Raw genomic sequence first — 144,179 nt, 5'->3', positions numbered from 1 at the left:
CTCTCTGATGTTGAAGACTCCTCCTTGACAACTTCCTTTTTGCGGCTTCTGATGTTGTAGCGCACCTTATCATTTCCTTGCAAAATCAATTCTCCAGTATCCCACTTTTGAACAGCCTTCACCTTGCGTAGCCAAGGCCTTCCCAAAATCAATGGATAGGCATGTGCATTTGGCTTGGTAGGGATCACCTGAAAAGTAGTCGGCACAGAAATTCCACATACATCCACTTCTAGATTCTTCACAACTCCCAAGGTCTTAACCCTAGTGTTGTCAGCCAATTTGATGCGATAAGGAGAGGTAGTACTAGAGTATTTTAAATCAGCATCAATCATGGTCTTCTCACTCATGACATTAATCGATGCACCTCCATCAATGTACACATTAGAAATCACTTGACCATCAATGATCACATCAACCACAGGTACATCATCACCAACATCTATATCTACCTTTTGAACAACAGGATTGGCACTTTTCTTCTTTTTCTTCTTTGACACCCTTGTGCTTGCTAGTTTTCCCCATTCCTTCCGTAGTTTTGGAGACAAAGCAAGTAATTGACCAAAGGTGATATGAGCTTCCTTTTCTTTAAGGTTGGACAACAAGTCTTTAAGGAAAGTCTGACTGGCTAATCTCCTTCTAGATGCCTTCTTTTTCTTACTACGATGTTCCTCTTCTTGATGTTCCTCATCTACTTCTTCCTTGCTTTCTTCTTCTTCTCTCGCTTTACCACGCCCCCGTTTAGCCATCATTACCTCTCTTTCCTCATCCCCTGAAGAAGCTTCTAACAAGGATACTTGTTTTTCTTCTTTCTTTCTCAATCTAGGACACTCGGGGTGATAGTGACCTTTTTCATTACATTCATAGCAAGTGACCCCACTCCTATCTCGAGGCCTATCTTCACTCTTTGGTGCTCTAGGTTGTCGTGCATTAACCAAATGCAATTTCAAATCAGCAAACTCTGCCCTCAATTGGGAGATATTATGATCTAACTCAGAGGACTTTGGTACCTGAGGAGTGACCATTACCTCCACTTAGAAGTTGAAGCTGTTGAAGACACAAAAGAGGATTCGATCTTTAGAGAAGCTTCTTTCTTGGTCGCAATGCGAAGTGCCTCCACGTATGTTGTTGGATCTTTACTCATTACCTTTGAGCGAAGATGAGGCTCCAAAGCCATAACAAATTTGTTCATCTTTAAGTGCTCCATCCCTGAGAGACTTTAAGGGGCCGATGATGCCGATGCCACAGCTCGCAAAGCTGCCCTTTCATACTTTGTCCATAAAGTTTCATATCGGATTGCCAATGCAGAGACCAACTCACCCTCTCCTTGACAGAACCGGTCCAACTGCAACATCAAAGCATTTGGCGACTCCACTGCCCCAAATCTCTGCTTCATTACTGCCACCACTTGGTCCCAGTCCTCCTTGGTAGAGTCCGGCAAGGTCTCATGCCAACTCAAGGCTACACCTTCAAGGAAATCAGGCAAAATCTCCGCCCGATCCTTCATGGACCATCTAGAAAGCCGGCATCCTCGAACAAAATCCCGAAGATAAGACTCCGGGTCTTCCCCTTGGGTCCCTCGAAACACTGGAATCTTCACCATGATGAAACACAAAAAGGAAACACCAAGATCCAAATAATATCCCAAACAAGATCTGATCAAGATCCCACAGAACCTTAGTATACCAAGACCAACTGATTATGCATAACCACTTGTTGAAAACCCTCCACAATGTGATCCTCAACAAAATCTTCAAAAATAAGTGACCAACCAACACCATGAAAACATCGTGTATACATGCATTCTAGAATCACCCTTCTCACAATAGGAAGTGCACATAAAAGCTTCAAGATATTGTACTCTTCATCATTTGCATAGCAAAAGAAGTTGAAAGCATTAAGAATCACCACTCCACTGTTATAGTCGAAAACTACCCAAAGACTCAACTCTTCTTCACACCAAGCTGCCAGTGCATGGAACAATCCCCAATCTATCATTGTGCCTGTTGACGGCGTTGTCGATTCACCAACATATTCAACAATGCAAACATAAAGGATATGATCATGGTGACTGTGCGAATAGCTTGAGCATCACCTTCACAATCTTCAAGTTCTCTTAAACGGGTTGCAATCTCTTCTAACAGAGTTCTTCTAGGCATCTTCTTTATCTCATACAAACACATGCCTCTTCTAGGCATAACATGCAATCAAGTACACCCGAGACCGTTTAGTAAGGTGGGATGAATCCAATACCAAACGTACCCGGCGTCTCCACCAAAAGATGTGACATGAAGTTGGGGGTAATAAACTTCACGCACCTCTTCACTTCCTGCAGCATTCGAACTGACTGCCAAAGATACTTATCATTGAGAATGAGACATTAGAAAGAAGCTTTTATGCCAAGATACCACACCATACTTTCCTCCCTTAGATGAGAATGAAGATGGTAACATCCCAAGTGATGTTGTAGTCAAGCATAGGGAGAAGGAAAGGATCAGCAAAGGCCATCATCTCAGCGAGCCGGTATACACCAAAGAGAAGAGCGATACGTTGTTGAAAGAAGATCTTGCGGCTCAACATGACATGAACTGATATGTATCGAGGAGTTTGAAGGGGCTGATTAGGTCGGATGGGTAGATTCTGAGGAAACATTGCACCTCCTTCATAGATACCTTTATACTTAGCTCAAAACACTCTACAAACTGTCATTAGACACAGAGGCCTATAACTTTCAATAGAGACATGATATGAAAGATTCAAGTACACAAAGAGATGCGCCTCGAGATGGGCTTTGCACTAATATAAGTTTCATTGAAAACAGACAGACGGTTGAAGAGATATGGACAGTTTACTGGAAGGGGGTAAAAACTGTCATGAAAATAGACTATCAAACACAGAGACTCATAACTTTTTGCAACAGTATCTGATTCAAGATCTGATTATAGGAACATGCGCCTTGAAGAGAGCTTCGCGCTGATATAAATTTCATTACAATCGGACTACCGAGCAAAAAGTTATGAGCAAAACACTAACAGGGGGTCAAACTGTCATGAAAACTGCCCTCCACCCAGGCTAATTTCGCCTGAGCAGGATGCTCCCTCAAGACTCCACCTTCATCAACGATCCACCCCTCATAGATTTTGCCTAGAAGAGGGGACAAAGTTTGCATAGTGGCTCGAGAAACAAATGGACCATGTGTGCACAGTGAGCAGCCGAATAGAAAGAACTTTCAAGGCTTTGAAAGAAAGAAAAGGGAAGAGACACTCAAGAGAGAGAGAGAGAACCTGAAGTGACCTTCATTACAAATAGAGTGAGAATCCACCTCAACACTACAAACACCAGGGAGAAGAAGAGGTTTCATACATACAAGAGGGAGCGGAAGCTCCAAGACTACTCATAGAGAGAGAATACACTAGAGAGAGAAGGACTCAAGAGTCTACATAAGAGAATATCTACAAGAGGAAGAGAAGGTTCATGGAAGAGGCTTGGGGAGACTAGAACTACAGCAACATAAGGCCCAAGGGTGGAAGAGATTCTGATGAACAAGGGAGAGGAGGGCTCCTTTTATAGAGATTTTGTTACCCTCCTTCACCCATTTACAATTGCTGCCTGTAGATTCCTTTCCCCATCAATCACATAAGCATGTATGTCACCATCCATGTCCTTTTTGGCTACTCTTGCCATGTGTCCCATCAAAAGATGCTCAAGACTCTTAAAATATTGAGAAAGTCAAGAGTCTCCTCACATGGAGCCCATAGGGACCCTCTCTTTTCCACATGTCCACATCCTCCTTATTCCACATAGGAGTTCTAGAAGGATTCCTCTTGACTTCACACTCCTCCACATGCCTTTCACACGCTTGGCATGTGGCCTCTCTTATATTATTGGAACACATGGACATGAGCCCACCTCTTTATATGACTCACTCTTTCTATCTTCTAAAAAACTCATAATATCCCATACACAAATAACTCTCACCCCATACCAAGGTATTTATAATTCATACCTATGGTATTTACAATGAGCCATTCCACTCATCCTCTCAATCCCATAATAAGTGAGAGCCGCTAGGCTATCACTTGATACTCAAACCCTTATCAAACATAGAGAAAAACAATATCAATGCCAAGTTAAAAATATCAATTTTTGGCATCACAGTAGTCGTAAGTGCTTTGCAACAAGTTGGCCAACCGAATAGTAGGAGTGCTTGTTAAGGAAGAACAAGTAAGGGTGTTTCATGTAAGCTTGGAGCATGACGGATTAAAGTGAAAGAGTCATGAGACTCAAGAGTACCTGAGCTTGCTGAGAGGTCATGAGGAGGCTGGCAAGCAGAAGCTTCAAAGAGAACAAGGGAGTTGCGAGGTAAAGTCCCAAAAAGTCACTAGGTCATGAAAAGTTTTGGATAAATGGATAAAGCACCTGAGCATGATCAACAGAGTTGGAGGTAGAACTGAGAGATAGAGGATCGAAAATTCTACAAGTTGAAGGTAGATCTGAGAGATCGAAGTTCTAAACTGGAACTATGCAACGCACATCTTTGGAGAAGTGCCCAAGACTATGTGATAAAGTAGGGGGTGAGAGGCTTCACTAAAGCTCTAGTGAGACCAAAAGCCAACGGAGAAGTAGCTACGGAAGAGTTGCAAAGCAGTTGGTGAGTAAGAAACAAGAGAGAGGCAATAACTTAATACCGTAAGAAAGTAAGGGTTCCAATGCTCACTACGAAGTATGACAGAAAGTCAAGACTAAAGAAGCCAAGGGCTAGAGCAAGAGAAGGTCATTCGACCATGAGGGGAGCTGGTGAGAAGGAAGTAGAGGTTGTGAGAACAATAGAGTGTAAGAGGGAGCAAAGAGACAAACTTATACCAAGGGAGGAGATGTTACAAATCAGTGCGGCTCCCAAGCAAGGGCGAGAAGGTGAAAGGGAGAACATGGGGCAGTGGGTAGGGGGAGGATTGGTTATGGGGATGGTAAAGCTAGGGGAGGGGAATGCTAAGTTAGGGAGAGATCATGGTTAGGGAGAGATATGGAGCTAAAGCAAAAAGTTAGGTTAGGGAGAGATCGGTTTTGGTTAGAGAGAGAAAAGGAATCAATGCAATAAAGAATGATAAATCAAGGAAATTAAAAAAGAGGAAATTTACTTGAATAGAAAAATGGAATTGGGTTTTGTTAGAGTAGGGGGTTGGGTTTAGTTAGTTAATGGGAAAAAAAGGGGAAATAAATACACTAAAAAAATTAATAAACATAAATAAGTCATAGAAAGGAAAGTGCAAAGACAAGGTGGTGGGGAAAGAGAAAAAGAGGGGTTGATATTAAGACTAATAGACTAAACACTCAATAGACTTAAACCGAACACTCATCAAAGGCATAAAGGTGCCATAGATCCTATGACAAGAGGGAAAAAACTTTTCTCTTAATATTTTAACAAGTAGGCAAGGATAATGAAAAACCAATCACCACATGCCATAATAAATCAAATAAAACAATGCTACAGAAAAAAAACCAAATATTAATTAAATGCAAAAAATAAGGGAATTAATTACCAAGAAAAGGATCTACACATGGATAAAAAGAGGGGGTGGGGGGATATAAATCCAAAATTGCCACACCTTTACTCTTTGGAAAACAATGTGTAAGTGTATGTGTGCTGGGGGAAATGAGTGTCATTGGAAAAAAAAGAGGGGCGTGACTTTATTTCATAAGCGTGTAAGAGGGTATGGGAGTATTTGTGTGTATGTGCATGCAGAAACATGTGTAACAGTGTAGAAAATGTGTGTGTGTGGGGGGGGGGGGGGGCAGGGGAGAGAGAGAGAGAGAGAGAGAGAGTTTTGTTTATTTCTTTGGCTATTCAACAGTAGGGACTCCCATTTGGTTGTCGACACATGCACTCTCTACACCACTCATGTTGAGATCAGTACATCAGGCTGCCTAGAGGGTCTAAAATCCACGTTCACATGATTGCTGGAAGTGGATATTGGATAAGGGTTGGATGTGGATGATGGAGACTTGGTCCTATTTAGTGGATGGTTTTGGACCCCATTGTATGTGTGGATCATCTTAGCCTTGTTTGATAAGGCTAATAGTAGCTAATCAGATGTTGTTGGTTGGCTCCTTTCTTGTGTGGTCCTCCATTGTCTCTACTCTCTCCCTCATCATGAGCTTCTCTTCCATCTTGAGCACTCTGGTATTCTTAACATGGTATTAGAGCTCTAGGCCCTTCTCCTGCCTCTCAGTTTTTTCCAACTTGGACATTCCTCTTCTTGCCTCGTTTGTATATAACTAGTCTGCCATCTATTATGTAATAATCTTGCTTCTTTAACCATCTAGCCTTGCAAGTAGTAGGGTAAGGTAGTGGTGATGTCAATGACAAAGATTTGGCTTGATGACCTACAGTGAAGCTGCAGTGGGTTATGCTTGCAGTTTGTGGAAGTCTACTGATAGAGTTTTTAGTTAGGGGCTACCATATTTCTTGCTCTCCTGATTGTTACAACTATTCCCATAAGAGATTTAAGAAGCTGCCATATGTTTGGGTGCTTTTTGATAGTTTGTGGACAGCCCCAAATTTTTCACAACAACTGTTGCTTGGTGTATTCTCAATTTCAAAGGAGGAGCATAAAGTATCCTCATTGAGGCTATTTGTCTAAAGTCAAGAGATTTCTGCCACGAGTTTTTCGAGTGAGTTTTTTTTAGCAACCCACTATTTCTTATTCCACCTATTCCAGTTAGTCCTCTCTCTCTCTCTCTCTCTCTCTCTCTCTCTCTCTCTCTCTCTCTCTGTCTCTCTCTCTCTCTCTCTCTCTCTCTATTTGTGACATATCTCTCAACTATTGAAGGTTGAGTCCACCTGTGTCCAACACTTAGATCATGGGATATGCCTTTGAGGCACTTGCAAATTGTCCTCTGAAAGCATGGGTTGGTATATAAGCATGTTCGCATTGGCATCCATCCCAAACACGTGGAGATACACAAAATACAAATGCTTGCATGCAAGTAGTGCATTCCTTTCCATCACTCAATCCATGAAATCCTAACAACTACATGCTGGGTTCTTGGCAACGTCGACATTATAACTTTCCCCCTTCACTCTAGAGTTTTCAATATATATCTTGAAAACTTCATGTTTCAAGGCTTTCAATTCTGTGTGGTCCTTTACTGTTACTTCTAGAGAAAGGGTGGGATTAATCCTTGTAGCTGCAGCTTTTGAGACTCCCGGTCAATATCTTGGTACAGATGCATTCAAATGAGACTCAATCGGTGCCTTGTGTAGAACAAATCATCCCGTCTCTAGGGAGTTTATCTCATTCTTAGTGAGATTTGTTCCATGAGCTATTGGCCATACTTGCGGAACTCTGGTTGGGGAATTTTGGATCAAGGAGCATATATTTGAGGTATGGTCCACGTGGTCATTGCAAAATCACATGTATTGCCTCCGCGAACCCGCTTGATTGCTTGCTTGCCCTTGCGAGGTGGACCACTCAATCATCCCCAAAAGGATGGAGCTGGCACTCCTACTACTGTATTCTTGATATTTTTCTTGCACTTCCCCTGTCGTGCCCCTAGCCATCCTCGACATTGCACTCTGCTATGCAGTGGAATCCTTCTAATTTGCCATATGGTATTGTGAACTGCAGTCTCCACCACCTTCTCCAAAGATGTATCGATTGTTGTGGGCTCCATTTCCACTTGTTCCGCTGCTTTCAAAGTTGAATTGTCTTGCTCCTTTCTTGTGAGGCTGGTTTGTTGCCACAAATTCTAGCCTGTGAGTGGCATTTTCCTCCTCTGTTTATTGGTGCTTTGCAACAATGCATTGGCCAAGTCTCTGACACATGCATTGTACAGATTCAATGTCCCCTTGAATCCTTTCACAGCCAGCCAACTTGCCTGTATAGGCTCAGCAAGATTTGTCATGGGCACTTACGATATGTCCTCCGTGTCCTATCAAGAGTGAAGTGCAGTGAGTGGTTCGTTTGCAAAATTTGGTGGGAAAATAAAATTTGTATTTATGAATGGATACTCACACCAACAAAGTGCTTTCGCCAATGCGAATATCAAACATGTCACCAGCTCAGCCAACAATCCATCACAGGGATGTTCGAATCAAAAACCTTCCCTGTGGCCCACCAAGCCTGAATGTACCTTTGTTGTGTGGTTGCATCCTCCTCTATCGATGCACACATCCACAATTGGCACATGCATTTGTGCTCATCTTGAAAGCTCCTATGCATGTACTAGGAGGTCTGTATCTATAGGCTTTCTCCCAATGGAAAAGGCAAGACCTTTCCCGGCCATGCATCATGTTCTTTGGTCCATTATTGAAGATTGTTCATACTACCCTCCAGTTCTTGCCAGCCTCATCTGCCATGAAGCCTTTAAAGTCTACAGTGGGGTGCCCACACTTCTCCATGACATCATTTAGCTTCAACTAGAAAATGATCTGAGCCTCAGTGTCCTCCTCTTTCATCTCGCACACGGCAATAGTCATCAACTCTTGGATGCTACATCATATAACTCAAGCATCATCCTTTTGGTGGTGCTCGAGGGAATGTAGGAATACTAGCATTTGCCGTACCTCGGATCATATACGTGAGTTACCATCATTGTCCACCCACATATGCACCGTACATGGTCAAAACATATCTAGCTATTTCGTAGATCTCCACCACCAGTGCGGCGCATGCAGTTCACCATATCTACCCCCGAAGCAGGCGCTATTGTTGACATCTTGAAGATAAATCATTTGCTTTCATCATAGACCGCTTGACCAAGGAAGAGGCTCCCATGGAAAAATCTATAAACACATCTTTGCTTCAGCTTTAGGAGTCTGGACTGCATGCCTTCATCACTTTCAGTGCGAGCACCATGTACCATATGCTTGAACATGAGCCACATTGTCCATTCTACTACGCCTTATGTTGCTTCTAAGAATGCAAAGAAAACACATTTGAGTGTAGTTGCCATTGGGTTCAACTAGCCCAGTATGGTTTACTTGTGCCTTTGGACAAGAGGCTCCAACTCCTCTAGCATTGCCATCAACTCATTATCCGTAAGGGAGACGCCACCGGTGGATGAGGACACTTGAGACTTTTTTTTTGGCGACTACCATTTGTAGGTGTATGGGACCTATTGCATTAAAGTCCTTCACCATCTCTTCAACCGTGCACCTAAGGTCTTTTACGAGGGCTCTATAGGTACCTCTTTGCACTTGGTGATTATGCCTACCCACGTGGAAAAAGAGTCTCGTCATTTCGGGCCCCGCCATCATGTAGTACGCCATGTTAGCCCTCTCTACTCTGAAGACTAACTCGAAACGCACTACTGCGACAGATTTACATGCGTAATCGAACTTCAGAACTGCGTATGAAAATTCATAGAGTAGAACAGTGATCGACAGAATCATTCATGATAAAACAATAAGGTAGATGCAATAGAATATCTGTATTACACTTCTCCGAGCAGTACAACACCGTACTCTCTGATACATAACAATGTTCCTCTTCTGATCACACTGATCCTTGCTCCGATCCTCATCAATGAGCCCCGAATGATCGCTCTCTTCTCTTTTATCTAACCGGCACACATAACTCCTTCACGGTTGCCGTGACGGTTGCCGTGATGGTTGCCGTGCCTCTTCAGTTCTCCGCCTGGTCCTAGAACTTCCGTCTTTTCATATCTCACTATAAACTAGATACAACGTATTAATGATAATGATCTAAGGACTCCCCCCCTAGTTCCTCTTTGCTGTTGCTGCTTTTGCCCTTAACACTTGGCACTCCCGGTGAATCGGATTCCGGATCCGCATCCGAACCCACCGGTTCTCCGCTACGGTTCATCCTCGACGTCGCCACCGTCATCGTCCGCCGCCGCCGCTGCTGCCGCTGCCGCCGCCGGAACTGCTGGAGCCGCCGGCGCCGGTACTTGTACTGCCGGAGCCGCTTGCGCCGGTCGAAGTAAAGGCAGCTGCTGCGGGTTGAGAGCATGGGCATCCACAAAAATTTGGAGCTGTCCATAGAAAGGTGGTGCCGCCGCCCCCGCCTGCTGAGCTACTGCCGCCATCCGATGAATATAGCGGCATGCTGTCCGCAGGTCGACCAACATAGCTGCTCTCTCAACATGACTCGTTCTCCGCAGCTGTTGTAGCTCCTCTTCATGCAGTCGGGTCTTCGCAGATAGAGCGAGTTCGAGATCGGTTACCCGCATACTGCGATCTGCTTTCTTCGCCACACCATCCATTCGTTTCATTACCCGCCCCAATTCCTTGGTTTGGGCACCTGTTGATTGTTCTGCCGTAGTAGCTCTGATCTTCAGCAAATCTGCCATGAGGCTCTTCACCTCAACTTCATGTTGATGGTGCTCGTCTTTCCGGGCGAGCTTGAGTGCCAACAGCTGAGATCTGGCATCGTCACACTGCTGTTGCACCACCGCGACGTGTTCTTGCAGCTGCAAAAATTGCCTTGCGTCAAAGGATTCCCCGTCCGCTGGCTTCGGAAAAGTTGCCACAAAAGCGGCTGCTGCGTCCGCTTGGGGTCGTGGCTTCATTGCGGGAACCTGTGCGATCTCGGGTCTTTTTCCTCTGGCCTTCGCTCTTCGGAGGGCTTCTTCCAGTTCGGCGATCCGTTTGACATAGCCTTTGGAAGAATCCACCGGTCCCGCCGCTGTCTGCTTCCCGAGAGTATTTGCCGATGTAGAACTTCCACCCTCCAGTTGTGCCGCAGTTTCCGTCACCGGTACTGGTGGTAAAAATGCTGTTCCTGCGCCCCCTCCCGCCGGATCATCCTCATCCCTCCGGGCCAACCGTCGATCGAGAGGCCTGCAAGCCCGCTCCAGCTCTACTCGCAATTGACGTTGATGATCAAGAAAAATACCCTGCATCTCTGCGACGAAGGCTTCCGATAAATCCAACAAAAGTGCCTCGTCCAGCATGCGTGTAGAGCTAGAGGGTTGCCGGTACCCCATCACTTCCGCTTCCAACAACTGCACCTTGGCGGTCGCAGTTGTAGCCTTCTCCGTCAATTGTTCCGTCAGCCGCAGGTGTTCTTGAGTTTGGGCGACAATCGCCGTCCTTGCTTCCTCCATATCCTGCTGTCGCCGTGCATCCATCTGTTGGAATTGTAACAACTGCTCCTGCAGCTGTTGATTGCGTTCGAGCAGCCTGGCATTTTCCTGGCGCAACTTCGCCTCATTCTCCTCCAGCTGCCCCTTCTGAAAACATTGGAGCAAGCGCTCCGCCAACCGTCGTGCCGTGACCAGATCATATGTCTCCACCGGCGGAGATAGCTGCAGCTCACCACTCCCCCTTGGGACTACACGGGTTTCCTCCTGACATGCCTGTCTCCCCGAAGTGTCCTCCCGAGTGTGGGCTGAGCTTTCCCCTTGCAAGGCCTCCGCTTCCGGGCGGGTTTTCTTCAACATTGCTCCTTCCGGCACAAGAGCCAACTTTCTTTTCAATAAACTGGCCATGCGGCTCGATGTTGCTGAGACCGCTGGCCTACTCCGCTGGCTGCCCTGTGGAACTTCTGCCGGAACCACCACCGCAGGTACTACCGCCGTAACCTCCACCGCAGGTACTACCGGAGTCACCTGGTTCCTTGGCGTCAGAGCTCCCTCCGTTGTTGATCTTGCTGGTTCCACCTCCTTGGACTCCTTGTCCGAAGCATCGTCTGTGGACTCCTCCACCTCCACATACGACCCTGGGACTACCGGTTCCGCATCTGGTCCGAACAAAAGAAATAAGACTTGCCCCATCCGGGATGTTGCCGTGGGCTTCAAGAGCTTCTTGGCCACCTCCAGAATTCTGTCCGCCATCAGCTTCGCCCAGGGAACCGGTTTCCCTTGCTCCGCCCTCTGGAAATAGGTAAACTGGGCCTGTCCCAGTAGCTCTGCTTTCACCTTCTGCCAGAGTGTCTCCGCAATAAACTTGTAGCATGTCTTCTTCGAAGCATCCAGCTTCTTCATGTTGTACTCCCCCTTGCAACCTGCGCCGAGAGCTGCCTCCATGGCACTGCTGGTAAGCTTCGTGACTTTGCATGGACCATCCACCGGCAAGTGCAACCGGGCCGCTACCAGCTCCTTGCACAAGGTGAAAGTCTTTCCATACACCATGACCTTGCGCCCGCGTGCAAGCTGCGCCAAGATATCTTGCGCCAATGGATGAACTGGTGTCGTAGCCCATGGCAAACCCGCGAACTCCACCAGACGAGTTCGTGTCAGCCAAGACTGCACAGCCTCATCCCCAACAGGTAACGGATTGATCAGATGGAAGACCACCATAGCGGCGAGAAGCTGGGATGCGAGGGAGAAGAGTTCTGGAAAACAAAGAGTTGGAAATAAGCCCCCTTTTGCTTCCAAATTGCCTTTTGGATGCCCTGGTGAACCCCTTGTTTGCATGCAACGATCAAGTGTCCCATCATCCTGATAAAATCCCCACTTCGAAGATTCAATAGATTGCATGGCGGCGTCCTCGCTCCGCGACACGAAGCTTTGCTCCCACCGTTTCTCGGAATAAAGTGAGTGATACCATACGTGCGTACTAATAGCCCCCATCATCGGTTTCTCCACCGAAATGGCTATAAATGCATTGGAAATGATCATCTCAGGTGGTATCTCCGGAAATGGGTAAGGTGGCATGGGCCCTGTATATGGTCGGAGACGAAATCCATTTACCGGCTTCTGCAACAGCTCCCCCTGTACTGTTCCTAATCGGAACGTGCCGTCACCATAACGCTCCACCACCCAATACGGACCTCCCCACCGTAACTTCAGCTTACCCGGATGCGGACCCATCCGAGTGTTAAACAATATCACGGCATCTCTCCGTTTGAAGGTCTTCTTCTTTGAATGACGGTCCACCCAGACCTTCCGTCTGTCCTGGACTACCTGTGCAAGATACGCACTGTTGAACCGCTCCTCACCCAGCCGATCCAGCTGTTCAATCCTCCGGTCTACGGACTCGTCCCAGCCCAATTTCTCTGCCGCTGCAATCCGCAGACTCGGTACTAGGAATTCCATGGGGACCACTGCTTCAACTCCGTAAACCAACTTGAATGGCGTGAACCCCGTCGCAACCTTATAGGAAGTCCGGAACGCCCATAATGCGGAGTAAAGTTTTTCATCCCAATCTGTCCGATTTTCATTGACCAGCTTTTTCAGAATGACTAGCAACACCTTATTCGAGGACTCCGCCTGTCCGTTTGCCTGAGGGTAATACACTGTGGACTTCTTATGAATGATTAGGTGCCGGGTAACCAGTTCCCGTAACACCGCATTAATGAAATGCCCACCTTGATCCGTGACGAGCTCAACCGGACATCCATACCGTGTCATAATGGCTTCATAAAGGAATCTGGCCACAGCCTTTGCCGAATTATCCTTCAGTGCTCTGGCCTCCACCCATTTGGTACAGTAATCCGTCGCCACCAGGATATACCGGTTACCTGTCCTCCTCGCCGGCGGCGAAAACGGACCTACAAAGTCCAGCCCCCACTTCATGAACGGTTCGAGGGCCAGTATGGGATTATGCGGCATCCGGTCCCGACCTGATGGCTGGCCCAACCTCTGGCACACATCGTATCTTTTGACGAACCTATGCGCATCCCCCATTAATGTTGGCCACCACAGACCTCCTTGGAGTACCTTCCGTCCGGTTACTTCTCCTGCGAAGTGTCCACCGCTGATTCCTTGGTGAGCCTCTTCCAGGATGACCTCCTGCTCATGTGGGTACACACACCGTCGCAACACACCATCTAGCCCCTGCTTATACACCCTGCTTATACAATTGGTCAGCAATGATCCGGAAGTCTCTGCTCTTGAGCGCGAGCCGTTTCCGCTGGTCTCGCGACATTCCGTCGCGCATCTGGCCCATGTCGACAAAGTGAAACATGTCGTCGTACCACGTCTTTGGAGCTGCCGGTACCACCGCCTCCAGTTCGAACAGCTGGGCATCCGGAAAATCGTCTTCCACACCCATCGGGTCTTCGCCAGATTCCAACCGCGAAAGGTAATCCGCTACGGCATGTGTACTTCCTGGTCGATGGACCACCGTGAAGTCGAACTCCTGTAAAAGCAGCATCCACCGGGCCAACTTTCCAGTGAGCTCGGGCTTGTGTACCAAATACAACAAGGCGGAATGATCCACATGAAACGTGAACCGATTCCCCAACAGGTAGTGACGAAACTTTGTTACGGAATAAATCATCCCCAATGCTTCCCGCTCCGTCGTAGAGTAATTCCGTTCGGCTTTTGACAACCTGCGACTTGCATAATACACCGGTCGGAACCACTTGCTTGTCGCTTCCTGCATGAGGACACTGCCAATAGCCACGTCCGAGGCATCCACGAAGACATGAAACATCTTCGTCCAATCTGGCGGCTGAACCACCGGTGCTGTCGCCAACATCAGTTTGAGCCGTCGAAAAGCTAAGTCACAAGCAGGAGACCAGACTACCGGTACTTTGTTGAGTTGGTCATACAGTGGTGTCGCCACATCCGCCAGATACCGCAGCATTCGGCTGTGCCATTTAACCTGCCCTAGGAATCTCCCGAGCTGCTTACCGTTGCCAGGAACCTTTGCCTGCCGAATCGCTTCGACCTTCGCCGGATCTACCGCAATGCCTTCCGCCGAGACAATGCAACCCAGCAGCATACCGCTGCCCACGGCGAATGCACATTTCATAGGGTTCAGACACAACCGTGCCTCCCTACACCGGGTTAAGCATTTCTTCAGATGCTCAAGGTGCTGCGCGCGACTCCCAAAAACATTGAAATCGTCCAGAAATACCTGCATAAAGATTAGTAAATAATCATCAAATATTTCTTGGACCATGCGTTGAAATGTTGCCGGAGCATTCTTTAGCCCAAATGCCATCACCAGGAAAGCAAATGCTCCCCACTCCGTGATGAAGGCTGTTTTCTCTCGATCTTCTGGTGCCATCTGCACCTGGTTATACCCACTGAAGCCATCCAGAAAAGAATACATCTCGTGACCTGCCACTGTATCCAGCATAGTATCATTAAACGGCAAGGGAAACGGATCCGTGATTGTCGCCGCGTTAAGCTTTCTGTAGTCAACACAGACCCGCAACTTCAAATTCTTTTTTGGAACAATCACTATTGGCGAAAGCCACGTTGCACGGTCAACCGGATAGATAAACCCGACCTTTAGCAGCCTGTCCAGCTCCTCCTTCACCCTCTGGGCATAGTTCGGGTTCATTCTATACCGTTGTTGCCGAACCGGTATCGCATCCTTCTGCAGATTGATCCTGTGCTGATAGAATTTGGGATCGATGCCGAGCAAATCTGTGTAGTCCCAGGCGAACACGTCTTTGAAGGATTTCAGCAATGTCTCCAATTTTCCCCGAAATCCTTTATCGAGCTTCGCACTGATACGGACGTTCTTTGGCTCCTCCTCCGTCCCGAGGTTAAGATCCAGCAGCTCGTCTTCTTTGACCCGCCGCGAGCGACGGAGTTCCTGCTTGAAAACTCTTTCCGCCTCCGCCACTCCTGCTTCGTCCGGCATGTCTCCTGTGCCTTCCGGTAGACTCCCTTCGACTGGTTCTTTCGTGGAACTGGATGACTCCTGCGTAGCCGAGGGAATCTGATGCTGATATTGCTTTAAAACGGCAACCACATCGACCTCGAACAAGCTTACCAGCTCCGTATTCCTACTGAAGTAATCATCCTCCTCTTCGACCCCCATTCCGTCCATCATATGGATACCTTCCGCCATCGTCGGTCGGAATGGTGTCCTCAGCCCTTGTTTGGTATGTACCGAGAGCTTCAGCTTCTTTTTTCCTTTCCGAATGGTGATGCGGTCTGATTGCCAGTCTTGTTTCACACGGGCCTGCCGCAACCACGGTCTTCCGAGCAATAATGGGTATGACCCGCTAATATCCTCCATCCGGAGAATCACCGCAGCGATTTCGAACTTCACGCCGCAAACCTCCATTTTCAAACCACGGAGCAATCCTAACGGCTGCACTCTCCGTTGGTCTGCCATCCGAACGGCGAAGGGTGCTGATTCCCATTTTGTGATACCCAATGGCACCAGCATTTGTTCGGACAGGATGTTGACCCCAGACCCTCCGTCCAGCAACACCCCTCCCACACGGCTGTTCTCCAGTGTTACGGAAATTACCGGGACCGCTTCGTCAAAAACAGGAGGCTGTACTTCCGCTGCAGGCTTTGCAGATTCGTCTGACGACACTTCCATTGTTACCGCTTCCATCTCCGACTCCATCGCCCTGACTGGTTCCGTCAATTGTTTGATGAGAGAACTCCGGAAATTGGGTACCAATGCTAACAATTGCTCCATTGTCATGTGTATTTGCTGTTTCCGCAAATCCTGCCATAAATCATATGGTTCAACACCCTCCTCGCCGGTCATCAGGCTGTCCTTCTGACTGGTAGGTAGACAAGTCGCTTCTGGCTGCTCTCCTTGCAGGCGCCTTGCCACCTTCGCACCATTCTCCGTCACCGAGACTGCCTTTTCCGCGCTCGGCCTAGGTAACACCGTTGGGGTTTTCTGGACCCATTCACCGACCGTCGACCGCACCTTTTGTTGTGCCTGCCAGTCCAACGCCGTAGGTCTCCCCTTCTCTTGCTGGGCCTTGTATTCCCGCACCTTTTCCTGGGATCGTGTGACCACGAGCACATCTCCGCTCGCACTTCCTCCCACTTTGCCTTCAACAGGGACACCCGCCGGTATTTCCGGTACTTCTTCGGACTTCGGACTAGGCTCCTTGCTATCCTGTTGCTGACTGGCATCATCGCATTCGATAATCAGAACCGCATTCACTGCTGGTGCGGACTTGCCTTCTCCGGATCCCCGGGTTGCTTCCTTTTCCGCCTTGTGGCGCTTGAATAATTCGCAATCTACCTTTCGATGTCCGAGTTGATTGCAATAAAAACATAGGAACGTCCGTTCCCCTGCTGGTTCATCTGCACCTGTTCCAGCCGTTCTCGGCCGCCAAGGTCTTTTCGCCGGTGCGGCTGGTACCGCGGCTGGTGCTGCGGCTGGTGCCGCAACTACCGCCGCCACCGCTGGTGTCGGGGCTATTCGTGCGTTATAGCGGCAGATCTCCGTGGTATGCGTCGCTGTTTGGCAAATCGCACACCACCGCTCATTCAAACCGCATTCCTCTGCTAAGTGTCCTGCATTCCGGCACCGATTACACCAAGTATCCTTGCGAACTTTTGAAGAGGACCCTATTCCACTATCCCGGCTTTTGGCTCCGGCAGCAGATCCTTCCGGAAATAACTTCCCTGCCGCTTTTCCAGCCTTCTGCCTCATGGAACGTTTGTCCTCCTCCTCATCCGACTGATCCGACTCCTCCTCATTATCGGTATCAGAGTCTCCCTCAGCCTCCTCATACTTCACTTTTCCTTTCCTTCCCTTGGAAGTAAACAGAACTTGTTCCGCCCTCACCGCTGCTTGGACGACTTCTTCCAATGAAAGAGCTTCCAGATCCAACGATGCCAGGGACCTTTTCAATCCTTTAATCAGCCCCTCCATGAAGTAAGCATTTTGGATGGGGACTGCCGGGGTAGTTGCTGCATCGAGGCGGCGGATCAACGACCGAAACCTGGCCGCATACGCCTCCACTTCTTGGTTCTTCTGTTCCAGTCTCCCCAGTTTGGCCAGGACATGAACACGGGTCTTGTCCTCCCGAAACCGGAGCAAAAAGGCATCCCGCAGTAGATCAAACGTGGCGAAATGGGTAGCTCCATATTGCGCGATCCATACTGCCGCCTGCTTCTGCAGTGTCGGGATGAAAGTCGCCATCTTCATAAGATCTGTCGCCTGCACTGGTGGAGCCGTATTCACCATCCATGCCATCTCAAATGACAGTATATGTGCATCCGCATCCTCCTTATCCCGTCCCGAAAACTTGGGGTACTTCACCGTCATCCTGGGTACCAGTGGTGGAATAGCCGCGCTACTTACCGCCGGAACTCCACCCCCGCCTCCGCCTCCACCGCCTCCACCTCCCCTACCGGGATCTGGTGACGGACCTGGGGCTCCGCTTCCTGCAGGCACACCACCCCTCCGTCTCCTGGGACTCGGTGGTGGGGAATTCCGCAACGGTGACGCTTCGTCTTCCGGAGGAGTACTTGTTAAATCGAACGGGCTACTGCGTCCGGAGGATTCGCCTTCCTCCTGAACACCGGAAACGACTGGACCTTCCTCTCCTGGGATCAGCGGAGGTGTGTCAGAGCGGCTACTACTCTCACTATCCGTGAAGAAGCCGAAGAGAAGATCACGTTGAGCCACATATCTGTCATGCCGTTCCTCGCGGGTTGTACGTGCCGATACTGGAGTTGCAGGCTCCCGAGGCCGTTCCGGAGAGCGCGATGTTCCCCCTGGCTCACTCCCAGCGTCATTCATGCGCTAGTCCACGCACCGAGGAATCAGAGTATTACAGATGGGGAGCATCCAACCTCTCCGGGGTATCCACCGCGACGAACATGGAAATCTTCCGTGGTCGCCAAAGTGTTAGCCCTCTCTACTCTGAAGACTAACTCGAAACGCACTACTGCGATAGATTTACATGCGTAATCGAACTTCAGAACTGCGTATGAAAATTCATAGAGTAGAACAGTGATCGACAGAATCATTCATGATAAAACAATAAGGTAGATGCAATAGAATATCTGTATTACACTTCTCCGAGCAGTACAACACCGTACTCTCTGATACATAACAATGTTCCTCTTCTGATCACACTGATCCTTGCTCCGATCCTCATCAATGAGCCCCGAATGATCGCTCTCTTCTCTTTTATCTAACCGGCACACATAACTCCTTCACGGTTGCCGTGACGGTTGCCGTGATGGTTGCCGTGCCTCTTCAGTTCTCCGCCTGGTCCTAGAACTTCCGTCTTTTCATATCTCACTATAAACTAGATACAACGTATTAATGATAATGATCTAAGGACTCCCCCCCTAGTTCCTCTTTGCTGTTGCTGCTTTTGCCCTTAACACGCCACACATTCGTATTGCTTCAAAAGAATGGGGGAACTTTTGCAAAAGAAACAGGCCAAGGTTCCCAATTTACATAAGGGATATATATATAGAGAGAGAGAGAGAAAGAGAGAGAAAGCTATCCCACCCCTTTTCTCGAGTAAAAAAAGGGCCAAGAGGTGTAGTCTAAGCTTACTCCATAACCATTTCAATATTAAAAAGTTGCTATAAAAAAGAAACAAAGGTAAAGAAAAAGTTAAGAGACTATTAACATTTAACTAGAACATCAGGAATGAATAAAATTGAACAACTTCAAAGAACACGTAAGTGAGCTTTTTGAAGTAAGTCACTACAGTTAGCACAACATATAATAAACATAAGAGAATATATATATATGCAACAATACGCATAACTATATGTAAAAAAGAAAAAGTTATACATTTAATTATTAGTGTAAATCTAAGTCTATGTGCATATTAAAGAAAATAAAATAAGAGGAGAAATAGTTAAGGGAAAAAAGGGGAAATTAGAAAAAAAAGGGAAGGAAGGAAAAAATTAAAAAATAATGAAGGAACGAAAGTGAGAAAATTTAAATAACAAAAGACCATGCAAAGCCAAAAACCGTGAACTGAGACAGTAACGCCATGTGTGTGTTAGAGCCGAGATCAAAGGTAGTCAAGACCAACCAAGTGAGCTAGAGTGAGCCAAAAACTGAGGCTAAGCAAGAAGAGCACTCTAGTATGGTGATGACCAAGCTGCTACAGTCTAGCAAGGGAGCAGTAGGTTGTCGTAGAAACGCCCATGGAGACATACTACTACTAGGCCAAGCTAGTGCACAGGGACAAAGAGGAAGGGTAGGAGATAAGTGCAATTGGAGTGGAAAGACCGAGGAGAAAGTTGAAGCCATACGGCCGGGCATGCCATGAAGTGCGAGAAACAGTAGAAGACGAAAGGCCGGGCAAGATTGTGCAAAGGGAGCGGAAAAAAGCCAAAAGAGTGGACGATCCAGAGCAGACGGAGCTACAAGAAACAAGAGAACAATTGTTGCACATGCAGGAAAAGGCTTAACAGGGGACAAACATTGTGCTGAAGAAGTCTCAGGTTCCGCTCTGATCAACTATTCTAACTATTCTGATTCTTGACAAGCTAAGGAACCTATTGGTTTAGGCTCTTCTATCTTAGCCAACTTCATATTCAATGCATAGATTTCTTTTTTCAATTCTTGTACCTCTTTGTTCAATAAGAATTTAGATAAATTCTGAATGTGGTCCTCCCAATTTAGATAAATTCTAAATGTGGTCCTCCTTCTAAAAAATCTCCTTATTCTCCTCTTTGTTCTTAATAAAGATTAGTATATCAATCACCAAACTTGTTGAGGTGAGCTCTCATGATCCTTCACATGGTGCCATGAGCACATGTAGAGCAAAGGTATGAGTAAAGGGCAAGCTGCCACATGGCATGGAGGAGATATCTGAACTGTAAGTGTCCACAATGGGTATAGGGTCAGGTGACCCTCCAGACTGGCCGACCCGAGTCAGCAAACAGGCTGACCAGTTTGTAAACAGATCGACCAGCCACAGGCCAGTCGACCAGGTCTGTGGATCTACAGACCTGGTCCAGCATATATAAGGCCCCTTTGTGCAGGTTCCTTGCTGCTAGTTCCTGCTGCAGCTGTGTTGAACACGTATAAGGTCCAGCATATATAAGGCCCCTTTCTGCAGGTTCCTTGCTGCTGGTTCCTCTTGCAGCCCTCCTACGTTACATTATCACACGACGTTACCTTACCCATTCTTACTCCTGTATGTGCTGGAGTATCTTCAAGGGGAAAGTCCCCCTCCACTTCTCTCAACCAAGATAGGTGGATTAAAAACTATTAAGTAATCCTTGCGAGAAGAAGGGCTGAGGTACATACGCGAACAAAGGGAGAGCTACTTTGAAACTCACATTTGAATAAACATACACACATATGTACAGAATATTCACTTTATTTTGGACGTAGTTGTAAAAATGACTTTGAACATCATTCCAAACTTTGAACATGTCAACGAGGCAATACTTGATGTTTGTGATGTCATCGCTTCATGAACAATGGGATCTTCATATGATGAAACAAATTGCAAGGGAGGGCCTTCCACCCTCCTTCCACCTGCTCAACCAAGTAAGCAACTATGCGCCTGTCAACTTCAACTATCGCTATTGCAGAACATCTAAAGTGCTTAGGTGGACGCTAAGGTCTCCATACAATGAGATGACTGAAAAGGGTGGGACATTCAGCATGTGCAACTAGACATCCAACGACGTGCCTATCTTCATCAACCATTGTAAAGCATTTAAAGTCCATACTTATTTGCACACACAATTGAGACATGAATAAGCTCCCATACCAAGAACTAGAATTCGGCACCAATCATTAAATGATAGCTGCATGACTAACAATTTAATGGATCCCTATGATCTTTAAGTTCCTGCAGATCCAAAGAAATGATTGCTTCATGGATCTTCTTGCTCATCATTGTCATGATGTCCTAGCATCCAAGAGAAGGGGCTAGAATCTTAGCATACTCAAGGCCCGTGAAATCCTAGTACCAAGAGGAGACCTACTACTACATACATTCACCATTAGTGATGAGATTTTTGTCATCTCATAATGGTATGGCTAGTGTGTGTGTTCCCTATTCACTACTAACCTATTAATGCTAAGGACTCTTTTTTTAACCATTCAAATCGATTGAGTGTTCACTTATTGTTCAATCCTTAAGTAGTCCACAATAATTTCTTAGCAATCAGATCCACCCTCTTACATACAAGTATTAATAACAAATCAAATGCAAGCATACTCAATAAGTGCCCAAGATATATATATATAAATTGTAAGTTCCTATGAGTCATGGATTGTGGAGGTGTACTTACCTAACCACTTCCTCATTTTTTGAAGGTCCAAGTTGCCGCATCCCGAAAACTCCTGTTGTAAGAATCCTCTTATAAGCCTTCTACTCTTATCCCTCTTGAACCCATTCTTTTCAAAGTTCCCAATCAATTTCTTAATTTGCACAAAGGCATTGAAATCCTCTTTTTCAATGTATAGTATGAGCATCACTTAGGAAAGGATTACTTTCTTGGAGAATGATAGGGGTCGGTTACTACTATCAGCCCAGATGAACTTACATACCAGGTAATCCAGGGACTTAGTTTTATCATATTGTCATTGCTACTCCATTGCTTTTGTTAGTAACAGTAATGGACATACTCAAAAAATTAGTTCTTACTCCTCTTGCAATACCATCCTCCCCAAATTGTATATCCATTGTGGTGTCTTTTATTTCTAAGAATTGGAGGGGGTAAATCCAAATTGGATCGATCTCATCATTCTCTTGCACTCTGAAGAATTATCTTGGGGAATCTACATTGATTAACAGTATATCATCCATATATCTATGGCTGTTTGAATTTGGATAAACTCCCCCAATCCTTATTCTTCCATTATTTCTTAATGAAGTTAAGCTCAAACCAATGTAGATATAAATTACACCATAGGGGTGAGCACGAAAATCCCATAGTTATGCCTGAGATTTGTTTATACACTTGTTCTGCTAATCTCAAGTGCATGTTTTCCAAGAGCCACATATTGATCATGATACACTCCTGTTCAGACCAAGATACCATGGTTTTGCTTCGTTTATCACTCCATGAAGCTTTTTTCCTATTCCAGTTTAGGTTTAGATACCTCTTTCTCTTCCCTCTGTAGACCATACTGATGAATTATGATATGACCTTCTTCAACCCATATTGTTTGTCCAAAGGGATTTTTTCATAACATTTACCTATATCTGTAGTGAAGACCAAGTGGATACTTTTTGGTAAATTTAATTTCACCTCATAGATGGAACGAACTATCCAAAATGCACTTACAATAATGTTGGCCTCCAATTTGATTTGCTCTTGAAGATCCCTAGATGAATTCATGATGGGATCCAAGCATGCTTGTTGTAAAGCAAAAGTGATCAATGATTCCAATTCCAAAAAGATACAAAGGTGTGCATTAGTTATCCATCTGAAAGTGTTCTTATGAGCTTTGAAGGTAGCCCCATTAGATACAGTAATGAATGGGAGTCTAGAGTAATATTTAAGTTAAAGTTTTGAATATCTTTGACGAGTCGATCTAAGATATATGGGCTATCTACTCTTGCAAAGTCTCTACTAGATACCCTTAGTACAGCTTGATCGTAAATGAACTTCTTACAAATATATGTTGGAGTCAAAGCTGACTTATCTATAGAAGTAATAAGAAGGGAACTCGTTAGTCTTCTAACTCCTTCCTTATAGACGGTGTCCTCAAGGGATCCCTACTTCCAACAATGTTTAGTTTCTTCTTCTCAATTAGTCTCCTCAAAGATTCAGTGCAAAATAATCCAAATTCCCTCTCCGTTGGGTTCAACATTTTTAAAAATCTGAGACTTATTGTAATTATTTGGTTCTAGATCATATATAATGCTTCTAGTGTCCCATCCATACTCAATTGTTTGCTAGGGATATGTCCCAAACCCTTCTTCATATATTTCGAGTATATTCCTTTAATGTGTTCTCAATCACAATTTCATTGTCAATAGTACATACATGTCCCCATTCCCTTTTTATGAATTTTCTAAAAGTACTAGTGTCATAGTGACATATAATCTCTTATCCATCCCTGAATACTGTCCCAGGTTTGCAAAGCAAAGATGCTAAATTATCAAAAAATTTCAAAGCAATGCTAATATCTTTCATCATATCAATCATATTATCCATCTTGTGGTGGGAGGAAAAGTCCAAAAATAGTTTTTTAATCGAAAACATTTCAAGTAGAGGGTTATCAAATAATGCATGCACGAAGACATTAGAATTCTTCTCTTTATTCATCATCAAAATTTTCATGTTATGTGATAATAGCACTATACTTCTCAAGCAGACATCACATACCTTCCATCAATCAGTCCTTGTCATCATAAAGTAGATGTCGTACAGGAAGCTTGTTGTCCTTTGTATCAGTGTATGACATGGTCTTACCCCCTCTTAAGTAAGATCTTTGATGGTCATACCTGGGATTCCGGGCTAACCAAATGCACCAAACTCTCTGAAGGGGGTTGTCATTCAATCATCTTACTGGAATAGTGGTCCCTCTGTGAGTAATAAGCTGTGCACCCCTGGCCCCTTGTATATTCGATGTGTCCTGCTAATCTCCCTCTTGCTCGAGATCCATGTGCTCTAGAGGGCATCGCCTCAGGGGACCGTAGCATGAGTTCCCCATTACGACATCAATCCTGGCCATGGTTGGGGTAATAATGGAGCAAGGGGGTTCTTCTCCAAATTCTTAACCACTAATAGAACCAGCTCCCTCATGTACTAGAATGTGAGAGAAGCCTTGCAGAATATAACCATATCACTAGCCTTCATAAATCAAAAAATCATAAATATATGTAATTTCACTTTCAAGTACCAATTATGCTAAAATGCATCAATGAATGAAAATATATTATACATGCCTTCATAAAAGGAAGGAGTTGAAGGTAGCTTTGAATGGTCTATTTGGATAAAACGTTGGTAAGTTGTGTAGCATATACCAAATTCCATGGTCATAACACAATGGCTGTGCCCTGCAATCAACCTTTTCCTCCAAACATCTGCATTTAATATAAGGTCTTCCAACATTGAAGATATCATTTAGGTACTTAGGAGTTCTCCTTTTCGTTTCTAATATCGGGCTCTTACACCTCCCAAAAACACCCACGAGGGAAGGGCACCTACCTGTGGCAAACACTGACATTGGGCCAAAATTGGAAAGAGAGTGGTTATGTGTGATGCTAATATTGAAGCTCTACGCCTACCTCTTTGCTTCCGTTTTCAATGTTTTAGATGATTCCACAAAATCAACCAGAAAAAGCCACATATCTAGAGCAAACGGTGCTGACAAATTCATATCATGAAGTTCCCAAACTTTGTTATCATATGCCAACAATTCAGCTTCCAACAACCATGGAGGGAAATACAGATTAGTATATGTATGTATAGAGCTCTTTTTTGGAGTGACTGTAGTAGACATTAGTTGATCTGGAAAATTTGTCTCTTGTACATCCTCTGAAAGTTGTGTTAGAGGAGGACCCTTCTAGTAAAGAAAAACGCTTTAGACCTAAACTTTCAAGGAAGTTCCCCGCTGGGGGAGGGAGATTAGAATATATGAAGAGATTCCTCATTGTATCAAGAGACTTCTCTGCAAATTCCACCAAAGCAACATTAACCTCCTCCATTAACTAGTCCAAAGATAGAGATAACTGATTGATAACCTCCAGAATTTTCTCTGTATTGCCCTTACCAATTACTACGATTCTGCACCAATCAAATCGATGGACAGTTGCATAACCAGTAGTTTATTTGATTTAGGGTGTTCTTTGATTTCCTGCATATCTAGGGCAACAATTCTGTCATGGACTCTTTTCTTTAGCATAGTCATAATGGCCTGGCATCCAAGTGGCAGCAGATCCACATACCCAAGAGCCATCAAATCCTTGTGCCACAAAGAGGCCTGCTAATCAAAGCCAAGTCTAACCATTAGTCATGAGATTTTTATTACCTCACAATGGTTAGACTAACCTCAAATCCAATGTTTGTAATTGCAGAAGCCCCACCCGTCTCATATGCAACATTCCAAAATTCCTTATCTTCTAAGTGTTATCATGTCCCACACAAAGGGATTAAAAATTACTACAAATACTTATATTGGCATTGTAAGAAATAGAGTCTTTGTGATACAATCAACCGAATATAAGCTGGATAGGGGATATAATGTGTCCCAAATCAGTCATTCCTCCTTTCCCAAAATCCCCATATAGTCACTTCTGAAGGAAGGTGAAAAAGAAAAATTTTTGCTTTTCCAAAAAACTATGTACTAATAGTTATAACTAGAGATCATTGAGTTGTCTCAAAACATCCATGTCTATGGTATATCCATACAAAGGAAAATTTGTTCCCAAAATTTTCAATACTAGTCAAAAGTTGTAGGCAAAAGAGCAACAACTACTAGATGATTATATGCATAAATCCATCCCATCGGTAATAGATAGTGTGCCAGTGTAATCTTCAAAAACCTTCATCTGCAAATTTGGTTGAGAAGCACACAATTGCTATCCATGTCACCCAAGTTAAATTGCAATACTTCATACTTTGGCACTTAAACTTCCAAACATATTCAATAAATGGCAATAAAAAATACCCAGTGGAAAAGTTACCCCACAGTTCCCAACGTAAGAAGTTTCAGAAATATAAGCCACATGTGCAGGTAAAGCTTGATCAAGAGACTTTAGAAAAAGAAAGTCAAAAAGAGCCTAACAAATTGGTAAATGAAACTATGCCACCTAGTACACATGGCAATAAACCTCGCCCTTGAAGGGGAGGAAGAAAACTTGGTTTTCATTGGGAAACATCTTCGACAAGAAGATGAAACCAAACTCAAAGCACTCCTAATGGAATCCATGACTACCTAGCATGGTCATACAAAGAGATGAAAGGAATTTCACCAGAAGTGGCAATACACACGATACCTATAAGGGAAGGTGCTCACACTAAGGTATGTGGACCTTATCGCACAAATCCTAAGTATGGCACCATGGTTTATGACAAGCTGGAAAAACTCCTAGATGCTGGATTCATCTACGAGATAGAGCACGTTGATTAGGTTTCACCCATTGTCATTGTGTCTAAATGCAACAAGAAGCTCAAAATATGCGTAAACTTAACAAATGTGAATGCTGCCACAATTAGGGATCACTATCCCCTACCCTTAACAGAAACAGTGCTAGAAAAGGTGGCAGGTTCAGAAATATATAGCTTCTTGGATGACTTCAGTGGCTATAACCAAGTGCAAATTGCTCCTAAAGACCAATAAAAAATAGCATTTGCTATAGAATGGGGTATTTTTGCATATAGAGTCATGCCATTCAGCCTTTGTAATGCCCCAGCCACATTCTAGCGAGTCATGTTCACAGCTTTCAAGTCATTTCTGAATAAGCTTTTACAGGTGTTCTTGGATGATTTGTGCATCCATTCAAACAAAAAAGACCACTTCAAATGTCTTGAAGCAATACTAATCAAATGCAGGGAGTATGGCATCTCCCTAAATCCAACAAAATGCCAGTTCATGGTCACCCACGGAGTTGTTTTGGGACACATCATCTCTCAACATGGGATTGCAATTAGAAGATTTATATTGCGGTATGCCATGATAGCTAGACCACTTTACAAATTATTAGTAGAATTCTTATGGACCAAAGAGTGCGACCAAGCCTTTGAGCTTTTAAAGTGGCGCCTAATCACAGCACCCATCCTTATATCTCCCAATTGGGATATTGATTTTCATGTTCACACTAATGGATCCAAGTATGCAATTGGGAGTGTGCTTTGTCAACCTGGTGAACATAAGAAAGACTACCCATTCTACTTCGCCAGTCGACAACTCAATGATGCAGGGATCAACTATACCACCACAGAAAGAGAAGCCCTAGCAATGGTGTATAGTGTAAAGAAATTTTGGCACTATCTACTGGCAAATGATTTTGTCTTCTACACTGACCATCAAGCATTGCTTTATCTTGTGAACCGTTTGTGTACAACAGGAAGAATAACCAGATGGCTCCTCTTACTTCAAGAATTCAACTTCAAAATAGTGGTTCGCAAAGGTGCCCAACACTACATTGCCAATCACATGTCTCGTGTCAAGTCGGAAGAAGAAGCCACTGGAGTAGAAGATGACTTACCAGATGCCACACTATTTCAAATAGATGTTGTTCTAGAGTGGTGTGGAGATATCATTGGGTACTTGATGATAGGAATACCACCCCCTGAAATGAAAGTAGTAGATGCCAAAAAACTATTCTAAAGGCTACACCCTATCAACTCATTGCAGGACAACCGTACAAGATGGGCAAGGACCAGATATTAAGAAGATGTGTAATGCCTCATGAGACCATGCCAATCCTAAGTGAAGTCCATGAAGGCATTGCAGGAGGACACTTCCAAGGGAAAGCCATAGCAAGAAAAGTTCTCCTTGCAGGCTACTAGTGGCCAACACTATGGGCAAATGCCTATGAATATGTAAAAGGCTGTGATGTATGCGAACGGACTACTAAACCACAACACAAAGACTTCAATCCCCTAACAACAGTTGTTGCACAAAAACCATTTGAAAAATGGGGGATTGTTTGGCTATGTGGGTCCCATCCATCCAGCAGCAAAAGGAACACAGGCATGCTACATCATTGTGGCCACTAATTACTTTACGAAATGGGCTGAAGCTTAAGCAGTCAGAAAGGCAGATGCTAGAAGCACAACAAGATTCTTATACAAAAATGTGATCACCCGATTCGGACACCCCATTGAAATTGTGTCAAATAGAGGCACACATTTTGTCAATGAGGTAATCCAAGAACTCTTGTCTGGCTTTATGGTAATCCATAGAAAAAGTACACCCTACTACCCCCAAGGGAATGGACAGGCCGAATCCACCAACAAAATAATATGCATTATCCTCACCAAGGTAGTAGAACCATAGCGTTCTGATTGGGCAGAGAAACTGAATGCAGCTGTATGGGCATACAGAACCACACTCAAGGTCAGTATAGGAAACACATCTTTTCAATTGGTGTACGGCCTTGAAGTTGTGGTCCCACTAGAATTTGTAATACCAAGCCTACACATAGCAGTACAGGAACGCATGGGAGACCATGAATCCTTGAAAGAAAGACTCTATCAGTTGGAGAAGCATACAGAGACAAGACTAGTCACCTACCATGCCATGACAATAGAAAAACACAGAAGAAAAGCATGGTTTGATAGAAATCTTAAAGCTAAAGACATCAAGGAAGGTGACTTGGTCCTATTATACAATGCCAAAGTACACAAGGGGAAACTAAAGTATCTAGGTCAAGGACCATACCGAGTATGAAAGATGAATCCCATCAGAGCTGTGCTGCTAGAAACATTGGATGGAGTCCAATTCAACATAAGAATAAACGGGAGCCGACTAAAGCGCTACTACATCAACATGCAAGCCATCCCCGACAAAAATGAAGATTTGGGAAACCAAGTCTTTCTTAGTTAGTATTAGATTGTATCACAAGCACTCACTTGCATATGTACATCTTCACACATATAGGTAGCATCAATTGATTTTAACCTAGGGCTCAGAAGTGATGCATGAGTTCTAGCTGCCCTATGAAATCCCAGCAACAAAAAAAAAGCATATAGTTGGTCGCTACCTAGCTATTAGGTCACATGCACTCACACGCTTTTGCTTAGAGACATAGATGATTGCATGAATAATTGTGCCATACACTTTCATTCCACACTCTCAAAGCATGTATAAAAATAAGATCTCCCACAAACACACAGAAAGGTCATACCTACATGGCAACCAATCTAATGATCAATGGTACACTGCATGCACATGGATGCAGGTTCAGAAAAGATGCCGCCACTAAAGAGGATGTGCAAAAAGAGCCCACTGCCTCAACCACAAGACCCCCTCCAGAGTTCGTAGCCATCTACATCCTCTCAACCACGATGACCACAGGCATTTGTGGTCTAGAGCGATAACTCCAAAGAGGATTCAGTGCATGACCAAGAAGAACAAATGCCACCCCAGTCACCATTAACCTACACAACCATTGATGGGGCCCAGTCACTGGAACTTGTTTGGCCACCTACATTGACTTATGCTCTTTCCCAGGAAGTAACATCTTACTTAGAGCAAAGGGGTCTAGGCAATTTGCATGAGAGCCTAAAATCCTTGGAGGATAGTCCTACAATGGCCACATACATCAGGGACTTTCTCCATTCTTACCACTCCAGCAATGCAAATACCCTACACGGCCTGCCGATGCAAAGTTTCTTGAAGTACAGTCTCTCCTCACCAACAAGGGCACACTGTTCCATAGGGATAGCATATTGCTTCAGGCAATCCTTAACCATCGCCTCAAGGAAGCAGCACAATTCCTATCCACAATCCTGGGGGTTAAGTGTGGCAAGAGTCGATCCCTTCCACTCTACACATTTGTTTTGCTAATTAGGAAGCTAAAACAAGACTGGGTCCAGCACTTAGTCATCTTCTTTACAAAGAAACTAGATGGTTCATCAAGCCAAAAATGTAAAATTCCACATTTATTGGCTATAATCATCAAAAAAGAGCTACAAGAAAGAGAAATGACTCTGCCCCAGTCACCAAAATCAATTGAGGAGACAAGAGCTCTTTTACTGTTGTACGAGCTAGAGCAAGTAGGGCGAGCTTCTCCTTAGAGCCGTATGGGCTAGAGGAGCCTAGTGGAGCACCCAGACAAGCGCAAAATGCATGAAAAGCAAGAACGAGGGCTAAAGGTTGACCTTCAGCCCACGACACCACAACACCTATAGCGTCTCAATAGCAAAGCCTATGGTGAGGCTTGAGATAGGGTAGGAAGAGCAAAGGGTGTAAAAAGGAGAGGGGAATGAAGGGGCGAGGGGATGGCAAAGGCGAGAGTAGAGCAGCTAGCGAGATAGGGAACATATCCTTCTCTTTTCTCTTTCGAGAACTTGCAAGGACTTAGAGGCTTAATTGACTACCTATGCCTTGGATAAAATCATATCAACTCCATTGCTTGCCTCCTTGAGTCAACTGTATTGTCATCCATACAATTGGGCCTCTCTTATATAGAGAGTGAAGAGTCACACATGAAAAGGTGTGTACTCCAAAGTGTATGTGCAAACTTTTCTTGGCACTCATGCACCAAGTTTTGTGCCTTGATGAGGTCTTGTTGTCTACTAAGGGTTTGCATATTTGCCATAATCCTTGGACATCCATGTGAAAAAGATGTGTGTGGAGCTCTAATACCATGAAACAAAACAAGAAAACAAAAGGGGGGAGCTTGAGCTCTACCATCAAACAAGTATACATACGAGAGGAGTTCTTCATTCACAAGAAGTGGAATAGATAGCTCTTCAGCCACACTACAATTGCTCAGCAATGGCTCCTCTACAAAAACAATAGCTCCAATGACAAAGTAGCAACACCAATACACCGCCTCGACCAAACAATTAATAGCTCCCCAAACACCAAACAATGGTGAACTAACTAAGTATATGATTGGCTGGCTTTGCAACATAGGGCTATCGACAATCATGTTGTAGACACCTAACTTATCATGCCAATGGCTATAGTGCCCACTACCTAGGTGGGCGATTATGTGTTGAGCTCGCTATTTCAACAAGAAATAGTACCACTAATATTGTTCTTATTACTATCGTTTGGTAAATTAATATTACCAAAGATCATAATAAAAGTAGTATTGGTGGTACTAGTAATATAATGAATGGTGGACAAAACCAATGCAACTATATTGCAATCTCGATGGTTCTTAGATTTAAGAGGTTGCTTTTCTTCTCTTATCTTTAGCCCACCCCAAGGCATGGCAAGGGGCCAGATGGGAGGTACTTCTTGGGTACAAGCGCCTACAATCTTTTGACTTTTTTCCATTTTCCCACATGTCTCTTGCATGTATAAAATTAATTCTATATCATTCTTCATGCATGCACTTTTGCATTCTTTGTGATATGTCCATTGTAATGCATGCACTTTAGCATTCATTACTTAAATTGTTTCATATATTCATGCATGTTTCATAGGACATGAATGCATAAAATCATGTGTATGTGCCATCATGTGCTAGAGATAACTTGCCTAATGAATGCACATTGCATACACTCATAACATATGGTAGTTGAGCATCATGGAGGATGTACCTTCAATAGTAGACATCCATACACCACAAGTTGTATTAAAAGTTTGGCTGGTTCTAAGTACAGACCTATGTTAAGAATGGTGTAATTGCATCATTGATATAGAGTTCATGGGAGAAACCTAACCTTCATGAACATGTATATATTTCGATTTCTTTTTAATACAAAGGAGTGTATAATTAGTCACCTCTTGTGCTCTCTCTCTCTCTCTCTCTCTCTCTCTCTCTCTCTCTCTCTCTCTCTCTCTCTCTCTCTCTCTCTCTCTCTCTCTCTCTCCCTCTCCCTCCCCCCCCCCCCTCTCTCTCTCTCTCTCTCTCTCTCTCTCTCTCTCTCTCTCCCCCCCTGCAAGCCATAGCCTAGACTAGAGTGTTTTTTCTTTTTCTACAATGTCATCCACAAAAATACATTTGAGAGAGGAATTTTTCTTTAGAGGGTTATCATCCTATTGACTTGCCCAGATAATAACAAGGTCTTGCACATAGGATGGAAACTTTACGTGCTTGCAATGATTGTGTCAATGGCAAGAGAATTACTCCCAAAAAATACATAAAATACTAGCATGGCAATGCAAGGGACCACACTAGACATCCTCTAGATCCTCTATGTCAGTATGCCATAATGACGTGGCCCTAACATCCTCTAATGTTGAGTGGGAGGGCCACATTTAGTGTTGGTGCTATAGCAACATGCCGTCGACTAGATGCGGGGAGGCAAGAATCGGATGCGGTTGGTGGTTCCGAACAAACTACAACACTCCCAAAAATAGGTATAGTTGTTCGCCCGACTATGGGAATGGGTGGCAACAATGGGGGTGTAGTAGACAAAGGCAAAGGTATTGCAGTAGTAGATATGTTGGATTGGGAGGCAAAATATCACACCCTTGCTAACACTTTTGAAGACACGGTTGCTATGTACATTAATCTAATTCAACAATTGCAGCGTGGTTTACGACAATTGTGATTTTGGTTGGAGCTTAGTGCACACTCTTTGGCCCTGCATCTGCCACCTTTCCCACATTGGTTGCTTAAGGCGGGACTAGTTTTTGAGCCGACACCACTCCAAAAACCACACTCCTTATGCGCCATTGGCGAATCCCCCATATCTTTTTTCACAGGTATATTAGCATCCACCAACTCATCGTGAGTGCATCAAGCTCAATCTTGCCTAGGGCACGATGATCTAGGATCGCGAATGGAGCAAGAGCAGTGGCCAAAATTGGGATACATAGATTACACACATCCACACCCAATGTATGGTTGATGGACATTGAGATGACCCGGGCCTAGGAGCAAAGAATTCACTAGCAAAAATGGGAAGCAAAGGAGCATCGCAAAATGACATTAGATGTGCAAAACTAAGGGAGCAATTTGGGTGCCCCAGGTTCTTTGCCTTGGCTTGGCAAAAAACGGTTTTATGTACTTTTCATGCATTTGACTTCTATCAAGAGTGGATTCACATAGTCCACCAATGAGTGCCATGTGTTAAGGCATTAACAATTGCAGGGATTTAGGTGAGGATATCAAGTGGTAGAGGGCATAGAAATTGCCAGTCTGGTAGTCATTTTGCTAGATGATCTCGAGGGGTTCATGCAGCAATCTTGAGACTCTTATATTCATTCATACATTCAATCACATATTACACAATAGATAGGATTTCCTCTTGTAGTCTCTGTGCTTATTGAGTGTGTCTTTGAGTATTCCGATATGTTATTTCTAATGATTATCTATAGTGTCTACCTCAATAGATTGGGGCACTACAGAAACCATCCCACCAATGAGTGCCCTTGTATTAGGGCATGGCCTTCCCTCTACTGTGCCCATTGTGTGCATTGGGCAAATCATGATACATCACAATCTTATTATCCTAAGGTGATTCCTCAACCGGTGTATCAACTAAGGCCATAGCTAGCTCTACCTACAATGCCTAATTTGATGCATTGGCCAATAAAGGTACAATGCTTGCTAACCAGGGGCAATTTAGGACACATGATATTTTGTTAGTCTCACCTATACTGGGACCTCAACCACCTTCACTATGAATCACTCCTATGAACCAAGTGTTAGTGGAAGAACTGCCCAGCAATTGGGAACAACATGAGCAAGAGATTAGCGAAATCAACTACTCCCTTAATGATGATAATATGAGTGGGTCTAGCATCATAAGTCATTATATTATGCAAGATGACCAGTACATACTAGTTTACTAGATGGCTCCTTCTCTTAGAAGTTGAGAAATATAAACACCTTGAAAGGAAAAATACTGATTTAATGCTATACATATCTAGGTCCTCACAGGGCCAATCAGTGTTCATACAAAAAAGTGGCTAATTCACAGGTCTCATATTTTAAATTTAAAGGACCTCATTCCTTGAAAGATTGTCCCTACAATGACAACCCACTTGCACAAGTCATGGCCCCTTCAAATAGACAGCAAGATTGACCACCTCTATAAGGACTACTCAATGTGGAGACCAATAATGCTAGATTCTGAACCTAAATGTGCAAGTCTTAATCTTTTCAACATTGAGAAAGGCCAAGTGTCCTCTATATTCTCGAATGTAATTACAAGGTTGTAGGCCAAAGCCTTTAATAAAGGGCTGTGTAAGCAAGCAAAAAGAGACAAGGCCGGCACATCACAACCTAGAGAGGCAACTTGATCTACACATGGAAACGCTAAAGGTGCCACTAAGACGGAAAGGGCCATGATAAGTCAATCATCGGTGAAGACATTGATGAAATGTAATGCTCAATCCTTCTTCAATCCTTCTTCAATTCCCCAGAATCATCATCTTGAGGGAAGGCCTACTTCTATAAAGGAAAGGGTTAGATCCCCTAACCCTAACCCTAAAAGGGTTTGTATATATTCTATTTTTTCAAGTAAATCTAGTGTATAGTTAGTCATTTGTGGTGTGCTCTCTAGCTGTGCCCTCTCTCCTCATCTCCACTCTTCTCCTCTCCCCTCTTCATATTTTGTCATGGTATCAGAGCTTCCTTGCCTTCCGCTGAGGCATTGTGATTCTTGAGAGTGCGAGAGAGATTGAGAGATTGAGAGGTTTCTATCTTTCATTCTGTTGATGAAAGATTTATGTCCATTGAAAGAAATTTCCGTCTAGTGAGACATTTTAGTTTACGATTTGAGAGAGAGAGAGACCTCATTTCCTTCTGTGATATTGTGAGAACTACTTTGTGATAGAGAGTGTAAGTGTCACTTTATTGAAGAGTTCTTTGAGAGAAATTTTGATCCTATGAGAGTTTTTGTGTGAGAGAGAAGCTCTTATCCTCAATGATTGAGAGAGAGAGAGGTTCTAGCCGGATCTTCATCAACAAATCTACTCAAGCTCCTTCAATGAGCTCCAATGAAAGCTAGTCTGTTACCTCTCTAACGGCAAGCAGTGCCCACTAGCAAACATAGCTCTGCTGCTCCGGATGAGGACATTTCCAATGACCTTTTGGCTATAATGCCTTCAACTTGCAACGTCCAACAAGCTCACAAGAATGCCCGCCATCAACCCTTGCAGTCTTCAGCAACAACGAGCAGCTACCTTGCTGCTCACAAGCAAGGCAAGCCAAACAACAGCCATGACAAAGCAACAGCGGTGACCTCCTACGACCTTCCTACAACTAAGGCGACCCTGCAACAGAGCTCTCCAACCTGTAACGGGATCCTCCAATGACCGGCTTCAGTGTCAGCGCATCGCGAAAGTCATCTTCACCACCAGCAGAGCTCTCAGCCACCGTCTCTTTTGCACTCCCAATAGAGGGCTCCCGTATTGTTCCATCGAGCTGCACTTATCCTCCAACGAAGGGCCTCCATCAACCGATCGACTACAGCTTCGCAACCAGCAACGCTCCCCCAAGAGCTCCTTCGCCAAACCAGCTTGTCCAACAATGACTGCTACAGCCAAAGCCTCCATCGCCATCTATGCTCCAAGAGCTCACAATCGACCGCCATCGCCAAACAAACGCTGGAAGAAAGTCGATGATAGAATCTTCATAGATTCCGTCGATTCTCAAAAGATTTCGTGAGAATATCCTATCGACACGTGGCATCTCACCTTATCCACAAGGTCACCACACCCCAGGGCTTGGTCAAGGACTAGCCACGTGGTAGACCTTATCTGCCACATCATCAAGGCAATCAGCATGCCACATTAGCTGACACATCATAACAGCCATGTCATCAGCCACATCAGTAGTCCACGTCATCGATTACCACATCATCACCGATAGCCATGTCAACAAGCCACATCATCAATGCCACATAGGTAGACACGTCACTTGCCACATCATTTACTGCTACATCAGCATATCCATGTCACCACTACCACCTCAGTAGTGCCACCTCATCTGTCCAGTCAGCACTGACCCTTTGCAGGCACAGTCCCTTGTCAAGCACACTGTGCACACACTGCATGTGCACACAGTTGCCACCTCAGCACAGAGCTTCACAGACACACCTCTTGCTAGGCACACTGCTACATAATCACGTCATGTGACTCACAGTGACACATCATCATTGAGCACATTTGCACTCCTTTTGCCCCTCCACCTAGATCAAGTCATATCTCTTGATCCAGGAAGAATTTGAGGGTGCTCCAAAAAGGAAAGTCGCTTGTTTTTTCATGCTCTACACGGTCGTCACATTTTATGCACATTTCGGTGCAAGTTACACTCACATTTGAGCCTCACCAACAAAACCACTTCCTTCACGCACATTTGCCTCTACATCGACGCATCTGACCCAGCACTTAAAAAGAACAAAAGAAAAGGAATTATTTGCTGTTCTTATATCGATCAATGGTTGGTTTAGATCTAGATTAGAGTAGACTAGATCGCCATAGAGGGGACGCTTTGAATTTCCCTAAGTTGCCAATCTAAACCATGCCCGAAATTCCTGACTAGTACCTACTCGGAGTCAATCCATACGCTCACATACGGTTTCACATCATTACATTACCTGAAACCTTACATTCATCAGTTCAGTGAGCAGACTTCAGAGTACAGAGGCATTGCAGATTGATTCAGTGGGCAGATAGCATTTGATTTCACACATACATGTCACCATTGTAAAGCCTATTCGGCTATCTCACCATATCGTGCACATCATTTTCAGCCTTGTAAAGCCTCTTGGCTATTCCCGGCATCATTGCCACAAGCCTTGTAATATAGATCAGATTTTATATACTACAGTTCTATCTTCATCGATGGTACAGAGATTTCACTTGGCATATTCAATGTATTTGCAGTTTATTCATACAGAGATCTTCACGACACTTTTTGAGTACATTTTTTGCACCATGTCGACTAGCAACCTCAATCTGGAGGCAGCTGCTAAGTTAGATAACTCCAATTATGGTACATGGAAATACCGAATGGAGACCATTCTTGTGCTTCAGGACAAATGGGAGTATGTCAATGGGTCTACACCTAGACCATTGGCCGATCCAGCTACCAGTAGCTCTACTCCATTTGTTGTCACAGCACCAGCGACAGAATCTACATCGGGATCTACATCTACACAAACAGTTTCTGCACCAATAGCAGATCTTGCCATTGCCTGAGCTCAAGCATAATGGGATAAGAAAGACAAGTATGCCTATCACCTGATCAAGCAGAATGTGCAAGATGTCATGCTAGGACAACTCAACACAGTCAAGACATCAAAAGAAGCATGGGATATGTTCGCATCTCTTTACAAGTCCAAAAACACATCCAGGATTCTCACCCTGAGAAACCAGATCAACCAGAGTTCTCGCAACAGCAGTGAAACCAGTCATGCTTATGTACTCCGCATAAAAGACTACAACAATCAACTTGCAGCAGTAGGAGAGACTATGAACCCCACAGCAATGGTTCAACTCATTTTGAACGGACTAGGAGAGGGATACGAGAATCTAGTCTAGAGTATTGCCATCCAATGGCAAATTTCGACACTGGAAGAACTTCAGTTAGTTCTACTTGGTGAAGAACTCAGGACTCAGGCCATTCAAGCACGTAAAGGTCATTCTAATGATCATGCATTCACAGCTTCAGATAGAAGTAGAGGCAAAGGCAAAAACAGAGGTAGATCATACCAGAAAAGTGGTCATCATCATCAACAAAATCAAAGTCAGCATCAAAATCAGCATCAGCATCAGCATCATCCTCAGCAAAATCAGCATCAGCATCATCCTCGTCCTTGAAATCATTCCAATCAAGGAAGATATCAAGGACGAGGGAATGCATCCACCAATGTGTCAAACATTCAGTGCAACTACTGTCACAAGTTTGGACACTATGAAAGAGATTACCACAAGAAGCAGTACGACCAAGGCGGTCAATCCAACAGTAATCGAGGGAATTCCCAAAGAAGAGGAAATCATTGTGGTGGACATTCTAGTCACAGTCATTTTGCAAATGAACATGGAAATATGTTTCTTGCAAGTGAGGAATTGCATCAGACTGATACAATGCACCTAGACACTGATTTTAATCCCAAAGAGGATTTCAGCTATCACATCGACCAAGTGGAATGGGATCCTTGGTACATCGACAGCGGTGCATCATCTCATATGACAAATCATCAGGAATGGTTTACAGAGATGAAACCATTAGAAGGTCAGAAGAATGTCATCTACATAGCAGACAATGCACCGAATCCAGTTCAAGGGACAGGTGTTATCCCTATGAACAATTTCACTGGTATAAAAGGATTAGTCAAAGATGTGCTCTATGTTCCAAAGCTCAGCAAGAACCTTTTGTCAATAGGTCAAATGACGGAACACAATTACAAAGTCATCTTCGATGGTGATGAATGCACTATCAGAGACAAATCAAAAAGATGTCAGCTAGTAGCAAAAGGTGTCAAGGAAGGATGCTTATACAGAATGCTAGCTACAGTACCAGATAACCATGCCATGTCAGCTCAAATGCAACAAATGCCACTATCTGCAAAATGGCACAAGAGATATGGTCATGTCAACTTCAAGTACTTGTTAGATCTCATGAATTAGAATATGGCAATTGGGATTCCGAAGCTACAGTTTCTTGGAAAAGTTTGTGAAGTATGCTGCTTCGACAAACAAAAGCGAACCAACTTTGTCGAAGGTATCTCTTGTGCACGAGGTATTCTTGATTTGATACATACAGATGTATGGGGTTATGCCCAGACCTGCAGCATCAATGGTTCACTTTATTACTTGAACTTCATCGATGACTACAGCAGATATTGTTGGGTCTTCTTTCTGAAGGAGAAATCTGAAGTGTTTTCCAGATTTCAAGAGCTCAAAGCCATGGTAGAAAACTAGACAGGCAGAAAGATCAAGGTCATGAGATCAGATAGAAGACAATTCACATGTGCAGATACTCCTTAGCAGAATGCAATAGCTGAAAGGAAGAATGGGACTTTAGCAAACAGTGCTAGAGCAATGCTTAGTGAAAAGCATCTTCCAAATCAGTATTGGGCAGAAGCAATAACTACAGCAAACTACTTACTTAATCGGCTTCCTACCCAACCGATACAAGGTATGACTCCTTATGAAGCATTCATGGACACAAGCCATGCATTGGGCATCTCCGCATATTTGCTTGCATAGCATATGCCCACACACATGATGATCATCGCAGGAAATTGGATGTGAAGTCACGCAAATGCATCATGGTTGGCTACAGTGAAGAAAGAAAAGCATACAAATTGTATGATCCCATCAACTGCAAAGTCATTATCTCTAGAGATGTAATCTTTGATGAGGAATCATAATGGAAAACCTCACCTACATAGGAGATAAAAGCATCGACTTCACAGTCATCTATAGAACAGGTTGATGAAGAAGAGCAAGAATTGCCAGCAACACCCCAAGCAGAGCCACAGCAGCTCAGACGGTCTACTAGGGAAAGCAGACCACCAGCCAGATTGACATATGCTCAAAAAGGCAAAGCAATTTAGGTGGAAACCACCAACTATGCTCTTATGACTACCATCATGGCTATAGAAGAGCCAGTGTACTTCGAAGACACAGTAGACAAGCCAGAATGGCAAACTGCTATGAATGAAAAAATGGATGCTTTGTATAAGAATAACACTTGGGAATTATGCGACCTTCCACCAAGAAAGAAGGCCATAGCAAACAAATGGGTATACAAAGTGAAGTACAATCTAGATGGCAGTATTTAGAGATACAAAGCCAGATAAGTTGCAAAAGGATTTGCACAATAATATGGTCAAGACTATGATGAGACTTATGCTCCAGTAGCAAAGATGGATTCCATACGGTTCTTGATATCACTAGCGACACTCAATAAATGGAATGTGTATCAGCTCGATGTCAAGAATGCATTTCTCAATGGTTATGTAGACGAGGAAGTCTACATGCAACAACCCGCAGGTTATGTTGAACCAGGAAAGGAGAAAAAGGTTTGCCATCTCAAGAAAAGTCTCTACGGCTTAAAACAAGCACCCAGAAGTTGGTACAGTAGAATTGACAAGTATTTTGCTGATCTGGGATACATCAAATCCAATGCATATCATACTCTTTACTACAAAGTTCAAGGGGAAGACATTACTATTGCACTTTTGTATGTAGATGATCTGATTGTGACAGGAAGCAAGGATAGCTTGATCAGAAAATTGAAACAAGACTTATCTGCAGAATTTGACATGAAAGATCTTGGACTTATGCACTATTGTCTTGGAATTGAGTTCTCGAGAGATTCAGATAGCACATTCATGAGTCAGCTCAAGTATGTTGACAGTCTCCTGAAGAAGTTTCATATGGCAGATTGCAAGATTGCAACCACTCCCATGGAATAGAGTTTGAAACTTACTAAAAATTCAGAAAAGCCTACAGTCAATGACAAATACTACAGGCAGCTCATCGGATCTCTTATATATCTGACAATCACACGGCCAGATATTTGTTATGCAGTAAGCTCACTAGCATAGTTTATGGCAAATCCAAAACAGTCTCACTAGAATGCAGCCAAAAGAGACTTGAGATACATCAGAGGTACAAGACAGTTTGGGATAGAATACAGAGGAAGTCATCCACCGTTGCATGGATACTGTGACAGTGACTATGCTGGAGATCATGAGACCAGGAGATCGACACAGGGATATGCATTTTTCCTTGGTCAAGGTGCTATATCATGGTTGTCAAACAAACAGCCAACTGTTTCTTTGTCTTCGACTGAAGTAGAATATAGAGCACTCACTATAGGTGCATGTGAGGCTATATGGCTCAAAAGACTATTGTCAGAAATAGATTACTTTGATGAGTCAAAGCTAACAACAATATACTGTGATAATCAATCGGCTCAAGCTTGGCCAAAAATCCAGTATATCACTCTAGGACAAAGCACATTGATGTCAGAGAGCACTTCATCAGAGAAAGAGTGTTACTTGGTGACATCACACTGCAACATTGTGATAACAAAGAAAATGTTGCAGACATCTTTACCAAACCACTCAGTAAAGAGCTATTCGAGAAACACCGACTAGCTCTTGGTTTGATGCAAAGGAAGGACATTCCCATTAAAGGAGTGTGATGAAATGTAATGCTCAGTCCTTCTTCAGTCCTTCTTCAATTCCCCAGAATCATCATCTTGAGGGAAGGCCTACTTCAGGATGTTGATCTTGAGGGAAGGTGTTGAGAGTTCACGCTCAACATCATGTGATCATGTGTGCATAGCACCATCATGTGATCATATATGCATAGCACTAACCTTATAGAGTGCTATAAAGGAAAGGGTTAGATCCCCTAACCCTAACCCTAAAATGGTTTGTATATATTCTATTTTTTCAACTAAATCTAGTGTACAGTTAGTCATTTGTGGTGTGCACTCTAGCTGTGCCCTCTCTCCTCATCTCCACTCTTCTCCTCTCCCCTCTTCATATTTTGTCAGACATTGCCACCTTGGCCACATCAGCTTCTTCTAGTAGTAGTTTCTCAAATGGTGGCTTGATCATTCCTCCTCCAAAAGGAGAAGAGGGATCACTAAGAACCCCTCTCCAATGTAGAGCCACAGTATTAAATCTTACACAACTAGAGCTCTAGCACAAGCAAACGTTCTACATCTTCCTCATTAAAGAGATCAACATTTTGTCCATAGATATTGTGGAGATCGGTGGTATTTCATCCACTGTTAGTGTGAAGGAGGGCATCCCTCATTGTGTGAAGTGTTTGAAAGCTTGGATCTACAGACATTGTGGAGTGTTGAGCTCATATATGTAGATAGTGTAGAGTGTTGAAAGGGTTTTTGGGCTATGTTGTTGAGGCTTTTGAGGCTCCCTATTGCATTTTTAAAGGTTGAAGACCACTCTACATCAAAAAGCAGAAGGCACAGGCTCCAAAGACCTATAAGAAGCATGGTTAAATATCTAAAGATACATGATGAATCTTGGATTAGTTATTGAAGTAAAGTTGTAGAATAGATTGAGAGCTACATTTTTTGCTTTTAATCACCTCAATATGAGGTCGAGAGCAAACATTATAGTCTTTGAAAGAATTGCTAATAAAATCACTATAGCATGAGGAGGGGCTCTAGGATTTATCCCAAGGGCCTGTATCATGTTGTTTGAGCTTCTTATTCATTTTTTATGCCTCATATACCTTTGCACTGCCAAATATGCACTTTGTATGCTCGTAAGAGTAATATTTGAGAAGAAAATAAGGAAATCACTACAACAAGAAGAGGGGTATTTGTACCGGTGCAAAGGCCCCACATCATGTTGTGTGACTTCAACTCAGTTTTGCGAGGTTGACTCACTCTTTTTTAGATTTGCATTGCTATGCCTTTTTAGAACAATTTCTTACACATGTCGAGGTGTTTGCTGCTGTGAACAATGAGATTGTGTTCCACTGTTTCTTTGGTGCTTGTTACCCAAAGTTTTTTTGGCTAAGAAATGGTGAGAAAATCAGCATTGAGAGTTGACTAAGACCAACTATCAGCCATGGAACCTCAAAATGTGCAACTATTTGACTAGAAAAGGTCTTTGGGGTTGCATAAGCAGAGATATAGAGCAACCCATGCTCCCTAAAGGAGATATTTCAGTAGATCAACTCAAGGCCTAAGAAGATTGGAATGAAAAGGATAAGAAATGTATATTTTGTATTTTTGCAAATGTAAGAGATAGCATGATTGGCCATATACAAGACTTGGAGATGCAGAAGATGTGTGGGAACCATTGGAAAAGCTATACAACAGCAATACAAAGGGTGCACAAATAGGAACATATGATTGAAGAATGAGCTCAATAATGTCAAGAAGAAAAATATGTTTGTGAATGACTGTGTGTTGAGAATAAAGAGATTGATAATGCCTTGGGATCTATTAGAGTAGAACAATATGATGATTAGTGTCTACAATTTTGAATGGATTATGAGAAGTGGAAGTCATTTGTGACTTTCATTCATGTACAAGAAAATCTCCCCAATTTTGGAGTACTGACATCTCTGATGAATATTGAAGAGTTGGTTCAGGGTGGAGGAAGAAACAATGAACAATATCATGCTAGTGCCTTCTACTCAGACTCTAGTAGAGGTAGGAGGAGATCGCAAAGAGGTCATGGTGCTGGAAGAGCTGGTAGTGGATACCTACAAAACTACAAAAGTCAACAATATTCTGGTGGGAGGTCCCAAGGTTGAGGACGAGGAAGCTATAGAGGCAGGGGGAGAAATAGAGGTCGAGGTGGATGGTAGAACAACAGACAAAGTGGAAATAAAAGTGGCTACTATTATTGCAAAAAACCAAGTCACATTGAGAAGTTTTGTTACAAGAAACAAGAAGATGCAAAGAATGGCAGATTGTAGCAAGGTGATTATGCATCATTCATCAGGAAAAATGGAGAGAGAGAGAGGAAATCTATTGGTAATGCATCAGATGTTGAATGCTATTTTGCACAAGGAAAGGGTTTTAAATGTATGGTATGTGGACTTAGATGCATCAAACCACGTGAGCTATCATGGAGAGTGGTTTGCTGATTTGCAGCAGCTTGAGAGGCTTGGCTTTGTTGAGACAAGATATGATACTTGTCATACAATTAAGCACGTTGGTAGAATGCCTTGGAACATGCACAGTGGGGAAACAAAGTATTTGGTTGATATATTACATGTGCCAAGTATTACTAAGAACTTGGTCTCTGTTGGTCAAATGGTAGAGCAAGGATTGCAAGTCAAGTTTAATAGAGAAGGTGTGTTTGTTGAGGACTGCAAGAATAGAAATAAGGTTATTGCAAGAGGATGTAACGTTGGTAGGATGTTCAACTTGAATGTGGACATGCCAAGTGTGGATGTTGCAATGTTTGCAAAAGCACAAGGAGTCATTGTAGACATATTGATATGGCACAAGTCAATTGTTCATGTGAACGTGCAGAGGCTACATTCAATGTTGTCCAGAGGTACAGTTGCATGTTTGCCAAAGTTAGAGTTGAAGATATGGACGATGTGTGAAGCTTGTCAGTTTGGGAAGCAGGCCAAGAAATCCTTTCCATCAAAAAGACATATAAGTTCAAAGCCACTTGATTTAATACATTGAGATGTATGGGGTCACATAGATACACAGTCATTAAGTGGGAGTAAGTTTTATTTGACCGGGATTTGACCTTTATTGATAGTTACTCAAGGAAGATTCGGGTATACTTTATGGAGAAAAAATATAAAGTTTTTGGTCATTTCAAATCTTTTAAAGCCATGGTTGAAAATGAATGTGGTAGGAAGATAAAATGCTTGAGATCAGATGGCAGAGTTAAATACTTCTCACATGAGTTTAACAACTACTTAAAGGAGCATGGCATAAGAAGGCAGTTCACATGTAGGTACACCCCACAACAGAATCCGATTGCTAAAAGGGAGAATAGACACATTGTTGAGGTTGAAAGAGCCATGTTGACTGAGAGAAATATGCCCAACAACTGTTATTGGGCTGAGGCAATTCATACAGTTGTATATATTATGAATAGAACCCCACTGTAGCAATACATGATATGACACTAGAGGAGAAGTTTTGGATGTGTTTCATATGTGCATATACCAAATGAGTTGAGGAAAAATCTTGATCCCAAGGCTGAAAAAGGCATTTTATTAGGATACTCAATAAAGCAGAGGTGTATTGCTCTTATAACCCTATCATAGGAAAGCTTAGAGTGAGCAGGGATATTGTATGCAAAGAAATGGAGTCTTGGTATGCACCACCTAATGGAGGTGCTGAAATGAACCTTGAAAAGGATGTTGTTAGCACTAGTGCACAGCAAGAATCATGCACCTTAGGAGAGTCCTTTGGTAAGCTATGAAAGTGAACCCTTGGTTAGGGGGGTTGAGAGCACCAATGAAAGGCATTGATTTGTCAATTGAAAATTCAACAAGCAAGTAAGCAAAACAAGAAAGCAAAGATTGATGAAGAATATGCATCTTCTAAAAATAGTATTGGTCACAGTTTTGTAAATGATGATTCAAGTGGTGTAGAGTCCTTAGATTATGAGTTTGGCATACCAAAAGTAAGAACACTTGATGTGAAAATATTGAGTCGTGCAAATGAGCAAACTCTACTTAGATCAAGCAGAGCGAAGTATCTAGTGCAGACTCCAGAGATTTGGATTTGAGAGTTATGTAGCACATCATTATGCATATATGACAAAATTAATGAAGAGTGATGAGCCTACATGTTATAAAGAAGCTTATGGTCATGCTGAATGGGAATCAACAATGGATGAAGAGATGAATGCACTTGACTTGAAATGGTATTTGGGACCTAGTACCATTGCCAAATGGAAAGAAACCCATTGGTTGTAAATGGGTATACAAAGTGAAGTATCATGCTAATGGTATAGTCAATAGGTATAAGACAAGTCGCCAAAGGATATGCATAGACATATGGCATTGATTACAAGAGGAAACATTAGCCCAGTTGCCAAGATGGATACAATGAGCATTGTGATAGCATTGGCTACATCAAAAGGATGGGAACTACAGCAACTGGATATCAAGAATACCTTCTTGAATGGAGACATATAGGAGGATCTATATATGGAGCAGCATAAACGGTATGTGCACTAGAATGTATCACACTATGTGTGTAAGTTGAAGAGAGCATTGTATGGGCTGAAAGAGGCACAAAGGGCTTGGACAGAGAGAATAAGCAAGTTTTTGAAGGATGTAGGATTTATTATCAATGAGGTTGATCATTCCTTATATGTACGAAAGGCAAGTACAAGAATGGTGGTGATAGTCATCCATGTGGACGATTTGATAATTACAGGAATTGATGCAACTAAGATATCACATGCAAAGAACATACTCTATGTGGAATTTGATATGAAGGACCTTGGTGAGCTAAGGTACTTCTTGGGAATTGAAGTGATTTGTACTCCTCATGGGATATGGATGCTACAACTAAAGTATATATTAGATATGCTCAGAAGTTTGGGATGGTAGCATGTAAGCCAACTGCCACACCAATGGAAGTGAATTTGAAGTTACAGACTAATGTTGGAGAGGACTTGGAAAATACAACCATGTACAAGAAGTTGGTTGAAAGTTTGTTGTATGCTACCTTGACTAGGCCACATATGGGTCATGATATAGGAGTGTTGAGCTAGTTTATACAGCACCCAAGAAAGCCACATTTGGATGCAACATGGAGGAGGCTATGGTATGCAAAGGCTATGTTGAATTATGGGTTGTTTAATGCATATGGTATAGCCATAGAGGTGTTTGGATACATTGATCTACATTGGGCAAGTAGCTCTTATGACAAAAGATCGACAAGTGGCTGTGCATTCAATTTTGGTAGTGGCATGGTGACTTACAGCAGTAAGAATCAACCAACGGTTGCCTAGTACTGAGGCTAAGTATAGAGATGCATCAATGGCAGCATGTGAGATAGCTTGGTCGAGGAAGCTACTACATGACTTAGGACAAGACATTGCCAAAGCAGCCACATTGTATTGTGACAATATGAGTAGCATTCAGCTGGCTAATAACCCAATGTATCATGCAAGGACAAAGCACATACGAGTACATTATCATTGTGTGAGGGAGAAGGTCCTTGCTCGAGAGATCCATTTGACATATGTGATGATAGATGAGCAAGTGACTAACATATTCACGAAGTCATTGAGTGCAGAGAAGCGCCAAAAGTTTTGGAGCATGTTGGGTATGAAGGAATTTGCGTTGAGCCCAAGGGGGAGTGTTGAAATATCAAGCTCACCACATGATCACCCACCTAGGTATTGGGCCCTATAGTGATTGGCATGATAGGTTACGTGGTTGCAGCGTGATTATCGATAGCCCTAAGTTGTAGAGCCAGCTAGCCATATACTTAATTGGTTCACCATTGTTTGGTGTGTGGGGAACTATTGTTTGTTGCATTGAGGCGATGTAGTGGAATTGCTGTTTTGTGTGAGTGGAGCTATTGTTTGTGTGGAGGAGCCATTGTTGGCCAACTATAGTGTGGCCAAAGAGCTGTGTATGCCTCCACCTCTCTTGTGAATGAAAAACTCCTCTCTTTTGTGTATACTTATCCGATTGTGATACAATTCTCGACAGTGGTAACGCAGTTCTCGATAGTAATATTAACAATACTGGTGGTACTATTTTCCACCCAATATAGCATCGGTATTTACAGTTTTTTTGGCAATAATATGATTTTTCTAGCAACATTTAGCATATTACCAATGATAAAATTACCATGTATTGGTACTAATGCAAAATAATACTAGTGATCGTTAGCTAATTTCCGAAAAAGAGGTCCCCCCCCAAAAAAAAGTAGTTACCCAGTTTTCAAAAATTTTGAAATTGGAATGTACTTCCATGATTGCATCTGTCATTGCATGAAAATGATGAAATCACACAAAAAGTGCATGTGATTACATGAACATGCAACCTCTGGCCGAGGCCACTCTTGAATATATCATGAATGCTTTTGACCCTTTAGACCTCTTATCCAGATTGGCATTTCTTAACCTTAACCCCAGGGCCTTCCACAGTAGACCTCTAATTAAGATGGCATTTCTTAACCTTAGCCCTAGGGCCTTCCATCATAGGCTATCATAGCCTCACCCTCTAGGGTTCCCCCTAACCCGTGCACTAGATACATGTAGCTCATGGTGAGGAATGTAACAATTATAGTAATTAAATGGACTTGGAACAAGATTAATAGCATTGAGGCCACTTGTTTGTCAAGTGAAGGCCCCCCGTATAGCTAGTCTATTGGTTCCATTTTTTGTATGATATTTTGACCAATTAATTGCCATAGCAATTAATTACAAAAAAGGTTAGACAAAGGGTGAATAGGAGGGCCCTCTTGGTAAAAAGTGCTATTTGAGCATGAGAGATGGAGGGGATAAATGGAGGGAGGGATTCTATGGCTTGTGTCCTTTCTGGACTTTTCTTCATCGCCCTGCTGCAGGATATAAGACCCTGCCCCCCCTTCTGTCGGCACGTGCCCTCCTTCGCCTCCCCTATCCTCCCTACAGTCCTCGTGGTTCGCATCCCCACCTTCATGCATTCACTAACCAAAGGCAAAGGGGTGATGTTGTTGCCTTTATCTACCTATCTACACCTTCTTCTACTTCTTGCACTCGGTAGTATGCCTCACCACTAATTAGAGATCGTAGCCAGTATGTGATGGGGTCAGCTCCCCCCTCAAACAACCAGAGTGCCTGTTGCAATCTCACTAGGAATCCAAGGGTTCACTACATCTGCAACTTCACAATTTCTACATGGGCTTATGGGTCAATAAACCAGCAAGCTTTGAGGACTATATAATATGGTTGATTTTTGCAGGGGAAGGGACCTAAATTGGGAGGAGCAGGTGATCCAATGCAATTTCTAAATGCGAACTAAATTAAAGCACAAAATTACCAAGCTATTGCAACAAATCCTATGAAAATCTGATGCCAGAGTGCATTTTAAAATAAAGTTGACCCATACGTAGTAGCAAGAAAAGAAATTATAGGATGAATGAGAATTTCTACTTTCAATTTGCCCTTTATCCACCCTTTTGCACATTTTATTGCATGTCATTTAAATGCAAAATGTTGAACAAAGGGCAGATCTAAATGTTATGCCATTTGATTGCATGAAAAGATGGATAAATGAGAGATTGAAGTGGTCTTGTAAGAGGCACCATAAAAGGCTAGATCCCTTTCATGCATGACCAAGCCTTATCAGACATTAGTCTACTCTTTCATAAATCATGTATGCCTTTTTTTAAGGCCCACAAATACCATCTCCTTTAGATGTTCAAAAGGGCATCTATTATGCAATGCACCCTTTGTTCCACCCAATAGATCCAGCTTTGTACTCGTGGGTCCAAAGCAAAATGCTTAAGGGCATATATGCATGCAACTTGCAAGATTATCACTAGATATTCTCTTTACAAAGAGAACTAGTTGATTCTACACATGTATTTTATGCAACCACGTGCAATTTCTATATGTTGTTTGATATGTTACTCAACCTTGGGCCTTCATATGCCAATAAGGGTGCTTGCATAATGGTTGCATTTTCTAAGGGTGTTGCTTTCCACACTAGTACTTCATGTCGACAAGATTCCCTATTTTGCAAATCCTTGACTGGACCTTGAGATGATGTCAATGGTGGTCAAAGTTGACATAACATTTGCTTTATTGATCTAACATGTATGAACATCCAAACAATACACATACCATTGAGAAAGATAGGTAAGCATATATAATCATAATACAAACACTCCTTAAAGGTTACTCTAGTATTCAATGATAAATCCTAACCTAACATTTTTTTATCACCTCTTTCAATCTACTCAACCTTTTAGGCAGGCATCAATGATGTTTACTATAAGACACTCCGTGGGCCATTTGAAAATGCCAAGAACAACCTAGGATTTGCTTTGCGAATGTGGTATAATACACAAGAATACCCAACTCATCATCAAGGCTCTGTTCTGAGCCACTGGATTCACCATCCACATAAGAGTGACCTGCATTCACATCAAACATGGGTTGATCTACTTTCTCTTTTCCTTTTTGTGATACTTGCATACCACTATCTGCATTGCTTTGAGGAGATCCTCCTGATCTCAATCTTCCTGTCCATGGCGAAGTATGTGAACCACTACTAGAGGACACTATAGGTCCACTAATATTTTGTGATTGTTGTTGTGCTTTTACTATGACATACAAATGAAGACCATTTGATGTAAGAACATTAAACCGTACTGATCTTGGAAACATGTATATCCTTATAAAAATCATGCAAGAAATCTACGTAATCTTTTTATATTAAGAATAATATAACTCTTTCTCCCCCTTGAAATTCTACTCTCTTAATCTTTTTATATTAAGAACAATATAAATCTCCCCCCCCCCCGAAATTCTACTCTCTTTTCCTACACATGGGTGTCAGAGCATATGAGGGATTCACTTGTTCTTAAGGGCATCTTCAACATGTTAAGATCTCCAAACACTTTATAAACTCTAAAGTTACTATGGGCATTTGCATAGTGCAAACAAATTCTACATGTTGCCTAGCAAGGAATAAGTCTTGCTAGTTGCCAACTAGGAAGCACAAAAAGGTGAGGAAATGAGGTCATGCAAAAAATGCCACCTAGAGAGTTTTTTGGGAGTATATGTACAGTCCATGAAGGAATTTGACATTCCTTTCAAAATCTATGATTTTGCTTGTCACAACTATGCTTACGGCATCTCCAAACACTTTGTAGCCTCGCAACGAGAGCCATTTGTGGTGTGCATGGGTTTTAAAATACTTGCTTTGGTATGGTTGCCATAGTTATAATTAAACCTACCCACACTATTCATGGTAACATTGCACGATTCAATATTTAAGAGCACAATTGGTGCCAATGTATGTCACTCATACATTGATGGAAAGGGTCTTAACATCAAAGCATGGAAGCCTATGGGAAAGCTCTTGCAAGGAGCTGAAGAAGCGAAAATCCTCGGAGATGTCGACATTACAAGCGAATTCGTTTCCTTTTCATGTGCACTTTTGAAATTCCTCGCAATTTTCCATATCCCAAGTGAATTCTTTTTGCATTGTCCATGTGATCTCCAAAATGTTAGGGAAGGAATGATTTGGGATATGGGAATGTCGATAGGAGTGGTTGCCACATAGGAAGGAATGAAAGGAAGTGATTTTCAAGTTACAGACTAATGTTGGAGAGACCTTTGAAAATGCAACCATGTATAAGAAGTTGGTTGAAATTTTGTTGTATGTTACCTTAACTAGGCCACATATGTGTCATGATATAGGAGCGTTGAGCCAGTTTATGTAGCACCCAAGAAAGCTACATTTGGATGCAGCATGGAGGATGCTATGGTATGCAAAGGCTATGTAGAATTATGGGCTGTTTAATGCATATGGCATAGCCATAGAGGTGTTATGATACATTGATCTACATTGGGCAAGTAGCTCTTATGTGACAAAAGATCGACAAGTGGCTATGCGTTCAGTTTTGGTAGTGGCATGGTGACTTACAGCATTAAGAAGCAACCAACGATTGCCTAGTACTGAGTCTAAGTATAGAGATGCATCAATGGCAGCATGTGAGATAGCTTGGTCGAGGAAGCTACTACATGACTTAGGACAAGACGTTGCCAAAGCAACCGCATTGTATTGTGACAATATGAGTAGCATTCAGCTGGCTAATAACCCAGTGTATCATGCAAGGACAAAGCACATACAAGTACATTATGAGTGTGTGAGGGAGAAGGTCATTGATCGAGAGATCCATTTGACATATGTGAGGATAGATGAGCAAGTGACTAACATATTCACAAAGTCATTGAGTGCAGAGAAGCACCAAAAGTTTTGGAGCATGTTGGGTATGAAGGAATTTAGGTTGAGCTCGAGTGGGAGTGTTGATATAGCAAGCTCACCACATGATCACCCACCTAGGTAGTGGGCCCTACAGTGATTGAAGTGATAGGTTAGGTGGTTGTAGCATGATTATCGGTAGCCCTAAACTATAGAGCCAGCTAACCATATACTTAATCAGTTCACCATTGTTTGGTATGTGGGGAGCTATTGTTTGTTGCATTGAGGCGGTGTAGTGGAACTACTATTTTGTGTGAGTGGAACAGTTTTTTGTGTGGAGGAGCCATTGTTGGCCGACTATAGTGTGGTTAAAGAGCTGTGTATGCCTCCACCTCTCTTGTGAATGAAAAACTCCTCTCATGTGTATACTTATGTGATTGTAATACAATTCTCGATAGTAGTAACACAATTCTCGATAGTACAATACTAGTGGTACTATTTCCACCCAATATAGCATCGTTATTTATATAATAATTTGGATTTTCTAGCAGTATTTAGCATATTACCAATGATAAAATTACCAGCATTGGCACTAATGCAAAATAATAATGGTGATCGTTAGCTAATTTCAAAAAAATAGTCCCCGTCCCCCCTCCCCCAAAAAAAGAAAGAAAAAGAAGTTGCCTAGTTTTCAATATTTTTGAAGTTGGAATGTATTTCCATGATTGCATCTGTCAATGCATGAAAATGATGAAATCACACAAAAAGTGCATGTGATTACATGAACATGCAACCTCTAGCCAAGGCCACTGCTGAATATATCATGAATGCTTTTGACCCCTTAGACCTCTAATCCAGATGGCATTTCTTAACCTTAACCCTAGGGCCTTCCACCATAGACTGCTAATCCAAATGGCATTTCTTAGCCTTAGCCATAGGGCCTTCCATCATAGGCTATCATAGCCTCACCCTCTAGGGTTCCCCCTAACCCGTGGGCTAGATACACGTAGCTCATGGTGAATGAGGAATGTAACAATTCTAGTAATTAAATGGACTTAATAGCATTGAGGCCACTTGTTTGTCAAGTTAATGACCACTGCCTTGTATAGCTAGTCTATTGGTTCCATTTTTTGAATGATATTGAGCAATTAGTTGCCATAGCATTTAATTACAAAAAGGGTAGACAAAGGGTGAATAGGAGGGCCCTGTTGGTAAAAAGTGCTATTTGAGCATGAGAGATGGAGGGGATAAATGGAGGGAGGGATTATGTGGCTTGTGTCCTTTCTGACCTTTTCTTCATCGCCCTGCTGCAGGATATAAGACCCGCGGCCCCTTCTATCGGCATGCGCCCTCCTTCGCCTCCCCTATCCTCACTACAACCCCCACGGTTCACATCCCCACCTTCACGCCTTCACTAACCAAAGGCAAAGGGGTGATGTTGTTGCCTTTATCTACCTCTCTACACCTTCTTCTACTTCCTGCGCTTGATAGTATACCTCACCGTCGCTGATCAAAGACTATAGCTAGTATAGCTAGTATGTGATGGGGTCGGCTCCCCCCTCCCCGAACAACCAGAGTGCCTGTTGCAATCTTACTAGGAATCTAGGGGTTCACTGCATCGACAGCTTCATAATTCCTACATGGGCTTGCAGGCTGATAAACCAGCAAGTTTTGAGGAATGTATAATATGGTTGATTTTTGGAGGGGAAGGGAGCTAAATCAGGAGGCGCAGCTGATTCAATACAATTTCTAAATGCGAACTGAATTAAAGCACAAAATTACCAAGCTATTGCAACAAATCCTGTGAAAATCTGATGCCAGAGTGCAATGATACAAAATTTTTAAATAAAGTCGACCCATATGTAGTAACTAGATAAGAAATTACAGGGTGAATGAGATTTTCTACTTTCAATTTGCCCTTTATCCACCCTTTTGCACATTTTATTGATGTCATTTAAATGTAAAATGTTGAACAAAGGGCAGATCTAAATATTATGCCATTTGATTGCATGAAAAGACGGATAAACGAGAGATTGAAGTGGTCTTGTAAGAGGCACCATAAAAGGCCAAATCCCTTTCATGCACGACCAAGCCTTATCAAACATTAGTCTACTCTTTCATAAATTATGTATGCCTTTTTCTAAGGCCCACAAATACCATCTCCCTTTAGATGTTTGAAAGGGCATCTATTATGCAATGCACCCTTTGGTCCATCCAATAGATCCACTTTTGTACTAGTGGGTCCAAAGCAAAATGCTTAAGGGCATATATGCATGCAACTTGCAAGATTCTCACTAGATATTCTCTTTACAAAGAGAACTAGTTGATTCTACACATGTATTTTAATCACGTGCAATTTCTATATGTTGTTTGATATGTTACTCAACCTTGGGCCTTCATATGCCAATAAGGGTGCCTGCATAATGGTTGCATTTTCTAAGGGTGTTGCTTTCCACACTAGTACTTCGTGTCGACAAGATTCCCTATTTTGCAAATCCTTGAATGGACCTTGAGATGATGTCAATGGTGATCAAAGTTGACATAACATTTGCTTTATTGAGCTAACATGTATGAACATACCATAATAAACAAACAATACACATACCATTGAGAAAAATAGGTAAGCATATAGAATCATAATACAAACACTCATTAAAAGTTACTCTAGTATTCAATGATCAATCCTAACCTAACGTTTTTTTATCACCTCCTTCAATCTACTCAACCTTCTAGGCAAGCATTAGTGATGTTTACTTTAAAACACTCCGTGGGCCATTTGAAAATGCCAAGTACAACCTAGGATTTGCTTTGCGAATGTGGTACAATACACAAATTTTACTATGACATACAAATGAAGACCATTTGATGTAAGAACATTAAACCATACTGATCTTGGAAACATGTATATCCTTATAAAAATCATGTAAGAACTCTACATAATCTTTTTATATTAAGAATAATATAACTCTTTCTCCCCCTTGAAATTCTACTCTCTTAAACTTTTTATATTAAGAACAATATAAATCTTCCCCCCCCCCTCGAAATTCTACTCTCTTTTCCTACACATGGATGTTAGAGCGTATGAGGGATCTCCAAACACTTTATAAACTCTAAAGTTACTATGGGCATTTGCATAGTGCAAACAAATTCTACATGTTGCCTAGCAAGGAATAAGTCTTGCTAGTTGCTAATGAGGAAGCGCAAAAAAGGTGAGGAAATGAGGTCATGCAAAAAATGCCACCTAGAGAATTTTTTGGCATTCCTTTCAAAATCTATGATTTTGCTTGTCACTACTATGCTTACGCCATCTCCAAACACTTTGTAGCCTCGCAACGAGAGCCATTTGTGGTGTGCATGGGTTTTAAAATACTTGCTTTGGTATGGTTGCCATGGTCAATGTGAATTCTTTTTGCATTGTCCATGTGATCTCCAAAATGCTAGGGAAGGAATGATTTGGGATTCGGGAATGTCGATAGGAGTGCGTGCCACGCAGGAAGGAATGAAAGGATGGGAAGCGTTTAAAAATGGAATAATAAAATATAATTTTCAAAAATGCAATAATGAAATGAATTTTGTCCCACTCTTTTGTTTGTACACGCAACCAGCGGTAGCCGCCAACCTTACCTTCATGCATGGCTTTTTGTCTCTCTCTTTGTCTCCACTGCTGCTATTCATCAATCCTCACAAGATTCGTTTGCTTCCTGCTCCACTAATCTGCTCGCCTGCTTCATCTCCTAGGCTTTCTCAGCTGCCAATAGGCTTTTCGATGTTGGGTTACACTTATCAGAGAATAAACGTTTGAGCTCGAGTGTTGTGTCCATTGAAACTGCTCGAGACGTCAAGCCCACGAGAGCGGAGGCTCAAGATTTTAGCTCAATTGGAAGTCCAATCGTTTGCGAAGCATATACAGAATTCAATTTTGCGATGGAGGCAGTGATACAATCGACTTATGATGTAAATAACGATGGTCCAGTTTCTCTCTCAAGAAAATTCTCGCCTCAGCCTACTCCGACGAGGATTGTAGACCTGCGGTCTGACACTGTGACCAAGCCCACGAGAGCCATGAGGGAAGCCATGCTAAACGCAGAGGTGGATGACGACGTTCTAGGCACAGACCCAACGGTTGATAAACTTCAGCAGCAAGTAGCGAAGGCTTTCGGAAAAGAGGCAGGCCTTTTCGTGGCTTCCGGGACAATGGGTAACCTTATCAGTGTCCTAGTTCACTGCGAGGTATGCTGTTATCTCCTTCCAATGGTTCCTTTTCCTTGCAGGTCCAGTAACGTTTCTTCAAAAGTAAAGTACTAATCTTTCGATTTTTTTAACGTAACGAAAGCAGATTTGGAAAGCGGAACTTTTATTGTCTGCTCGAGTTCGTAGCTTCTGTTATAAACCATGAAATTTACTCTTAAAGGTTTATTTGGACACATTAAACAGGAACCATGTGTTGACAGTAGCTTGCAATGAAAATGGAGTAGAAATGTTTGGGTGGTTCACCGAGTGCTGCTCATCGGCCCCAATTTTATCAAGGAGGACCTTGAGATAATATGGCCATGTTCACCGATATTTTTATTGGTTGGCTTGTTCAGCGAGTGCTGCTCATAGGCCCTAATTGTATATTAAGGAGGACCTTGAGATGATATGGCCATGAAGATGGCGAGGAACTTGTGCGCTATAGAATCTTAGCCTGGTAGATAGGATTCATAACATCTTCCTTGATATGGCACCATGCTTATTTTGGTACGAGATACAGAGAGGCCTGACATATAGGCAGGCATTCGAAAGATTGTAAAGATGCACATATTTATCAAATTAGAGTGTCCATTGCGCTTAGAGTTTTAGCTCTCGTGTGGGTAACTCTCTCTTCAAACATATAAAATACCACGTTTTACCAAACAAGGGGATTTTTTAAAAAAGTGACAGACATGAGTATGCATGCTTAAGAGTATTAAACAAATACTTACCAAATATGAGTATTTTTGTGAATGTACAGTGGGGATGTTTAATTTCAGCATTGAAAGCATCGACACTTATAGAAGGGGTTATGTAAAAACATGTAAAATTTCAAACATAGGGATATTTTATACATGCTTGTGCTATATGCACTTTTAGATCGCGACCACGGGGATGAAAAGAAAATGGAATCAATGAAACTTTAAAGGTACGGAGACAAACTCCATGCTCGCATATGTAGTAAGTCGATGTGATGAATGGGAGTTGAATTATAGTGTCCGCGTATCATAGGAGAGAGAGAGAGAGAGAGAGAGAGAGAGAGTTCATTAAAATTATTCGAAAGACGTGTCTATGGGGCGGAAAAGAACTAGATTCAATGAGCTGAAGGGTTGGAGCCTCTAAGCGGGCATCTACACCCAAGACAAATACAGCTTAATCATAGAGACACTAGTACATAAAAAATGTCTGTCTGAGCGCATAGTGAGGATGGAAGCTGTGATGTGGCATCCTGATGATGGTCATCTGGAAGCTGTCGGAGGAGTCAAGCCCAAAGGGAAGCTCGGTGATGTACGAGGCTGTGGCATAAAGCCCATGATAGAGCACTGGCAACGATCGGGGGGTGTTGTCCGTTGTGGTCTCCTAGGGACTTTGGTTAACTAAGAATAAGTTTGACTGTTTTACTCTTGCTTTGCATTGGTAAAAAAGTGTTAAGGTTTGTGTAGAACTCGAAAAAGTGCTAAAAGGCTAAAAAAGGTGGAGCAAGTGGCAAAAAGCATGTCACGATCTGTGACGTATTCCTTTCTCTATATCTTAGACTTATGGATGGTTTGATGAATGGACACTTGTGGAAGGGTATGCCCTTTCGACGGGACACTTCCTATGAGGCACAACCCTTCACAAGAGACATTCTATGGAAGAGACACTCCTATTGTAATGTACCCTCTCATCAAGGGTCACACCCTTCACAAGGGGTACACACCTCTTCATGCACATACACTTTGGAGTACACACCTTTTCATGTGTGACTCTTCACTCTCTATATAAGAGAGGCCCAATTGTATCTTGTTCTCTGCTATTTCAGTGTTCCTTAGCACATTTCTAAATATAGTAAATCTAGGATTTCTTACAGTGGTATCAGAGCAAATTTCGCTCCTGCCTGTAGGAAATGCCCCCCACCTTCTAGCGCCTATCTGATACATCTCTTTCCGCTAGAAGGATATCCGTGCACATTGTGCATGGAAGAGATGGAGAGAATGAGCGTAAAAATTTTTAGCGCCAACTCCACCTAAAGTCATCAATGGCCTCTCCATCTCCCCCACATCACGAGTTGATGTGAATGGACACGACAAAAATCGTGTCTTTTCATGTGCTTGGGCTGTCCCAAAACCAAGGGACGCACCTTTTCCACCATCGGACACACCTTTTGATAAAGAGTTTTGACTCCTCATCCAAGGGACACACCCCATCATGGAAAAAAGGACACCTCTTTTCGTGTGGGGACACCCCTTTTTAAAACAGGGTCACACCCTTTCATGAAAAGGTACACCTATTCCAAGGGTCACACCCCTTAGAATAGGCACACCTTTTGGCACCAAGCACCCTACAAAAGGATACCTAAAAGGGCTAAAAAGGAAAACCAGCCCTATACCCAAGACCTAACCCTAGACTACCCAAGGGTTCTCCAAACCCACGTTTTAATTTTTGGGTAACCACCACCCAGCAATAGGCGCATGAATCAAAACACAAAATCCAGAATTCTGTTTCGTCATTTTCTGCCGTACGTGATTGCGCCATCTTCTTCCAGCCAGCACGTGCCCTTCGTCAGGCCTCCATCTTGCATAGTTCTCGATTGCCTGCATCAGCCAGCTCTTGTTGGTTCATCGCCATGATTACCTGCGATCAACAGCCTTTGCTGCCCGCAAATCAGCCAGGAAGCAAGAACAGTGCCAGATGCAACGATTTGTTTCAAGCCTCTGCCAGCGAATTTCTTCTAAGCCTCTCCTGCTTGTGATCAGCAGCCTTGATGCCCTTTTCATCTTGAATCAAACCAACCAGACCCCGGCTGCTCATCATGCCACCTTTCTAGCCTGAGAACAGTGGCTCTTTGCTGCCCTCTATTTCCCTCTAGCCAGGCCCGGTCCTGTTTTTAAGTACCCCACAGGTTTCAACACAGGCCTCTTTCGCCAGGCTATGAATTTCCACGCAGGAAAAGTGCGCCAGATCTCATGCAATCTGTAATACGATTCTGCCAACGCCCCATCTGCCTTGAAAGTCTCGCCAGGCACCTCTTAATCGATGGACCTCCAGACAAGAGATTTTCCAGCCTTGCTATGCAACTAATTGGCAGATCTAATCTATGCCAGGTGGATTCTATTTCTAAGGATTCTCTTTCATATTGTTATTTGACGCTCATTATCAATTACAGCAAATGAAAGCCTCCTCCTTAAAACATGGAAACCCGTGGTAATTCACCCGTCCCTTCAAGGACACCTCAGGCATCATCTACCACACAATATCGTGTTCAGATTGCACAACCAGCCCATTTCGGAGCTTTTGCATCGTGGGTCTTCTGTGTCAGGTGCCCTTCCAGTGACTTGGACCACATCCTATACCTTTTGCGTGAGGCACCTCAATTACATTACTTCCTTAGCACAGTCGAGGTTGTGTTCCACGAGACACGTACATACCCAGAACTCGATATTCCTCACGAGTTTGCTGTCCATCTTTGGAGAGATTTTTACCCCTCAGCTTCAGCATCTTCAGGGTAATCTCCACCTCCTTCAGCTCCCAGATATCGTCCTGCACAGGTTGTACCTTCCCCAAGACAGTATTTACACTTTGAAGGCACTCCTTCTCCTGGATATCCTCCACTCCCGACAGCAGCTCCTTATCCCTTCTCAGATCCGTGGACTCTGCAACCTACCCCTGTACTCTCACGAGCAGTAACACCCATTTCGGCATCACCAGTGTCACCTCAGACAGGACCTCCTTTACCAGATTTCCACGGCTGGTTCCATCCTGCTTCTCCTGCCCCCTCCAACATGAGCAACCTCAGGGAGCAGCCCGAATCTTCTTCCAGGAATGGTACAAACTAGAGCGCAGGTTCGTGCTTTTCTCACAGGGATCTCAGATATGTCGCAACGCTCGCGTGCAGCCTCTCCGGAGATAAGCGACTCAAGTCCAAAAAAGACCCCTGAAGTCAACTTACAAGGCGAAGCACTACTTCAACTTCAAATTTCCCAGCTTCAGGACAGCATCTCCGACTTGGTCCAGAAAGTCCAACTCCTCCAAGATTCTCGTAGTACCACACATACAAAGGATGACATGACGCCACCGGACGACTATGTGGACTCATTCCCACCTGAGGTAGAAAACACTGAACTCCGTGCCCTCTACCGCTTACTCCAAGCTTCCAAAACTAAAAGACTTGACATTAAACTTCCGGAAGCCTACACTAGCCAACGAAATCGCCGAACAGCTGACCAATGGCTCGCAAAACTGCGCATGTACTTTGATACTATTGACCTCACTGAAGGCAAAAAGATTGCCTTGGCAGCCTCCCTCCTCAAGGATACAGCTTTCCTATGGTGGCAACGACGCTTAAAGGACGGCAAAAGTGTGTTAACTTGGAAACGTTTTGAACATGTGCTCCGTAAGCAGTTCATACCTAATGCGGACTTCCAAGCACGTTCAAAACTCAAACAGTTGGAGCAAACAGGCTCCCTGTCTTCCTACATCTCTCAGTTCACCACATTGGTGCTGGAGATTGATGGTTTAACTGATGATGATCGCCTTCATGCTTTCATCTCAGGCCTAAATCCCTCGTTACACATTGATGTCCTCAAAGCAAACATCACCACCACAGCTGGTGCTATTGCTTACGCAGAGCGCATTACTGATTTCCAAAACACAGGGAAGCAGAGTGCTAATTGAACACAGAACTCTACTATGGCCAAAGGTGCTCGCCCTCAAGATAACCCCAAGTTTAGAAAACACTCGGGTAATCCAGGTCAGCGACAGTCTCAAGATCCCCACAAGTCTCAGAAATTGTATGTTGGATTCCAACAGAAGCACTCCTCCAAGGATCGCGCCTCTTCTTCTTCACAAAGTCATCACCGTCATCCCCAACATAAAGGTGCGTCCACTGACAAGAAGAACAACTCCAGCACAAAAGGACTTTGTACCATCTGTACAGGCGACCATAGATGGTTCGATTGTCCCAAGCGACCAAAGCAAAATTCCAATATGGAACCTAGCACTTCTCAAACAGAAGATGCTACCCCAGCACAAGACAAGAAAGGCAAAGCTATTCGAATGGCAAATACCATCCACATGAGCCTTGCTAGCAACCCCGAACCTTCCTTGGCCACTCAAGTACTTTGTGTCCAAGGATCGCTTCGTGGAACAACGGTCACTATCCTCATCGACAGTGGCTGCTCTCATAACTTCCTAGCTCGTTCTATGGTCGACAAACTTCGGTTGACGACCAGTCCTAGTCCCATGGACTATCAGATTGAACTCGCAAATGGAATTACCTTCTTGTGCAACACCAGGATCAAAAACTTGTCTTTTCGCATCCAACATTATACGGACAAGTTGAACTTCGACATCATGCCTCTTTCTCGGTACGATGTCATACTTGGACAACAGTGGCTCTACGACTATGATCCATCAATCAGTTTTCGCAGCCATATTTTCGCAGCCATACTATCCAGTTTGTCCACTAGGGAAAACTTATTGAGCTAATTGGTTCTAGGGAGTCTCCTTCAACCCCAGTTGCCTTTGCCCTACAAGTAAAGAAGTGGGTTTGTAAACGTCAAGTAAAGACTTTACTTCTGTTGGTTACGGCAGTAGAGGAGACACCAACAAAGGATCCTCCTGAATACCTCAACCAACCTTTTTTCCAGCCCTACCTGGATATTTTTCCATAGGAATTGCCAAAGCAGTTACCACCTCGACGACGAGTGGATCACCCAACCGAACTTATTCCCGGCAGTAATCCGAAACCTCCTTATCGGGTTTCTTACACTCAAAATGAAGAAATCCAAAGACAGGTGACCGAAAATAAGTCAATGCGCCTCCGCATCGACTATCGAGCCCTCAACAAGCTCACTATTAAAAACAAGTATCCATTGCCTCGCATCAATGACCTCTTCGATCAACTTCTACACGCCACACAATTCTCAAAGATTGATCTTCGTTCAGGTTATCATCAAATTCGCATGCAAGAAGGCGATGAGTACAAGACAGCTTTACGAACAAAGTATGGACACTATGAATGTTTGGTCATGCCTTTTGGGTTAAACAATGCCCCGGCCACATTCATGACACTAATGAACGACATCTTCAGGCCTTTCCTCGATAAGTTCGTCATCGTTTACCTCGATGACATCCTCGTTTTCAGCAGATCCCTACATGAGCACAAACAACATCTTCACTAAGTTTTTGAAGTTCTCCGCGCAAATTCTCTCTACATCAACATTGAGAAGAGTGAGTTCTTCAAGACCCAACTCGAATATTTGGGACATGTTATTTCAGCTCAAGGCATCTCTGTGGATCCCAAGAAGGTCAAGGTAATCCAAAACTGGCCTACTCCTAAGAATGTTCATGATGTCCGCTCTTTTCTCGGATTGGCAAACTTCTACCATACCAAGGTCTATCAGTTTTTTGAAATCACAGTTTTTCAATGGCTTCCCGAAACAGAGTATAGTTTCCAACAACTCAAGCAAGCACTCACTACCACACCAGTTATGGCTATTGCTGACCCAAACCTTCCATTTGAGGTCATGACCAACGCTTCCGACATCGCTACAGGAGCAGTCTTGATGCAAGAAGGCAGAGTTATTGCTTTTGACAACCATAAACATTCCGATATTCAAACCCGATACCCGGTTTATGATAAGGAGTTTCTTGCTGTTGTACATGCTTATCGCTCTTGGAAACATTATCTCATGGGAGCCGACTTGGTGGTCAAGACAGACCATCACTCTCTAAAGTATATCTTTACTCAGCCAGTCATGAACGCTCGAGAAGCACGCTGGGTTGAGTTTCTGGCCAACTTCACATGACCATTGAGTACATTCCAGGACTACGCAATGTAGTTGCAGATGCTCTCAGCAGGTTAACTCTAGCATCAGCTATGGTAATCTCTACATTATCTGTGGATGTTCCGAATTCATTCAAAGTGAAATATTTCAATGATAAAGACTTCGGCACAGCAGTACAAGTTCTTTCAAAAGATCAACCTTCGTCTCCCGAACAGAAGATTTTCTCATCCTATTCTTATACGAACGACCTTCTGTATTATCAAGATCGCGTCTGTGTACCACATGACAAGGATGTTCGACGTCTTTTGTTAAAAGAGCATCATGTAGTTCCTTATGCTGCCCATCCAGGCATCAACAAGACTTATAGGTTACTCAGTGCAACATATTACTGGCCTCAGATGAAAAGCGACGTCATCAAAATGGTTACATCTTGCTTATTTTGTCAACAAATGAAAGCAAGTCGACGACTTCCAGCAGGACTTCTTCAGCCTCTTCTAGTTCCAACTGAAAGGTGGGAAAGTATTTCCATGGATTTCATTACAACACTACCACGATCCTCCAGAGGTAACACTCAGATTATGGTAATTGTTGATCGATTGTCCAAAATGGCACACTTTGTTGCTTGCAAAGAAGTGCACAGGCTCCGGACATCGCCAAACTCTTCATACAACACATCTTCCGACACCATGGATTGCCCAAGAATATCGTATCCGACAGAGATCCTAAGTTTACCAGTCACTTTTGGATTTCACTGTTCAAATCTTTGGGTACAACTCTACTGTTTAGTTCAGCCTACCACCCAGAATAAGATGGCCAGATTGAAAGAGTCAACCAAGTTCTGGGAGAAATGCTTCGACATTATATTCAGTCACGCCTAGCAGCTTGGGAAGAGTATCTACCACTCCTTGAGTTTGCTTATAATAACTCTTTCCATAGTGCCATCAGCATGACTCCATTTCAGGCAGCTTATGGACACACTCCGATTGTACCAACGAATTTTGTACTTCAACATCGAGTGGCCCTAGCTGATCAACTGGTTCAAGAAATGCAAGACATTCTACCCCAAGTCAGGGATCATATGCGAAAAGCGCAAGAGCGGTATCAATGGTCTGCCAACAAACATAGACGTCACCTGGAATTTGACACTAGTGACATGGTGCTATTATTTGTAGCCCCACATCGCTATAAGACGGTTAAGTCTGTGTTTCCTAAGTTGCGACCAAGATACTATGGACCTTTCCAGATCATCAAGAAAATTTCACCTTTAAGTTACAAATTGGAATTACCACCATCATGGGGTAAAATCCATGCAACATTTCATATTTCTTGGCTAAAGACGTACATTCCAAGCGATGAAGCAGTTCCTCCTGCAGGTGATTATGTCCCAGAAATCGAAGACGATTATGTTCTCCTTATTCCTGAGCGTACTCTGGACCATCGACAGCGAGAGACTCGACATCGACTTATCACGGAATTCCTTGTTCTTTGGCGAGATCTGGATGACTCCGACGCTACTTGGAAATCTGATGAAGACTTACAGCAATACCCTGACATTTTACAGCAGTATTTTCAGAATTTATTGTGATATTTTCTACATTAGTTCATTATCTCCACCAGGGTCTTATTTTGAGTGGGAGGGGATGTCACGATCTGTGACGTATTCCTTTCTCTATATCCTAGACTTATGGATGGTTTGATGAATGGACACTTGTGGAAGGGTATGCCCTTTCGACGGGACACTTCCTATGAGGCACAACCCTTCACAAGAGACATTCTATGGAAGAGACACTCCTATTGTAATGTACCCTCTCACACCCTTCACAAGGGGTACATACCTCTTCATGCACATACACTAGGGGTACAAACCTTTTCATGTGTGACTCTTCACTCTCTATATAAGAGAGGCCCAATGGTATGGATGACACACTACAGACACTACAGACACTCAAGCAATACAAATATTCCTTGTTCTCTGCTATTTCAGTCTCCTTTCTGTTCCTTAGCACATTTCTAAATATAGTAAATCTAGGATTTCTTACAAAGCAGGTCCCACAAGGCAAAAAGCACTTGTGAGATGGTGCCATTAAAGAAGGACCCATGGGGTTCTAGAAAAGGCTTAAAAAGTGACCCCACGCTAAGCTAATAGCAAGAAAGTCTGTTTTTGTAAAAAGAAACTATTAAAAGCGGGTCTAGCTTTTTTGCGAGCCCAAGTCTATAAAAGAAGGGCTTCAGGGCTCTTAGATCATTCAAGATTGTACTCATGCTCTTCTCAGAGCCAGTTGTACAAAGTTAATCTCTATTGCAATAAAGACCTTTGGGGGGGTCAAGCCCTTATTTCTGGGCCCTAGTGTTGTGTTTGTCCTCTCTCTCTCTCTCTCTCTCTCTCTCTCTCTCTCTCTCTCTGTGTAGCCTACTCTAGATGTGAATTTCTGTTGCAATAAAGACCTTGGGGGGGGCTCCAGTCCTTATTTCTAGACCCTAGTGCTGTGTACTCTCTCTCTCTCTCTCTCTCTCTCTCTCTCTCTCTCTCTCTCTCTCTCTCTCCCCCCCCGTTCGTACCTTGTCCGTACCTCCGTAGTACCTCCACACCTCTGTACATCGTCCGTACCTCCAAACCTTCGTACCTCCGTCGTCCGTACATCTCCCCCATCCGTACAGCCCATCAGTAGGCAACCAGTATTGTACAGTCCGTCAACAACAACCCATACCTCTCCCTTTGTACCTGTTAGAAGCAGCCAAACTAACCCTAACCCCGAGTTGGGCTAAATCCCCAACCCAACCCGGGGGTTAGGTTAAGCTAGGGGGTTCAACAGATAGCCAACTATGGACTGGCCTACCCTCTCCTCCAAGTCCCCCTCAACTCCCTCAACTCATTCAACATCCATCAGGACTCAGTACTCTACAGTTGCAGCCATGACACCCTCTCCATATGCACGGAATTACCAACAAGAAGGCTCAAAACGACCCATCCTTGGGCAACAGGATCAGATTTTTTATCTGTAGCAGGCAGTGAGAGAGCTACTATTGGAATTGGCAGAAGTAAAGGCTCGACTTCACATTCTGGAAGGGCCTGGTAAGCAGGCAGTAATTGATGAGGCTGTAAAATCTTGTAAGGATTCCCCCCCTACCCCGTTGCTAGTCTCTATAGTCAAAGATTTTGTTCACACTGAAGCACAAACTGCTAAGAAGGAAGTGATTGTGGAAGTAGACACCAAAGCAAGTAAGTCTGATATTCAAGTAGAGATTAAAGAACGCGAAGCTAGATGTGACAATGCGTTGAAGATTAGAATAGGGGGACTCCTAGAAGATTGGTACAAAGAGGAGGACACATATAGTGAAATATTGACAAAGATCAAAGCAAGCTTGCCCAACATTGAATGGGTGGATGATGATGAGCAAGATGAGGACGACTCCAGGCCAGCTTCTATTTTGCACTATAAAGGTCATGCAATCCTTACACTGAAGTCAAAAGATATGCGGATCAAGCTTCTTCGACAATCTTACAAGTTGAAGGGCACCAAAGTATGGATAGCAGAGGAGCTTACACAAGCTCAACTTAAGATTAAGGCAATTGAATTAGCTAAAGTCAAGGCTACCAGAAAGGATGGAAAATGGACAGTTACCGTGAAGGCGTAGCACTAATCTGAGAGTTCAAATCAAAACCAAAAGACTCTCAGTCTTAAACTGATGTATGGCTGTTTACTCTTTCAGACTATCATGTAGGTACTCTAAATAATGTGGGTTGCTTTTTGCACTCCTTGGGAGCTGCCATGTGCCCTCCTTGAAGCAGATGTACTAGAGGGTTTCTTGCTGTCCCATAGACCTTTTGGTCTGGATGTTAATAGAATTTCTTTCTTTCTTTCTCCCCCCTGTAGCCTACTCTACTCCACACCCTACCTTTGTGATGCGGTTGATAACAGCATGAGATTCTTCAACTGACCGCACTAGTGAGGTATCTAGAGAAAGAGATCCTGTTGCGATTTGTACTCTAGCCTTCCTGAGGGCTCCAGAGCTGTTGCGACTTATATCAGGAGGCTAGAACCTGATTGCGATTTTCTGTAGAATGCATGTTTTGCTGCGATTTGATCCCAGGTTGTTAGTTCGGATTGCGAATATCTTACGAGAGCTTGTGGCTGCTGCGATTTTGTGTCTGGGCTGGTTTCAGTGGTATCAAGGTGCGGTTTTGCCTCTTTCCTTGGTGGCAATGATCCAAAGACTCCTCCATCTGAAGCAGGACAGTTGTGATTTCGAAGAAGGCTCATCACAAGCGAGTTCGAGCTAGCATACAAATAGTTCTCTATATATTATTTGCCCCATATCGCGGACTAGTAGTTGAACCATACAACCAAAAGCCACTCCCACCCATACTTCATCCTGCATCGGGCTGGCTATTGTCTTCACCCATAAGTGTTTACCTCCTTGGATAACTAGGACAGAAGAGTTATGGCCATGTCCCCGTTGATGAAATCTACTTCCCTGCCTGGAGGATCTCCTACTGAAGTTCGAGTAACTTGTTGATGTGTTCCCGCATCGATGAAGATTTCTTGGGATCCAACAACCTCCCTCTTCATGGGAGAGATTCGGTTATACATGGACGCCAAATGCTCTCATATACTTTTGGCCACTATCATGTGCTTCACGTGATTAATCTCTTGAGGAGTACAGTTAAGAAATATAAAGGATCTTACCCCTGCATTAACACGGTCCCACAGCTGGGACAGAGTCTCAGCCTCCTTCCAAGCAAGGATGCCAAGGTCCTCTGCCAGGGGATTTGGTCGGGCAACACCTATCCAAAAACCATCGCCTTGAATTCATACAAGCCTTGTTCTGTGCGGAAGGCCGTCTTGTGCTCATCTCCTTCTTTCACCCTGATTTGATGGTAACCAGACCTCAAATCTATCTTCGTGAAAAATTGAGCACCCTTGAGTTCATCCAACATGTCATCTATCCTAGGGATTGGAAACTTGTTTTTGATAGTGGCCTTATTTAGATCCCTGTAATCAATGCACATACGGTATGATCCATCCTTCCTCTTCACTAGAAGCACCGGAGAGGCAAAAGGAGAAGTGCTATGAGGGATGAAGTTCTTCTCAAGCAATTCCCGCACCTGTACTGCCACTTCCTCCTGCTCAACCTTAGAAAGACAGTATGGGGCTTTGTTTATGGGCTTACTGCTAGGCTCTAGAACAATGGCATGATCCACATCCCTCTTGGGAGGCAATTGGGATAGCATATCAGCAAATACATCAGCAAACTCCGATAGCAACTGCTGCATATCACAATCCTCAACACAAGGAATGCTACCGCCTTGAGATACTGACACATTCAATGCGTAGAGGGCATGTTCCTTCCTGAGCTCTCTGGCTAACTGCCTTGCTGAAATGACCTGCAATTTAGGAGTGGCAATGCCATGCAATGTTACAGTTCTACCCTTGTGGACAAAGCTGAGTGATAGTGCATTTAAATCCATGCTGATTTTACCCAAAGATTTCAGCCAATTGCAGCCCATGACAGCATCTATTGGGCCCATATCCAATGCCAAGAGATCCCCAGCAAATTCATAATCCTCAGAGAGCTTGATCCTTGCATCTTGGCAACAAAATTTACTGACCAAATGCTGTCCATTTGCCACCTCTACTCTCAGCCCATGATCAATCTCAGTAGCAATCAGTGGCACCTTCTGTAAGGTCTTAGAATTGATGAAACTATGAGTGCTACCGCTGTCCATAAGCATGTGAACTGTCCTGCCATTAATTTGTCCTTTCAATCTAATAGTTTCAGCACTTTTGGCACCCATCAAGGCATGAGAAGAGATAGCATAAATGGCTTGCTGCGCATCCCAATAGATCTCCTCTTCATCCACAGGAGCATTGCCATTTGCATCCTCTCGCGCAAGAAAAGGCATAGTAACTTGATGCTCCACATGAAAGACTTTAGGCCAACGGCCTCGCATGTTACATACAGGCTGAGTGTCATCGGAATGTATACCATGCATATTATGATCATTAGCACCACCGGGGTCAAAGGGGAAATCAGCCCCCTTCGTGGCTCCAACATGTGGAGCTTCTTCCACGATTTGTGCACCCTCTGAATCATCCTGAGTGGCATCCAAAGTCTCAGAAGCATCCATCAAATCCTCATCATCCGATATCTCAGTAATCATGCTGAGTTTTACAGTACCATTGTTACGCATTTTGCAAACTTCCCGATGCTCAGGAGTCCACTTGTCACCACACTTAAAGCATAAGTTTGCCCTCTTTCTGTTGTCTATAATAGCCCTGGTGTGTTGTTTAAATTCTGATTTTTCAATACCAACACCTTGCTTAGCTCTTGGCTTAGCATCAAATGACTTGTAGGGCTTAGCATATGGCATCTTGCTGCCTGTAACTGTGGGAAACCTCGAAAATGGTGCTGCTGCTGATTTTCTTTCATTCCAATGAGTCACTTTAGGCTTCTTCTCAGCCTCATTTGCATTCCCATATGCGCTGCCCGCTGTCATCTTATATTTGCTGGCATATTTGGGCTCAAATACCTCAAGCTTTTATTCCAACAATTTCTCTATCTCATTGGTTTTCTTCTTTTCCTTTTTGGATTTCTGTTGCACGCTCAATTGTTTGAGGGTTATGTGCCTTCACATCTGCAGCAAGAGAAGGACTTAACCCATGGATGAAACCCTTTTCAGATACGTCCTGCACAAACAAGGAAAGCCTCCAAAAGCGTTGCAAGTATTCTTGGACCGTACCGCTCTGTGACAAGGCATAAAATTCAGCCAAGTATTGATCCAAGACAAGTGGGGATACAAATGTAGTGACCATCAATTCTTTGAAACCCCTCCAAGTGGTTGGTCTCTGAGGCAAATCCCTCATGTATCGCCACCATGTGTGAGCATAGTCCTGCATATGCATACGTGCAAAAATGATGCGCTCCTCCTCAGACTTGGGGTAGAAGCGGAAATAGTCTTCTAGCTTCGTGAGCCACTCCTCCAACTCATTTTTTTGGCAAAAAGAAGGGCTTATTATATTACTTTCGAAACAAGGATTACAAGAGACTCAACGGTAGTGCTGGAGCACAGGGATAACTCCCACCCGCGAAACTACAAGCCACACAGGGCTAAGCATAAAAATGTTGCGAAATGCTGTCAAAACAAGAAGCCCTAGTCTGGGTCTTCTGAAAACCAGTAAACCGCGAAACCAAAAAAGCTACGGATCCTTGATGAAGTGAATCCTGGAGGTACTCGTGATCCAAGAAAGTATGGATCCCTCCTCCGCTGAGCTCCCGTCAATCGAGCCCGCCCGAGGGCACCAACAGGAAAAGACCCGCCTGCATGAGCAACGACCGCCTGGCGGGGGGCGAGTCCGCACTCCAGTAGCCCGTTCCATGCATCTGCAAGCCTCAATCCAGTTGGGGTGCCTCCTGGTTCGACAAGAAAGAGTAGAGCCCCAAGAGAAGGGATCAAGTCCAGCAGCCTTGCGGATAGAGCCAAGAGCCGCCACCCTGTGGGTAGAAAGTCTTCGAGACAGTGAACCATCAACTGATATGACTCCTCTGAGTCAACATCCAGCAATCGAGGCCGACCATGACCAAGGTGCCAACCACGATTAAGAACCCCCGCTAGGAGGAAAGCAGTGAAGCCACGTCGAGGTAGCAAGGTTCCACGAGCCGGTGTAGCTCTGAGATCGGAAGCGCCAGGATCCCTGTTGTCGAGCTTGACCATCAAGAAGAGCTCTTGACCACCATGGGGGCAGGCATCTCGCATCTCTATCTCCTTGAGCTCGAGGTAGTACCAAACCTTTCCTCGACAAAAGGTCCTGAGCACACACGACGCTTCCTGAAAGATGTTCCTGTTGCTGCGATGAAGGTGCAGGTGATGCAAGCCGCTGGGGCGGAGGAGCAGGCTACAGCCAACAATGCTCCCCTCCGAGGAGGTGCAATGCCCCAAGCCACGGGTGGCACGAGAAAGCAACTTGCACCTGCAAGCCCTACGCGAACGAAGCATGCCCCAACAAGAGGGCAAAGGGTGCAGACCACCCAACCCGCCACTGGCCAGCTCTGTCGCTAGAGGTGAACCCACCATCACTCGATCGAGGTTGCTCAAGCGAGGTCTACGGAGGCCCAGGCGAGGGAGGTTTCGTTGAACTCCAGCCGTTGCTGCCATCAGATCGAAGAGGGGTGCGAGGCGAGGTGGAGGAGGGCAAGGGAGGGGAAGTGGAGGAAGACGGGGGGTGGGGGGGTGAAGCGGCGCGCAGGCAGCGAGGGGCCGTGGGTGACGGGGCTGCAGCAGCAGGGAGGCGGGAAGGTCGCGACGCGGTCCACTCCTCCAACTCATTGGGAGTGCGAGTGTCCCCTTTAAACTTATGCACTGTGAGTTTGTCCTTGATATCCTTGGCTGCATAATTCTCGTGTGTGTAACCTCCAGAAGTGCGGGCATCATCACACTTGAGGTTCACATAATCAGAGAAGTTTAATGGCCTCAGGTAGGGCCTTGTATGCAAAAATCTACCAACATGTTATCAAAAGTGGCTTGCTGCCCACCCTGTTGCGTAGTAGCTGTTGCCATCTGATGCACTGGATGCGTCTGGCTATATGTGCTCGTTGGCAGAGCGATAGGTGCATGAACCCTGGGCTGGGTCTCTTTGTCAGATGCATCTCTCTGAAATGATGGCATACCAAAGGGCTGAGAAGAGGGCTGACCTCTCTCCCAGGGGAGTGGGCTGCCATATAAACCAAAGCCAGCTCCAGGCATACTCGCTAGTGCGGTGAAAGGAGCACTAACCGGATGCACACCGACGGGTCGGCCGAAAAGAGACGGCTCAGCCTGCATAGATGCAGAAAGCTGTGAGCCAAAAGATGGCTTGACATCTTGCATGAAGGTGCTCTGTGACACAGAAAATGCATCATCTAAGTCCAGATAATCCCCATGCTAGGGTACGTGCAATGGTCCAGAAGGTTGATGCTCATAGGCACGGCAAGCATCTGCCATAAAACCTCTGCGTGGAGCAGACAACACATCATGACTGTCTGAGTGGTCCCATTGCTGGGGTGCAGGCTGCTTACCCTTATCCTGCATAGCAATGGCAGATGTGATCTGCTGACCAATCTATTGTCCCATCTGGGCAAGAGCGATATCTTGCATAGCCATGGATGTGGTAAGCTGCTGGCTGAACTCCTGTCCTATCTGGCGGAAAACACCCTGGAGCATAGAGGAAAGGGCATCTAGAAATTGCGTCTGCGCTGCCTGCGTTTCCCAAGATGCAGGAGAGAGAGGCTGAGTGGAAGGAACCTCCGTACCACCAGTGGATGCAACCACTGTGGCAGGCACATAGCTCAATGAAATGTTTCAGAACGTTGAAACGTGAAACGGTATGAAACGTTTCAAAACGTTTCAAAAAAATAGGTGAAGTTTCAAAAAACCAGATTGTATTTTTTTTGTCTAAAAAATATAAATTTTATGCCTGCATGCTAAAACTGTGCAAAACTAGCTAAAAACACAGAAAAAGACTTGACAGAAAGCCTATAATGGCAACTGGTAGAATAGATTATAGACTCTAGATTAGAAAGCTCAATCAAGCCTATAATGGCCAATGCTAGAAATTAGAATAGAGTCTAGATTACAAAGCTCAATTAAGCCTTTAAATTTTAGATTTCAGTTGAGTAGTTATTAGATAGGTGACAAAAAATCAGATTTCAGATTACAATTTACAAGCTCAAGCCTTAAACTTTATCATATTTCAGTTTTGACAAGTTCACAACCATGGAGTCTGGACATAAATCAAGTTCTCAATTTCACTCTTGTAAATACTCTGCTAGTCTATAGACTAGAATCTAGATTACATAACTCAAGAGTCAAGAGTGAAGGCATCAACTTTAAATTTCAAACAAAACTAAAGTTCAAACTCTACTGAAATCTGAAAGAAAGTAGCAAGTTAATCAGCAAGATCTATAGGTGCTTGGGCATCTTCTCCCTGGCCCTCAGCCCCCTCCTCCTCCTCCTCCCCATCATCACTATCAGAATCTGCAGAAGTGGATGAATCCTCTTCTGATGATGAGGAGGTCTCCTGCTCTTCTGGAGCAGCTGCTATTAAAGTTGGTTCTGTTCTCCCTGCTCGTCTGCGTGCCTGAGATTGTGTGGCACGTGCCAACGATGCCCGCTTCTCAGCAATGAATGTATATGCATCATCATCCTCATGCACAGGATGAAGCATTTCATCCTCAGGGACCTGCACACGTATCTTATCAGGATCCACCTCCTGTGGACCTTCAATGGTCTTCATTCGTCGAATAAGTCGTAGATTGGCATGGACATATACAAGCCTACCATACACCAAATGAATTAACAGTAAATACATGTAGGTTGTAGCATAACTATAATTCAAATGCCAGCGACAAAGGAAACCCTTGTTTGACCCCGATGGTACTCATGATCTCGTCTGCCTGCCCGGATCCTGCCCAAACTCTGCCAGAAACTCTCTCGTAAAGTGCCATGACAGCCCAAATGATCTCCTGGTCATAACCCAAGTCATGTAGGCGCCGTATGAGGCGGGCTCTCGGGACCGTGTCAAATGCCTTGCGGAAATCCACAAAGCAAAAATAAACCCTCTGCTTCTGTGACCTCGCCTCCTCAATGATACATCTGAGCGTGAGAATGTGGTCCATGGTTCCATGATCACGCCAGAATCCGTCCTGTCCTGCTGCTCTAAGTCCTCGACACTCTGCAAGTCTGCTAACCTCGGAGTCAAGTACTGATGCATAAATCTTGGACATGACATGTCCAATCATAAGGTGCATACAGATTCTCCCACCAAAGTATGATGATCTTGTTATGGCACTAAATACGCAGAACAAAAATCTGCCCCTCAACTTTGAGGATTTCAGCGCAATGCTTCTGGAGGAGGAGATGCGTCAAAAGACGAGGACTGGAGAAGATTCGGCTTTCTCAGCTAGATCAAAGAAAGGTAAGGGTAAGGACTCTGGTAACCCATCTTCTTCTGATGATAAAAAGAGAAAGAAGAAGATCAAGTGCTTTTATTGCAACAAGGCAAGGCACAAGCAGAATGAGTGTCGAAAGAAGATTGCAGATGAGAAGAACGGAGTAAAGAAAGAGTCCAGCAACAGCATGCAGGCAGTACCAGGTCTCTTCACACAGACTTCGCATCGAGAGCAGCAGAGCAGAGCGACTACCTAGGGAGAGGCGCATATGCACACTGTGTGACATGCAAGAGGTTGAGACAGAGGAGCATTTCATCTTCAGGTGTCCTGTGTACTATGAGATCCAAGGGCGTTTCCACTGCCTCTTCAAGGATAGTTATGGGATTTTGGCATGTTTCCTCTCCTACCCAGACCAACGGTGTTTGGCAGGTTTCATTCATGAGGCACTTAGACACTGTGAAAGGATACTCCAAGCATGGAGACAGGAGCAGACTTCTTCCTCGGCTGATCCCTCTTAGAGCTCTATCACAGAGTTCTTTTAGCTAGATCACATGGACCCCCACGAGACGAGGCCTTGACATGACCGTGACCTGGAGCCTGTGACCCGACAGCTCAGACAAAGGGTCGACACACAGATCACACTTGGGGACATCCCCTCCTTGTTTAGAGTCGGAGCCCACCGATGGGGGTCACAATAGCCCTGGTCAGATGCAGAGCTACGACCAGGAGACGTGCCAGGACCGCACCTCTGAGTGGTCGACAGCACTCTATTGCCGACTTCATGCCTCCACTGCCTCATCCATCCTAATATCTTACTATTGCCGATGATGATGATGATATTGATGACGATGCTGAGATTGATATATAGTCGACCATCGACATGACTATGTTGTACTTAGGACTTAGTACTGCCATTCTGCATTTTTGCATTTTGCACTGGTATGGACGCTCGTTTAGTAGCTCCACTACCACAGCTTGTTGTATGAGGATTTTCACAGTCTCATAGACCCATCGGTCTTACGAATACTTTAATAAACTTTCTTTCTTTCTTTCTTTCTATAGCCCTCTGACACTTCGAGTCTTTGACCTACGAGACAACCAATAATCCCTTTGATTATCTGTTGCTTCAAGCTTACAAGACAATAAATTTTTTATTGTGAATCATGAATGTAGTAGACTATAGTAGTAAGTAATAAGTATACTAATGAACATGACCAGCTAGCTACTTCCAATGCTCACAGCAGCTAGATAATAGCTAGCTAGCTGGCAATTAGCAGCATCATGCATGCAGCAACCTACCTGCCGGGCTCCAATGCAATGACACATGACAAAAAAGGGCACATAGTTTGCCAACGTTGAATGTTCAACAAACGATGCACGATAGAAAAACGAACAGAAGGGCTAGCGAGCTGTATACGAACAAAAGGGGCTAGTGAATCCACGAACAAAAGGGGCTAGTGTCGTCATGCGCTAACGAACCATTTGTTCCTGCATCCACGATGCACTTGCGCTCATGTTTGTCATTCAATTGGCGCTGGAGTAGCTATGCATGCAATCGATTGTTGCTCATGGTACTTGCTTGCTAGCTTGCACGTATTGTGTAGGGCGCTTGAACCTTGCAATCAATCGACGCTTGGAGATAGCTAGCGGCGCAGGATTCGTCAAAAAGCATGAAGACCCTGCATGGCTGGTTGTTGTGCGCAAGGGATGGCCTAGTCGAGGCTAGTGGGCTTGGATTTGCAGGTAATCAAAGAGCAGGGTTTTCACCTGCGCATGCACGCCGCCATATGGGAGATTTCGCCTCTACAGCGTGGAGTCAAAAAGTATATTTTTAATCTAAACCTACAGTACCCTAGGCCACGTTTCATTGTGACTATGGGCAGGCACTTGCTCATACTGAGCAACCTCATCAGTGTCATGCAATATCACCATGCCACCGAAACGTTTCAAATTCAATGAAACGCGTTTCATTGTGACTATGGGCAGGCACTTGCTTATACTGAGCAGCCTCATCACTGTCATGCAATATATCACGAGGGGCACGCTTCGGTGGCATGGTGACAGGCCTTGGAGAGAGAAGCTAGAATGTAGACAAAGAGAAATGGATAGCGAATCCCTGCTATAATGAGCACCTGAGATAGTGTGTGGAAACATGAAAAGGTCGATGGAGAGGCTCAGGAGAAAGGTCGTAGAAGAAGCTTCTAAACGGAGCCAAGAGGAGCCAAAATAGGGTTGTGGAAAGCCCTTAAAAGAGGCTGGAAATTCTGAGTTTTTTTTTCTCCCTTTTTTTTTTTTTTGGGCGGGGGGAGGGGGGGGGTTCCTAAGTCACCTAAGATAGCTATGACAGCCCTAACCTAAGACTACTAGGACTGTTAAGACACTAACTTAGGCTGACCTAACCGAACTGCTTAACCCTAGTTAGAACTAACCTAACCTAGCCCCCAACTAACTAAACTTAAACCTAATCCACTAACTAAATATAAACCTAATCCACTAACTAAACCCTGGCTAACTTAACGTAGGAAATAGGTGAGGACTAAGATCGTTTTGGCGTGGCGCTGAATTAAGGCTAATTGGCGTGGGCTTTTGCTATTTCAGCATGCCAGAGCTAATTCAGCATGCATTGGGTTGCTAACTTAGCGTGCGTTGAGTTATTAATTCAGCATGCATTGAATTAAGGGTCGACCTCTATTTTGGATTGGATTTTGTGCTGAGTTATTAATTCAACATGCATTGAATTCGGGGTTGACCTCTATTTTTTATTGGATTTTGTGCAATTAATGTGCTAGCTGGAACATCTTGTTAGATGTCAGAGTGTCAGTTTTGTGTCAGATGGTCAAAGCTAAGCCAGCAATGGTCAAAGCTAATTCAACGTGCCTAAATTAATATAGTGTGCACTAGGTTATAATGCAGCATGTGTTGGGTCAAGGTTAACCCGGCGTGTCTTCCCGAGACTGTGTCACCGACAGAATTTTCGGAGATTTCCGAGTTTAAATGGCTTTTGTGTAGGGTTTGGAGTGCTCGGGGGTTACTTCTCTACCTATTCTAACTACTACAAACAAGAAACAAGCAAGGTTGAAGAAAAATAGAGTGTTTTTCTCAAAAAGAGAATTGTTGATCATTTCTAAGACCTTGAAATACTCACCCAATCATCAATTTCCAGCTTTTCTCTAAGGATTGGACAGCATACAAATCTTAGCAATGATCACCTCTATCTTTTCCTAGATTTGTGTCAAAAAGCACCTTCAAACAACTTGAATTGACAATTTTTCTCTCCTGTCACTCACTTTCCCTCTTTTCTCAGCTCATACCTCTCCAAAACACCATAACCAACTACTTTTCTACTAAGTGTTGGGCAATGGGAGATAACTAGAGAAGAGCATGCAAGCAAAAACATACCTCTAACTCGCCGAAAATGGTGCCAAAAATGTGGCCTCGGCTTTGACTCACGTGTCGTGGGGATCTTGGAAGTGTGACGATGGAGCTTCCTACTCCAAGCTGCTCCTTGTGAGAGCTATGCAAGCATGAATGGTCTATATGTGTCACCCAAATGGCTCCGGGAGTTGTTGCAAGGGTGCATCCACATGAGAGGAAGGCAGAGAAGGGAGAGGAAGAGCGAGGGGGGATGGGAAGCAAGAGGCAAGAGAAGGGGAAGGGGGATGAGTGGCATTTAGTAAATGCAAGAGGCAAGAAGAACACAAGACAACTCTTGAAAGAAGGCAAAGTTTCTATTACTCAAAATTTGCATACAACATTGAAGACCAAAGTCAACTACTTGGTCTTTAATACATGCCACCTTTGAAAGGAGGGCCAACCCAATTCTCTCTACCACTCTTTTTCCTCTTTCTTTAACAATCATCTTGGGCCCATCTCTACGGACTTGCCATCATCCATCAAATGACATTGCCAATAAATGTGGTTAACAGTGAGTAACCATCCATCCCAGAGGATAGCCAAGATGGCGGACAATCTAATTGGGCATCACAATTTCCCCAGGCCACAAAAGGGAATGCCAATTCTTAGCATGTAAGGTAGAAACTTGGATTTTTGAAACTTTACCTGCAAGCCAACAGCCAATCCATACAATGATGAAGCACTCATGAGCTGTGAAAGATCCTTCTCATTATTCTTTGGAGTGAATAAGGAATCATTAGCATAGGGTTGTGCAATCATGGGCTCTCGTCCTTGTATCTCCAAACCATGAAAGGCATCAGTTTCCACAACATAATCTATATATTGAAGTATTGGATGTGTAGCTATTGCATAAAGCAGTGCACTAAGAGGGTGTCCCTGCCTGATTGAATGATGGTGGGTCCATTGATAAAAAATGTCCCAAGACAAAATGCATGCAGCTTTACTATCATAGTACATCCAGTAAATTACATGCAGCATTTTATTCCAAAGCCCAAACAATTCATGGTTTGAGAGATAAAGTCCCGTTGTACAGTATCAAGTGCTTTGGCAATGTCTACCTACAACAAAAGTACATCTCGTTGAGTGTACTTGGCATATTCTATCCCACCATAGGCATTAGTAACATTATTTGTGATATGTCAACAAGTACGAAGTCCGCGCGCTGCCCGCGCACACACACATTTTGTGTAAACACACGCACACTTTTTTAGTGAAATCTTTGAGTGTAAAACACACACACACACACACACACACACACACACACACACACACACAATCTCCACATAACCGGACATTCAATTGGTTATTTCACAGATTCTTAATTGAGCAACTATTTGAATTGTCAGGTTCGAGGCAGTGAAGTGATAATCGGTTCCCAAAGCCACGTACATCTTTATGAGCAGGGTGGAATTTCAACTCTTGGCAACGTGTACCCACACATGGTTCCAAATGAACCAGATGGCACCATGGACCTGGAGAAAGTTGAGGCTGCAATTCGAAGATCCGGTGATTATCATGTTCCAACAACTGAGCTTATCTGCATTGAAAACACACATGCCAGGTGTCTCCTTAATTATCCTTTCAGCTTAAATTCTGATTATACATTAGGTGAATTGTACAGATGACAGCATGGGATTAAACATCACTTGACGAAGACATGAATGTCTCAACAGTTGGATTTGAGCTGCTCCTCTCCCCGTGAGCTGCTGCCCCCCCCCCTCTTCCTCTCTCAGCCAGCCCCCTCTCCCTCTCTCTCCCTCCCCCTCACCCTCGCTGCCTGCCCTCTCCCTCCCCTTGCTTCTCCTCCTCTCCCTCCCCTTCGCCAGCCCCCTCTCCCTCCTCCCTCCCTTCCTCCTCCCTGCTCTCCCTCTCCCCCCCTGCCAGCCCACCCGCCCCCTCCCTCTCCCTCTTCGCCCTCCCTCTCCCCACCCGCTGCCCTCCCTCCCCCGCCCCCTCCCCCTCCCCCTCCCCCGCCCCCTCTCCCCCACCCGCTGCCCCCCCGCCCCCTCCCTCCCTCGCCCCCTTTCTCCCCCACCCTCCCTCTCCCGCTGCCCCCCCGCCCCCTCCTCCTCCCCCGCCCCTTCCCTCCCCTTCCGCCTCCCCCGCCCTCCCTCTCCCCCCCCCGCTGCCCCCCCCGCCGCCTTCTCCTCCCCCGCCCCCCCCTTCCCCCCCGCCCCCTCTTTCCCCCTTCTCCTCCCTCCCCTCCCCCGCCCCTTCCCCCACCCTTCCTCTAACCCCCCCGCCCCCCCCCTTCCTAACCTACCCCCTCCCTTCCTCTCCCCCGCCCACCTTCTCCCTCCCCACCTTCAGCCCCCTTCCTCCCTCCTAGCCCGCCCCCTCCCTCCCTCCTAACCCCCCCCTCTTTTCCTCTCCGTCGCCTACCCTCTCCTTCCCCGTCAGCCCTCTCCCTTCTATCCTATCTCAGCCTCCCTCCACTTCTCCTCTCTGTCCCTTCCCCTCTCTCCTACCCCCTCCCTTTCTCCTCCTTCCTACGCCCGTTTTAGGGCATCCTGGGCAGTAGTTTCACGGACGGAGCTTTAACAGTGCTGGAATCGGCCTTTTCACTTCGATTGGCGAATGGATCCCCATTCAGCCAATCTCCGTCCACTTCCACCGGCCACGAGAACCGTTATTTTTTCAGAAGACGAGTTGCAGCAGCTCAAGAAAGATGTGGAATTAGAGGGCTCCGCATCACTTTTTGCCCGCATCTTTGGGTCACATCCTTCCAGATCACAGGCTAGAGATTGGATGTTGGCGGCGTTACCAAGAGATCTCGCCTCACACCTCAGGGATATTCGACTTCTAGGACGTGGATTCTTCCAAGTGATTTTCGACTCCCACGAGTCCACAATCCTTATTCTCAAAGCTAATCCCCTGGCTTTGGGTTCGAGGAGGATTTTTCTTTTGCCCTACACCTTGGGCTTCGATCCGGTTGAGGAGGACAGTCAGGTCACATCACTCTTCATCGTTTCCTGGTCTTCCTCAGGTTTACCATCGACTTGTTGCTACTATCGGAGCCACTTTGGGAGTGGTCATTGAGATTCCCCCCCTTCCTGGCATGCCTTCTTCCTCGGCAGAGGCAGTCAGAGCAGATTGGGTGTCTTGAGTTAGGGTCATTGTCTCTGACCCTAACATCTCAGATGACCACATCGTGATTCAGCGTCCAGATGGCTCTCTCTTTCGACAGAGAATCGAGATTACAGGTAGACAGGATCAATGCAGGATTTGCAGGACCCTTGGGCACTTTTCTAGAGATTGTCCAAGGAAGAGAAAAAGATCCAAGAGGTCTTTTGGTGCGGCTCCTTCACGTACTACCCCGTCTGCACCTCCCCTGCGGCCTGTACCACGCACTCCAGGACTACCAGGAGCAGTAGGGTGCCCTGCTTCGCGCACCCCAGGACCACCAGGGACAGCAGGGCGCCCAAAGCCTGCAGCACTCCCAGTACCACGTTGGACAGCGGTCAGAGTGGCTCCTTTACCTCAGGAGGACACCCTTTATCCCGTTCAAACAGATGCCATCCAGACTCCAGAGGTGGGTGCTGTTGCAGCCCTAGATACTACAATTCCACATTAGGAGGGGACTTCAGATGCACCAGCCCCAGTCATTTTCGTTTCTGATCACGAGGGGACTACCGATACTTCTCCCCCTCAAACTGTTCATGCCACAGCTGAGGGAGTGTTTGCACAGATGAGGACTACAGATCCTTCTTCAGATCAGCCATAGGCCTCCTCAGCTCCCAGCTCCAGATCTGCTGATAGAGGCCTGGCAGGTCCTTCTCCTCCTTCCTCCACGAGTGCAGATCTTCTTCGCACTCCTCAGCCAGACTTGCTTCTCACGAACTCTTTTTCGACACTGGCTGATTCGGCGACTTTTATGGATGATGAGGAGTTTGTGCCCTCCACCTTAGGGATCCTGGTCATTGGGATTCCTTTTGACAGGGCCTCCCCCTCAGCAGGTGTAGGGATCCTTTCACCTGTTGAGTTTCCTGCCCTCAGCAGGAGTGTTTTGGCCCAGGGGAAGCTGGTCTCCTCTACTAGGTTGGGTAAGCCTTTCCACCTAGCATCCTCCTGTCGATGAGGATAGTCAGCTGGAACATACAAGGCCTAGGCGGAGTTCCACACCATCGCCGTAGGCAGCTGATCCGGAACCAACTTCATCCAGGTGTCACTGGAGGTACTATTGATATCCTTTTTATCTAGGAACACAAGTTGGATGCCAGTGATTGCTCTAAGTCTGGCAAACTACTTTCTGGTCATACTTTTTGGTCGCCTGCCTTGGGCACCAGGGGGGGCACTTCTATTTCAGTTTCGCAGTCGGTTCTCCCCTTGGTTGTTGGACACGGAGTCATTATTCCCTCTAGAGCTCAGTGGATTATTCTCTTGATTGGAGGGTGTAAGGTTGGTTTCCTTAATCGGTATGCCTCCAACATTAGAGGCGAACTTGTCTTTATGTGGAAGGATTTGCTCTCCTGGGCCCCCATTGCGGATTCATGGGTGATTGGAGGTGACTTTAACATGGTTGAGTTACCGTCATACAAAAAAGGGGGGTAGAGAAGGAGGACTTCACTCTTTGGAGAGAGTAGCATGGGATGCCTTCCTTTTCACTATGTGGCAGAGATACTTGGTTGGACGATGCCTTTCTTATTCAGCCACAGTCCCTCCTGTTCTCTTGGTCGAACAGGAGGCAATAGATGCCTATTCATGCACGTATTGACAGATTCTATGTAGATGATTGGGCACTTGACAGAGGTGGATTGGTATGCATTGCTGCTGGGATTTCCACTTCAGACCACTTTCCTGTTGTGCTGGCTATCTCAGAGCCTCACTTGAGAGGTCGATCTACTAGCATCAGGATTCCAGATGCCTTGTACACAGAGGAGGACCTTACAGAGGCAGCCTTGCAGATATGGGTTTCTCATGTCCAGGGTGGGCAGCCATTGCCATCATAGGTAGCTACTGCCCTTTCTGGTATTAGCGACTTCTACCTCTCAATTGCTCGTACCAGGAGACGAGATATTCTCAGACGTGAGATTGGTGTTTGCCAGCAGTTGGCAGCTTTGCAGAGGGAAGAGCAGAAACGGCCTTCAGATGCTTGGATTTAGGAGCCTTGCTGCAGCAAGGGCTCATCAGCAGGTATTGCTTGATCAGAGAGCAGAGTATGGCTTTCATGCACGGGAGTCCTTCTGGATTCAGATGGGTGGCAGAGTCAATAAACACTTTTTCTCTACTCTTGGCCCTAGACATAGTAGAGAGAGTGTATCCCAACTTATTGACTCACGTAGGGTTTTACAGACAGCAGATCCTGATGATGTCTTGCGCATAGCTTCAGATTTTTATGCCGCCCTTCTTACTGCTGATCCTGAGACACGGGATAGAGAGGATGCTAGACAGGTTATTTGGCAGAGCATCCCTTTGTTGGTGAAATCGGATATGCATGTTTTGCTTGATGCACCTTTCACCAACACAGAGTTCAGGACTGCACTTTCAGTCCTTCACAAGGGCAAGTGCCCAGGTTTGGATGGCCTTACCTCCTCTTTTTTCATTGCATTCTGGGATATGATTGGAGACTACATTACTTCAGCCCTACAGGGTATTTGGGACTTTGGTAAGATGCCCGGGTCGCTTACAGAAGGTCTCGTCCACCTTATCCCGAAAGGAGGTTGCAGAAATCTAGTGTCCCAATGGAGGCTTATCACACTTCTAGGGACTTGTTACAAAATTCTGGCCAAGGCAATCAGCCTCCGAGTGCAGCCCCTTCTCCGAGATCTTATTCATGCACTCAGACGGGATTTGTGCATGGCAGAAGCATTTTTTATAACATTTTCTCTTTCTGGGAAGCCTCAGAGTGGGCCATGTAGAGCGGCCAGAATCTGGCCATTCTACTTTTGGATTTTGAGAAAGCTTATGATAGAGTAGATTGGAGTTTTTTGAAGGGCACCCTTCTACGTTTTGGCTTTACTGATGCTTGGATCAGAGGTGTTTCCTCCTTGTACAGATCAGCCCACAGCCAAGTACTTATTGGTGGGGTAAGGGGTGAGAGATTTCAGATTTCCAGATCAGTCCGTCAGGGATGCCCCCTTGCTCCTTTCCTTTTTTTGTTCGTGGCCGAAGCTATGAGTATCTATGTTAGATCTCAAGCTGACATCATTGGGCTGAGACTTCCCATTAGAAGGGAAGAGGAGTTACTTGACAGTGAGTTGGCAGATGACACAGCAGTTTACTTGGATGCCACTCCACAGACGCTCACTTCTTTCAAGACAGCATTGGATTTATTTTGCTTGGCGGCGGGGGCGCAGATAAATTGGCATAAATCCAATGTCTTTTGGATCAGTGATGAGGACACTCCAGTTTGGGGGCTTGACATAGGATTCACTTGGGTTCAGAGGGTGTGCCTGTCAGGTATTTGGGCTGCCAGGTCGGCTTGGATATTTCTTCCACGCAGCAGTTTGCTCCCGTGTTGGAGAGCATCAGGAGGAAGCTCCTTTTTTGAAGCTCAGCCAAGCTAGATCTTGCCTCTAGAGTTGTGGTGGTCAACCAGGTCCTCTTGGCCATGGCCTGGTTTGTTTGTTCTTGCTGGTGCTATTCTAGGGAATGCATCACTCAGCTCAGGAGATCGATCAAAAATTTTCTTTGGAGTGGGCTTGATGGCACAGCTAATACCTTAGCCAGGGTGGCTTGGGAGACCCTCATCCTCCCTACACAGGAAGGGGGTCTCAATATTATTGATCCAGATTTACAATGCAGAGCTTTACTATGCAAGATGGTGGTGCGGGGACTTATGCCAGGGCAGGAACCATGGAAGGCCTTTCTTATTAGCAACATACAGAGGTGCACACCTTATTAAGGAGGAGACTTGATGATGAAAGACTTATATAAAGTGAATTTTCATGCAAAATACAATACATTACTCGCAAAATCATATATTCATTGCAACTTATATGTTGAGCTTAGCTTACACATCCTTTCCTTAGGGGTTAACTTCACTAAAGTCTTATAGTTATTGATGTGGCCTTTAAGCGTAAAAGGGAAGTTAAGACAACATGGTTATTGATTTGGACACACCTAACCATGACACCTTTGTAAGACTCATCAAAACTTGGCTAAAGGACAATGTGCCAAGTTGCATACAATTAATAAAGAACAGGTAGAAGATAACCGTTTTAAAATATTTAATAAAAGCAGCTATTTAGTTAGAAACAAGAAATATGAAACAAGAGTAAGCAATGTAGCATGGGCCATGTAGATCTTTTGGTGCAGGGATCAGATTCAGAGTGGTTCCTCGACCTAGAGCCCCGGCTACTCTCCACCGGGTCTTGGAGGCTTCGGCCCTGCGGGGGAGTTCCCATTAGGTATTTGCAGTGGGACCCTAGAGAGTGGGAGTGGATTGATGCAGGGCATCGAGAGAAGAGCATCCCCTTTTTTCGTCACACGGTCAGTAATGCCAGGAGATTTCAGCTCACTAGTAGAGGTTGGAGGCCTTCCAGACTTCCTCATTGGGAGACATTTGATATCACTGCGGATCTCAGAGGTGCTTCTGGAGGAGACTCTGGAAATCCCACAGGAATAGAAAGATCACTCTCTTGTTTTGGCTTTTTATCCATGGTGGGATTGCAGTGAACCTTTGGAGATCCAGGTTCAGAGCCGACCCTACTTGCCCTCGTTGCCTCTCTGCTTCGGAGACCATTTAGCATTGTTTATGGGATTGCAGACAGGCGAGGATGATTTGGATGGGGGTAGCCAGGATTTTCAGTCACTTTGCTTACTCCCCATTCTTTATGACATGGGGCTCAGTGGCTTGGCTTTCTCTTACAGGGCCTCAGGTATTTTATGAGAGACTTGACTCCTCTCGGGCCATTTTGTTTCGTCGTCATCAAATTTAGTCCCGTTCGTTGGATGTGGTACCACACCTTCCTTTTACAGATGTACATGCCTCTGTGGATACTTCTTGGGAGATTTTAGCGAGCATAGCATCCTGGCATATCTGGAGAGCCAGATGCACAGAGGCTATGGAGGGTACTCAAGTTCATCCCTCGCACACTTTGGCTAGTATCTGGACAGACACCGTACATACTTTGATGGCCGTATGAATGAGTATACAGGGAGACTCCCGTGCAGCCTCGGCTAGGAGGGCTTTTTTCTTCAAGGAATGAAAGGATTCTCCTTTCTTCTCTGAGACTCCTACAGGGTTGAGGTGGCACTTTCAGCCTCAGCCTTGGTTGTTTTCCACCTCACTTTGAGGGGGTTTTATTTATCCTCATGATTTCATGATGTTGTATTTCCGCTCAGAGCTTGCTCTAGCGAGTTTCTTTCTTAATAGAAGTCTCTTTTTTGCAAAAAAAAAAAATTTGTACAGATCACAACTTTAAACCATCTACCTTCAGTACTTCTTTGAGATAATTTGATATCCTGCAATGACCATAGACTTTATAGCACAATTGAATAAAAAGAACGCATTTAAATAAGTAGTGTCTGATTTCTTGTAGTAAATCATTGAGATTCTCACCGCTTGAAGCAACTTTCAGAATATGATAAAGGGTAATCCCATCATGTTGTACTAAAGTTGTGTTGAACATAAAGCCATCAGATGGATCAAGATATGAGAACTGCTCACATCAGAAATTTGTAGCATGGAGTGCAGGTGCAGTGCCATTGTAAAGATAAGGTTTTGTACACCATAACCAAAGGGAGTTGGTGCTCCAGAGCCTCAAGTAGCTGCCTTTTTGGCTCTTTTTGTTTAATTAGACATGCATCTGTTTTTACTACAATAACAGTCCATTTCCCTAATTAATGATGAGATTCTTTAACTTAATGAAATCTAGGACATTTATGGATAGTATTCTTTCCCAATCTCAAAGCTTGTTTTTACTAGATACCCCATGAAAATATCAAATAACATTAAGTTTTCATTATGTTATTTATTTGACTTTATATAAAGTAGGAGGGACATTGAAACTTTTTGAATTGATGGGTCCTTTTTGCAGCTCTGGAGGTAGATGCATTACTACCGACTACACAGACAAAATAGGATCTCTGGCCAAACGACATGGCTTGAAACTGCATGTAGATGGAGCACGCATTTTCAATGCTTCAATTGTAGGTCATTTCTTGCTTATTTCACAGTTGCCTGTGATCTTTTATGCTTTTAGACAACTGAAAATCTGTTATTTCTTTTACTGCTATTAAGTTAGACTTTTGTGAACTTTTTGATTGAAGGTTGATAATTTGCCAAAATTGCAGGCTTTGGGAGTGCCACCTGCAAGGTTAGTGAAGGCTGCTGATTCTGTTTCGGTAAGCTGTTTCTAGCACATTTTAAAGTTATCTTGGCTTCAATTTTCATCAAAAGTGAGCACTTCATGAATCCAATAGCAAACCGCAGTGTATCCATGTGCAAGATGCATTTCAATGCTTTGATATAAAAAACACACTGTCATTCCAATCTGACAAAAACATAAACATTCCTCAAGCTAGGAAGTGGTTGTATTATTGTTATGTGAAGGGGTTATTCACTTATAAAGGGAAAAAAAACCTTGTGGATAAGGGCATATGCTATTGAATAGTATACTTGGAAATGTCTCACCATTCGTTATGCCTCTTTTGGATCAAATACCCAATGAGTTCCACTCAAGATCACCTTGAGTCCTCCAAGGTAACCTATGTACTGCCAATCCTTGTCACAAACTCCCTAAAGTCTTCAAGATACTTAGGCACTATCAACAGGTCTATCCAATCAACCCCCTCTCCACAGGGATGAGGTACACCATACACAAGTGCACGCATGCACGTGTGTGTGTGTGTGTGTGTGTGTGTGTGTGATGTATATTTGTCATATCTTGACATCTTCTCTTGATGTACTTGAGCACATCTTGCTTTGGGATTGTGACTCTGTAATATAAAACAAAAATCTTTTCACCAAAAACAAAAGTTTGTGTGATACCACCAAGAAAGCTTGTCATCTTCTTCTACCACAGCCATGGATTCAAGAGTGTGGCCTTTCTATCTAGCATCTAGACAAACCACTCGCTTGGTGGCCGTATTTGGAACAGTAAGTTCCTGCTCCAGACAGAGGCTTTTCTTAAGGCGGTGTTTGGTTGGTGCTTTACTAATGGGTTCTTTGTTGGCTGCCAAGCGCATTACTCTTTCACATTGTACATCTTGTTCGCATTCGAGGGAGACAGCCCTCCATCTACTTAGACTTGCCCGATTACCCGTGATTTTCTTCCCAAATGGGGACTTATCTTCGTGCACGATTTTCGAGCATTGCTTTTGGGCAGGTAGTTTTGGTTGTTTGTAGATATACCACTACGCCAAACTACATTCAGTTTTTCAATTGGTGTCGTTATTGGGCTCTATGGTCTTTATATCATGCCCATAACTCTCGGCTTTATGGACAATCCACTGTGGATGTTTATCATTTCTTCCGATCCTCCCTGCTTCGCTCCTTGCAGGATGCACATTTCATAGGAGATCTTCCTGCGGCCTAACTAGTAGTGTTCTTTTAGTTTTCTTGTACTAGTTGTTCTTTATTGGAGCAGCTACAATATGCTTTCTTTTCAGTTTTTTTAGCATATGAGTAGTAGTTGTCTCACTTTGAGACAGCTATGGATGTATATTTTTCTTAATGAAAGGTTCTTTTACAAAAAAGAGAGAGTGTGTGTGTGTGATCATATCGTACATAAAAACATACATACATATATATATGTATGTATATATGGACATATCTATACCTATAGATATAGATACACGCATACACACACCCTGCACACACGTTCAATGTTCAACATGAACAGCCACGTGGGTTTCTGGCACCATTGAACTCTCCATCATGACCAAGAGAGATCGGCATGGCAAATCAGGGACTATGATGCACCAACAGTGTCGAGAAGAGGGCCTTATAACTGGCGCTGAAACTTTAGAGATGAACCTTTCTGAAGTACCACTTCTGAAAATCACAGCGTTTTCTGTCTAATCTTCGAGCTTGGCACCAAGTTCCTTGTTTTTTCACCTTGATCCAATTAGCTATTTCTAACTCAACAAAACAATGGGAAGAGGAAAAAGGGGACAAGAAAAGCTGAAGGGAGTAAGGAGAGTGACAATATTGATTATGCAAACTATCAACTATCTAATAGTGAAATCTCTTTGTAAATGTGTGAGACTTTATTTGCACCCCGCAGAGGCCATTTGTGCATCAGATTGCATGGAGATTTCATGGCCGTTTTCTATGGTGAGAAGGAAGGAAGAATGAAATATTAAAAAACATCCATGGAAAGCCAAAAAGATCTTTGAGGCCAAAGTGAGAAATATGATGTTATATGGCTAACAAGGGAAGAGATTGTCTAATGAGCTTCCTAAATAAGTATTTTTTAGAAAGTCAAAAATTCATTGGTTATACTATGAAGATCTGTTTGCTCAGTTGAAATATTAAGCTGGCTCAGCCCTTTGAAAGTAGCCAACATGGTGGAGACCATGATCCGGAACCTTGTAGGCCATGAGTGTCCATGTGCAAAACAGATGTCAGGAAACACTATAGTGGCATCCTAGTGTTGGATAAATTGTCTACCTCTAAGTTTGATTTCTATTGAAGTCATTAATCTCTTGTCACCTAGAAGAAAAACATAACTCTCTCCCATCCCCACATTTCATCTCTCTACATAAGGAATGCTCTCTATGTGCACGGATCTCTATGTAAGAACAAGGTCATTAATCTCCGGTTTAGAAATCAATGACTTGTGATAGTGATTTGACCCCAAAAGACAAGCATGAAAGTAACCGTGTAGGGTCGTCCCTCTATCATAAGGGATGCTCTCTATCTGCATGGATCTCATTTAAAAACAAGGTCATTAATCTCTGGTTTAGAAATCAGCCAGCCACCATTCCCTTCTACAATCAGACTTACCTCAGCTACATTGCAGATGTTTCCCCACCACTCTCAATCATCTGTCCCTATGTCCATACCCCCCATCACTCAGCCCCCATACATGCCCTTCACATATTCGTCAGTCCAAGCACACCCGATTCATGGAGAATAATTGCCTCTGTGCACAAGAGATGGAGTAGGATCACCTCATACATAGCCTTGGTTCAAGAGATATTACAGCTCTGTAATAAGGGCGTGGCAGCCGTAGCGACAACCCCAAGCATTGGGCCAATAGTAGAGGCACAAATAGCACCATGCAATTGGCTATCACAGAGAATTCCGAATGGGTGGACGTTGAGAAACGGGAACTTGTGAAGGTCACCATTTTGGCACCATTCTAGAGCAGTAGCAAAGAGCTAGTGTGGCTCTCAACATGCCACAGGGAAGTCGACGCTGGTTCAGCTACTGGAGTACATCATGGGAGAGTCATGTTGCGCACTGGATATCCTCTGGCTTACCAATCGGTTCGAGATGAAGGTAATTCAAGATAAGGCTAAGAATCTAGGGAATCCCTCGCACGTCCACCATGCCCATTGATGATGCAATCAGCTTTGTGGCTTTCACTCTGGAATCCCAAAGGATGGGATAGAGGGCACCTCATGCCTAGGACAAGACCGCACCAAAGAGCAGCCTCGTATCATCTTAGGTACACTGAGGCTCGCCTTGCACTACTACGCAGGCGATCAATTCTACGGGATCACCTCGAGATATACTTGGATGAGGGCCTCACACCTCTGTAGGTAGAGGAGAGGCAGACCCTTCTACAATAGTGGGACATTGTCTGCAAGGAGGGGAAGTGGGCAGTGGTTCAAGATGGGCAGCTTTTGATAGGCCCTCAGTGGGCATCTGGTGGCTCCCCTACATAGGAGGGTGAGGTCTATAAGATTGAGAGCACCGAGACCCTGACCTGCATTGTTTGGAACTTTAATGGCACCTTATGGTCAGATCTAGGAAATTTCTCAGAGTCTTACATTGGATAAGTTTTATACAGAGGCCCATCAGAGCCCATAGTGCCCTTTGCATGTAGTCAATGCCAAATGGGTACATGTGGAAGGCAACATATCGGGGAGGAGAGAGGTGGAGTGCGTGGATTCGCGGGAGGAGTGGTAATATTGTACAGGCCATCTTTCACAGGGATGATCTTCATCGAGAGGTGTGACACACATTATAGATTTATATGGATTCGAATCGGACGCCTCTCTCGATAGGACTCCTTCATGAGACTTTGCTAGAACTACCTCATGGGATCCCTTGCCTTCACCTCGCATATCACTGGCTTCTCTATCTTGCCACCGCCTCTGGGAGGGTATTACACTATTTCTTTTTTAGTATATCCATCCCCTGCCATACGACACATACCACGAAGCGGCCCATGCACACTTTGATCGTAGTCTTTGAGTACTTCGCAAGCCTTTTCACTTTACTCACATATATTGAGGATAGACGACTCCTAGATAATCGAGTTGCTCTGATTACTCACGCTCTCCATGAGACTGCCTTGCACACTATCACACACCACCTGTTCCACCTGCCTGTCGCCTCTTGGCTCGGTATCCTACAATAGCTGGTACAATGATGAGTGTAAGGCTCCATGCCACCAACTCAAATTTGAGACTAAGCATCACCTTCCAAGTGAGAGTGCACAAGATAGGTAATTGTACACTACGTTGTATTGATCAGCTCGTGAGAACCCCTTAGGGTTTGGGTTAGGGTTTGCCCATACGCCCTTATGGTATGGTGCAATCTACACCATCCTTAATGCCCTCTCTTAAATTGCACAATTGCATATACAATATCTTTTTTGCATTTCATTTGGTGCATATGATAGCAACTAAAACTGTCCTATTTATGACTGTATTTCTTGCTCTTAAGCTGTAGGTCATCCTTCGCCTTAGGGAAAGGAGCCGATGATACACCTGGGGAAAGACCTAAAATCTAATGAATGGAGACGTGTGCCTGTCCTTCTCTACTGGGTCGAATCCAAGAGAGAAGGGCTTGAGGAAAATCTTCTTGGAACCAAGCGCTAAAGGGCTGGCATGGAGCAGAGTGCTCGTAGCTCCAGGAGTGTCAAAAGCCACTTGAAAGAATCATTGTCCCAGAAGTTGAATGTCAGTGAGGTGTTGGGGAGGTTTGAGGGCAAGGCCGCAAGCATCAAGTCCCTGGCCTATAATCTGGAAGGGTGGGACCCATAGTGAAGAGAGTGGTGGAGCTCTCAAGCTCCACATCCTTTTGTAACGACAACAGCTCGTCTTTTGAAAAAATACATGCTCTTGTGGCTAGTAGAAGTGAATGAGGATTGATTGAATGGGTCGTCATTCGTCAATCAAGGATGGAAGGCCGTCGATCCAAACGGATGAAGATCGTCGTTCCAAGAGGGTTGAGAGGGAGGGGAGCAGCAGGATAGCAAGGGGAGAGAGAAGAGGGAAGAGAGGCTGGGAATCTACGGGGGAAGAGAAAGGGGAAGAGTTGGAAACCTAAAGGAATTCTAAGGGGGTAGAATTGGAAGAGATAGCGAACCTAAGGGAGTTCTAAGGAGAGGGGCTGAGAGGGGAGGAGGAAGGGGTGAGAAGGGAGAAGGAAGGGCTGAAGGGAAGGGGTAGAGAGGGAGAGGGGAGGAGGGAGGGACTGGGTGGGGAAAGGGGAGAGGCTAAAATGGTTTTGGGAGCAGCCAAAGCTTGGAGTTGAATTTCATATTTTGGATTAGCCAAAGCCTAGAGCTGAATTTCGTTTTGGAATAGTAGTGCTTCCTCGATCAAAATCGTTTTTGGAGCAGCCAAAGCCTGGAGCTGAATTTTCATTTTCCGGAGCAGCCAAAGCTTGGAGCTGAATTTCGTTTTGGAGCAGCAGCCTAGATCAAAATCGTTTTTTGGAGCAGCCCTTTAAAGCTCTGCAGCTGAATTTCTTTTTCGAGCTTTTTGGAGCAGCCAAAGCTCTGGAGATGAAATCGTTTTGGAGCAGTAGCACTTCCTAGATCAAGATCGTGTTTGTAGCAGCCAAAACATGGAGCTGAAATTCATTTTTGGAGCAGCCAAAGCCTGGAGCTGAATTTGGTTTTTGAAGAGCAGCCTGACTAGAGAGCGTGAAGGAGGAGCATAGGGGAACAGAGGGGGAGGCAGAGAGAGACTGAGGGGAGGGAGGGAGAGGGAGAGAGAGGCTGAGGGGAGCAAGGAGTGACAGGGAGCTCAGTTGCAATCTATTAGCCCCAGCTATTGATTGATGCACACTCACCATAGGTGCTTTAGGCTAGCCCTCTCCTCAAAGATGGTGTTGACATGGAACCCGAAAACTACTCTGAAAATTTGAGATGCTACTGAGGTTGTTGTGAGCCATCTGCCATTACTATTGAACTTGGATTCTCTTTGTGAAACTAAGGTGGTATTGTGGGCTAATATTTTTACTGTATGAAAGAATATTGATGATGTAAATTGTACATTTCAGTGCCAGTATATTTTTGAATGCGTTGGATGAATGTCACAGAATGAGAGCAGAAAGAATTTAAATATTTGTCCTACATGATCGTAAGTATTAAACTGGATGCATAACTTATCTAAATTTTGTTTGAAACTACAAGAGTTTGATCATGTAAATTTTCTAAAGAAGCAATAAGTGCTGGAGCCTGGGATGAGACACAATTTCATGTCGATCTAAGAGGATAGTAGACTATATACTCTGTGTGTCTATGTATATGTAGGTGTTTTAATGTATTATAATTGTCTCTATTGCAGATTTGCTTATCAAAAGGTTTGGGGGCACCTATTGGCTCGTTGATTGTTGGATCCTCTGACTTCATTATGAAGGTTGTATACATGAAACCTTTTTGCCCCTGTTGCTTTGGTAAATATTTGTACATAAATCCTTCTTTTTTCTAAATTCAAAAACTAAATTTCAGCATGATCAGTTTTCTCCTTTATGAAGTGCATGCACAGATGTGGCCCAAGCTTAGCCTTAAATGAGCTAGTGATGAAATTCCCAACTGATCTACCACCAGGCATCAATTTCGACAGAAGTCTTTCAGAATTACAACACTCTAGGATGAATATATCAGGGACCCACTTTACTGCCTTCTTTGGCTGCCACCCTTTTCCTGACCATTTTGTGTTGGATGAATTATTTGAATTTGCTACTGTACCTAGAGGACAAATTTTCAGCAGTGTCTAAAGAGCGACATTGACACTTGCTAGAGGCAGCTACTAGAGGGAGAGATTGACATGTCACTTGCTAAATGATATACTTTGTCCCTGCCTGTTTTTTGGTACTCCTTCTAATGATTCCTTAAATTACTTTTGCATTTATGGCTTAGATTTGATCATCCAAGGAATGGTTGCTCTTATCGGTTTTCTATTTAAGGTTTCTTTGACTTAAAACAAACAAAATTTGGGCACCTAGGTACGAGCTTTCTTGTGTATTCTTTTCTACCTAATAGAATAATGCGGGCATCCTTTGCCAGTGAGCATCTGATTGGCTGATCATGGACAAGGGAAGCAAAGGGCTTCCCTGCAGGAAACATGGAACCAGAGATTGGACTTACATGCATGCAATCACAGCCACATCATCAACCTTAGAACCTACTTGCTAGCCAAACTGCACCATCAGCAGTCAAGGCGGTCAGTACAGCAATCATTTTAGCAGGGGGGCCTGTGACTTCAGCCAGTTGGGGGGTAGTAGGTACTGGGGAGGCACTTTTCTATAACATTAGCAGCATACATATCTTTGACCTCAATGAGTATATGGCTCTAGAGCAATAGCTGATGTTATTCTTAGCCTTAGGGACCTAAATATGGGTTAGGTTAGTAGGGCACATTGTGGGACTGGCAATGTTTAATTTCACCTCACATTTACATTTGGATTATCATCTGGTATATTTCTGAGATCTTAAGGGTATGCCTTTTATCTAATGGACTAACTCAACTAGCACACATTCTCTCTCTGCCCGTTTAGTGGCTCCACCCTAGCTTTCATTGTATCTGTTTTTTTTCAGTCTCATAGACCCTTCGGTCTTTCTTAGACATTAATAAACTTTCTTCATAGATCCAGGCTTCTAGAAGATGACAAGTGTCACAAACCCCCTGCCTCAACTCCACTGAACAGAATCTCCTATTCTACATTTTTTGCGCATACCCTACTGCATATGCGAAGACGTATCAGGAGGCAAAGTCGACACAATACCGGACCCCAAAAATGGATTTTCCGGTTACAACAGCAGAAGATTCGGGAGCTTTACGTTATGTTTGGTAGCACTGGAATCACATCTCCCAAGATCTAGAAGAACCTAGGAAGCAAGCAATGATAGATGAGGCAATACAGACATGCAAGACATTTCTCCCCCATTCTCAGTTGGTTTGTACAGTCAAGGATATGATTAATGCAGAAGTTCAGTCCATGAAGACAGAGGTTATTGTAGAGGTAGATATGAAGATCAACAAAAATACTAAGGAGCATAAGGCCAGGCATGATAATGCAGCTAAAATCAAGATCGGGGGTCTTCCCATTGGCTGGTACAAGGAGGAAGACTCATTTTTTGAGACCTTTGCACAGTTTAATTTTGCAGTCCCAAGTATTTCATGGCCAAAGGATGACGAAGATGAATAAGATGAGGTAAAGTGGATCCATCAAGCTGGGGCCCACACTACTCACTTTTAGCACACGGGCTGCAAGACTTACCATTCTTCACCAGTCCAATAAATTAAAAGTGACAAAAGTATGGATAGCCGAGGAGCTCACGTGAGCACAACTGAGTTAATTGGCAAGTGAGTTGGCCATGCCCAAGCAGCCAGACAAGCTGGCAAATTGGCAGCATATCTGGAGGGCGTGGCCTTCATCAAGGAGTTTAAATCAAAACCAAAAGACTCTCAGTCTTAAATTGATTGATGGCCATTTGTCTTACTGTTTCAAACTACAATGTAGTATTTTATAATAAATTCGAGTTGCTTTAGCACTTCTTGGAAGCTGCCTTGTGCCCTCCCTGACTAGATGTATTAGCTAGGCTCTCTCTCTCTCTCTCCCCCCCCCTCCCCCATCACCCGTACAGCTAGCCTCTCTTGTCGCCTGTACAGCTCTCGCCATCACCTGTACAGCCGTACAACCCGTCCTACCCTCTAGCCCATCGTCCGTACCCCCTTTCAGCCCGTCATACAACCTCAGTCTGTACCAGCCCGTACCAATTCCATACAGTCCACTGTACGCTCTCCGTACAAACGAGCGTACCAGTACCGTACACCTCCCATACTCTCTCCGTACAAGCGTTTGCTCTTAAACCCCAAGCTAGGCTGAGCCCTTGACCTAGCCCTAGGGGTTAGATACAGTCAAAGGGTGAGACAGATTTGCACAGGTCATTTTTTATGGAGTTCCCCAAGACAAAGCTGTTCCTCTCACGACTCCAGCCAGCAAGAAGCCATCCTATGTTGATCTGGCTTCGACACCCTCCCCCTATGCCTTAGCATACCACAGATTTCAAAGCCAAGGAGACCCAAATGATAAAATTTATTTATTACAGCAAGAACTCAGGGATGCAAAGCTTCGAATTGCTTCTCCAGAGAAGGCAATTTCAGAAATGAAGAGCAATGGCAAACAAGAGGTAATCCAAGAAGTTTTACAGCAAGGTAGTAAGGTAGTATTGCAGCTCCTGCACCACAGCTTGTGACTAAGGTACGAGAAATTGTCACTACTCAGCTCAATCTATAGGACAAGAAATTACAGCCAATGCATAACAAGATTGACAAATGTGATGTTTATGGAGAGGTACAAGAGCAGGGAGCCATAGCAAGAAAATAGAAGATCTTACGCATTGGGGGATTACAAGACAGTTGCATTAATTGTTTTGATGAGGAAGGTGACTACATTGAAGAGAAGTATACCCAACTCAAGAAGGCAATACCACAAATCGAATGGGATGAGGACATAGGCCTTATCACCCAAAAAGGGAATCAAGTACAGGTCTACTTCAAAGAAAAGATTTCAAGAACCAAGATTCTCAAACAAACCAACAAGTTGAAGGGCACTCGAGTTTGGATATCTAAAGAGCTCACTCCGACTCAGCTCAAACAAAGAGCAAATGAACTTACCAAAGTGAAGGAAGCACACAAAGAGGGTAAATGGGCAGTTTATCGAGATGGGCAGGCACTCATTGGAGACTTCAACCTAGACCCAAAGACTCTCAGTCTTAAACTGATGTTATTCAGACCAATTTAAAGGTAGTATTTGGAATGTAGTAGTTATGCTATAATAATTCCGAGCTGAGATGCCATGTGCATTGCTCGACTCTCTCGTCTATCCAGATGCTGTAAGTCATTTTGACATTTTGCACTTTGTCCCATAGGCCCGTGAGGCCTCCCGAGGATGTTAATCTCTCTCTCTCTCTCTCTCTCTCTCTCTCTCTCTCTCTCTCTATAGGCCAATTTTTTGTCTTCAGAGGACGATAATATATTCTTCTTCTTCTTCTTCTCTCTCTCTCCACCCTCACCCGCTCATCCTCTCAGCCTCCCTGCCTCTCTCCCGTCAGCCCTCGCTCCACCTCTGTTAGCCCTCCGTCAATCCCCGCTAGCTCCCCGCTCCACCTCCGCTAGCTCCCTGTCAGCCCTCGCTAGCCCTCCGTCAGCCTCTGCTCAACCCTCACTCGTCCTCTTTCGTAGCAGCAGCAACGGTTCGAGGAGTACCTCGCCTTCTTTTCACACAACCCTAGGCTGGGCTGAACCCCTAGCCCAGCTTAGGGGTTAGCTTCAACAAAGGGGTTTTCTTAGATTGATGCAGGCCAATATGGAGTTTCCCAAGACGAAGTTGTTCGTCTCTACCCCGACCAGCAAGCCTTCGTACTCCTCCGTTGCAGCAACACCTAGCCCCTATGCATTGACATTCAAAAGAAGGATTGGATCCCCACAGGAACAAATCTACTACCTACAGCATGAAATTAGAGAGCTCAGGCTTATGGTTGTAGCTCTTGGAAGAAAAGTGAAGGAGATGGAGAGCAAGGACAAGCAAGAGATTATTGCAGAGGTTATGGAAAAATGCAGCACATCCCCACCAACACCAACACTCGTTTCTACGATCAAAGAGATGATCAAGACTCAGGTTAGCTCAGCCAAAGAAGAGATGACTGTTGTGGCCAGCAGTAAAATTAATAATAACTATGTTGTACTATGTTATACTTAGGACTTAGTACTGCCATTTTGCATTTTTTGCATTCTGCATTGGTGTGGATGCTTGTTTAGTAGCTCCACGACCACAGCTCATTGTATCAGGTTTTTCACAGTCTCATAGACCCATCGGTCTTCCGAAGACTTTAATAAACTTTCTTTCTTTCTTTCTCTCTCTCTCAGCTTTACACCCACCCTACCTGCGTCGCAGCACCCTTTTTCAGCACCCTACTCCGTACGGGATCCTATGACAACCCCCCCAAGGCGGCCCTCCTTGAGACACACTTCTGCACCGTACTGTGTGCCACCCCCTTTTGGGGGCTACCTTGCTCGTCGTGCCTATACCAAGCCTCGGGTAGGGGCTGCAGCTGTATCCAACTGTGCACCACCCCCTCTAGGGGACTGCCCTGTTTGTCTCGCCTATACCAGGCCCCCATAGGGGCTGCATCTATATCCGCCTGCACGGGGGCCCCTAACGGGCTGTTGTTGTTGCGTTGCGGGCCCTCGCTACTTGCCCTCCACCCAACCTAGGCTGTGCAAACAGCCCTGCAGGTCTCTTAGCGAATAAGTGAAGGGAATGCAAAAATTTAAGAATGCACTGAAGTGGTCAAGAAAGGCAACTCAGCCCCCAAAAAATAGATTATTTCTGATGCATTAGAGGAGGAACAAATAAGACACCACAAGTCATTGAATGTCCTTGTTAGAGGCCTACCAATGGGTGACACTTTGATGGCAGATGCAAGGCACTGATCACCAAAATGGGCATCAATCTCACCTTTGAAGGGGTGTGGAGAGTAGGCAAGGATGATGCACTGTCTAGACCTATGGTCGCTGCATGGAACTATAATGGTACACTTTGGTCAGATCAAGGAGGCTTTTTTGAGACATACACTGATAGAGACATCATTTTCTATAAGGAGACACATGAGAGTCCAAAGAGAGGGTTGCCTACAATAACAGGATATACATGGGAATCAGCTTACAGGACACTGAGGAGAGACAGTGGAGTCTGAGGTTCTGGGGGGTAGCTGTCCTTTTCAAATCACATCTACGGCCACTCATATCTGTGATGCATAGAGAGGAACATGCACGACACATGTGGGTTCGACTGCAGCCACAAAATGCAAGGGCCATTTTCATTGCAGTATGCTATTTCCATTCAGATACATCATCAGATGCCCGCGAGGTCACCATAGAGGATCACAACTCACATGCGATGGTATATGACGACATTACGGAGTTCTCTAGGCAAGGGGAGACCCTCCTATTAGGTAACTTCAATGCACGAACAGGGAGCAGACAAGTCAACTTGTTTGATTTTGGGACAGCCCTCTTCGACCCAGTAGAGCTCGGTATAGTGAGACATTCAGAGGATGCACAGGTCATAGGATATGGCTGACACCTACTGGAGATGGGAGCAGTGCATGACCTGATCATATATAATGGCCTTTTCAGATGGCCGTCATCTAGAGGACTCACTTGCTTTTCACACGGAGGGGGGGACAAGCACAGTGGACTATCTAGTGGGCTCTCCATCATTTGTGACACAGGTACATGACCTCACAGTCCCTCCCCCCCCACTTGGTGCGAACCACTCTTACTTGGCATTTAGCCCATTGACCACCACGCCAGCAGCAAGGCGAGTCTAGCTGGCTCCCACACATATTTAGATACACTTTGACCATGCTCTAGATGCAGTGTATACGGGCAACTTGTCACACGAGCTACCGATCCACTTGGGAGATGGCACAGATCTTTCACATGCTTCAGTCACTTTCACTTCAGTGGTCCAGGATGCCGCCACCAGGTCCTTTCCCACGACTCGCTCTGCAACCCACTCACCATCTGGGAAGATGCAACATAATCCATGGTTTGATGATGAATGCCGAGAGAAGAGATCTCACCTCACACGAGAGTAGGCTTTGGGACATATGACGAGAACAAAGGCATAGCAGATCTACTAACGATTGACATGACGTAAGAGGCTGTCTTTCCTATCGCAGAGGATGGATGAGGTGATTCAATCTTTTCAAGGAGGTGATTCCACCTTTGTTGGGGGACTTTTGTCTGAGGAAAATTCACCTATCCCCATCATAGATCCTGATGTTTGGCACACTTATGCGACATCCCTCTATGATGTCCCGTCTCAAACGCCACCAAACATGTTTCGCTCCCTAGACCCACCACATGCAGGTTGTTCACATCACAAAATGTGTGAGCTTCTTTACACCGACTCCCCAAGCGGAGAGCCTAGGACCATGAGGGATTACACACTGGCAAAGAGCCTAGGACCACGAGGGGTTATGCACTGAACATTTTGCACATGGACAGGAGGTCCTAGCCCCAATCCTAGCACAAATGTTCAATAACGTTGTGTGCCACGGCTTCCCCCCCGCTTGGAGTACCACTACTATTGTGCCGATACACAAAGCAGGAGACCCAATGGACACTGGGAACTACCCTACCCTCATGTTTGGTCATGCACTGGCCAAGATCTATGGGTCAGTACTAGAGAGAGAGATCAACTCCTACACTAAAGCACATGGGAAGAGGGCATTGGAACAGGCTAGGTTTTGGAGACAGCACTCCACCCTTGATCATATCTTCACCTTGCGAGCAGTCATCGAGGAGGCAACCTAGAAAGTCTATGAATGTTTTGTAGACTTTTGGAAGGCCTTTGATATAGTCCCACGATTTTGCATGATCGGTCGACTTTAAGAGATGCATATCCCAGGAGACATGATATGGGGAGTGATGAGCTTATATGAGTCCGTCAGAGGGAGAGTATGCGCCCTTGGAGTTGAGAATTAGAGTGATGTTGCCGACACCGCTCCTGCGAATGCCCCCTCCCCTCCACCGCTCCCGTCTACCCCCCCCTCACGCTGCGCGGCCTCCTCTCCCCTCCCCCTCCTCTCTCTCCGCCGCGCCCCCCCGTCCCCCTCTCTTCCTTCTCCGCCCGACATCCCCCCCTCCTTCCCTCTCCGTCCCTCCGTCCTCTCCCCGCCTCCCTTCCCTCGCGTTGCGCTACCACCCCCCCGCCCCTTCCTCCCCCTCCCCGCTGCTGTGCAACGCTGCCCCCCCCCCTTCCCCTCCCTCCTCGCCTTTCTTCCCCGCCCCCTCTCGCGCTGCGCTGCCACACCCCCCCCCTTTCCTTCCTCCTCTTCCCCGCCCTGCGTTGCGCTGCCCCCCCCCTCCCTCCTCTTTTCCTTCCCCCTCCGCCATTCGCTCCCTCTCCACCTCCTCTCCTCCCCCCGCTTCCCCGTACTTCTCCATCCCTCCCTCCTCCTCCCCCGCCTCCGTGCCACTCCCCCCTCCCTCGTCTCTGCCATTTCCTTCCCTCGCCTTTTGGAGCGTTCGCAGTTTGTCGGTGTGGTATGGCGGCCGAGAGTCCGGAACCGGTGGCCCAGACGGACCTCACCCCTCCATCAGCCTACCACATAACACTGACAGAGCATCAGGTCTCCTTGGTGAAGCAGGCCGCCACGGACTTCTCCCAGATGTCCGTTTACGGCAGAGTCATTGGCTACGCCCCTTCACGAGCAGACATCAGGGACTAGTTGCAGTCCGCCCTCTACCTAGAGGACAGCCACATTGAGGAGGTTGCACTCATGGGACGTGGTATCTTCTGGCTCAAGCTCTCCTCAGCACAGGCTGCGAGCGATATGGTCAGACGGTCCCCTACTTCTGTGGGAGGGAAGATCATCCTTATGGTCCCATGGTATAGGGGTTTTAGTGTAGCGAACTTCGATGCCCGCTTCCGCATTCCGCGCCATCCAATTACCCTCATTTTCCCAGGCCTCGCAACCGAGCTTCGCCCGATCATCAAGGACCTGGGGGCGCACTTTGGCTGGCTCATGCAGGACACCTTCGTTGATGCGGCGGCAGCCCAAGGGGTGCCACGTGTCAAAGTGGCAGTCCTTGATCCGCAAAGTATAATTTCGGCTCATGTCTTTTCAAGCTTCCTTCTTCCCTTCTTTCTTTTCTCTGTCTGTTGTTCTTGCTCGTTTTATTTAATTATTGGATAAGTTTGGAAAGGTATATTTAGGTGCAAGATGTTAAATGCAACCTGGTTTTAGAACTCCATGCTTTCTTGCTTTTATCTGGACATGATGCCATGTTGTGGTGCCATTTCTGGGGTAATAATTCAGAATTCTCATTTGGTAACCAGGCTCGTAGGGTGAGGAAAGCCCTTGGAGGAGGTATGAGGCAACTTGGAGTCTTAGCAGCTCCAGCCTTGGTTTCTCTACAAGTAGTCAGCAAGCTCCATGTAGATCATCAAAATGCACGTCTTTTGGCAGGTATGGCATCTTTATTTTTTATTTTTCTCCATTTCTTCCTCTATACCAGAACATTCTTTGAAAGCCTCTTGTATGTGAATGTAATACGTTGTTTGTTATATGTCTGTATAGATGGCCTAAATTCTATCAAGGGGCTACATGTCGATATATCTTCAGTGGAAACTAATATGGTAATTATTTAGTTTCATCAGGATATCCAATCAAGAGCCTAGTATGTGATTATGTTCTAAAATTGAGCGGGTTTCTTTTGTCTCAAACAGGTTATCGTGGAGGTTACAAAAGAATCACTCTATAATGTAGAGGAAATCTGCGAAACTGTCAAAGGGCGTGGTGTGCTCCTCTTGACTTTACATAAAAATAAGTATGCTTCTCCAGCATGAGTGAACCCTGAGAAGAAGTCTTTAATTTACAAAAGAGCTCTGCCATTTAATGTTTTTAAACTATCAATGGAGTCTTGCACATTAGTAGAACATGCAATGCAGTAAGTTGCTATGTTTTTTGGTCTTTTTGATTTTGCTATTGTTTCCAATTTTCAACAAATATAGCTGTTGGTTTTCGTGCTTTTCATGGGTATGTCCTTTGGAACATTATTGTATGTTATAAGATCGATTTTGTATGGTACCTGTTTGCTAGAACTTATGATTTGCTAGAGATCAGATCATGTCATGATCTAAAAACAAAGTGCTAAATATTGTAAAGTCTACATCTGTTCCTTGATCATATTCAATTCTTCATTCAAGAAGGGATGGATTTCACGATCTTCCATGTGGGTGCATGCCTTTAGGGCTTCATTTTCAGCTTGTAGGCTGATCACTTTATCTTCCAACTCCTATATCCTCAAGGCATATTGGCTGGTCTTCACATCTAGCATCTGAGTCATTTCTTCCTACATTTTGCCCATTTGAATCCCCAGCTGCACTCACATTTCAATTTTCCACTTGCCCATCTCCTCTTCCATTGAGGCACACAATTTACGCATGGTCTCTTCATTGTTTTCCCTCATCTTTATATGGAAGTATTCAATCTCTAGGTGAAGCATGATTTGATGTGCTGGTCACTGCCTTTCTGATCATTATCTTCTGAAGATCCATCCATATAGAGCCGTATTATCTCTCTTTCTCTCCTCTAGTGTTTTTCTCAAGTGAGTTGTCCATTTCACAAACTTGAAATACCGAAAGTTCTCACATGGGCCCTGGTGTTTCCTCAGATTTGTGAAGTTCTCCACAGCTCCAAAGCTCTAATCTCGTTCTTTTGCACGTCCGTCAAGTACTTCTTGATTCGGGAGGTTGGTGCAGCAGCTCTAGGACCCCCGGGTGTCCTGTAGGCCTGCAAGCCTATATGTGCAGTCCCGAAGGGGGGGTTGGAGGCTTGCCGCCCAACAGCAGGCAGAATTAGCTGCAGTCCCCACGAGGGCCTGGTACAGGCACGGCAAACAGAGCAACCCCCACAAGGGGTGGCCCACAATGCGCGATGCAGGACTGTGTCCCAAGGAGGGCCCTGGGGGGTCACCGACAGGATCCCGCACAGAGTGGGGTGCCACGATGGAGGTAGGGGGGGTATCAGGCTGAGGGGTTGGGCTAAGGGGGGGACTGAGGTGCTGTGGGGCCTGAGGGGGGGTCTATGAAATGATTGTATCAAAGTCTTCTTGAGACCCTTCATGATCTATGGGACAGGAGACCACACTATTAAACTTAGAGAATGCACCACATGTCACTAGATATGGCCGGCACCTATTGGATATGGGAGCAATGCTTGATTTTATTCTTTAGAACAGTCTTCTCAAATGGCCGTTATCGGGAGGGCTCACTTGCTTCCCACATGGAGAGGGAACAAGTACAGTGGATTATCCTTTGGGATCCCTAGCTTTTGTGTCACATATACATGATCTCACGTCCCCCTCCCTTCCCACAACTAGGTGCTAACCACTCCTATCTGACTTTCAGTGTCTCGACCTCCATGCCAGCCATAGGACAAGATCTACCAGCCCCCACTCGTGTCCAGATACACTTTGATCATGCCCTTGATACGGTGTATATGAGCCATCTGTCCTGTGAGCTACCGACCTCCCTTGGAGATGATGCAGACCTCACCCATGCCTCAGACACTGTTTGCTGGGCCATGTCTGAGAAAGAAAATACAGCAAATGCAAATGTGAATTCCCTTGCTGGGAATGGAGTGCACAAATCCCAAAAAATACAGCCAAACACTGGCTAAAAATGCAACTCAAATCTCTGTAATGTCTCTGTCATAAATCTGCCAGAGCATCCAATCTCTCCCAAAACCTGCCAAAAGTGCTTCAAAACACTCACAAAAAGGCAGTGTGAACTGAAACCTGCAAAATTACTCTCCCAACACAAAAGCCCCAATTTGTGGCTTGAAATTGCAACCAGAAAGGGGCAAATGGTCTGAAAGCCCCAAATGTTGCATAAATTGCTCTCTGTAAGCAAAAGCCCCAAATTTCACTGCAAAATTGCAGTGTAATTGCAAAAGCCCCAAATTTCTTCAAGGAAATTGCATCCAAAAGAGGGCAAATTAACTGAAAGCGCCAATTATGCAAGAATTTGCAGTGCAAAACCAAAAGCCCTAAATTTTGAGGTGAAATTGAGTTGAAATTGGGGCAAATCCACGAAAAGCCCCAAATTTTGCAAAATGCCAAATTCAAAGAATATGCTCAAATCTGCCCAAAATTCTGCTCTGCCAAACAATGGCTCCCTGCAAAATGTACCTGCAAAGGAGCTGCACAGATGGCAAGTGTACGGTCGCCGTACGACAGAGTAGTACGGTCGCCGTACGATGTACGAACGCTGCTTGCAGGTACGGAAGTTTGTATGCTATACGAACTGCCTGCAGTGTACGTGAAGAGTACGGAACAGGCGCTGCAGTTGTACGTGAGCGACGAGCTGTACGGCTGATGGTACGGGCGCTGTACGGTGCGGGGGTTGCACGGTCTGGCGACGAGCTGTACGGCTAGCCGAGCTATACGGTTGGCAACGGCGAACTGTGTACGGAATGGGGCTGTACGTCTGTACGGCGTTCTGTACGGGCAGCCTGGTACGGACGTACGAAACAGCCTAGAATGGCTGTACAGACTGATGCACAGCTTGCCTCTGAAGATGCACGTACGGGCTGGACTCTTCCAAGCTTGGAATGAATAGTGACTAGCGAGCAGACTGAAGGAGCTTAGCAAGTGTAGGTGATCGACTTGCTCTGATACCAAATGTGAGAACAAGGGAGAGAGCAAAGTGAGAGAGCAGGAACAGGAGAGAGAGAGAGCTGAAAACGATAGTTGCAATAAATGAGTGTAGTACAACTCAATAGAGTGATTGGTTTTGTCTAAGTGACAAAACCTTATCCTTCACTAACCGTAGTTAGTTAACTAACTGTGGTTAGGGAGAAAAACCTCTGAGTGAGGAAAAAGTGCCCCTAACCTACTTATTACATTACATTGGTCACTGCTAAATTATAACAATAATTCTAACACACACTCCTAAGCTTCCATCAAGAACAATAGCTCGTAGCTCCCACAAAGCTGCAACAGCGCCACCTCCTCTCCTTCTCTATCAGTACCCAGAAATCTCCCACGATCAAATCAGCATAAGATCACAACCATGTCAAAGAGGCTTCCAATTCCTTTAGGATAGCTTCTCTTCCCTCACAAAGCAGAAGATCACTGATTGACGAACATCTGCAGCAAGCATCAATCTCACGTTCTTCCACGAAGAGTGCCCAGCTCCTTTAGGACAACCATCATTGATGAAGGTCACGTTCCATTTCCCTTAGCCTACAATTTCTTCGTCCCTCTATCTCTTGCATACGGAATTCATGGAGTCTCTGTCACTAAGATTACTCCATGCTACATCGTAGCGCCACCAACAGTCCTTTAGATGATCTTCTGTGCATCAGCTCACGTGCAAACGACGACCGTCTTGCCTGTGTGGTAGCCATGCTCAGCCAACTACAAACAGCTCGCTATCTCTGGAGATCTCCAGTGCCAAGGTCTTCTCAGTGCACACAAGCTCACAAACTCCCTTATGTAAAGATAACCAGCAGCGTCTGCAATAGCCCTGTGCCAAGCATGCAGTCGGAAAAATCCCCCTCCCATCATGTACGTAGGCCTTTTCTTGATGGGCGCTTAGCCTTTCGCTTTCATCTCCTAGACTCCTAGTTACGTGCGTCGCTTCCTCTTTACTTCAAAAATTCTAGATTTCTCTACACATGATCGATCGCAATCCAGAAGCTCTAGATTCCTTGCTACGTAGCCACCTTTGCATGACTAGGATGCCTTCCCAATCAGTCCAGCCACCTCATCACGTAGAATTTACTACTCTTCCATTTAAAAAATGCAAATATCCCCCAAGGCACATTAAATGCACATTTTGGACCTTTGGTCACACAATTCCCACACACATTAGCATGCACATTAAGACTTGCATGTACGCCCATACACACACATGAAAAGCCCCTTGACATGGACACTAGAACATATCAAATTCCTATAACATGCAAGTGCACATTGACTCAGGAAAATAAAATAACCCTTCATGACTTGATTTTCATGACCCCAAAAACATTTCACTTAACCACACACTGGACACCCTTGCTCTGGAAGTCTGGTACAACCACATTGCATTTCATCATTTCCCATGAAGTCCCTACAAAACATACTTTATTGTCTCAAATAACTATACATTATTCCATCATGCTTGTGAAAGAAAAATCCACAAATGCCAAAAGCCCACACCTACCCTAGATGTGTACAACTATGTGCCTACCCACAACTATATACAGTGCTCAAAAACTTGATACAGGTTTTGTCCTATCAGCGTGAATGGCAGCCTCGTGTAGTGAGCGGGTGACAAGGGCAGCACGATCCCATGATGTAATCAACAACACTTGAGCCCCCCCCATGTGGAAAGCATGTGAAACCACCTGAAGCGGGCACCTGTCAAGACCATTATAGATAATGAGATCATGTTTCCTGCCGAGGTCTAATAGGGCCTGCCCATAAGATGAGAATGGACCTCACCTATCAGCCAAAACCCGTAGCATACCTGCCTCCTCAAGGTCAATATTTGGCAGTAGAGTGGAATCATCTTTGAAGTCAAGAAGTGGTACCTGACGGGCCCTTGTTCTCGCGTTGAAGTCCCCTACTAGGAGGACTTCTCCGCGGCTAGAGAAGTCAACGATGGACTGATAAAGAGCAGCAAATGGGGATGTCTCATCATCACCTTGGATATCTCTGGCAAAGTGGGAGGTCTCAGGGGGGAAGTAGCAAACTGCGACAAACAGATCCTGGCTGTCAATGTGTTGAATCCGGATCCAAAGAAATCTAGAATGTGTATCTCTCTGCTCTACTGAAATGGTCCCCCAAAGTGTGGATCTGAAAAGGACTGCAAGTCCACTTGAACCTCGAACTCCTCCTGTACCCCTCGTCTCATCTCTGTAGGCAGACTCCCATGTATATCCGCTGACTATTGGAAGAGGGTGCTCTGGACTTTGATGTGTCTCTGTATAAAAGACTATGTCATGGCGTGTATAGGATTCCGAGAAGTTCCCTTGTTTTGACCATAAGGTACCATTACAGTTCCAAATGGTGTAGGACAGGGTCTCGGATATCTGAGTCTCATAGACCCCGCTTCCCTATGTAGGGGAGGGGGCAGGTGTCCTACGGGAGTCTGTAAGAAGTCGTCCCTCTCATACCACTACCCACTTCCCCTCCTTTCAGGCCTGATCCCGCTGCTGCAGCAAAGAGCGCCTCACCTCAACTTGTAGGGGTGTGAGGTCCTCATCCATAGAGATCGTTGTTGGCTGATCTTGAAGGACTGATCTGCGTCGTAGAGCTGAAAGCCATGCCTGAGTGTCATGGAATCGTATGATCAGGGATTGCTCTCAGTTGGGATCTCTCCCCACACGCCATGCCCTCTCTATCCTGTGCTCAGCCACACCCAAGGTAGCGGCCACGAACGCAGTCGCATCTACCATTGGTGTAGCCTCAGTGCGTGGGATCCCGTGTACTCTGATGTTGAGAGCCTTACTGGCTCAGTGCAGCTGCTCCATGAGGGTAGCCGAAACGGTTACCCTTGCGGGTTCCCGTTTGGCCACGTCAACCCATCCGGAAGTCTCCTCAATAGCAGATTGCATGCTCGCAATCTTTGCCTCAACCACCGGGGTACTCCTTGGGACAGTGTGTATGGCTGTGACCTCCTGTTGGAGCTGCATGATATCCTGTCTGAGTCCCTGAATAAGACTCGCCGACTCCCGAATGGCCTTAGCTTGCTCCTGTATGATGCGGCTCTAAAGCGGACCTGCTCCCATGCGAAGCGAGTCAGCTCCATCTCATGCTCACGGAAACTATGTATATCCATGAGCAAGGTCTCACAGGCCTCTGGTGTATCAGCCCACCCATGTCCATGCTGAAACTGTGATGACTGTGGCATGAAAGTGTGGGACTGAGTTCGAAAACTGGACGGTGACTGGGTGAACTGGGTGAGGAACGGAGATGACAGTGGAATGGATGAGGTAGTCCCAACGGGGTGTGGGAGCGTGGGTTGAATGAGAGGGAGAGGGGAGAGTGAAGCATAATATGGAACAGTGTATGACACCTCCGAAATAGGGGTCATAAGCGGTGCGAGAGCTGTAACAGGAGAGGAGGGGAAGGGAACAACAACCGGCGCCATGGGCATGAGTATGTCACTGATCATAGATGTAGAGGGAGCTGAGACTGGAACTGGAGCTGAGCCCGAAGGGGGGGCTGAAGTCGAAGTAGGGATAGACTGGAGCTGAAACTGAAACTGAATCTGTAGCGGGAGTTGAGGTCGAGGTAGAGATAGAGGCTGAAGAAGCTGAGGCGGGTCCTACCTTTGCCTTGATGTCTACCCCAAGTCCACTTCTGTTGTAACGTGTGTTCACATCCTCCAGTTTTAGTTGTGTCGTTTGCTTTATTTTGTTGTTGTTGTTGTTGTCGTCTTTCTTGGCTTTGTCCCCCATTTCTCTTGGACTGTATCCCTTTTTTTTTTTTGGGGGTGCAGGTCTTAGTGTCCGACCGGAAGCGGGAGCACCGGCTCTCCCCCCATAATGGGAGGCACGCCCAGTGCAAGGTGGTGGCGAGGCGGGGTGGAAGCCTGAGGTGGAGAGGTAGCCAAGAGGTGGAGAAGGAGAGGCTAAGGTGGCGAGGAGTTTTTTCTTTTTTTTTTTGAAAGGTGGCGAAGGAGAAGCTAAGGTGATGAGCAGTGAGGGGCTGAAGCGGGAGTGGGAGGAGCAGAGAGGGGGGTGGCTAGGTGGGCTGAGCGTAGGGAGCATAGGGGAGAGGATGAGCGTAGGGAGCGTAGGGGGCGTAGGGGTAGGCTGAGCATAGGGGGCGTAGGGATAGGGTAGGCTGAGCGTAGGGGTAGGTTGAGCGGGGTGCGTAGAGCGTAGGCTGAGCGGGGTATGAGTGTAGGGAGGGGGTGGCTAGGTAGGCTAAGCGTAGGGGGCGTAGGGAGAGGCTGAGCGTAGGGCGTAGGGAGCGTAGGTAGCATAGGACGTAGAGTGTAGAGCGTAGGGAGAGGCTGAGCCTAGGGAGCGGGAGAGGCTGAGCGTAGGGAGCATAGGGAGCTACGGGAGAGCAGGCGAGAAGCAAGTGGTGCCCCCTAGTGGGCAATAGAAGCTGCTCTACCCTTCTTCTTTGCTTTGGATCGGTGGAGAGAGCCGACACAGCACTGCTAGGCGAGGGACATAGAGACCGTACACGGGCGACAGACGACCAGAGCACACACGATCGAGGTTCGACCTATTTCAGCTCTCCTTAGGAGAGATCGACTGAGGCGAGGCGTCACCCTTGACATAGCCCATTGGATCCATCGAGGAGACCACGCCCTCCACCACCACGGGAGACAGCTCGACAGATGTAGATACGTGAGCTCTTTGCATCTCATCAGAGAGCCACCATGGAGCCTGGATACGTGGAGTTGGTTCATGCACTCGGGACTCTAGCTCTGAGCACTTGATATTTTCATGCCACCCTCATGCTATTTTACTACTTTTTTGCTATTTTGTACTAGTATAGCATTTTATTACTCAACAAGGTCCTTAGTGAGCCCTTTGCCCCGACCCACAATGGTCTGTATAAGTTACTTGGTTCCGTGCTTTGTCCCATAGGCCCGCGAGGCCTCCTGCGAACATTAATATTTCTTTCTTTCTCCATGTGAGCCTATAATTCCCACCTTATCCTCGTCTCTCTCCTCCCCTCTCTTGCTCATGTTCTCTCCTCTTCCTTTTTTAAACCTAGCTTTGGTAGCTAGAGTTTTTGGTGATGCTACGACTGAAGAGATCTAGTAGCTAGCTAGGAACGGAATGGAAATGTGGAAAGCATAATGAAAAGCAAAATGGAAAGGAAAATGAAAGAACAAGTGATAGGCAATGATAACCAAAATACTCACATGATAGAAAGCTTGATGTTGACTGATGTCTTAGACAATAGACAAGTACAACACTAGATAGTGTGACACTAGACTCTAGAAAGCCAGTGTATATGGGATAACTCCCAATATGACACGTGGCATGTCTAGGACTCACTAGACTATAAAACACACCTAGAACACTCATTTTAGACTCACTTTGTCTTCATATTGCAACACCCCCCCATGAAGGCAAGGTGAGAGACTACTGGAATGGAACCAAGAACAGAACATGGCAATGACGGTCTAAGGTGAGGAACTATTGGAATGGAACCAAGAACAGAACATGACAATGACGGTCATCAAACTGTGCCGTATGTAACTCAGAGGCTAAAGTCTGAGCGTGTTTAGAGGTTGATCCAAGCACTCTGATGGCTTGAGACTCAACATGCTCAGAGGCTCACGTTATAGCATGGCTACATGACCAACTCATAAGTCTAGGAATACACCAACATCCTGGAACTCGGCCAGCCCTGATAACGAGACCTATCAAATCCAATACATGGCTCCCACAATACATCCCTCTCCAAACCTATCAAAGCCAATACATGGCTCCCACAGTACATCACCCCTTGGCTTCATAACTAGACATGTTAGGAAGCCACACACCAAAATAGAAAAACCAATACATCTTTTTAGGAGGACTATCCAAGGCAGAGGACCTTTAGACTCAATGAAACCAAACACTCAATACATTTCATTGTAGGGGGACTACCTAGGGCAGAGAACCTCAAAATACATCAAGCGTTGCTTAGGGACTCCCTTCGGTTTATTTCCTCAGGGTCCCCTCCAGACATTGTGCTTATCCAAGAGCATAAGCTCTCCCAAGACAGGATTGACAGATGCAGATCCTTACTCAGAGGACAGAGCCGGACATATTGGAGCCCAACGGATGGCACGAGGGGGGGAGTTTGCATTTCAGTTTCAGCCAGGTGGGCCTCAGAGATCACCCAAGAGGGTACACTAGTGGAGAGCAGGGCATGCTATGTTATTCTTCATATTGAGAGCACAGCAGTTGGTGTTCTCAATGTGTATGCTCCCACGGATCCAGCCCACAGACGGGCTTTTAGGAGACAGCTCAGAGAGTCCCTTCCTCAGGCAGACACCTGGATTGTTGGAGGAGATTTCAACATGGTTGAATTCTCTGAAGACAAGTCGGGCCAGACAGAGGGTGGCCTTTCTGATAGGGAGAGAGTGGAGTGGGATAGTTTTGTTTTGCATGCTGGACTTCATGATGCAGCTCGATTGGACGACTTTCGTCACTTGGCTGCCAGTCTTCAGTTCTCTTGGTCCGGGGTTTGCCATGGCTCTCTTTCTTTGGTCAAACTTGACAGGTTTTATATTGGCCAATGGGGCCAGGCCAGAGGAGGACAGATTGGGATTTGCCCGGGTTATGTTTTATCTGACCATGCTCCAGTCCTATTACAGATTCTCCCTGCCTCTCGATTGGAGAGCATTGGCTCTGTGAGAGTTCCGGACTTTGTTTTTCAGGACACAGAGTTCGTGGAACGGTTGAGAGAGGCTTGGTTGTCAGAGGACACTCTTGTGGATCAGGGCTGGTTGATGTGGGTAGAGGGGGCTTTGGCTAGAGTCAGCATGGCCTGCCAGTTGAGGGCAAAAGAGGAGAAGGAAAAGCTCAGAATCAGAGATCGGAACGCAAGGGCGGAGGTATCCAGACTTCAGAGATTGATTCAGAGTTTTCCTCATTCTCTTTTCATCAGAGGGCAGCTTTCGGAGGCTCAAGAGAGACTAGAGGAGATTCAGGGCAGGAGGGCCCAGTTCAGGTTTTACTCCCAGCAGACTTTCTGGATCCAGAAGGGGGATAGATGCTCTAGAGAGTTCTTCAGGGCAGTGGGTCAGAGATACTCTTTGGACAGTCTTCGTAGACTTGTGGATGAGGCCGGGTCTCTTCAGACGGACCCTCACCGTCTCGTTGAGATCACTTCTGATTTCTTTTCCACTCTTTACACCGCCGATCACTCCAGTCACCGAGGAGATGATCAGAGCCAGAGAGGAGATTTGGAGTCATGTCCCCCAGATGGTCTCAGACAGGATGAGTCATGTTTTGGATAACCCACTATCACTCCTGGAGATCACGGATGCGTTACATGAGCTGCCCAGAGACAGATGCCCGGGGGAGGACGGTTTGTCGCCACTTCTTTTTAGAGCTCTTTGGAATACGATTGGGCCCCATCTACTTTCTGCCTTTTCAGAGGCTCTCGATACAGGATCTTTGGGCGAGACATTATGCACAGGTATGATTTGTCTCATCCCGAAAGGGGGAGACAAGACAGTCCAACGTAATTGGAGACCCATTACACTTCTAGGGACAGCCTACAAGATCCTAGCGAAGACCTTGGCTCTTCGCTTAAAGCCTATGCTGCCAGATATCATCAGAGCTACTCAGACATGATTTGGAGTATCTTGGATAATATCTTCACTTTTTGGGAGGCCACTCACTGGGCGAAGGAGAGTCAGCAGGAGATTGCAGTTCTCCTTCTCGATTTTGAGAAGGCTTATGACAGGGTGGATTGGGGTTTCTTGGAGGGCACTATGAGGAGGCTAGGCTTCAGTGATAGATGGATTTTATGGGTCTCCTCACTTTACTCTCACTCCTCTAGCAAGATGGTGGTCTGTGGAGGCAGAGGACTGGCTTTTCAGCTATCCAGATCGGTACGACAGGGATGCCCGCTTGCACCTTACCTTTTCCTTTTCGTAGCAGAGGCTATGGGATACTTTATGCAGGCTACCAGTCATGGCACTTTGGGCCTTCATCTGCCTATCCGGCAGGAGCAGGAGCTTCTGGACACTGAGTTTGCTGATGACACGGCACTGACAGTCAGAGGAGATGCATATAGTCTTGCTACTGCTACGGATTCAATTGACAAGTTCTGCCTAGCCTCGGGGGGACTTGTCAATTGGAACAAATCAAAAGGCATCTGGACTGGAGCTCAGTAGGATACCCCAGCATGGGGAGGAGACAGAGGCTTTGTATGGATACCCAGAGGCACCTCCACGAGATATCTAGGCTTCCAGGTTGGCATTGAGGTGTCCCCGACGCAACAGTTTGCCCCAGTTCTTGAGAGTATCCGGAGAAAGCTAGCCTACTGGAGTACGGCTAGACTTTCTTTGGCCGGAAGAGCGCTGGTACTCAACCAGGTTCTACTAGCGACTATGTGGTACGTTGCGTCATGTTGGTGCTTTCATGCTAACTCGATCCGTCAGGTGAGGAGATTGCTTCGAAACTTTCTGTGGAGTGGTGGTGATGGTTCTGAGGACACTAGGGCCAGAGTTTCATGGGATACTATCACTTTACCCTTCTCGAAGGGAGGACTTGGGGTTCTTGATCCGGAGATGCAGAGCAGAGCCCTTTTAGTCAAACTTCTTGTTAGAGGTTTGACTCCAGGAGATCAGCCGTGGAAGCAGTTCCTTCTACATGGAATTCACCAGTGCACCCCAAGAGCAGCAGGCAGTGGGCAGGTAGAGTCAGTTGGATCTTCCTGACGGACCAGGAGTCAGTTGGATCTTCCTGACGGACCAGCATTCTCAGCCTTCCTCACCACTTGTGAAAAGGCTTATTCAGATATGGGATCATTTTCGATAGCACCTCATCAGAGCAGTTTCCTCCTCCAGAGAGGAAATTGCCAGACAGCCACTTTACCATAACCCCCTGGTTCGGTACCAGGGATCTTCCCCTAGTATAGAACTTAGGACTCCCTTGGCCAGATGGCATGCTCAGGGGGTTGTGACAGTCGGAGATTGGTTTAGGGGAGGTGTGGAGATGTCAGAGGAGGTGATCAGAGATAGACATGGGCCACTTGGACAGATTGCTGCCACCAGATTACTGATCATGAGAGCTATTCCTCCAGAGTGGAGGGATATACTTACAGATCCATCCTATGTTCATCCCATCTCTACTTGGTCAGGTTGTTTTAGTGAGGCTGGGCTATGCATTGGAGTTCGTTTAGGACCGGCACCGTTTATTTATTTTGAGATGGACTCCTCTCACAGATTGTATCCCACTCAACCCCTGGATCGACAGGAGCTCCTTTGGCAGAGAGTCAGGGTCATTGGTTGCCTGCGTGAGGAATGGGCCACAGATCCTTCCAGGTTGACCATTGCAGAGGATACTAGATGGAGACTTTGGATTTTTCAGGGTCGACCTCTTGCGGAGCTTGACTGGGACCCAGGTGAGTGGGCATGGCCTGCTCCGGTGGCAGGCGTTCGTCCTCTTTCATTTTTCCAGTACTCGACGAGGGCAGGTTACAGGCTTCAGCAAAGAGACTCCCATCACCTACCATCTGCTTCCCAGCATTGGCACGCACAGGGACTTACTGCAGAGCTCTTGCAGAGCTACTGGACCCACTTTTGGGGCATCAGTAGAGCCAGGAAAGTCTCCTACTTTCTTTGGCTCACTATACATAGGGGCATACATGTGGGTACTTGGCTTCAGCAGATGGGTAGACCCTCCTTGTGTATGCGTTGTCAGCTTGCAGAGGAATCTAGCAAGCATTGTTTATGGAGTTGCACCAGCTCTAGAGTGGTATGGACAGGTATCTTCAGGTTGTTCTCATATGTTACATCTGAGTCCTTTCTGATGACTTGGGGCGCTGCCCTTTGGGGGAGAGGATCTGGAGCCTTTACTCTCTTTGAGTCAGAGCCAGGAGACCACGGTTTCTTCATGCAGTGTCGCCAGAGACGGGGTCCCACAGAGGCCAGCATCATGGAGCCGCAGGATTTACTTTTGGTACCGGTACCAGCTCAGGATTCCATGCCTACTTCAGCTGCAACACTCTCGCTTCCATTTTATCTTCACTCTCAGGAGTCAGTGGGAGTGGTGTACAGGCACCTCTTTGGCAGCTCGTGGGAGACTTATTTCCTTCATGAGGACATGGGACTGCTCACTATTTTTTCATTTGACCCCTTTTGGGATGTCGTGGCATTTTGGACCACCTCCATGGCTTTTTTGCCACATTGTTGAGGCTAGGGATAGAGTACTTTCTCTCCCACCTGTTGTATGATTTATTTTGAATGGAATATATCACTCTTTTCCAAAAATACATCAAGCGTGTAGTAATAAATAAAAATATCTCTTTGTGAAAGAGATGTCCTCCAAGTAGCTAATGCACATGTGTGCACATCCCTACGAGTCGATGACGATGTCAATGAAGCGCTAGAAATATGTGTCGGTGAAGTCCATGGGTAGCTACATGGTGCAATTACATGATGACTCTTAAAATGCAGGAAGGAGAGTCAACAATGTCGAAGTAGAAGCCTCAGGTACCACGATCAATCGGAAAGTCAATCAATGCGAAGTACCTCAGGCACCGATCGAGTAAGCAATGCTAAAGAAGTCACTTGTTGATGTAGAGTGGTCTACATCAAGCTCGATGTAATACACTAATCAGAGAGATCACTGCAGTGGAGTGTGTCGGAGTAGTATCAGAGAACTCACATTTAGCTCGGGAAGTCTTCACCAAAGTTTGGAGTAGTCATGTGAAGGAGTCACCGCAATGTAATGTCAAGAGCTCACAGCTGCATGGGCAGTAGAGCTACGTGGAGCAGAATGGCGGGCAGAATACGGGTACCAACTTGCAGGCAGCAGCTCCAAGAGAATGTTGGGCAGAAGGAGCAAATGGCGGGCTGGAGAAGAGGTCAACAATGAAGAGGATGGACAACTCCACGTTGAGCTAGCTGCATCATGCTTGGGCTGTCAAATCATTGAGCTCCAGAACAAAATTCGCATGCAGAAATAATTTTCGTCACTTCTTGCAAGGGCTGTAACTTTTCACAGAAAACTTGGATTGCAATGATGTAAGAACGAAATTTGTAGTACTCAAGGTCCTCTACAACTTTGCTGATGACACAAAGCCGTGATTCTGCTTCTAGATTTGGATAGAAGCGCCACATCGTCCACAGGTCACAGAAAGATGTAGCTGAAAGAAGGAGGAGAGAGGTGGCAAATCATGGCGTGGAGAAGAGAGCTCAAGGAAGGAGAGAAGAGGGCAGCCTTCCAAGGAGGAGGAGGTAGAGTAGATTCATTGGCCTCCCTCACCTCAACCTCTTGGAAGGGAAGGGGAAAGAGAGAGCAGGGCTAGGAACATGGCTCTGATACCACATGAAGAGATCTAGTAGCTAGCTAGGAACGGAATGGAAATGGGGAAAGCATAATGAAAAGCAAAATGGAAAGGAAAATGAAAGAACAAGTGATAGACAATGATAACCAAAATACTCACATGATATAAAGCTTGATGTTGGTTGATGTCTTAGACAATAGACAAGTACAACACTATATAGTGTGACACTAGACTCTAGAAAGCCATAGTGTATATGGAATAACTCCCAATATGACACGTGGCATGTCTAGGACTCACTAGACTATAAAACATACCTAGAACACTCATTTTAGACTCACTTTGGCTTCATATTCCAACAACGACGAGGGTGGCAGGAGCAAGACTCCCCATTGGTGTCGTTGATGTAGAGCAGCTAGCAGGGCAGGAGCGCCCCTCCGCTTTGGAGATCTACATGCTAGAAGTGGAAGGGGCGGTCCCCTGGTGTGGTTGTAGCAGCAAGACTACGACACGCAGGAGCATTTCTCTCTTTCCATTTTTTACAAGTGTTCAAGCTTCCCAAGGTTGGCGATGCTCTGATTGACCGCTGCTACCACGAGCACATTTTTCCCCTAGCATTGCCCATGGTCCTTGCACAAACATAACAGTTGGAGGATTGGCATGCAACTCTCTTTGTCTCCTGATTGACATAGTTCTTGGGAGATCTTGTGACTATGGGTTCTCGGATGATTCGGAGTGAGCCCTTAGTCCCCCAGTAGATAGTATAGGCAGAGTTCACTATGACACTGCTCCGTTAGATGCCATCTTTCAAACAATGACATGTATATCTTCCTCTCAAAATTGTTTGTGCTAGTGCCTGAGAGTATCATAGAAAAGCTAGTATACTGAAGTAAGACAACCTCATTGGCAAGTACAACCTCCATCTTAAACCAAGTCCTAGTAGTCTTTGATGCTAGCAACATTAGACAAATCTAGTAACGTGTGTGATTTTTTTTCTTTAGTGGCAGTGATGTTTCCCGAGATACAAGGTGAGAGATGCATGATGGCACATGTTCACTTTTCAGCTCAAGTGAGTGATTTATGCATTTTGGGCTCACATCGATTGACCAGAGCCTCATTGGATGAGATCATTGTCAAGGGCATGACTCAATAACAACAACTCCTAAAAATCATCCTAGAAACCCATTTTCCTCCACGTTATTCATGCCGACCTGGGGAGAGCGTGGGGGTGGCGGTCTCAATCAACTATTAACTGTTCCTTCATCTCATCTAATAGAATTAGATTTGGCTTTGTTCAGTTAAATATATTAGAGATTCCTAGACAATCCTTATTCTAGTGTTTAGATTGATGGGCACTTGGTAGGGTAGGGTAGGGGCTAAGAGCCAAATGGGCACAGTGCTTTGGGGGATTCATACCAGTCAATCTTTGCCTCCTAGCTCAGAGCTGGCTTCTTCTATTTCTAGCACTCATAGTCCCCATGGACTTTAATAATTGTTTTGTGATGGCTGGCTAGATTTCCCCAATGTCAGCAAATCCTTTTTAAAAGAGTATAAAGCATTGTCTATGGTCTTACATACCCATTTAGAGAGGAAAGTCTATTATCATTAGAGGACACCTCATGTTCACTTGGGACGTGCACTGTGAGACATATTGGTTGTTCAGGCACTATTGTAGGTGTTTATCGAAGCTGATTGTTATTAATGATCCATCTATGTATTTCAGATGTTCTCCATACTACTCTTATTTTGCATGGGAGATTATAAAGAATTTTGTGTTTCCATTGTAGTGAGGGAAGAGACCAGACAATACAACTCCTATCATTGATTTGAATGGAGATAATTTACACATCATGAAGCGAAATGATATGGATGAACTGAGCATTATGTTTTTTTATACAAAGAGTATAAATCATTACTGTAGGAGTCTATGGAAGCTAATTGTTAATGATGATTTATCCATCTATTTCAGATGTTCTTCACACTTACATTCTTAACTCTAAACTCATTCATTTTGCACGGGAGATTATTTATAGCTTTGCATTCTCTCCTAAATGGGTTCTTTTGTATATTTCTTACAAGAAGGATCCACCATTGTTGGATTTTTTGGATGTATTTATTTGGTCATTCTTGAATTTGACTGCTGGTACACTCTTATGTGTACTTTTAGAAGTTAATATATTATTAGTTATTAAGAGCGTCAGCTTTTTCTTTTTTATACGTGTTTGCAAACATTTGGAGTTTGCAAACGATTGATAAGTCCAGTGAAGTTCCGACATGTGGTCTAAGTTTTTATGTCATAATTTCACTATGTGCCCTATTGTATTTGACATACTAACATTATAGATAATAAAACACAACTTACAACCTTCAAATTTCATTAAATTTCATACTTTTAAACCAAAAACCAGAGCATTTTGAGCTTTAACTCGCAGAGATCTGAATTAGAAAGCTTGTGGCCTGGGCCTGTAAATTGAAAACCAAACTACATAATTTCTCTCAAAACATAGCTATGATGGTGATTCATTGATTTGTATCTGAATAAAATGATCTCAATATATAGCAGAGGTAAGGTCATACAAACTCTGTTTGTGATTGTGGAGTGATTTCACTAATGAGCTGCAGATTAAATACAGCTGCAGAAACTCAGTACGAAGACCTTTGTATAAATGGATGCTCAAGTATGTGTGGGTGTGTGGATTTGTATGTGTGATAGCATATGCTTATACTATGGTCTACACCCACTGTTGGGCACTGATGATGTCAGTGGGGATATCATAGTATTAGTCCCGGAGTTTATGGTTTTTAACCTTATGAGTGACTTATCATGAGATTGAAACTGCACTATGCGTCATGTTTTAGTGGATCTGTTTTGGCATGTTCCTAGATTCATCTAGATATATGTAGAGCCTTACAAATCATATGTATTTTCAGGTTTCGAGCAGTTTTACATCATCAAATATCTGAAGATGATGTTCACTATGCCATTATGTGCTTTCAGGTTTTCTCTCTACTTCTCTATACTGAATATACTGAGACATTATATAAGATTTCGGTGCTTTTTTTTTCAAAAAACAATTCAACATAATAATGTAGTTGCTTTGCCTATCTACGAAAGATCCTTGTTGTCTATAGTGAACAAATAATTTGTTAGATGTTTTGATTCACCTTATTTTCCTTCATTTTGAGTTTTGATTCTTTTATGCATGGAAGAACATTATAGTGTTATAAATTACTTACAACTTTCAAGTTGCAAAATATGGAAGTGTGACTTCAAACTTCCCAAGTTCACATTGATCAATGATGATTTCCCAATGTCAAGTTTTGAGTAGTCACTACTAAGTAGATAGCTAAGAAAACCAAAACATTTGTTGACACTAGAGTGACCACTTACTAGCCTATTACACTAACTCTAAATCTAACTTTTGAGCATCTATACTTTAAAGAATCGAATCCAGGCTTTTGTTTCCATTGGTTCTCCTTGGACCTCTTCTTCTTCCTCATCTTCCTCCTTGTCATCATCACCATCCTTAGTCTTCCTTCTCCTTGTCCACATCAAGCAACCCATCATTGACATTGACTATGGTGATTGGCTCTAAGTCAGCCCGCAACTTCTCCAACGTGAGTAAGCAATCCACATCGCATAGATAGCAAGTTTTTTTTTTTTGGGCAAAAAAGAGACTTCTATCAAGTAAGAAAGAAACTCGCTAGAGCAAGCTCTGAGCGGAAATACAACATCATGAAATCATGAGGATAAATAAAACCCCCTCAAAGTGAGGTGGAAAAAAACCAAGGCTGAGGTTGAAAGTGCCACCTCAACCCTGTAGGAGTCTCAGAGAAGAAAGGAGAATCCTTTCATTCCCCTGAAGAAAGAAGCCCTCCTAGCTAAGGCTGCACGGGAGTCTTCCTGTATACTCATCCATACGGCCATCAAAGTATGTACGGTGTCTGTCGAGATACTAGCCAAAGTGTGCGAGGGATGAACCTGAGTACCCTCCATAGCCTCTGTGCATCTGGCTCTCCAGATATGCTAGGATGCTATGCTTGCTAAAATCTCCCAAGAAGTATCCACAGAGGCATGTACATCTCTAAAAGGAAGGTGTGGTACCACATCCAACAAACAGGACTCAATCTGATGACATCGAACCAAAATGGCCCGAGAGGAGTCAAGTCTCTCATAGAATACCTGAGGCCCTGTAAGAGAAAGCCAAGCCACTGAGCCCGATGTCATAAAGAATGGGGAGTGGACAAAGTGACTGAAAATCCTGGCTACCCCCATCCAAGTCATCCTCACCTATCTGCAATCCCATAAACAATGTTGAATAGTCTCCGAAGCAGAGAGGCAACGAGGGCAAGTAGGGTCGGCTCTGAACCTGGATCTCCAAAGGTTCACTGCAATCCCATCATGGATAGAAAGCCAAAAGAAGAGAGTGATCTTTCTATTCCTGTGGGATTTCCAGAGTCTCCTCCAGAAGCACCTCTACAGATCCGCAGTGATATCAAATGTCTCCCAATGAGGAACTCTGGAAGGTCTCCAACCTCTACTACTGAGCTGAAATCTCCTAGCATTACTGACGGTGTAACGAAAGAAGGGGATGCTCTTCTCTCGATGCCCTACGTCAATCCAGTCCTACTCTCCAGGGTCCCACTGCAAATACCTAATGGGAACTCCCCCGTAGAGCCAAAGCCTCCAAGACCCGGTGGAGAGTACTGGGCGTCTGGGTCAAGGAACCACTATGTGATCCCTGCACCAAAAGACCTACAACCCTGATAGGCTGAAAAGTAGACTCAAGCAAGATGTCCTCTGTGGATCTGAGCAATCTGCCACCATCCTGCACAGTAAAAACTAAAGCATCCTCCTATGCATCTCGAAAGGCCAAAACCTGAAGCAGAACATCACCTCTCGTAAAAGTACCTGCCCAAGTGGAGCAAGTGAGTGGCATATCATCTGTGTCTACCCACTCCTGTGAAAGGGCTGCCTCAATCTGCAAGATCCTCCCTGCACTCCCTCTGAGATGTCCTGTCAACTAAGACTTGGTCTCCTCTGGAAGCCTGCGGAAAGCTTTCCAAGACCCCAAAGATGATGCAGGTCCCCTCTCCCACCTGGACCACTGCATGTAGAGTGAGGCACCAAGTGGTCTACCATGATCATCTAAAATACTGTCATTCCACATGATGGGTTGCCTATCAATCTCTTCACGAGAGGAAGGAGGAATCCTCCGAAGAGTGCTCCTGAAACTGGCCCATGCTTTTAGATTGGCAACCATGAGAGGGGACGAAGGTGATCTAAGGTGTGTTGTGGTGAAGATCCACCTAATACTGCTCATCCAGTCTCCTCCTGAATAAGGTGTGCACCTCTGTATGTTGCTAATAAGAAAGGCCTTCCACGGTTCCTGCCCTGGCATAAGTCCCCGCACCACCATATTGCATAGTATAGCTCTGCACTGTAAATCTGGATCAATAATATTGAGACCCACACACACACTCTCTCTTTTTTGTAAAAGAACCTTTCATTAAGAAAAATATACATCCATAGCTGTCTCAAAGTGAGACAACTACTACTCATATGCTAAAAAAACTGAAAAGAAAGCATATTGTAGCTGCTCCAATAAAGAACAACTAGTACAAGAAAACTAAAAGAACACTACTAGTTAGGCCGCAGGAAGATCTCCTATGAAATGTGCATCCTACAAGGAGCGAAGCAGGGAGGATCAGAAGAAATGATAAACATCCACAGTGGATTGTCCATAAAGCCAAGAGTTACAGGCATGATATAAAGACCATAGAGCCCAATAACGACACCAATTGAAAAACTGAATGTAGTTTGGGGTAGTGGTATATCTACAAACAACCAAAACTACCTGCCCAAAAGCAATGCTTGAAAATCGTGCATGAAGATAAGTCCCCATTTGGGAAGAAAATCACGGGTAATCGGGCACCAACCAAACACCGCCATAAGAAAAGCCTCTGTCTGGAGCAGGAGCTTACTGTTCCAAATACGGCCAAGACAAACCTTCCACCAAGCGAGTGGTTTGTCTAGATGCTAGATAGAAAGGCCACACTCTTGAATCCATGGCTGTAGTAGAAGAAGATGACAAGCTTTCTTGGTGGTATCACACACACTTTTGTTTTTGGTAAAAAGATTTTTGTTTTATATTACAGAGTCACAATAAGATGTGCTCAAGTACATCAAGAGAAGATGTCAAGATATGACAAATATACATCTCACACACACACACACACACACACACGTGCATGCGCGCACTTGTGTATGGTGTACCTCATCCCCGTGGAGAGGGGGATGATTGGATAGACCTGTTGATGGTGCCTACGTTTCTTGAAGACTTTAGGGAGTTTGTGACAAGGATTGGCAGTACATAGGTTACCTTGGAGGACTCAAGGTGATCTTGAGTGGAACTCATTGGGTATTTGATCCAAAAGAGGCATAACGAATGGTGAGACATTTCCAAGTATATTATTCAATAGCATATGCCCTTATCCACAAGGTTTTTTTTCCCTTTATAAGTGAATAACCCCTTCACATAACAATAATACAACCACTTCCTAGCTTGAGGAATGTTTATGTTTTTGTCAGATTGGAATGACAGTGTGTTTTTTATATCAAAGCATTGAAATGCATCTTGCACATGGATACATTGCGGTTTGCTATTGGATTCATGAAGTGCTCACTTTTGATGAAAATTGAAGCCAAGATAACTTTAAAATGTGCTAGAAACAGCTTACCGAAACAGAATCAACAGCCTTTACTAACCTTACAGGCGGCACTCCCAAAGCCTGCAATTTTGGCAAATTATCAACCTTCAATCAAAAAATTCACAAGAGTCTAACTTAATAGCAGTAAAAGAAATAACAGATTTTCAGTTGTCTAAAAGCATAAAAGATCACAGGCAACTGTGAAATAAGCAAGCAACGACCTACAATTGAAGCATTGAAAATGCGTGCTCCATCTACATGCAGTTTCAAGTCATGTCGTTTGGCCAGAGATCCTATTTTGTCTGTGTAGTCGGTAGTAATGCATCTACCTCCAGAGCTGCAAAAAGGACCCATCAATTCAGTTTCAATGTCCCTCCTACTTTATATTAAGTCAAATAAATAACATAATGAAAACTTACATGTTATTTGATATTTTCATGGGGTATCTAGTAAAAACAAGCTTTGAGATTGGGAAAGAATACTATCCATAAATGTCCTAGATTTCTTTAAGTTAAAGAATCTCATCATTAATTAGGGAAATGGACTGTTATTGTAGTAAAAACAGATGCATGTCTAAAGAGCCAAAAAGGCTGCTACTTGAGGCTCTGGAGCACCAAATCCCTTTGGTTATGGTGTACAAAACCTTATCTTTACAATGGCACTGCACCTGCACTCCATGCTACAAATTTCTGATGTGAGCAGTTCTCATATCTTGATCCATCTGATGGCTTTATGTTCAACACAAAGTATTCCCAAATCTCTTTAGTACAACATGATGGGATTACCCTTTATCATATATCAAATTGCTTTTGATTTCTGAAAGTTGCTTCAAGCGGTGAGAATCTCAATGATTTACTACAAGAAATCAGATGCTACTTCTTTTTATTCAATTGTGCTATACAGTCTCTGGTCATTGCAGGATATCAAATTATCTCAAAGAAGTACTGAAGGTAGATGGTTTAAAGTTGTGATCTGTACAATTTATTTTTTTTGGCAAAAAAGAGACTTCTATTAAGAAAGAAACTCGCTAGAGCAAGCTATGAGCGGAAATACATCATGAAATCATGAGGATAAATAAAACCCCCTCAAAGTGAGGTGGAAAACAACCAAGGCTGAGGCTGAAAGTGCCACCTCAACCCTGTAGGAGTCTCAGAGAAGAAAGGAGAATCCTTCCATTCCCTGAAGAAAGAAGCCCTCCTAGCTGAGGCTGCACGGGAGTCTCCCTGTATACTCATTCATACGGCCATCAAAGTATGTACGGTGTCTATCCAGATACTAGCCAAAGTGTGCGAGGGATGAACTTGAGTACCCGCCTCTGTGGATGTGGCTCTCCAGATATGCCAAGATGCTATGCTCGCTAAAATCTCCCAAGAAGTATCCACAGAGGCATGTACATGTGTAAAAGAAAGGTGTGGTACCACATCCAACGAACAGGACTCAATTTGATGACGTCGAACCAAAATGGCCGGAGAGGAGTCAAGTCTCTCATAAAATACCTGAGGCCCTGTAAGAGAAAGCCAAGCCACTGAGTCCCATGTCATAAAGAATGGGGAGTAAGCAAAGTGACTGAAAATCCTGGCTACCCCCATCCAAATCATAATCGCCTGTCTGCAATCCCATAAACAATGCTGAATAGTCTCCGAAGCAGAGAGGCAACGAGGGCAAGTAGGGTCGGCTCCGAACCTGGATCTCCAAAGCTTCACTGCAATCCCACCATGGATAGAAAGCCAAAAGAAGAGAGTGATCTTTCTATTCCTGTGGGATTTCCAGAGTCTCCTCCAGAAGCACCTCTGCAGATCCGCAGTGATATCAAATGTCTCCCAATGAGGAACTCTGGAAGGTCTCCAACCTCTACTACTGAGCTGAAATCTCCTGGCATTACTGACCGTGTAACGAAAGAAGGGGATGCTCTTCTCTCGATGCCCTGCATCAATCCACTCCCACTCTCCAGGGTCCCACTGCAAATACCTAATGGGAACTCCCCCGTAGAGCCAAAGCCTCCAAGACCCGGTGGAGAGTAGCCGGGGGTCTAGGTCGAGGAATCACTCTGAATCTGATCCCTGCACCAAAAGATCTACAACCCTGATAGGCTGAAAAGCAGACTCAAGCAAGATGTCCTCTGTGGATCTGAGCAATCTGCCACCATCCTGCACAATAAAAACTAAAGCATCCTCCTGTGCATCTCGAAAGGCCAAAACCTGAAGTGGAACACCGCCTCTCGTAAAAGTACCTGCCCAAGTGGAGTAAGTGAGTGGCATATCATCTGTGTCTACCCACTCCTCTAGAAGGGCAACCTCAATTTGCAAGATCCTCCCTACACTCCCTCTGAGATGTCCTGTCAACTGAGACCCGGTCTCCGCTGGAAGCTTGCGGAAAGCTTTCCAAGACCCCAAAGATGATGCAGGTCCCCTCTCCCACCTGGATCACTGCATGTAGAGTGAGGCACCAAGTGGTCTAGGAATCCTCCGAAGAGTGCTCCTGAAACTGGCCCATGCTTTCAGAATGGCAACCATGAGAGGGGACGAAGGTGATCTGAGGTGTGCTGTGGTGAAGATCCACCTAATACTGCTCATCCAGTCTCCTCCTGAATAAGGTGTGCACCTCTGTATGTTGCTAATAAGAAAGGCCTTCCACGGTTCCTGCCCTGGCATAAGTCCCCGCACCACCATCTTGCATAGTAAAGCTCGGCACTGTAAATATGGATCAATAATATTGAGACCCCCTTCCTGTGTAGGGAGGATGAGGGTCTCCCAAGCCACCCTGGCTAAGGTATCTGCTGTGCCATCAAGCCCACTTCAAAGAAAATTTCTGATCGGTCTCCTGAGCTGAGTGATGCAGTCCCTAGAATAGCACCAGCAAGAACAAACAAACCAAGCCATGGCCAAGAGGACCTGGTTGACCACCACAACTCTAGAGGCAAGATCCAGCTTGGCTAAGCTCCAAAAAAGGAGCTTCCTCCTAATGCTCTCCAACACGGGAGCAAACTGCTGCATGGAAGAAATATCCAAGCCGACCTGGCAGCCCAAATACCTGACAGGCACACCCCTCTGAACCCAAGTGAATCCTATGTCAAGCCCCCAAACTGGAGTGTCCTCATCACTGATCCAAAAGCCATTGGATTTATGCCAATTTATCTGCGCCCCCGCCACCAAGCAAAATAAATCCAATGCTGTCCTAAAAGAAGTGAGCGTCTGTGGAGTGGCATCCAAGTAAACTGTTGTGTCATCTGCCAACTCACTGTCAAGTAACTCTTCTTCCCTTCTAATGGGAAGTCTCAGCCCAATGATGTCAGCTTGAGACCTAACATAGATACTCATAGCTTCGGCCACGAACAAAAAAAGAAAAGGAGCAAGGGGGCATCCTTGACGGACTGATCTGGAAATCTGAAATCTCTCACCCCTTACCCCACCAATAAGTACCTGGCTGTGGGCTGATACAAGGAGGAAACACCTCTGATCCAAGCATCAGTAAAGCCAAAACGTAGAAGGGTGCCCTGCAAAAAATCCCAATCTACTCTGTCATAAGCTTTCTCAAAATCCAAAAGTAGAATGGCTAGATTCTGGCCGCTCTGCATGGCCCACTTTGAGGCTTCCCAGAAAGAGAAAATGTTATAAAAAATGCTTCTGCCATGCACAAATCCCGTCTGAGTGTCATGAATAAGATCTGGGAGAAGGGGCTGCGATCGGAGGCTGATTGCCTTGGCTAGAATTTTGTAACAAGTCCCTAGAAGTGTGATAGACCTCCACTGGGACACTAGATTTCTGCAACCTCCTTTCAAGATAAGGTGGATGAGACCTTCTGTAAGCGACCCGGGCATCTCACCAGAGTCCCAAATACCTTGCAGGGCTGAAGTAATGTAGTCTCCAATCATATCCCAGAATGCAATGAAGAAAGAGGGGGTAAGGCCATCGGAACCTGGGCACTTGCCCTTGTGAAGGGCTGAAAGTGCAGTCCTGAACTCTATGTTGGTGAAAGGTGCATCAAGCAAAACATGCATATCCGGTTTCACCAACAAAGGGATGCTCTACCAAATAACTTGTCTATGCATATCCGGTTTCACCAACAAAGGGATGCTCTACCAAATAACTTGTCTAGCATCCTCTCTATCCCGTGTCTCAAGATCAGCAGTAAGAAGGGCGGCATAAAAATCTGAAGCTATGCGCAAGACATCATCAGGATCTGTCTGTAAAACCCCATGTGAGTCAATACGTTGGGATACACTCTCTCTACTATGTCTAGGGCCAAGAGTAGAGAAAAAGTGTTTATTGACTCTGCCACCCATCTGAATCCAGAAGGACTTCTGTGCATGAAAGGCATACTCTGCTCTCTGATCAAGCAATACCTGCTGATGAGCCCTTGCTGCAGCAAGGCGCTCCTAAATCCAAGCATCTGAAGGCGGTTTCTGCTCTTCCCTGTGCAAAGCTGCCAACTGCTGGCGAACACCAATCTCACGTCTGAGAATATCTCGTCTCCTGGTACGAGCAACTGAGAGGTAGAAGTCGCTAATACCAAAAAGGACAGCAGCTACCTGTGATGGCAATGGCTGCCCACCCTGGACATGAGAAACCCATATCTGTAGGGCTGCCTCTGTAAGGTCCTCCTCTGTGTACAAGGCATCTGGAATCCTGATGCTGCCAGATCGGCCTCTCAAGTGAGGCTCTGAGATAGCCAACACAACAGGAAAGTGGTCTGAAGTGGAAATCCCAGCAGCAATGCATACCGATCCACCTCTGTCAAGTGCCCAATCATCTACATAGAATCTGTCAATACGTGCATGAATAGGCATCTATTGCCTCCTGTTCGACCAAGCGAACAGGAGGGACTGTGGCTGAATAAGAAAGGCATCGTCCAACCAAGTATCTCTACCACAGTAGTGAAAAAGGAAGGCATCCCAAGCTGCTCTCTCCAAAGAGTGAAGTCCTCCTTCTCTACCCCCTTTTTTGTGTGACGGTAACTCAACCATGTTAAAGTCACCTCCAATCACCCATGAATCCGCAATGGGGGCCCAGGAGAGCAAATCCTTCCACATAAAGACACGTTTCCCTCTAATGTTGGAGGCATACGGCTTAAGGAAACCAACCTTACACCCTCCAATCAAGAGAATAATCCACTATGCTCTAGAGGGAATAATGACTCCGTGTCCAACAACCAAGGGGAGAACCGACTGCGAAACTGAAATAGAAGTGCCCCCCCTAGTGCCCAAGGCAGGCGACCAAAAAGTATGACCAGAAAGCAGTTTGCCAGACTTAGAGCAATCACTGGCATCCAACTTGTGTTCCTGGATAAAAAGGATATCAAGAGCACCTCCAGTGACACTTGGATGAAGCTGATTCTGGATCGATTGCCTACAGCGATGGTGTGGAACTCCGCCTAGGCCCTGTATGTTCCAGCTGACTATCCTCATCGACAAGAGGATGCTGGGTGGAAGGGCTTACCCGACCTAGTAGAGGAGACCAGCTTCCCCTAGGCCAAAACACTCCTACTGAGGGCAGGAAACTCAACATGTGAAAGGATCCCTACACCTGCTGAGGGGGAGGCCCTGTCAAAAGGAATCTCAATGACCGGGATCCCTAAGGTGGAGGGCACAAACTCCTCCTCATCCATGAAAGTCACCGAATCAACCAGTGTCGAAAAAGAGTTCCTGAGAAGCAAGTCTGGCCGAGGAGTGCCAAGAAGACCTGCACTCGTGGAGGAAGGAGGAGAAGGACCTGCCAGGCCTCTATCAGCAGATCTGGAGCTGGGAGCTGAGGAGGCATGTGGCTGGGCTGAAGAAGGATCTGTAGTCCTCATGTGTGCAAACACTTCCTCAGCTGTGGCATGAACAATCTGAGGGGGAGAAGTATCGGTAGCCCCCTCGTGATCAAAAACGAAATCTGCTGAGGAAGAAGGCATGCCAGGAAGGGGGGGAATCTTAGTGACCACTCCGAAAGTGGCTCCGATAGTAGCAAGAAGTCGATGGTAAACCTGAGGAAGACCAGGAAACCTGATCAACAGTGATGTGACCTAATTGTCCTCCTCGATCAGATCGAAGCCCAAGGTGTACTCCTTGAACCCAAAGCCAGGGAAGGGTGGGGGAAGGGGCGGGGGAGGGAGGGGGCGGGGGAGGGGAGGGAGGAGAAGGGGGAAAGAGAGGGCAGGGGGGAAAGGGGGGGGGCGGGGGAGGAGAAGGGGGCGGGGGGGGCGAGGGGGGGGGGGAAGAGGGAGGGCGGGGGAGGGGGAAGGGGAGGGAAGGGGCGGGGGAGGAGGAGGGGGCGGGGGGGCAGCGGGAGAGGGAGGGTGGGGGAGAAAGGGGGCGGGGGGGCAGTGGGTGGGGGAGAGGGGGCGGGGGAGGGGGAGGGGGAGGGGCTGGGGGAGGGAGGGCAGCAGGTGGGGAGAGGGAGGGCGAGGAGGGAGAGGGAGGGGGTGGGTGGGCTGGCAGGGGGGGAGAGGGAGAGCGGGGAGGAGGAAGGGAGGGAGGAGGGAGAGGGGGCTGGCGAAGGGGAGGGAGAGGAGGAGAAGCAAGGGGAGGGAGGGGGCGGGCAGTGAGGGTACAAGTCGCTTTTGTCCACAGGAATGAAGTGGTGGAAGTCATTGGGAGCTAGCACTCCAAGGCTACAAACACTAGCCATCCACATCCTTTCACAAGATAGTAGGGCCTCTCCTTATGAAAACATTGGTTCACATTCTCATGTATCCTCACAAAGAAGCAGAATCGATTAAGGCCGACATAGATAGAGAGACTTTTGTTTGTACAAACAAATCTCCATCTCACAAGGAACATTAGACAACGCGGTTTTCTCAAGGTGGAGGTGAGTGAAGTCTCTTCCAACTTTCAATCTCCTATCAATATTTGCTATTTTGGATCTTCATGAAGTTAGAAGACTAAAGATTCTCTTTCTTCTAGGTCAAACTTGCTATCTAAGAATATGCGTTCGAGCTGCTCCTCTCCCCGTGAGCTGCTGCGCCCCCCCCTCTCCCTCTCTCAGCCAGCCCCCTCTCCCTCTCTCTCCCTCTCCCTCCATTTACAACCATAGGTGAGAATGATCACTCTAAATCATGATAGATATTTATTTGGTCTATCAATTTGTCCTGAAATGGCAACAACAAGTCCCAGTATTAACAAGGTGAAAATTTAGTAGAAGCTTTGCTATAGTTATAGCCTACATAGATGAATCATGATGGAACATGCATGGTAAGAAGCGAAAGGGAAGTGAAAGATATTTAGATTTATTAGACTCTAGAGACTAGCTCACTTGCAACTCCACATCATTTTTTGCTATACCGCTCAATGGTGGCCATCCAATCACTTTGACCTCTTGGTTAGGTTCCTGATCCTTGCCTCTTTAAGTTGGATGAAAGACAAATGCAGTAGCGTGCAAGGGAGAGTGCATCACATTCCACGTAAGTTACAAACCATCATTGATAAACATGAGTAACTAACCACGTGTAAAATACATAAAAGAGATACCACAAGTGAATAAAAACCAACCTTTCCACGCGTAAGTCTTGTACTTTTCACACACGATCCACTGAAATATTCTTCATGTTATCAAGCTCCTCCACCATCTTATTAGTTTATCCACAAATCCCATGGTTACCCCCTATCTATCTGGAGAAATGCATACAAGCTCTTTATGATAAGGCATTGCTCCCAAAATGCATTATCAAGGACATGTCGTTCCACAAGTTTGCCTTTTTTAATTTTGGAGGTCCGTCACTTTGTCCATTCTTCACTTACAACCATTCTTCTCAATGCTTGCCTCACATCTAGTAAGTTACACAAAACTATGTATATGTATGCAAACTTTGTGTCACAAGGCTTAAACAACCCGATCTCAATCAAAGAGTGGAAAATGCAAAGCTCTTTGCTTCCTTGTGATAAAAACGTTACAATCAGTTGTGCTATGTCAAGCACGAGCTTCACCCAATCTAACTTGCAAATGTCCTCGAATAGCAAGTCAAAACAATGGAAAGTATGACGAGTGAAACAAATATGTGGATTTTCGTCCTCAAGTGTATCTCTAGCAAGCAATCAATTGGAAGCATTGTCCATGACAACTTGGTCCATAATTTTTGGACCTCACCTCTTCAACGACCTTCTTCAGAATTGCATTTGCATTTTTTCATTCCACTTGTCGCCTTTCCAGAATCACCTCCAAACTTGACATACTCCCACTCAGCTCTTTTGTTCCTAACCAAGATGAGAGTTGAAACTTGAAACTTGAAAGATGTAAGGCTGAAACTGCAAGATCTTGTAAGTACTTAGAAGTTAGTAAAAACAGTGATATTGAAGCACTGAAACCACTTGAGGAGGCTCGTTTTCATGCAAGAAGGCTATTGTTGGAGGTAGAGAGCTTGCAGGGACATGTATCTTTGCAAGTAATAGTAGAACAATAGAACTAAGTCTGCAAATGGAAGGCTGAAGCGATTTGCAAACAAGAGATAAATACAATTTTGAATGAGCAGTCGTCCAACTTGGAGGCTTGAAATATTGACACTATTAGAATGTAAATTCTTTACTGGACGGACCAATTTACCTGGAGATTAGAGGCTGGAATTCTTCCCGTGGTGAGAAAGCTGCAGCCTGCAGTCAAGGTATGGGTTCTTCCTCTCGCAAAGAGCCCTTGGACTTTGGCCAAATGGTCTGTCTAGGGACTTGGGGACTCGAGTAGCCCATATGGCTTGGACTCTAGAGAGCAACCAAAAGGGATGGGCCTATAGGTACGAACACAAGGAGCTATCACTATCACATGCAGGCATAAAACACTGTTGCATGTAGGTATGGACACAAAGGAAATGCCAAATCGATGTGGATTTGGGCTTCAGGGTTTTTTCCAAATGTGACTTTTCAAACATCAAATTTTTCAGTGTCTTCAAGCATTGGGAATTTAACAAATGCATGCTGTGAAAGCACCATTTTTTGGGTGTTTCCAAATGCTTCTTTTTCAAATGTTCGATAAACCTATCAAGTGCATTTGATAGTAATCATGATCACTTCTCAAAATACAAAGACAAAGGGATAAGCAAGGCTCCAACTACTTATCCCAGGGCTGACTATATATAGCATAAGGTGGGATACTCTTTTTTTTTTTTCATGAAAAAGAATTCTATTAAGTATGAATAATAAACCCGTGCGAGCGAGCTCGAAGCGGAAATACATCATGCTAGAAAAAAACAGCTGAGAATGAGCTAGAAATAAACCAAGGTTGAGGCTGAAAATTCCACCTCAATCCTGCTATAGTCTCTAGAAAAAAAGGGAGGCTGCTTGAGAAGACCCCTGTATGCTCGTCCAACTGGCAATAAGTGTGATATGTATCAGCCCATATATTGGCAAGGGTGTGGACGTGTGATCTGTCTAAGACTTGTGTGCATCTAGCCCTCCAAATTTGCCAAGTAGTAACACTGGCCAGAATCTCCCAAGCACTATCCACATCAACATGTACTCGTCTGTACCAAGAGATAGAGACATCTTCCAGTGAGCAAGGCTCAACCAGGTGTTAGATGGCCCAAGAAGCATCCTGCCACTCATAGAAGATCTGAGGACCCAACAAAGAGAGCCAAGCCACTTATCCCCAAGTCATGAAGAAACATGAAGGAGAAAAAGTACTCTCGCATGTCTGTAGTCCCATAAGCAATGATGAAGTGACTCCTTAGCAGATGAGCACCTAGGACAAGTAGAGTCTGCCCCGAACCTGGACCTCCACCTGTTCACTGCAATCCCTCCATGAATAGAAAGCCAAAAAAATAAAGTGATCTTTCTATTACTGCGGGATCTCCAGAGCCTCCTCCAAAAGACTCTGCAAATTAGCTGAAACCTTATAGCTCTCCCAATAAGGGGCTCTGGAAGGCCTCCAACCTTTACAGCTGATTTGAAACCTCCCGGCATTACTTACCGTATAATCAAAGAAGGAGAGACTCTTCTCTTGGTTTCCTGCATCAATCCACTTCCACTCTCCGGGGTCCCTACCTTATGGGGACTCCTCCATATAGCCACAACCTCCATGAACCCGAAAGAGTAAGATAAGGCCTCGGATCTATATTCCACGCAGAGTCCTTACCTTGTGTCACATAGCCTAAGATCCTGACAGGCTGAAAGGGCAATGCCCAAAGGGATATCATCTTAAGAAAGGGAGAGCCTGCCACCTGAATGTACATCAAAGCCTAAGAAAGGGAGAGCCTGCCACTTGAATGTACATCAAAGACTAAGGCATCCTCCTGTGCTCCCAAGAAAGCAATGACCTGAAGAGGAATACCTGTTCTCGAGAAAGCCCCCATCCACAAGGAACAAACAACTAGCCTGTCATTTGTATCCACCCAATCACGGGGTAAGGATGCATCTATCTGCTGAATCCTCCCTGCTATTCCTCTGAGGTGACCAACCAACTACTGTTTACAATCTTTTGGAAGCATTTTGAAAGCTTTTTAAAGAACCTATGGGGGCGGCAGGGCCTCTCTCCCACCTAGACCATTGCATATTTGTGACAAACCAAGCTGCCTACCATGCTCATCAAGTACACTGTCATTCCAATCTCCACCTAGGGAGGGGCCAAGGGATATTCACAGGCAGAAGGCATTAACTACCAAATGACTGGATTAGCCATGTGAGGCAAATTGCTAGGCACCGAGGGAAATAGCTAGATCTGGAAAGCCAGCATGCAGAGCAGATGTGGCAAGATTGCCCCTTGGCAATTGGCCATGTGGCATGTCAGAGCCTCTAGTCAGTTGTATGCGGCGTTTCCTTTTTTCGAGTAAAAACCCATGAGTGACAAGTGGGCAAAAGTTGAGAGGGGTCTAGACATAAAGTCTCAAGTCATTTTTTGGGAGCACCAAACTCCAAAATTTTTCACTGAAATGTAAGAACACATGAATATTGATGAATAGAGATAGATATAAATATACCTTTATATAATGTCCAAGTGGTTACTTATTTTATGACTTTTAAAAACCTTTTTTTTTCTTTTACCATTGGATAGATCATGAACTTTTGAGAAAATCTATTCTTTATACATCCTCAGGCTGAGCTAAGAAAAACTTATAACTCCTTTTTTATAGACCCTATAAGGGTATTCTGCCAGAGGAATATGCTTTGAAGAGCTTTCACCAACCTTATTTCGCCGGCAAAATACCCTTGGAGAGCCTACAAAGAAGGGGTCATAACTTTTTCTCCTTAGCTCGGATTGAGGAGCTATGAAAATGAAAAATGTTCAAATTTTGATGATCTATCCAATGGTGGGGTTAAAAATGTAATTGCAAGAGGTATAGAAGAGATAAATTGGGAATTTCAAGATGGATATGAGAGTTACAACTTCTCCCCAATTCATAATATGGTAGGAAGGGATTCAGGAGGGCTTACATCTCCTTGAAAGTAATTAGGTTTGGAGAATTGGGAATATTTCCAAAATCCCTCTCTTGCCTTTCTATATTTGATAATATAATAGAGATGAATTAATGATAGATTATAACAGCTTAAGGTATGAGGGTTTTCAATATCTCCTTCCTACTCATCGAAGGAACATGGTATATATATTGTTACATGGGAGCTTCTCAATATTTCAAATCTGATCTTGTTAAAGCTAAGGGAAACTCTTCTAAATCTGTTGAATCACCATAATCCTAAAAAGGAGTATGGTAGGGAGGGATTTATAAGAGTTTCTAAAGTGTTTACTATTTGTCCATATATAGATGATGTTCTCTAAAATGAGGGTTATAATGATAAATAAGTAAGTATAGGGGTCCATAAATTGAGAAATCAAGAAAGAATTGTATATTCCTTTGAGAAATATACCATCATGGTTGGGGACAAAAATTATCGCTTGGACTTTTGTGCTCGTGGATTTTTGCTCGAAAATTGCGCACATCCAGCTATATGCCAGGTACAAGGCAGCTCTTGGTTGGCTTTAAAGCATCCCCGAGCTGGCTGGGCCAAATAGGCCACATGACACGCGGGGGTCCGGACCAACTTGCAAGTCAACTCAGGTGGGGACTGCTCCCACTAGGGTTATACAAAGCTTCCTAATTCATTCACTCCTTATTGATCTTGAGGGTAGTCATATTTACTAACCAGCATGGGTTAGGGAAGCATAAACAGTTATACATTCTTCTTCAGCCTGATTCGGGCAGCATCTTGCAAAGGGATAGATCTACCCTTATTTAGTGGGTAGTCTTGTGGGTGATATCTTCCCCTTAGTTTGTTGGCTTGTGAAGACTAGGTGGAGGTGACTTCAATGAGTCGTGGAGCCGAGGTGGACTCCAAGAAAAGCTTTCCAAGGAAAATGCATCTAGAAGACGATATTTCCTAGAGGTCATGTAAGGATCTCTCGGGGGGAGGGGGGGAAGGGTCTTGTAAGGGTCCACACCATCCATTACAGTAGCATGATGATTGTGTGGAAGAAATCATGCTTGCTGTCCATGAAAGTGACTCTAGACCTGCAAGAGAGTAGGCAAAATTCCCACACAATTTTGAGATGAAGCATTTGCTGTTTTTTTCATACAGTGGACGACGTGACTACATTCGACACAATCGTGGAAAGAACTGCTAGAAGGAGCTCGCTTCATTGAAAGAGGTATTCTAATATTGATACTTTTACACGGTAGTGAATTCTCTATCATTTACTTTAACTTTAGATCTTCCCATCCCAATTTTGGGGACGATTAGCTTACTACCCCCTATTAAAATTCAAGGATAAGAGTTGCATGAATCATGCAAGCTATGGAAGGTCACTGAGGGGTCATAACAGTGGCTAGTGCCACGCTATTGATATGACTCTGGTTCCACTAGATTCATTGTCGCTTGAAGCATGGGAGGAGAAGGATGAAAAGGCATATGGTGTCCTTACAAAAAACAATGTAATTCCATTGACTCAATTACCCTCCAGTCCTCATGATGCCTGGATTGTTCTCAAAGATTAATACAAGAGGGACAAGTTGACAATGCTCTTAAATCTTCTCAAGATGTTTGAGGGAGTTGAGGTAAAGGGATTGGTCTACCGATTATAGGAGCAGCCAATTACTTTTTAGGATCCTAGAGAATGATGCAAGGGCAACAGCAAGAGAAAAGGGAATCCGGGAAAGTTTCACTTGGATTTATCCCATGAAATCAAAGTCAGATGTCTTCTCTAGCTTCAAGCATTTTCTTGCCTTCGCAAAAAATGAGAGTGGGGAAACACTATTAACCCTCCGCACTGACAGGGGGGTGAATACTTATCCTGGGAATTTTCTGCTTTTTTAGCAGCCCAAGGTATCATACATCAGTGCACAGTGCCATACTCTCCGGACTTGTAGAGCAGAAAATCCAAATATATCGGACAGCTCTTGCAGCACTTCCAATTCGAGGATTGCAAGCTGGTTTCTACTCCATCGGAACCTGGCTTCCATTTCTCCTCCAAAGATGGAAGTGCCTCATTTGATGCCACTCTTTACCAGCAAAGCTATGGGCTGCCCTATTTACTTATTTCATACCCAGCCTGATTTGCAGTATGCCGTTTCCCAAGTAAGCAGGTACATGCACAAGCCCAACACACAACATTGGTAGGCAGTGAAGCGAGTCTTCCATTACTTAAGGCCACGCAGCAGTTGAGACTATTCTACAGTGATCGGTCTTCATTGGATTTGCATGCATTCACGGACAATGATGGGGCCAGTGGTTATGACATGAGGGTGTCTCACAGTGGCAACTATTTCATGCTTGGCTCTTCATGCATCTCTTGGTTCATCGAAGCAGCCTACAATTGCTACTTTTAGTGTGAAGCTGAGTTACGAGTATAGGGCAGTCTTCATAACCACTGTAGAGTGTGTTCCACTCTCATTTCAGCAAGTACCACCATGTCTAACCATCTTTCTGTTATCCTCCTTGTTAGCAGCCTGTCAGTAGGAGTTTGTTATGTCGACTATGATATGGAGATTACGGTATAGAGGGGAAACCATGAGGGCTTGATAGTGCTTGCATTAATGGGGCTTAGAGGGCTGGGGTCTAGGGTTAAGCATTAATAAGAAGCTGCAAAGGGAAGCCATGAGAGGGCTTTAATGGAAGATTCCTTTGTAGGACAGGTGGCACAAAAGGAAAAAGCCAAGTGGCTAGCACTGGGCATGGGGGAGGGTTTTGGAGAGAGTTCCATCAAAGAAGAATCAGGAAAGAAGGAACTTGACAGAGAGTTTATGTGGAGAATTGAAGGGAGCTCTCTAAGGGATTTGTGGCTGGGTGGTACAATAGGAATTGAGTTCTCAAATGTGATGTCTTGATACTGGTATCAAAGCCAAATGTCAAAAGCCAAAGCCAGCAACCAAGATTTTACCCTCGAATTAGCCCCTACTGCATGGAGTTTTTTTCTCTTAGTCATAGAAAACTACAGCTTGCGAGCATCCTTGTGATTTCAAATTGTAAAAAACAATACCGTCTTTGAAACAAATTCTTGCTTATCAACAGAAAGAAACCCAAGTAGAATTTTGTTGACAAAAGTGGATTGCATGCCTGGTGGAAAAACTTCAAATGGATTGATGAGTTATACAATGGATTGGTGGAAAACTTTGAAAGGGGAGAGAAAGGGATTGCGTGCCTGGTGGAAAAAATCGAAACAGGAGAGAAAGGGATTGGTGATGGCATCGTGAGTTATACAACGGATGATGGTGATGACATATTTATCCGATCCTATACAAGCTCTGCGTTGCGAAGTTGCCACCTATGTGGGGGCCGAGGCATTCCAGAGCTCATTTGATGAAGCTCATGGTATAAATCCAAGTTCGGAAAGACCTTTCATCAGTGTGGGGAATGGAGCTTTGGATATGAAGTGTCCAATAAAGGAAAACGTGGAGCTGAGCATCAATGCGCGCCTCTAAGATAAGGTGAGATTGTGTAGCCGTCTCTAGTCTAGGTCAGATTGTGTAGCCGTCTCTAGTCCATCACAAGATAGTCCATCACAAGATATAGTATTAACACACCCTCATGGCAACTTGGGGGTCCTCACGTGTCACAAGTGCCAAGAGATTTCTTCATGAGAGATTGTGATGATGGTTTGTTCTTCACAAATACAGCCACATGCCACTTCAACTCTCCAATTTGGTTGCAATTGCCTCATTTTGTTCACATGATTTTCTTTGAGGCTCTTATAGGTAGAAGAAGTTCATTTCCTTCAAGGAAAAAAACCATGGTTTGCCACCAATTCTTTGCATCCTAGGGAGAGTTGGGTGGCACTCCCAAAAGCTTTATGCATACCCTCTCCAAGGCCAAAGTCACCTTTATTATGCAAAGATATCAATCCTTGCCTTACAAACGTGATTGCATGAGAATTGGATCTCGTATTTTTCAGCACAAATCTTAGTAACTATCTAAGAGGCAAGAAGTTTAAATGATACATGGACATGCTTGGTTTGCAGGATGTAAAACAATTTTTTACAGGGAAGTCTTAGAGGTTAATGCTTAGTTCCGTGTACTTTCGATGCCATTTCTAGACCAGTAGTGGTCCCTTTTAATCTTGATGTATGGGCTTGTAAAAAATTTGCCCTGGCACAAGGCACTGTTACGTCACCTAGGTTTGTGGAAACCCCATTTCTGTATACAAGTAGATCAATACTTGTTTTATCTTATGTGTATCTTTCTCTCACTTGGATGTACATGTTGTCCCCCTCTACTAATTGTGAGAGTTTTTAAAATTATTAAGTGTCTATTTTCTCCATTTTGGATTCATGTGCTCCACAACTCCATGCAACACTATGTGTCCTATTATCCATCATCTACCCATGGATTTGACGTATTCACCTAATTTTGGCTCCGCCATTAGGTCTTCTCACTCCTCATACATGCTCCTATTATGTAATATATTGCTCATTGATTGAGACTATTTAGAGTATGTAAGAATTATCTCTCCATGGGTGGAGTCTAAGCATTGCCTTTATTCTCTTTCTAATGAATGGGCATCAACACCATAGAGGGTCAAATATCCCTAATGGCATGAGTGGCTCAACTCTACCATCATTTTTAGCCACCATTGCTAGTCTCTCTCTCTTATATTTTCATCAAATTCTTCTAAAGACAGTTTCAATCTTCAAAAAGTATTTGCCTAAATCATTTTTTAAAAAACCTTTGACATGTTTGCAAACAAAGAGCGCTATAAAATGATAATATATGAAGTAGCAAGAACAACTGTTCTAGTTTTCTTTCCACACATATTGTGATTAATTTCCATGACAAACGTGGTTCTCTTGCAGGACATACTCTTGACAGTTCCAAATGGGAATGTGAAGTAAGTATTATCCATATGACTTGGATTTCACAAACTACGTATCTATGTTAATCTTTAAGTGAATGTGCTACACTCATAGGTGAAAACTAATATATTGTTGTAATGGATGAATTGCTCCCTTTCAATTTTCATTGGCTTGTTGCCATGATCACAAAAGTCCATTCGATGTTTTAAATCCACACTCTTGGTGTAAAAATGTCCTTATGAGGGACCTTAAAGCTCCCTCTATTTTATTAGGTGTCATAGCAACATCTTTGCTCATCAATGGATTTTTTAAATATGATTTTCAATCACGTTTGTGTACTATCGAAATCTTCATGTTGACTTGACATGTACTTGTCAAGAGATGGAAACTCACATGTTTTATAAGGAAAGAACTTCTTGAAGAATACGAGGGGAGATGAAACTGTCAATATAGCAAAAACAAGTTAAAACCCCTTTAGATATGTGATGAGAAGCTAGAATATAATAATAAGGTCTATTTAAGAATAGTTTATGCTTTTATATATGTGAAAAGGCACTTTTATGACACCTCAATGTTGATGTGCCTCTATTGTCATTATTATCCTAAAATCAATGTTGATGTGCCTCTATTGTCATTATTATCCTAAACTCAAAATTCCTAAAAGAAAAAACTAGTGAGAGCATTGATTTATAGTTTTTTCATGTGAAAATGGTATGTTCTCCACATATAGTATTGTAGGGGACCTTAATGGCATTTCCACTCACCAATTGGTTAGCACCACCTCACCTATTTTTTGTGTGAAGCTCTTATAGGGTTTTATCTTGGATTTTGGACATGCCTTATAGAAATTCATTTTCTTGCCAAAAAAAGAGAGAAAAGATTCATCTAATGAAGAGCCTTAATACTATGAATGTAAATCTTTACTTGTGTCTTTTTGCATCAAAAACATCCTTCGATGGGACTTCTCTCTCTTTAAACCCTTAATTATAATTTAGAGGTCTCTTTTTTCCCTCAAAAGTTTATTCACTTTTTCTCAAAAAAAGCCCAAGCATCTTGATTGCACAACTCACACTATGGTCCAAATCAACCTAAGGAAAAGGAAGATGAATCATTCCATGGTTTCATAAATCTTGACCATGAATATCAAAGCAATGCGTGGGGATAAAAGCTATACTCATTTATCTATGTTAGAAGGTGATCTAGAAAGTGTTTATGGGATATCAAGAAACATGCAACTGCTATGCTACATTGACATTTCTCTATCATATCAAAGTAACCATGGTACCACACACAACAAGGCCCCCAAGTGTCACCACTTAAAACATATATACCTAGAGCAACCCTATGATAGCATAGATGTATGCTAGAATAGAAATGCAAGCGTTCTTAATTTTCCTTTTCCCTTGGCAAGTCTTTGCAATCAATTGGCATTATTAGTCAAAGCTCCAACTTTGACCTATTATTAAGAACAAGTTTCATACTTATCTACCCCTTCCTTGTCCTTATCCTTTTTCTTATTTAAGGCAAGAAGGTTGTGAAATTATGCTTGTTCGCCTTGCTTTTGCAATGCTTTGTAATTAATTACGATCATTAGTCAAATCTTCTTAACTTTTAAGGATCATGTAAAAAGAAATTGCTTTACTCCCTTTCCTTCTTCTCCTTATTCCCTTTATTGCATTTGTCCTATTTCTCCTTCCCCTATGTTTTGCTTTTATAGACTCTCCTTATTCAACTTTTAATATTTTCTCTCTTTTTATGAATATGTATCATGTTAGAAATGGTATAAACAAGGAAAATAGGAAAAACATAACAAACAAAAACATGTCAGTCTCTCTCGGTGAGATTCACAAGTTTTTTTAGAAAAGTAAACTACTAATTATGATAAGAATAAACAAATCAGAATAAAACTTGTGTGATTGCACTCTCTCATGAAAGTTGCTCTTTGGTCATAGCCGCATGGGAGGCAAAGTTTGAGTCCCATATATAACCTCTATACATCTTGATCATCACATTTGGCATGCATCGAGACTGGTATATAATCTCCAATGCTGAAACAGTTTGAGGGTTTCCTCTTGGGATCAAGAAAGCCTTGTCCCTCATAGACATAGATGAGGTCTTGATTATGTGAGCTAGGCAATAGATTCCCCAAGTAATATTTTGGGTACCTCTCGTCATCATATCGATGAGGTGTGCAATGCCCCAGTAGACTCTCTTAGCCTCTCTAAGCCCGAAATGTAGTGTTGAATGGGCTCTAATGTTGTGGAACATTGAGGGCATTAGAGATGTGCAACAGAGGTCGTCTCCAAGGGTTGACTAGAAAACCTTCGCATTGGCAGAGCCAAAAGAATATGGAAATATGACTCTCCTAGTAGGTCTCTAGAGATGTCTCTAGTGTAATGCTAGACGCTAATGTTGTGGAATGTTGAGGGCATTAGAGATGTGCAACAGAGGTCATCTCTAAGGGTTGACTACAAAACCTTCGCATTCGCAGAGCCAAAAGAATATGGAAATATGACTCTTCTAGTAGGACTCTAGAGATGTCTCTAGTGTAATGCTAGAGATGTCTCTAGAGTTGAGTCCTACATGGGTAGTGTAATGCTAAAGCTCTTCCAATTGCACTTCATGCAAGTATCCACTGCAAGCTTTGTATACATGCTTGTTTAGCATTCCCAATTGTGTAGTTGGAGGAGGGAAAGTCTTATAGGGGGCACATAGTGAGTAAAAAATGATAGATGTGTTAGCCTATAAGGTACGTGGTCAAGTGCCTCGTAAATCTCATGATGTGTTGCTCCTTGAAAGGCATCTCTCTTCAGACTCTTCAAGCATCTATTGACAAGAACATCCCTCTCTCTATCTAGGCAACTACATGGATTTTGAAAATTCTATTGGACATCCTAATTAGCAACAAAGCACTTGTTTCACATAATAGTGAGAGGGACCCTTGGATCTAATGCCATGTTCTAATAACAGTCTAGTGATTAATGAAAAAGCGATGTGGACACTGGACACTCAGTCACTTGCCTTTCAATAAAGAGAGAAGTGTTGTCTTGAGCCCCTGTGTCATGAGGGAGCCTCTAAAATTTTCGTCCCATGTCTATTGTAACTAGGCTAGGCATGTGCTCCTAGACTTTGTGCTTTGTGCTGATCTCTGCATCTAGATGGGGCAGCAATTTTATCTAAGGAGAGGAGTAGAAGTTTGTGGCAATCAATTTAGCTTATAGAACTTCATGAGAGTTATTAATTTGCCTAATATCCTCCCTGCATGTCATCTCCCCATGATGGAGAAGAAATGCTTATTGCATTGTTTGCGGGGGGAAAGGTAACTAGTGGTAGACCATCGTGAGTGATTTACCTTCAATGCAATCAATTTGCATTCACTTTGCATTGAGGTATGTTTTGCCTTTTGCCCTATTGGATTTATTGCATGTCAATGATTTTGTTTTCTATGGTCAAAAAAAGAGGGGATGGCACAAGAGATCAAAGCATGCCATCTTCTCTCTCCATCTTCTTAGTTCCTCTAGCTATTGGTTGTTTCTGCTCCCCCTCGCCCCCATTTCCCTTGCCTTCCCATTAGCCTATCTGCTCACCTCCCCCCCCCCCCCTTTTTCTCTCTCTCTTAAGGGAATCTAAAACATGGTCAGCATAATGAATGAGAAAGAGGCCCACAAGCTCATCTAGGAGACCTTTGAGGAGGAAACAAGAAGATGGAATAAAGATCTCAATCTCAAAGTAATTGGGATTGAGGAAGAGAAATTCATCTCTTTGGATGCCACATGGAAGTTCATGCATGAGAAGTTTGAGTTCAAAAGTGCAAAGACGAGGTGCTAGAAACAAAAAGACTATCTTGAAGGGGACGCCTATCTTTATTAATGAGGATCTCACCCAAATGCAACTAGAGTATAGAAAAGAAGGTATCAAGAGGACTATGGAGGCTAGGAGAAGGTAAAATGGGCTAGCTATAGGGATAATAGGGTCATCTTCTGGGAGTGAAAACCCCCCTTCCTTTCCAAACAAGGGTACACAAATTATGGGATCATCAAGGCTTTGCCTATTGCTCTCTGGAATGAGAATGCAACCCTATTGCCAAGCAGCTTGCTAAAACTTTCCTAAGGAAGATCTCACATTGTATACTGAGACACACTAGAGACGTAAGAGAGGGATATCCATGGGTACACATGGTAGTCCACATATCGATAAGAGATCCATATATATGGAGGCATATGACGATCAAGAGGAGTGCATCCCATTATGCCTAGACTACCTCAAAGAGGGTAGATCTCACAATTCTTGGTAGTGTATGAGGACGTTTAGAGGCACATATAGCAAGGAGATATCTTACTCATTAGAGACCTCAAATGCCAGGACCAAGGATGCACATGCATAGTCACCTAGTATGGAGATATTTGTTGGACATGTGTATCACTCATGAGCTGCTTATATACAATTGGCTACCAAAATAGCCAGTGTTAGAGAGAGACACATGTTGCCCACACAGAGGTGGCCATAGTGTAGTGGACTATGTCATGAGATCTCCTATCTTTACATTACATCTTTCCAACCTTATAGTGCACCCACTCATAGTATTTGATATGTCACTCCATCAACCCATACAAGACACAATAAGTCCACCCCTTCCACATGCCACCAATATGATTTTGATTGCATCTATGGTAGCTATCTCACCACTCTCATAGAGCACATAGATGATGAGATGAGTATCAATCCAAGTCCCTCCCCCTCACCAACTCTCTTCAGATAGTAGCCCAATAGTCCTTCCCCTACACAATAAAAAACACAAGAAATCCACTTGAAGGGTCTATATCTTAGAATGGTTGGTATGATGACGAGTGCAAAGCACTTAGGGTCTATATCCTAGAATGGTTGGTATGACTATGACTGCAAAGCGCTTATTCAATGCTGGCACTTTAAGACCAAACTAGGAAAAGCCTATGTCGATAAAATACTAAATTTTCATAATCAACCCATGTTCAACTTGGAAAAGATACCCAGTCCCACAACTTCCACACTCTTCACCATAGCCTCCTTGGCCATCAAGAAGCTACAAAAGGGAAGGCCAAGAATTAGGAGGTCCTTCAAGCGGAACTCCTAACCCATGCTAGATAAGCTATTCAATGAAGCCTTCTATATGGGCTTCCCCATGTCTTGGACCATGAACACCGTCATATACCCATTTACGAAGTAAGAGATTCTACTATTGAGATACAAATAGGATACAAATAGGTGAGTATGTTGAGAGAGTAGACATGGAAGCGACTGGGCAGGTAGCAACTATACCATATCTTCACTCTCAGAGCCATCATAAAGGATGCCAAACACTGAAAATAGAGAGTATATTGCTTTGTGAATTTAGTACCATAGATCTACCTCATTGCACAATGTTGAGATTTAAATATTCCATAAGATGTTATATGGACAATCAAGGCTTTATATGGGAGGGTTAGAGGTAGAGTAGTCATGACACAAGGATTACTAGCATAGATCCATTGGGGGTGAAACTCCCTCACCCTATTTAGCATGTACATTGATGAGTTGGCGTCTATTGTGGACATACTCGAAGGCTGAAGATTGCATTTGGCACATGCTAACATACCTATACTACTATATGATGG

The 144,179-nt window shown here is 44.5% G+C and overlaps 1 protein-coding gene across 1 annotated transcript; it reads left to right on the top strand.

Moving 5' to 3' along the window:
- The first annotated feature begins 55,150 nt into the window (after positions 1-55,150).
- LOC147884468 (low-specificity L-threonine aldolase 1-like) lies at positions 55,151-138,877 on the top strand. Its single transcript, XM_087398294.1, has 10 exons — positions 55,151-55,702; positions 78,156-78,370; positions 85,791-85,902; positions 86,047-86,097; positions 92,449-92,520; positions 101,021-101,150; positions 101,262-101,320; positions 101,411-101,511; positions 118,591-118,657; positions 138,550-138,877. Exons 1-10 carry the CDS (start codon positions 55,397-55,399, stop codon positions 138,586-138,588), a joined length of 1,152 nt encoding a protein of 383 aa, XP_087254420.1. The 5' UTR covers positions 55,151-55,396; the 3' UTR covers positions 138,589-138,877.
- The last annotated feature ends 5,302 nt before the right edge of the window (positions 138,878-144,179 follow it).

The sequence above is a fragment of the Dipteris shenzhenensis genome, chromosome 27 (assembly GCF_047967505.1).
Source record: "Dipteris shenzhenensis isolate YYH24624 ecotype China chromosome 27, Dip_SZ_1.0, whole genome shotgun sequence".
NCBI classification, from domain to species: Eukaryota; Viridiplantae; Streptophyta; class Polypodiopsida; order Gleicheniales; family Dipteridaceae; genus Dipteris; species Dipteris shenzhenensis.
The sequence above is the reverse complement of the archived record's forward strand: the minus strand, read 5'-3'. Positions and strand labels throughout refer to the sequence as shown.

Coding starts and splice junctions, on each gene's coding strand:
- LOC147884468 (XM_087398294.1), top strand. CDS start 55,397: ATGGAGGCAGTGATACAATCGACTTATGATGTAAATAACGATGGTCCA. Junction 92,521..101,020: donor CCTCTGACTTCATTATGAAG/GTTGTATACATG, acceptor TTTGGTAACCAG/GCTCGTAGGGTGAGGAAAGC. Junction 101,151..101,261: donor AAATGCACGTCTTTTGGCAG/GTATGGCATCTT, acceptor ATGTCTGTATAG/ATGGCCTAAATTCTATCAAG.